The sequence below is a fragment of the Anomaloglossus baeobatrachus genome, chromosome 4 (genome assembly GCF_048569485.1).
Source record: "Anomaloglossus baeobatrachus isolate aAnoBae1 chromosome 4, aAnoBae1.hap1, whole genome shotgun sequence".
In the NCBI taxonomy this organism is placed as follows: Eukaryota; Metazoa; Chordata; class Amphibia; order Anura; family Aromobatidae; genus Anomaloglossus; species Anomaloglossus baeobatrachus.
In genome coordinates this window covers 135,128,897-135,273,075 of record NC_134356.1, presented here as the reverse complement: position 1 = coordinate 135,273,075, position 144,179 = coordinate 135,128,897, and the positions used below count along the sequence as shown (strand labels likewise).

Below are 144,179 nucleotides of genomic sequence, written 5' to 3'. Positions count from 1 at the left end.
AGAACGTCATCATCAATTGTTGTGTTTGCACTCCCCTCCCCCTCAGACCGAGCCTCTTCTTGCCCTGACCGAATATTTAAGTTGTCATCCCAATCGGGTATCTGCGTCTCATCTTCATCAGTATGTTCCTCATTGTCTATAACCACAGGTGTTACAGTTTGTGACAAAGGGTCAACATTATGCTCAGAAACTTGGTCCTCACGGCCTGAATCAGAGTCACAAAGGTTCTGGGCATCACTGCAGACCATTTCCTGTTCTGTACTCACTGTAGCTTGGGAGCAGACCTCTGATTCCCAGGCTATAGTGTGACTGAACAGCTCTGCAGACTCAGCCATCTCAGTTCCACCATACTGTGCAGGGCTGATGGAGACTTCAGAGCTGGGAGAAATCAAGTGTGATTGGGATGACAACTCAGAGGACTGGTGTTTTTTGGATGCGGTACTTGAAGTGGCTGAGAGGGCACTTGTTGGACCACTTGAGATCCATTCAAGCATTTTCCTTTTTTGCCCATCATCTACCTTTGTTCCTCTTGTTCGTGTCCGTAAAAAAGGGAGCACATCGGATTGTCCACAATAAGTAGTAGACATCTTACTTTTGCTAGTAGATGGTCTATCTGCAGCAGATGATAATGGAGCTTTGCCACCTTCCCCACTGACAAAACCTTTTTTGCCTTTTCCACCACGCCTCTTCCCCTTTCCACCAGCATCTGTCATTTTGCCACTCATGTTGATTGCGACAAGATTGTGGACTGAAAATGTGGTAGTAAAAATTGAGAGGTGGTGAAGATTGCAGTGGTGGTCTAGCTTTATTAACAGCAGAATAATAAAGAATAAATATCCCTGACAATGTAACTTAGTTATAATTAGTTGGAGTGTGCAACGCAGGCAGACGTGCTGCAAATGTCTTGGCACTAGTGGGACTAAAGCAAAGTCCAATAGCCACGTATAGGATGCCACTAGGTACACTAAGTGTTTGCTAGTATAATGGCTTAGTTATAATTAGTTGGAGTGTGCAACGCAGGCAGATGCGCTCTGCAAATGTCTTGGCACTAGTGGGACTATAGCAAAGTCCAATAGCCACGTATAGGATGCCACTAGGTACACTGAGTGTGTGCTAGTATAATGGCTTAGTTATAATTAGTTGGAGTGTGCAACGCAGGCAGATGCGCTCTGCAAATGTCTTGGCACTAGTGGGACTATAGCAAAGTCCAATAGCCACGTATAGGATGCCACTAGGTACACTGAGTGTTTGCTAGTATAATGGCTTAGTTATAATTAGTTGGAGTGTGCAACGCAGGCAGATGCGCTCTGCAAATGTCTTGGCACTAGTGGGACTATAGCAAAGTCCAATAGCCACGTATAGGATGCCACTAGGTACACTGAGTGTGTGCTAGTATAATGGCTTAGTTATAATTAGTTGGAGTGTGCAACGCAGGCAGATGCGCTCTGCAAATGTCTTGGCACTAGTGGGACTATAGCAAAGTCCAATAGCCACGTATAGGATGCCACTAGGTACACTGAGTGTTTGCTAGTATAATGGCTTAGTTATAATTAGTTGGAGTGTGCAACGCAGGCAGATGCGCTCTGCAAATGTCTTGGCACTAGTGGGACTATAGCAAAGTCCAATAGCCACGTATAGGATGCCACTAGGTACACTGAGTGTTTGCTAGTATAATGGCTTAGTTATAATTAGTTGGAGTGTGCAACGCAGGCAGATGCGCTCTGCAAATGTCTTGGCACTAGTGGGACTATAGCAAAGTCCAATAGCCACGTATAGGATGCCACTAGGTACACTGAGTGTTTGCTAGTATAATGGCTTAGTTATAATTAGTTGTAGTGTGCAATGCAGGCAGACGTGCTCTGCAAATGTCTTTGCACTAGTGGGACTATAGCAAAGTCCAATAGCCACAGATAGGATGCCACTAGGTACACTGAGTGTTTGCTAGTATAATGGCTTAGTTATGAGTTGGAGTGTGCAGAGGACAAGAGGGTACAGTGGCAGGATTGTGGTGCTCTGGGTAGAGGAATGGAAGCCTGCCTTTCTATTCCCTCCTAATGGTGAAATGCAGGGAGGAAATCCCTGACCTTGGCTGCACAGACGCTGGCGCTGTTTTCAGGACCTGTCACCTTAACTCTGACCCTGCCGGTTTGAGCCCTTAAAAGGACTGCTATAAAGTGCTCTCCCTATGCTGTCTAACGCTGTGTATGCAGCGCATACAGCTGTATCAGCGATAGGACTCAAGACGGAGCTGCGACAGTGATGTCTGACACCAAAGACGCAGAAGGCAGATAATGGCGTCCGTGAAGAAAATGTCCGGTTTTATAATGCAGGGACATGTGACATGCAGATCCTATCACACATGCCGTTGCTTCTCTGGCTCAAAGTCCACTTAGCTGTGTGTGTGTCTGTGATTGGCTGACATGCTGGCCCGCCCCACAAGACGCGCGCGCTTAGGGAAGGAAGACAAGAAAAAAAAAAAAAAAAATGGCGATCGCCATTATAGAAACAGCAGTGATCTGAAGGCGCTGCTCACGCACACTATACACTGAAATGTGATAATAGTTTGATTCACAGAGTGACTTACACTATTACAGCAGAAACCAAGCTATGATTTAGCTGTTTTTTGGCTGCTAGAACCGTTCTCGAACGTTTCTAGAACTATCGAGCTTTTGCAAAAAGCTCGAGTTCTAGTTCGATCTAGAACATGCCCCAAAATCACTCGAGCCTAGAACTGGAGAACCACGAACCACGAACCGCGCTCAACTCTACTTGCCACCCTTGGCTGGGCAGCGGGTCCAAGTTCACCTGTTGTTGCTGGACATGCAACTTCTCGGCTGGCGGCCGGTGGAACGCAGGCAACTCGATTTCTTCGAGGTCATCATCTTCCGGCCCCCCGTCCGACAGGTGGGGCATCCGGGAGAGTGCGTCTGCGTTAGCATTTTTGAGGCCGGCTCGGTACTTGATGGTGAAGTCATAGTTAGCCAACCTGGCCACCCACCGCTGCTCCAACGCACCCAGCTTAGCTGTATCCAGATGGGTTAACGGGTTGTTGTCCGTATAAGCGGTGAACTTGGCTGCCGCTAGGTAATGGCGGAATCGCTCGGTGATGGCCCACACCAGGGCTAAGAGCTCAAGCTTGAAAGAGCTGTAGTTCTCAGGATTCCTTTCTGTGGGTCAAAGTTTCCGGCTAGCATAGGCGATCACCTTCTCCCTTCCGCCTTGGACCTGGGACAACACGGCTCCCAAGCCCACATTACTGGCATCAGTGTAGAGGATGAACGGGAGGCTGTAGTCCGGGTATGCCAGGATCTGTTCCCCGGTCAGGGCCGTCTTCAACTGGCGGAAGGACTCTTCGTGTTTCTCTTCCCACACCAACGGGGACCCTGGAGCTCTGCCGCCTTTGGTCTGTCCCATGAGGAGATCTTGCATAGGGGCAGCCATCTTCGTGTACCCTTTAATAAAGCGGCGGTAGTAGCCTACCAGACCCAGGAACTGTCTCACTTCTCTCACCGTGGTTGGCTGGGGCCAGTCCTGAATGGTGGTGATCTATTCAGGATCAAGGGCGACGCCCTCCGCGCCCACCACATGTCCGAGGTACTGCACCCTGGGCTTCAATAGATGGCACTTGGAGGGCTTCAATTTCATCCCATACTTGGCAAGGGACGCAACACCTCAGCCAGGTGCTCCAGGTGGGCCTCATATGTCTGTGAGTATACCATTACATCGTCCAAGTACAGCAAGATGGTCTCAAAATTCAGATGCCCCAGACAGCATTCCATCAGCCGTTGGAAGGTTCCAGGGGCGTTGCACAGCCCGAACAGCATGCTGTTGAACTCACAGAGTCCCATGGGTGTAGCGAAGGCAGTCTTCTCACGGTCTTCGGGCGCCACGGCCACCTGCCAGTACCCACTGGTGAGGTCAAGGGTAGAGAAGTAGTTAGCGGTTCTCAGCGCGGCTAGTAAATCTTCAATATGGGGCAGAGGATAGGCATCTTTATGCGTTATCTGGTTAATCTTCCGGTAATCCACACACATTCTCATGGTGCCATCTCATGGTGCCGGATGGCACAGTTGTACTCACTCAGCCACAAATATGCACAAAGTCTCTGGTAAACCAAACGGCTGGATGGACGGGTGCCGCAGCCGGCTGTTGTGACTTCTCCCGGATGGTTGGTGATGGCTGACTTTTCCTGCACCTTTGTGTTTGTTCGGCTCCGGTGGCATCCCACCGCTAACCCGCTCCCCAGCGTATATGTGCCGGAGGAGCCCTTTTGCCCGCAGGCTCTAGCCCTTGGGATCCTAGCTTTTGGCGGTAGCTGTATTCCTTTTTTGCTGGTTGGACGGTTGCCTTCTCTCGGGTCTTGGCTGTTAGGAAACCCCCGGGGTTCTGGTCACTAACGGATTTGACCTTTTCAGCGGCTCCAAGCCTGGTCGGGGTCCGCAGGCCCTGCCTGTGTGTGCTGGCTTCACTTCGCTCCCCGGTTCGGTACCGGCGGGCCACCGCCCGACCCTGGTCCTACGGTTCCGCGTTGATTCGCCTCTCCTGCAGACGGCCACCACCGTCTGCCAACCTTGCTGTCAGTGCCTGGGCCACACACCCAGACACCAGCAGTCACTCCTCTCTCCTTCCACTCCTGAACTCATCTGACTACTGTTCCTGCCTCCAGGACTGTGAACTCCTCAGTGGGTGGGGCCAACCACCTGGCTCCACCCCACCTGGTGTGGACATTAGCCCCTGGAGGGAGGCAACAAGGGTTTTGTGTTTGGCTGGTGTGCCTATCTCGGGGTGGGGTGTGTGTGTTGCAGTACCTGTGATGACCTGGCTAGTCCAGGGCGCCACAGAAGTTTTATGGAAAGGTTCTCCCGTGCCTACCTCAACAAGTATGCTGAGTGAGTACCCCATCACAGCGGACACCGAATGCAGTGTAGAGGGCATGGACCATGTCTGTGTCATATTTTGAGCAGGGAACACAGTGATGAGCAATTATTTATTCATAAACACAGCGTAGGGCAGATATTTTATATATTATTATTATTATTTATTTATAGAGCACCATTAATTCCATGGTGCTGTACATGAGAAGGGGGGTTACATACAAAATACGTATACAAGTTACAGTAGACAGACTAGTACAGAGGGAAGAGGGCCCTACCCTTGCGGGCTTACATTCTATAGGATTATGGGGAGGAGACAATAGGTGGGGTGTAGGTCAGGCGGCGGCTCCGCACGGTAGTCGGGCGGCAGCTCCGCACGGTGGTCGGGCGGCAGCTCCGCACGGTGGTCGGGCGGCAGCTCCGCACGGTGGTCGGGCGGCAGCTCCGCACGGTGGTCGGGCGGCAGCTTCGCACGGTGGTCGGGCGGCAGCTCCGCACGGTGGTCGGGCGGCAGCTCCGCACGGTGGTCGGGCGGCAGCGAGTTCATTGTAGATTGTAGGCATTTCTGAACAGGTGCGTTTTCAGGTTCCGTTTGAAGTTTGCAAGGGTAGGGGATAGTCTGACGTGTTGAGGCAGCGAGTTCCAGGAGACTGGGGATGCTCGGGAGAAGTCTTGGAGTCGGTTGCGTGAGGAGCGAATGAGAGCGGAGGAGAGGAGGAGATCTTGGGAGGACCGGAGGTGACGTGTTGGAGTGTAGTGGGAGAGTAGTTCGGAGATGTACGGAGGGGAAAGATTATGCACAGCTTTGTAGGTCAGTGTTAGAAGTTTGAATTGGATACGGTGGAGGATTGGAAGCCAGTGGAGGGACATGCAGAGGGGAGAAGCGGGGTGGTATTGAGGAGAGAGGTGGATAAGTTGGGCAGCAGAGTTAAGGATGGACTGGAGAGGGGCGAGCGTGTTGGCAGGGAGGCCACAGAGGAGGATGTTACAGTAGTCGAGGCGGGAGATTATGAGGGCATGCACTAGCATTTTAGTAGATTGCAAATTGAGGAAAGGACGGATTCTGGAAATATTTTTGAGTTGAAGACGGCAGGAGGTGGTGAGGGATTGGATGTGTGGTATGAAGGATAAGGCAGAGTCAAAGGTCACTCCGAGGCAGCGAACTTTGGGTACTGGCGAGAGCGTGGTGTTATTTATTGTAATAGATAGATCAGGTGGAGAGTGTAGGTGAGACGGAGGAAAGATGATTAGTTCAGTTTTGGCCACATTGAGCTTTAGGAAGCGAGAGGAGAAGAAGGAGGATATAGCAGATAGACATTTCGGGATTTTGGACAGCAGAGATGTGGTATCTGGGCCAGAGAGGTAGATCTGGGTGTCGTCGGCATATAGGTGGTATTGGAAGCCATGGGACTTTATGAGTTGTCCCAGGCCAAATGTGTAGATAGAGAAAAGTAGGGGTCCTAGGACAGAGCCTTGAGGGACGCCAACAGAGAGATGGTGGGATGAAGAGGTTGTGTGGGAGTGGGAGACACTGAAAGTGCGATTTGAGAGGTATGAAGAGATCCAAGAGAGGGCAAGATCTCTGACACCAAGGGAAGAGAGGGTCTGTAATAGGAGGGAGTGGTCAACGGTATCGAAGGCTGAGGACAGGTCTAGGAGTAGGAGTATAGAGAAGTGCTTGTTCGCTTTGGCAGTAAGCAAGTCATTTGTGATTTTAGTCAGGGCAGTTTCGGTAGAGTGATGTGTATTATAATCATCCTGCTACTTTTACTGGTAAGGTGTCTGGACAAGATGAAGAAAAGAGAGAGAACTTCGATAATAGACGTCATCTATAAGGTTCCTAAATGCAAATGTTTATTTCTGATAGTGACTAGTTCCCATCAGTACTGTGGTTCCTGTATGTTGTCTTTTTGCTGCTCTTTCCTGCTCTTGCTTTTTTCCTGAGTCTCTCATTGTCTATTCCTGTGTATGTGCAGTGTGTCAGAGTTTTGGTTTTCCCTTGTCTGTCTTTATCTATGTTTCCATCTCTCCTGCCCCTTCTTTCCCTGGTGGGAGGAGGGAATCAGATCAGCTCTAGTCAGAAACTTAGCCAGGCATGGCACGCAGGCATCTCCAACATTAGGGGTAACCCTGAGGTTTGGGATACCCTGGGGAGCCCTAGCCTAAGGTACAGCTTAGAAGCTCCTGTCCCTCGTTTCCCTACAGTCACATTGTGACAGAAAAATTGACTGATACTTTTTTGCAGGTGCCTTTTTCTGACTTTTTAAGCTTGTATTAAAAGAAATTCTTTTTAATTGTAGCGTTGATATCAGGATTAGAGTTGAGCGCGGTTCGCGGTTCGAGGTTCTCCAGTTCGCGGCTCGAGTGATTTTGGGGGTGTTCTAGATAGAACTAGAACTCAAGCTTTTTGCTAAAGCTCGATAATTCTAGATATGTTCGAGAACGGTTCTAGCAGCAAAAAGCAGGGCTTTTTACAGCTACAGTGTGCAGGAGCCATCGCTGGCAGCCTGCCAGAAGCTGGTAACCAAGATAAACATCGGGTATCCAAGCAAAGCGCTTTGGTTAGTAACCCGATGTTTATCCTAGTTACGTGCAGGAAGCCCACACTTCCCCGCTCAGCTCGCTCCGCCCCCTCCTGCACGCGGCATGTACACATACACACACACACATACACACACACACACACACACACACACAGACGTCCCCAGCCATGCAGTCCACGACACTGACGTCCTCCTGGCACTCTGCACACATGGTCCTGCTCGGCTTACCTGCGGTGATGAAGTCCCGACCTCAGCGCTGTCACTGTCCTCCATGGCCGCCGCTTGTCACATCACCTTCTCTCGCTTCCGACCCGAGACTGACTAGCGGTGACGTCACAGGCCTCTCGCGATACTTGGCTGTGAAGGCGACGGTCATTGAACTCAGTGACAGGTGCTGTCAGCAGTGCAGGAGATCAGCACAGGTAATGTACCTCGCTGACAGCAGCACTTGTCATGCCCTGCAGTGACCTGGGCTGACCCATTGATGTTAGCTCAGGTCACTGCACTGCTCTCCCAGCCAATGGGGAACATCCTGCTCTTCATTGACTGGGACAGTGTGGATCGTCATGGCAACCCCTTGGATTACACCAGACCTGGATTTGTTTTTCTTTCCAATAAATTGATTAAAGAGGGAATGTATTGGGGAGTATTTTTTCAAATAAAAATGTGTTTGTCGTCTATTTTTTTTATTACTGACTGGGTTGGTGATGTTAGGTATCTGATAGACGCCTGACCTCACCAATCCCAGGGCTTGATGCCAGGTGACATTACACATCTGGTATTAACCCCATATATTACCCCGTTTGCCACTGCACCAGGGCGCGGAATGAGCTGGGGCAAAGCACCAGGATTGGCACATCTAATGGATGCGCCACTTCTGGGGCGGCTGCCGCCTGCTATTTTTAGGCTGGGGAGAGTTCAATAACCATGGACCTCCCTAGTCTGAGAATATCAGACCCCAGCTGTCTGCTTTACCTTGGCTGGTGATCCAATTTTGGGGGGACCCCTACGTGTTTTTTTTTTTAATTATTTATTTAATTTAAAATAACAGCGTGGGGTGCCCTCAGTTTTGGATTACCAGCCAAGGTAAGGTTGCCAGCTGTGGTTTGCAGGCTGCAGCCATCTGCTTTACCCTAGCTGGCTACAAAAATAGGGGGAACCCTACGTCATTTTTTTTTTTCATTTTTTTGGCTAAATACAAAGCTAAGCACCCCTTAGTGCCACATGAAAGGCACCAAAGGGTGCAAAATTACAAAATGCAGGAGAGTGAGACATTATGTGTCTTTCTGCCATTATAATGACAGAAAAGACTGATATGAAGTGCACAAGCACAAGAAAATCACCAGAGTGCTCTACGCTGTGAAAAGCAGTAGAAAATGGCACTGGAGTAAACATGTGACCGCCTCATGTAGGATGAAGCTATGGATCCTGGGTAAATTTATGCATTTACCCTCCTTCAGTTTTTTTGCAGTACCCAAAAAAAACGGAAGGCACACGGATGACAAACAGATGACATACGGACCGTCTACGGAACGGAAACGGATGCCACACGGATGCACCCGTGAAAAAAAATGGACTGTTTTTTGCAGACCGCAAAAATGGATCGGTCGTGTTAATGTAGCCTTATTCTGATCTGACGTTTATAAACAGCAGGCAGAAATAAGTGAATAACGCCCCCCAGCATCAGAAAATCTCCGGGGTTTCAGGGCTAGCTGAGACCCTGGAGATCATGATTCAGGACGGTTTTTCCGGTCCTCGCTCACGTGATCACAGGTATACACCGTACACCGATGATCACGTTACAGTAAATGACAGCGCCGGTAAAAAAATATTTATCTCCCATCTGGCATGAACAAACATGATAAATCTCCTCCCTGGTCCCCTCCGGTCCCCCGGTGTCGCCAAAGTGCCCCCCCTGATGCACTCCCAGAAATCCAAGATGGCCGCGCGCACAGCAGCGCGCCGGCCGCATTCACCCTACTCCTCTGATTTCTGTCACATGTGCCATGACACATGCGACAGAAAACTCCTTCCCAGGCCCTGCCAGGTCACCCCCTATAACCCCACCGGTGTTCCCCGGTGTCCCACGGTACCTGTGCAGCGTTGGTCCCCCCACAGCCCTCTCCTTCACAATAGACGCTGCCGCATGCACAGAGCGGCTGTCAGCTCAGCTTCCTGTGTTCAGACACAGTGAGTGGTGGTTATGCATCTGTAAGCTAAATGGGCGGCACGGTGGCTCAGTGGTTAACACTGCAGTCTTGCAGCGCGGTCCTGGGTTCAATTCTTACCAAGGACACCATCTGCAAGGAGTTTGTATGTTCTCCCCATGTTTGTGTGGGTTTCCTCCCACACTCCAAAGACATACTGCACTATAGAATTAATAACGCTATATAAATGAATAAATTATTATTATTACTTTATTGCCCTGCTCATGAGGTTAGGAACATTGATCATTAGTTGATCAGGAGAGCTATATACTACATTTCCAAATGGAGGGATTTGCTTTTATAGTTGCCCTGCTGAACGACTACCAAACATGAGAGTCCGTTATACGCCACAAGAAAACATGTGTAAATAGCGAGCTCTGTTGTTTAGTATTCATTCAGCTGGATAACTGGACTTAAACGGTATTAATAATGCTATATAAATGAATAAATTATTATTATTACTGCAATGCCCTGCTCATGATGTAAGGAACATAATTGATCAGGAGAGCTATATACTACATTTCCAAATGGAGGGATTTGCTTTTATAGTTTCCCTGCTGAACGACTACCAAACATGAGAGTCCGTTATACACCACAAGAAAACACATCTAAATAGCGAGCTCTGTTGTTAAGTATTCATTCAGCTGGATAACTGGACTTAAAGGGGTATTCCATCTCCAAGACCCTATCCACAATATATAGTAGGTGGAATAGCAATAATATCAGCAAATACCAATATTTGGAAATGTAGAATAGTTCTCCTGATTAGGCATGCCCTTACCTCATGAGCAGGGCATTGCAGCTTTGGTAGCAACCATTACGACATGGACTCTGCAGCTGTGGACCCGGGGAGAGTGAGTGCAGATTCATTGCACCCACACTCCTCACATGAAGAGTCCGCACTCCTAGAAAATGGGGGATACGTTCCCTGAGTGTCTCCCCCCCATATTCTAGACGGTCCAGAGTCGTCGTGGGACCCCTTTATTTTTTTTCTTACAATAAATTGGTGAAAGAGGAAATGTTTTGGGGACTGTTTTTTCAAATAAATCTCTTTTGTCGATTTTTTTTTTGTTAGTACTGACAGTTTATGATGTTGGGTATCTAATAGACGCCATGACATCACAAACTGCTGGGCTTGATCTCAGGTGACTTTACAGCTAGTGTCAACCCGATTTATTACCCTGTTTGCCACTGCACCAGGGCACGGGATGAGCTGGGGTGAAGCGCCAGGATTGGCGCATCTAGTGGATGCGCCACGTCTGGGGTGCCTGCGGCCTGCTATTTTTAGGCTGTGAAGGCCCAATAACTATGGACCTTCCTACCCTGAGAATACCAGACCACAGCTGTCTGCTTTACCTTGGCTGGTGATCCAATTTGGGGGGGACCCTACTTTTATTGTGTAATTATTAATATTTATTAAATAATTATAAAAAAAAGAGCCTGGGGGGACCTCCACATTGGATCCCCAACCACGGTAAAGCTGCCAGTTGTGGCTTTCAGGCTACAGCCGTCTGCTTTACCCTAGCTGGCTATCAAAAATGGGGGGACCCAACGTCATTTTTTTTAACTATTTTTTAAATAGAAAAAATTAATGGGCTTCCCTGTATTTTGATTGCCAACCAAGTTAACAGCAGGCAGATGGGGGTGGCAACCCATAGCTGTCTGCTTTATCTGCGCTGAGAATCAAAAATACCGCAGAGCGCTACGTCATTTTTTTTAAAGATTTATTTTTACAGCACTGTGATGTCCAGCAATCAAAATACAGGGAAGCCCATTTTGTTTTTAGTTATTTAAATAAATAATTAAAAAAAATATATATGGGCTCCCGCTGCATTTTTTGTATTGCTAGCTAAGGTAATCCAAGCAGCTACTGGCTGCTAACCCCCACTGCTTGGTATTACCTTCACTGGCAATGGAAAATCCAGGGAAGCATTTTTTATTTTTTTTGCCAAAAAACTACAAAAAAAGGACGTGAGCTTCGCCTTATTTTTGTATGCTAGCCAGGTATAGCAGGCAGGTGCTGGAAGAGTTGGATGCAGCACCAGAAGATGGCGCTTCTATGAAAGTTAAAAAACAAATGACGTGGGCTTCGCCCCATTTTTGTGTCCAGACGGGTACAACTAGGCAGCTGGGGATTGGAATCCGCAGCACAGGTTAGCCCGAGGTTTCTGGGCGCCTCTGCTGCGAATTGCAGTCCGCAGCCGCCCAAGAAAATGGCGCTTTCATAGAAGCGCCATCATCTGGCGCTGTATCCAACTCTTCCAACAGTCCTGAAGCCGGGTGGCTTGTTGGGTAATAATGAGTTAATACTAGCTTTGTTTTACTAGCTAGTATTAAGCCAGAGATTCTTAATGTCAGGCACGTTTGACCCGGCCATTAAGAATCTCCAATAAAGGGTTAAAAAAAAGACACCACACAGAGAAAAAATACTTTAATAGAAATAAATACACAGACACATTAGAGACTCCATCTTTATTACCCCCTGTCAGCCCTCCATGATCCATGGTCTTCTGTCTTTCTCGTTCAACAAATGCAGCTCTGCTCCATCACTGCTGCATGGGGGAAGATGCTGCTGCTCCCCGTGCAGCCTTCACGGAGTGAGTGATCAGTGCTGCTGGCTGTCAGCGGTAACAGCGGTAACGCTGACAGACGCGTTACCATAGCAACGGTGCTCCCGGAGCCGCGGTTAGCGGTGACGTCACCGCTAACTGCGTTGCTATGGCAACGGTGATCTCCGTTAATGACCGGCTGTGTCAGCCGGTCCATAACGGAACGGGGAGTCGACCGTGTGCTAGAGCATGTCGCCGGTACACGGCGATACACAAATGTGCACCGTGTACCGGAGAGATGCACTCGCAGGTCCTACATGATGCGTCATAGTCATGTGACCAGTCTGTAGCCAATGAGATAATAGCCACGTGACTGGTCACATGGCTATTTTGACGTCACGATAGGTCCTACATCACTGCTGGCAGTGCTGGTCACCGGGAGGATTCAGCGATCATCGGATGGAATAGCGGCAGGAGACAGAGTGCAGGAGGGATCGCGGGGACCGGTAAGTGTTATGGCAATGTTTATTAACTGTATGTGTACATTTATAATGTGTTTTTATGTGTTTGTGATTGCCTCCCATTATATCCTATTGGTTCGAGTTTGGTTCGTCGAACGTTCGCCGAACCGAACTCGAACGAGACCTCCGTTCGGCGAACCGAACTCGAGCCGAACCACGGCCAGTTCGCTCATCTCTAATCAGGATGCAAGGATAGCAGCTTTTAATTTATTATATACCTTACCATTTCAGTTAACGCATTAAACAGTGGGATGATCCAAACCTTGTAGTATTTGAAGGCTTGCTAAAAGCAAATCAATTTGTTTCTTGGCCTGTTTGCTTCAGAATGATATTGACAAGTGTTTAGCAATGAAGACAATCTTAAATCCATTAGTGGTTATTTTCAAAGTAAGACAAGCATGTAGTTATAATTATAACAGATCTATAGGACATAAGTATTTAATTATCAACTACAAGTCATGTTTTGACTGAAAGGTTAAAGCTGACGTTGATACATTATTCGAGTCTTCAGTTTTAATTCCTTTTTAATATTTCTGTGTCTATTATTTTCATATGTGCCCCCCTCCTCCATAGCTAGATATTAGTGTGCTTTAGTCAGCTGCTTAAATACTGCCCAGTCACAGTGTTAGGCCCCTTCACGCGTCAGTGAAAAACACGAACTTTTAACACGACAGTGAAAAACGTGTGTATTTCCCTCCGTGTGCCGTGATTTTGGCACGTGTGTTCTCCATGTGTTATCCGTGATAATACACAGAGATCAGCCACTTATTATATTCACCTGTCCACGCTCCTGCTGTCCGTGGTGCTGAACCCTCCCGGATGCTGTTTCCGAATGCTGTGTCTCTCATCGCTGCTACTACTTCCGGGTCGGCTGTGCAGTGCATAACTGCGTATATAGGAGAATAATTAGCCGGCTAAGAAGCAGAGGAAGCAGCGGCTGAAGATGGGTGAGTTTAAAAAGCTTTTTATTTTAAATGTACATGTTTTTCCGGTACGTGTTTTATGGATCACACCATAGTGGGGTCCGTGGGACATCAGTGATGCCAGAATAAAACCGACATGTCCCCGTGTAGAAATCACGGACACACGTGTATACCGCATGGAAACACGGTCAGTGAGAAATCACTGATGTGTGTGCAGACCCATTGATTTTAATGGGTCTGCATATGTCCGTGATTCTGGTGCGTATAAAAACTGTCACATACATACCAGAATCACTGACATGTGAAGGGGGCCTAAATTCCAAATCAATTGACAGCTCCTGTATACAAAAACATAGGAAACGTTGTCAATCACTTTGTGTTAATGGGGCAGAACTCACAGGTTTTTAACGCCGGAAATAATCTAAATAATATATTTTCATCAAAAAACAACAAATTTTAAATAAAGCATTAAGGAAGTTTTGTAAAGTCTGAAATATACCATAGAAGTATATTGAATAGCCATAACATTAAAACAACGCATAGATGGAATGAATAGCCTTAATTCTCTTGTCACAACAATGTTACCTTTCATGGTGTGAAATATGTAGAATCAGAGTAAAGCCACACAAAAGTGGTCATTCAGTGATTGAGAATTGCACCAAGATAGCATTCAGTGTGGTTTTCTATTTGTTGACTGGCATTATGATTTTGCAGGTCTCTTCCAGCAGTATTATGACCACATTACAACCACCTGAAAAGGGTGATTGGCAGGCTTTTGTGTATAAATCAAAATCTATCAATCAGAGAACATTGGAGGGAGAAACAGTCTCTTCATGAACATACCACACCAATAAACGGTGGCCCCGATGGCCCAAATTTAATGACTGGTGTTTTGTGTGCCAGTCTATATGTCAAGAGACCTAAATATCTTAAGTGAATTTTCAACTATTGTGTGCCACCTCCAGATATGTATGCCAGCCAAGAGTTGACAAATATTTCTGTGGTAATTTTTGTTGGGCACACTTAACAGCACCCCTTCACAACCAGGGTCATTTAGTTTTTCAAAAAGTTGACAGAGCTAAGTCAGGACTAGTTTAAAAATGCCAAAAATCATAAAAAAATGTTGCAACACTTCAAACTGTTTTTTTCCTCAGAGTGCAGCTTGAGAAATCAGCCCCCCTCTGTCCAGTGTCTTCTTCAGTGCTCCAAATATCTGTTAAGGCTACTTTACACACTGCGATATCGGTCCCGATATTGCTAGTGTGGGTACCCGCCCCCATCTGTTGCGCGACACGGGCAAATCGCTGCCCGTGCCGCACAACATCGCCCAGAGCCATCACACATACTTACCTGTCCGGCGACGTCGCTGTGACCGGTAAACCGCCATCTTTCTAAGGGGGGCGGTCCGTGCGGCGTCACAGCGACGTCACTGAAGCGTCACTGAACCGCTGCCCAATAGCAGCGGAGGGGCGGAGATGAGCGGGACGTAACATCCCGCCCACCTCCTTCCTTCTGCATAGCAGCCGGGAGGCAGGTAAGGGGAGTTTCCTCATTCCTGCGGCGTCACACGCAGCGATGTGTGCTGCCGCAGGAACGAGGAACAACTTCGTTACTGCTGCAGTAACGATTTTTACGAATGGACCCCCATGTCGCCGATTAGCGATTTTGCACGTTTTTGCAACGATGCAAAATCGCTTATCGGTGTCACACGCAACGGCATCGCTAATGCGGCCGGATGTGCGTCACAAATTCCGTGACCCCAACGACTCCGCATTAGCGATGTCGCAGAGTATAAAGCCCCCTTTAGTGTAAGGAAGTACACTAGCTGCTGTTATATTGTTATTTCTGAAAACACCAATAATGTACTGTATTTCATATAGTGTAATATGAAGTGTGTTCTGTGCCTTTTGTAACTATTGTGCAATGTCAATTGTGATGTGATATAATGTGTAATGTATAACACTTTTACATGTGGTTGCTTGACTATAGGGTAATAAGTAATTAAGTGTTGGGACTAACCCACAATGGGTGGGAGTTAGCTCATAGGGTAACAAAAGTATAGTCTGTAGGTCATCAAGGCCATATGCTGTGGTTGACTTGGAGAAAAAAGACCGAATTCAGATAGCATGATCCTGATGTGTTGACTGAGGCACAGAAAATAGACAACGCTGAGGCTAGAGACTAAACAACTGGCCCCATACAGAAAATGCCAGGAGGACAAGACTTTAGCAACAAGGCTCCAAACCTAAAAGGTAATGGGTCAAGATGGACTAGTACGTGAGCGGAGTCAACTTTCATAGGTAGAGTCTCCTCAAGTGACTAAGAGCACAAGGCTCTTCCCTGACACTACTGGTATCCCCCTACCAACCTCCTCTACAAGAAAAAGAGATGTGGATACAGAAGTGTCTGAGAGCATAAGGCTCTACTCCAGCCATAGTAAGCAAAAACCCCATACCACCTCCTCTACAAGGAGAATAGATATGGATCGGTAGGGAGGGAAACGGACTTTCAAACATTCAACTATTGTGGTGGGCTGGGTTGTGCTGGGACTCACAGGGCCAGTAAGATTAGTAACAACCTGAGAGAGCTAAACATGTGTTTGAAGTTGTGTTGTTAAACTGGAATGACCTGGAAGTTATGTGCCTGCTATCTGGTGTGTAAAGTTGTTATGGAGGAACTGTTAAGTAAAGAGTTGTTATTGAAACTGAACTGGTGGTCACCTTGAGGAGATGAATCATCAACTGGTTATTTGCCAGCCATAGCTAATGGAAACATGTGGCCTACATGGGCTTACAACTAGAGATGAGCGAACCGGCCACGGTTCGGCTCGAGTTCAGTTTGCCGAACCGAGGTCTGGTTCGAGTTCGGGTCGGCAAACCACTCAAACCCCATAGGGAACAATGGGAGGCAATCACAAACACATAAAAACACATTATAAATGTACACATACAGTTAATAACATTGCCATAACACTTACCTGTCCCCGTGATCCGTCCTGCACTCTGTCTCCTGCCGCTATTCCATCCGATGATCGCTGAATCTTCCCGGGAACCAGCACTGCCAGCAGTGATGCAGGACCTATCGTGACGTCAAAATAGCCATGTGACCAGTCACGTGTCTATTATCTCATTGGCTACAGACTGGTCATATGTCTATGACGTGTCATGCTAGGACCTGTCATTGCATCTCTCTGTTACGCTCCAGCGATCCCACCAGCAACCTGACCTGGCAGGGTTAATTTTACCCGATGTGTAGTCTGGCTATGTGTGCACGGAGCAGGGAGTCGGCACTGACAGCGTGACAGCGGCGGACGCTGGTAACGAAGGCAAACATCGGGTAACCAAGGAAAGGGCTTCTTGGTTACCCAATGTTTACCATGGTTACCAGCGTCCGCAGAAGCCGGCTCCTGACTGGTGACACAGCCAGTCAATAACGGAGATCACCGTTGCCATAGCAACGCACTTGGTAGCGGTGACGGGGACATCCCGCTACCAGCACGCAGCGGCACCGGAATCACGTGATCGGAGCACCGTTTCTATGGCAACCCTTGCCACCGCTTAGAGCCGGGAGCCTGTGGTCACTCTCACAGAGTGATTTCTGCACGGAGCACAGCGGCCTTTCTCCCATGCACTGCTGTCTGATGGAGCAGACAGAGCTGCATGTGTTGAAGGAGAAAGAAGACAGAAGACCATGGATCGTGGAGGGATGACAGGGGGTAATAAAGATGGAGTCTCTAAATGTGTCTGTGTATTTATTTCTATTAAAGTATTTTTTTTCTGTGTGGTGTTTTTTTTTAACCCTTTATTGGAGATTCTTAATGGCTGGGTCAAACGTGCCTGACATTAAGAATCTCTGGCTTAATACTAGCTAGTAAAACATAGCTAGTATTAACTCATTATTACCCAGCAAGCCACCCGGCTTCAGGGCTGCTGGAAGAGTTGGATACAGCGCCAGAAGATGGCGGTTCTATGAGAGAGCCATTTTCTGTGGCAGCTGAGGACTGCAATTCGCAGCAGAGGGGCCCAGAAACCTTGGGCTAACTTCTGCTGAGGATCCAATCCCCAGCTGCCTAGTTGTACCCGGCTGGACACAAAAATGGGGCGAAGCCCACGTCGTTTTTTTTTTTAATTATTTCATGAAATTCATGAAATAATTAAAAAAAAAGGTCTTCCCTATTTTTTTATTTAAATAACTAAAAAAAAAAGGGCTTCCCTGTATTTTGATTGCCTGACATGACCGTGCTGTAAAAATAAATCATTAAAAAAATGACATAGCACGCAATATATTTTATTCTCAGCGCAGATAAAGCAGACAGCTACGGGTTGCCACCCCCATCTGCCTGGCATCACCTTGGCTGGCAATCAAAATACAGGGAAGCCCATTAATTTTTTTTATTTAAAAAAATAGTTTAAAAAAAAATGACGTTAGGTCTCCCCATTTTTGATAGTCAGCTAGGGTAAAGCAGAAGGCTGTAAGGATGAAAACCACAGCTGGCAGCTTTACCGTGGTTGGGGATCCAATGTGGAGGTCACCCCAGGCTCTTTTTTATAATTATTTTATAAATAATAATAATTACAAAAAAAAAGTAGGGTCCCCCCAAATTGGATCACCAGCCAAGGTAAAGCGGACAGCTGTGGTCTGGTATTCTCAGGGTGGGAAGGTCTATAGTTATTGGCCCTTCACAGCCTAAAAATAGCAGGCCGCAGGCGCCCCAGAATTGGCGCATCCACTAGATGCGCCAATCCTGGCGCTTCACCCCAGCTTATCCCGTGCCCTGGTGCATTGGCAAACGGGGTAATAAATGGGGTTGATACTAGCTGTAAAGTCACCTGACATCAAGCCCAGCAGTTTGTGATGTCATGGCGTCTATCAGATACCCGACATCACAAACTGTCAGTACTAACAAAACAAATAGACGAAAAAAAATGTATTTGAAAAAACACTCCCCAAACCATTCCCTCTTTCACCAATTTATTGTAAGGAAAAAAAATAAAGGGGTCCCACGATGACTCTGGACCATCTAGAATATTGGGGAACAAGCTCAGGGAACGTATCCCCCATTTTCTAGGAGTGCAGACACTCCATGTGAGGAGTGTGGGTGCAATGAATCTGCATCCACTCTCCCCGGGTCCACAGCAGCAGAGTCCATGTCGTAACTGTTGCTACCAAAGCTGCAATGCCCTGCTCATGAGGTAAGGGCGTGCCTAATCAGGAGAACTATTCTACATTTCCAAATATTGGTATTTGCTGATATTATTGCTATTCCACCTACAATATATTAGGGATAGGATCTTGGGAGATGGAATACCGTTTAAGTCCAGTTATCCAGCTGAATGAATACTAAACAACAGAGCTCGCTATTTACACATGTTTTCTTGTGGCGTATAACGGACTCTCATGTTTGGTAGTCGTTCAGCAGGGCAACTATAAAAGCAAATCCCTCCATTTGGAAATGTAGTATATAGCTCTCCTGATCAACTAATGATCAATGTTCCTAACCTCATGAGCAGGGCAATAAAGTAATAATAATAATTTATTCATTTATATAGCGTTATTAATTCTATAGCGCAGTATGTCTTTGGAGTGTGGGAGGAAACCGGAGTACCCGGAGGAAACCCACACAAACATGGGGAGAACATACAAACTCCTTGCAGATGGTGTCCTTGGTGAGAATTGAACCCAGGACCTCAGCGCTGCAAGACTGCAGTGCTAACCACTGAGCCACCGTGCCGCCCATTTAGCTTACAGATGCATAATCACCACTCACTGTGTCTGAACACAGGAAGCTGAGCTGACAGCCGCTCTGTGTATGCGGCAGCGTCTATTGTGAAGGAGAGGGCCGTGGGGGGATCAACGCTGCACAGTTACCGTGGGACACCGGGGAACACCGGTTGGGTTATAGGGGGTGACCTGGCAGGGCCTGGGGAGGAGTTTTCTGTCGCATGTGTCATGGCACATGCGACAGAAATCAGAGGAGTAGGGTGAATGCGGCCGGCGCGCTGCTGTGCGCGCGGCCATCTTGGATTTCTGGGAGGGCATCAGGAGGGGCACTTTGGCGACACCGGGGGACCGGAGGGGACCGGGGAGGAGATTTATCATGTTTGTTCATGCCAGATGGGAGATAAATAATTTTTTACCGGCGCTGTCATTTACTGTAACGTGATCATCGGTGTACGGTGTATACCTGTGATCACGTGAGCGGGGACCGGAAAAAATGTCCTGAATCATGATCTCCAGGGTCTCAGCTAGCCCTGAAACCCCGGAGATTTTCTGATGCTGGGGTCGTTATTCACTTATTTCTGCCTGCTGTTTATAAAACGGCAGATCAGAATAAGGCTACATTAACACGACCAATCCATTTTTGCGGTCTGCAAAAAACAGTCCGTTTTTTTTCACGGGTGCATCCGTGTGGCATCCGTTTCCGTTCCGTAGACGGTCCGTATGTCATCTGCAGTAGCTTACAGATGCATGGTTACCACCACTCACTGTGTCTGAACACAGGAACTTGAGCTGACAGCCGCTCTGTGCATGCGGCAGCGTCTATTGTGACAGAGGGGGCCGCGGGGGATCAACGCTGCACAGGTACCGTGGGACACCGGGGAACACCGGTGGGGTTATAGGGGGTGACCTGGCAGGGCCTGGGGAGGAGTTCTCTGTCGCATGTGTCATGGCACATGCAACAGAAATCAGAGGAGTAGGGTGAATGCGGCCGACGCGCTGCTGTGCGCGCAGCCATCTTGGATTTTCCGGGAGGGGGTCAGGGGGGGCACTTTGGTGACACCGGGGGACCGGGGAGGAGATTTATCTCTCATCTGACATGTTTGTTCATGCCAGATGGGAGATAAATAATTTTTTACCAGTGCTGTCATTTACTGTAACGTGATCACCGGTATACGGTGTATACCAGTGATCACGTGAGCGGGGACTGGACAAACTGACCTGAATCATGATCTCCAGGGTCTCAGCTACCCCTGAAACCCCAGAGATTTTCTGACGCTGGGGGGCGCTATTCACTTATTTCTGCCTGCTATTTATAAATGGCAGATTAGAATAAGGCTACATTCACACGACCGATCCGTGTTTGCGGTTTGAAAAAAACGGTCCATTTTTTTCACGGGTGCATCCGTGTGGCATCCGTTTCGTTCCGTATTGTTAGGTCCGGGTGGTGGATCCACTGGGCCGTGCACCCCACCGGAGGCCTGGGTGCATGTTAGCCGGAGCACTAGCATGGCAGGGACTGCGTCCCACAGGGGATGGGTAGAACAGTCACTGGGGCTTCAGAGTTCCTGGAGACAGTGCAGGAATCCGGCAAAGTTGCCGGGTAGGAATGTCAGGCAATAATATGATCACAGGACACGGCACAAGGGGGACCTGAGCACCTAGCTTTCAAGACAAGGCTTGCAAGACACGTTGACCAGGCCCCGCCCACATGGCAAGGCCAGTCTTATATACCCAGCACAGCCTCATGTCATATCCTGCTGGAGCAGTGCTGGGTCCATAAGACCAGGTGAGTGGGCGTGGCCCGACACTATACAGAAGCATGAGTCAGACACATGAGACTGGGGACAGGACACAGGAGAGCACGAGCGGAAGTGGCAGCCGTGACCGGTGGACACGTGGACCAGATCAGTGGGTAAGGAGCGGTGCCGTGCAGGTGTGACCGGATCAGTGGGTAAGGAGCGGTGCCGAGGCATCGGGAGCGTGACACGTATACGGTCCGTATGTCATCTGTTTGTCATCCGTGTGCCTTCCGTTTTTTTGGCGTACTGCCAAAAAACTGAAGGAGGGAAAATACATAAATTTACCCAGGATCCATAGCTTCAACCTACATGAGGCGGTCACATGTTCAGTCCAGTGCCATTTTCTACTGCTTTTCACAGCATAGAGCGCTCTGGTGATTTTCTTTTGCTTGTACACTTCATATCAGTCTTTTCTGTCATTATATTGGCAGAAAGACACATAATGTCCCACTCTCCTGCATTTTGTAATTTTGCACCCTTTGGTGCCTTTCATGTGGCACTAAGGGGTGCTTAGCCTTGTATTTACCAAAATAAATAAATAAATTTAAAAAAAAAATGACGTGGGGTTCCCCCTATTTTTGTAGCCAGCTAGGGTAAAGCAGACGGCTGCAGCCTGCAGACCACAGCTGGCAGCTTCACCTTGGCTGGTAATTCAAAACTGAGGGCACCTCACACTGTTATTTTAAAGGAAATAAATAATTTTTAAAAAAAAAACACGTAGGGGTCCCCCCAAAATTGAACCACCAGCCAAGGTAAAGCAGACAGCTGTGGTCTGATATTCTCAGACTAGGAAGGTCCACTGTTATTGGACACTCCCCAGCCTAAAAATAGCAGGCCGCAGCCGCCCCAGAAGTGGCGCATCCATTAGATGCGACAATCCTGGTGCTTCGCCCCAGCTCATCCCGTGCCTTGGTGCGGTGGCAAATGGGGTAATATATGGGGTTAATACCAGATGTGTAATGTCACCTGGCATCAAGCCCTGGGGTTGGTGAGGTCAGGCGTTTATCAGATACCCGACATCACCAACCCAGTCAGTAATAAAAAAAAAAATAGACCACAAACACATTTTTATTTGAAAAAAACACTGCCCAACACATTCCATCTTTCACCAATTTATTATAAAGAAAAACAAATCCAGGTCTGCTGTAATCCAAGCGGTTCCCATGATGATCCATACCATAGTCACTGTCCCAGTCAATGAAGAACAGAATATTCCCCATTGGCTGGGAGAGCAATGCAGTGACCTGAGCTAACATCAGAAGGTCAGCCCAGGTCACTGCAGGGCATGACTAGTGCTGCTGTCAGGAGTGAGGTACATTACCTGCGCTGATCTCCTGCACTGCTGATACTGCACACTGACTTCAATCACCTTCACAGCCAAGTATCGCGAGCGGCCCGTGACGTCACCGCTAGTGACAGTCTCGGGCCGCAGTGACAGATGTGAAGCGGCAGCCATGGAGGACAGTGTCAGCGCTGAGGTCGGGAGGGCAGGACTTCATCACCGCAGGTAAGCCGAGCGGGGACATGTGTGCGGGTGCGAGGTGGGAGGAGCCTAGTGGGGTAATGTGTGCGGTGCGAGGTGGGCGGAGCCTAGTGGGGCTATGTGTGTGGGTGCGAGATGGGCTGAGCCTAGCGGGGTAATGTGTGCGGATGCGAGGTGGGCGGAGTCTAGCGGGGCAATGTGTGCGGTGCGAGGTGGGCGGAGCCTAGCGGGGCTATGTGTGTGGGTGCGAGGTGGGGGGAGCGTAGCGGGGTAATGTGTGCGGGTGCGAGGTGGGTGGAGCCAAGCCGGGCCATGTGTGCGGGGCAAGGTGGGCGGAGCCTAGCAAGGTAATGTGTGCGGGTGCGAGGTGGGCGGAGCCATGCGGGGTCATGTGTGCGGTGCGATGTGGGCGGAGCGTAGCGGGGTAAGGTGTGCGGGTGCGAGGTGGGCAGAGCCTAGCGGGGCTATGGGTGCGAGGTGGGCGGAGCCTAGCGGGGCTATGTGTGCGGGCGGCGGAGTGCGAAGTGGGTGGAGCCTAGCTGGGCCATGTGGCGCTGAGGACGTCAGTGCTGGGGACTGCATGGCTGGGGACAGATGAGTGTGAGTGTGTGTGTGTGTGTTTGTGTGTGTGTGTATGTACATGCTGAGTGCAGGGGGGGCAGAGCCTAGCGGGGAAATATCGGCTCCCTGCACGCATAACCAGGGTAAATATCGGGTTACTAACCAAAGCGCTTTGCTTGGATACCCAATGTTTATCTTGGTTACCAGCTTCTGGCAGGCTGCCAGCGATGGCTCCCTGCACACTGTAGCTATAAAAAGCCCTGCTTTTGCTGATAGAACCGTTCTTGAACGTAACTCGAACTGTCAAGCTTTTAGCAAAAAGCTCGAGTTCTAGTTCAATCTAGAACACCCCCCAAAATCACTCGATCTGCGAACTGGCGAACCTCGAACCGCGCTCAACTCTACTTACAACCCACCCAACACAAGTCCATACACCCAGTCAACTCCTTGCCCATGACAGCTACCCCATACCACTTTACACGTAGCATAGTCAGCAGGATCAAGCCATGCTGTTAGAAGATCCATGTGTTGCGGTAAAGGCCTACATTACTTTGAAGACAGCAACCGTTGTATGGTCCAAGATGGTACTGAGCATAAGCTCTAAGATGGCAGACGGTCGAGGAGCTCCAAAATAAAACTCTGCCTATCATGGGCATCGGAGAAGCCTCAAACCGCGCTCAACTCTACTTACAACCCACCCAACATAAGTCCATACACCCAGTCAACTCCTTGCCCATGACAGCTACCCCATACCACTTTACACGTAGCATAGTCAGCAGGATCAAGCCATGCTGTTAGACGATCCATGTGTTGCGGTAAAGGCCTACATTACTTTGAAGACAGCAACCGTTGCATGGTCAAAGATGGTACTGAGCATAGGCTCTAAGACGGCAGATGGTCGAGGAGCTCCAAAATAAAACTCTGCCTATCATGGGCATCGGAGAAGCGGAAGGGCATGAAGATTTGTCCAGCCCTCAAGAAAGTATGCCCATCAGATGGAGTAAAATGCTATGTTGACAAGTGTCTGCCTATGCCAGATGCAGTGGAAAGAGAAGGTCCATTCATTGCAGAATGACAGCAAGGAACCGGCAGAGACCTGGGAGAAATGGGATAGCCTGCCTGAAAAGACTGCACCTTGTGCAAGTCGGACCTGTGGAATTGGCCAAGGAGGGGTGAGCCGAATGGCTCCATTTTGTGGGTGGAATTAAGAGTTGAAAGACAGGGGGTATAGTGAAATGTAGCTTCATGACGAATGGTGGACAGCATTGGTATTGCATGTTGGCCAGGGGAGGAGCAGGGCAAAAAGAATGGCAATGGCTGGGGGCATCCTAGCTCTGGACCAGGCCCCAATCAGCGGACAATAAAACTTTCACACTGCTTATTTATGAACTGCTGCAATATTTATGGACACAACAGTTTGTCCTCTTGCCATACTAATAGTTCTGCTTTACATAATTTGTGTGCTCCTCAGACTATCTGGGGGCATCCTAGCTCTGGACCAGACCCCAATCAGAGGACAATAAAACTTTCACACTGCTTATCTATGAACTGCTGCAATATGTATGGCCACAACAGTTGGTCCTTTTGCCATACTGATAGTTCTGCTTCACATAACTTGTTTTATTTACTGATCCATTATGTGCCCTGTTGTGTATAAATATGTGACTGTTCAGATTTTGTATTATACTGAGCCTGATGAAGAGACCTGCGTAGTCTCGAAAGCTTGCTATTATTACCATCTTTTCAGTTAGCCATTAAAAGGTATCAACCACTGAGGACTTCTTTTAAACAATTTTTTATTTCTACTGGCTAACACGGTACAAAGAAATATTTTACCTAATTTAATGAATGATTTCCAGCCTGTTTAATGTGCAGTAACATCATAAACGCTCCTAAGAATTCTCATTCAAGATAATCATGAAGCGTAAATGGACCATTGGGTTTCCTTTACTATTAAAAATAATTGTGAATGAGCATGCTTAAGAATACTCATTTCAATTTAATCATTCAGTGTAAACAGACTGCAGATCACACAATAAACAAGCAAAATGCTAGTTGATTGAGTGAAATGATCTTTTGTGCATCGCAAAAGATCATTGTTCTCTGAAAACAGGACTAAAGGGTGCTTTACACGCTGCGACATTGCTAACGATATATCGTCGGGGTCACGTCGTTAGTGACGCACATCTGGTGCCGTTAGCGACATCGCAGCCTGTGACACCAAGGAGCGACGATCAATGATCGCTAAAATGTCAAAAATCGTTGATTGTTGGCACATCGCTCCTTTCATAATATCGTTGGTGGTGCATGCCGCTGGTTGTTCATCATTCCTGCGGCGTCACACATCGCTATGTGTGGCGCCGCAGGAACGTCGAACATCTCCTTACCTGCGTCCACCGGCAATGAGGAAGGAGGAGGTGAGCGGGATATTGCACCCGCTCATCTCCACCCCTCCGCTTCTATTGGACGGCTGCCGTATGATGTCGCTGTGACGGCGCACGAACTGCCCCTTAGAAAGGAGGCGGTTCGCCAGCCACAGCAACGTCGCAGGGAAGGTAAGTCCGTGTGACAGGTGTAAGCGATATTGTGCACCACGGGCAGCGATTTGCCCATGACGCACAACCGACGGGGGTGGGTACACTCGCTAGCGATCTCGCTAGCGATCTCGCTAGCGAGATCGCAGCGTGTAAAGTGCCCTTTAGCGTGCCCAAAACAATGGCAGTCTATGTGCACTCAGCGATATATTAAAGAGTGGTCAGTTGTTTCCTGTTCTCTGCTTGTGTGAACAGACTATTAAACACCTGCTGACCATTAAAGGTTTATCGATCAGCAGTCGTTTAGTGCCGCCGGTTAGTACAGGTAAGTGGCCCCTTACTCCCTTCATGTAACCCATTTATCAATAAGTCAGCAAGATATGGAAGAAGGAAGCTAAGTAACATATAATCTGAGGATATTACTACACACAACAGTAGTTTGTAATCGGAAACCCTTTAAAGAAAACTGCACTAACTATAAACAAAATGTAAGCTTTCATCTTCATTAAGTGAAATTTTTTATCTTTTTTGCTGCTTTATAACAATGAGTGGACCCATGGAAGTTTGGGTTTTGCAGGTTCAGCCGGACTTTAGATAAAGTCCTGTTCTGGACCCAAACTTGACCCAAACCTCATTGCAACTCACTGATTAGGGAGTTAAACTACATCCGATAATGCTGATTTTACCTCCAGTGTGAGCCATTCAAACACTGCAAGTGGCTTGCACCGGGCTGAACACAGAGACTACCTGAGCACTGCAATGCTCGCTGGAGTGGTTTGCATATGTAAAACTCAAACACTGATTTTTTTTGTAAAGTCTGTGTTTGGTATGAGCACCGAACTTTAAAGTTCGCGTCCGCTCATCTATTTTCCTTTATAATACTATATCTGGTGAGATGAATATAGAGTTACGGTGTGTGCACTCACCACATATTTGTTGCAGACTTCTCACTGAAATTATGTTTCAAAGAACAATAAAAATTAGGTTAGTATAAAAAAAAAACAAAAACATTCACAGTAGTGTACAAAATCTCCCTCCGATTCTGCACTTGAATATTTTCAATTTTGCCATATTCCCTATTTATTGTTGAAATGCCTTTGTTATTGGAATTCAATGAAATAAGTGAAATCTGCAGCCAAGTCTTATCCAAAATGGTGTGAGATATTTTACTTGTGGAATAATTATGCTGTTTGTGAACCCGACCTTATAGGTAGAATCATCAAGGGGAGATATTGCTAAGTCGTGCCCCTCAAAGTTAGTGAGGAGCTAAAAGTAGAAGCGAAGTTGGAGATTACATCACATGTAGATGATAAACTTTAAGCAATAATTAGGACATTATCATATTTTGGTTTCTTGAGATCCTTAGTAATCAATATTTGTAATATAATTTGATTAACAATCTAACATAAGATTACTGTTCTAACTTCACTTTTAATTTGGTTCTTGAAAGTTACAGAACATAAGCCTTTTTCTGCTGACCAACATTTATTCTAAATAATTTGTCTACCTTTGACTTCTTGTCCAAGGAAGGCTTAACATTTAATCACAGAATGAATACTTGAGCTTAAGTAATGTAACATGTTGAGTTAATGGAGATGAAAACTCTGCAATTAGCTGATATGATAGTTACACATACACCAGTAGATAATTATGTTCTTTGTCATACCGTGCAAAGAAATTGGAATCCAAATAAGATGAAATAATCATATTATGCTTGGAAGTTGCTGTTTAAGTCAAATATAAATTACTAAGATATTCAACAACACCCTACAATGAATAGGATTAGAGAACAGATTGCTTTTGAATTTAACTTAATCCTAAATAATCATAATTCACATCATTTTTGCAGTTAATACAAGTTTAAAAAGTTTTTAGAACTTAGTTATAAAGTATAACAATCTTTTTGAAACAGTGAACAGGGAATTAACCATAATATAGCAGTGGTTGTTACAAATTTGAATATTCATATTATATAGCCTCAGATCATTGCTTCCTCCAACAATTAGAACAGTTAAGCCTGCTATATCATTTAGATGGCTGTTGGCTAATATCGCTCGGGCAGCAGCTGCTGTAGCCTACTTTTCCATATGCAGGATCGGTTATCTAGCTGAGCACCTCTCTGTTCTCTACCAGGCATCATTGATGGTAGATTATCTCTTAGATCTGAATTAAGACATGCTGGATACTTTTGTCACCCGACATCTATCGGGAGACAGTCGGGTGGCCCACATACACTATAGACTACTGCCCAAACCGGTAAATATCTGTGGTTTAAGTTGACATTAGTCTATTGTGGATGGGAGCTCTTGAATATTTTCAATATAGTAATGATAATAGATTTTAACTCTGAGAAAGCCTAAACCTGGAGACTCACAGGCAAGTCTCAATGTACTAAAATATAGTTTGGAAATACAGTAGATGATTTATATATTATTCAGTACACTGTATGGTTTTATGTTAAAATCCAAACTTAGAGTATGTAGGCAACTAATATACAGGAATAAATATATAATAATAATGGCATACAAATGCAATGCACATAAAATAGACATTTTTAAGACTAATAGTTGAAAATTCTGAATTCACAAAACAGATATAAGTACTAAATGCTGCATATTTTGCATGCGCATATACTTAAATCACCAATTTAAAAAGTTCATAGATTAATTTTGGTTCCATATTACACACTATATAATAGAAATGCAAACATGTCTAGCACCACTTATGACCTGAAAATTAATGTATGCCTGCAGCTCACCACAGTATACTATATTATTACACTTTCACAGGAATACCATATTTGCATATTTAAATTCCTAAAGAAGCATTGTATGGCCTATGAATCTCCTTACATAAACTGACCACTCTCCACAAGAAAAAACATTCCTCCCATAAACCACATGTCCGAGGCTTTTCAGTTAACCAAGTAAGACCTTCTGTTCTGCCCTGACGAGAGGCAAAGTCCCTAAAAAAGGTGTCTGCAAATGAAGTATTTGGTCTTTTCCTTCAAGTAATTTGGGTAATCATAGGACCCGGACCGACATGACTACTTAACAGTTGCTACAATATATTTTAAAACATTTAAAACTTGAATTGCTCTTTAAACATCTGTTTTCTGCGCAATAAAACAAACCTGCAATGCCTGGATTTGTTTCAGCAGCTCAAGCTCAGATCCATATAAAACAAGTTTTATTTCTATCTATAGATCAGTTGCTTTATTTTGTATTATGTGCTAGTAGTAAATATGCCATCCAGCATAGCAGTTTAGTAACCTTGGCAAAGTGTTGAACTCTCTATATTATTGCTTGATATCCAATAAAATTGCACCAAAAACTATTTGCTGCAAAATCCTAAAAGAATAATTACAGGAAAGGGAGCATGAATAATTTCGAATATGTTACTAATGTTTGTGCTTGTAGAGATCTGGACGTACTGTAGATCTGAGTAGGAAATGTTAAACTATAACTATATTCACAATAAAAGTCACCTCCAACTATTACAGGCAATCATTTACAGTCTGAGGGTAGAACACGATCAGATCAGCTTCATTTGCTATTCCATTTTATTGGCCACAGCACTTTTAGGGTAAAAGCCGCAATGGGAGTCTTTTCTGCATGGAAGATAAATATGTGCAATTATGTTTGACAGGTAACAATTTTTCAACTCACAAATAGAGGAGGAGAAATGTGAGTCTAATTGTTAAGTTATAAAATAAGTTTGCAGATTTGCGTGAAATTGTCTGCCTGCTTTAGTATTTTGCCAATACAATGACTTTATTGCATAAATGTAAAACATTAAAATATGGTGTTCACAAAGCAGCAAATTTAAGAATTTGAGAAATACATATTTACTGACTAAATGCTATCTTATTGCTGAGTGCTGTCAAAATGTTCTCACACATAATTATATATAAAGTGTTTCTTCAGAGTGTGTTCACTTGTGCTTGCACACTTCTCCATATCCAAGAAGTATATGTACCAAGCCAGAGCGAGTATCCTTCTTACTCAGAGAGGGTCATTCTTATTAAACTATCTAAATTTGTCACCACCAAAGAATATGGCAGAACTCACCTACAGGAGTTGTCTGCTGGGGCACAGGAGAGCAGGAGGGCACTGTGACTATTCCAAGTGCGCACTTCACTATTTGGGTACTGTATGGTAAAATAACTTTAGGCCCAATGTGATGGTCTCTTAATTTATGTGTTGGCATTTCTTACACCATATCCCATGATAAGATAATTTCTATGTTTTTAACCCCTCACATTTTTCATTTTCGTTTTTTTCCTCCCCTTCTTCCAAGAACCATAACTTTTTTATTTTTCCATCAATACAGCCATATGAGGTCTTTGTTTTCTGTTGTACTTTTGAATGACTCCATTAATTCTGCCACATATTGTACTGGAAAAGAAGAAAAAAATTCCAATTCCAGAGAAATTACAAAAAAGTGCAAATTCCAGAAATTGTATTTTTGTTTTTTTTCTTTAGCATCTTCACTGTATGGTAAAACTGACCTGGCATTATGATTCCTCAGGTAAATATGAGTTTGTAAATACCAAATATGTATAGTTTTACTTTTCTCTAATGGGTAGAAAAAAATCAGAAATTCCTCAAAAAACAGAATTGCATTTTTATCGCCCTTTTCCAAGACCCGTAGCTTCTCTTTTTGGGATCTGGGACTGTGTGAGGGTTAATTTTTTTAATCCTGCACTGGAGCTTTTAATTATACCTTTTATGGATAGATGCAATGTTTTGATCGCCTCTTATTGCATTTTAATGCACTGTTATGGGACCTATATATATATATATATATATATATATATATATATATATATATATATACGGTACACATATATATGTATATATAGATATACATATATATATATATATATATATATATAATTGCCTTATTCTGTCTGTCTGTCTGTAGCGAAAATGACATCATTACAGTGACAACCGTCGCATTGGCCGCTGGGCTCGGCCTGGCCCTGCCCCCCGCATGGATTGGCCGCTCCGTTCGGCCTGGCCCCGCCCCCCGCACGGATTGGCCGCTTGGCCAGGCCCCGCCCCCTCACGCATTGGACGCTCTGCCTGGCCCCGCCCCCCGCACGCATTCCCCGAACCCACACGGAGCCCCGACTCCCAGGTGACTGCTGCACCCTCGGAAGCCCACACCGGCAAGACAAAGTGGAGAAAAGGCCGAATGTGTGAAACCACTAGCTTACCCCGGCTCCCGGCACACGTGTGCCGGAGCCGGTGTAGGCTGGTAACCATGGTACACATCGTTTAACTATAGAAACCGCTTTCCTTAGTTACCCGATGTGTAACATGGTTACTAGCTTACCTCGGCTCCTGGCACACGTCAGCACTGTCGCTTTGATTAGTTACGTTTTCTCCATTTCCTCAGATCCGGCGCGATCCTGTGCACTGTGTACAGTACAGTGGCCGCGCGACAAGCTCCGATCACGTGTTGTCATGTGACCGGAGCATGTGACCAGGAAGTTGCGGCGCGGCCACTGTACTGTACACAGTGTACGGGAGCGCGCCGGATGTGTGAAACCACTAGCTTAGGCTGGTAACCATGGTACACATCGGGTAACTATAGAAACCACTTTCCTTAATTACCCAATGTGTAACATGATTACTAGCTTACCCCAGCTCCCGGCACACGTGTGCCGGAGTCGGCGTACGCTGTTAACCAGTGTACACATCGGGTAACTATGGAAACCGCTTTGCATAGTTACCCGAGCCCCGCCCCCACACGGATTAGCCGCTTGGCCAGGCTCCACCCCCCCACATGTATTAGATGCTCGGCCTGGCCCAGACCCCCCCCCCAACGCATTAGACACTCGGCCTGCCCCCCCCGCGTGCATTCCCTGAACCCCCACAGAGCCCCGACTCCCAGGTGACTGCTCCACCCCCGGAAGCCCACGCCGGCAAGCCAGCCGAGACATACCGTTGCGTTGCTGGGATCGTGCCGGAGCAGGCGTACGCTGGTAAACATGGTACACATCGGGTAACCATGGAACCTACTTTGCTTAGTTACCCAATTGTGTACCTTGGTTACCAGAATATGTTGACTCCCTGCCCATTATGATCGTTGCTCTGTCGCTGTCAAACACGCCGATGTGTGCTACACAGCAGGAGACCAACAAACAAAAAATGAACCAGTACTGTCGCTTTGAATAGTTACCCAATGTGTACCATGGTTACTAGCTTACCCCGACTCCCTGCCCATTCAGATCGTTGGTCTCCCACTGTCAAACACGCTGATGCGTGCTGCACAGCAGGAGACCAACAAGCACAAAATTAACCAGCACTGTCGCTTTGCATAGTTACTCGATGTGTACCATAGTTACCAGCTTACCGACGTACGCTGGTAGCCATGGTATACAATCCTGTAAATATGGAAAGTGCTTTGCTTACTTACCCGAATGTGTACCATGGTTACCAGCTTACCCCTGCTCCCGGCACATGTGTAATCTACATACACATTCTAGACTACCCGATACGTTAGAATTGGGCCGCCTTCTAGTAAAACATAATTCTGCTGTTTTGTTTTTTTCTCACTATGCCTTTACAGATCAGAATATTTGATTTTATGTTTTGATAGATTGGTCATTTCTGAAAACAGCAATACCAAATACCAAATATGTGTATTTTTTTATTATTATTTTTTCATTTGGGCAAAACGAGGTTATTGGAACTTTTAGCTTTGGTTTATTTTTCATATATTTTAAAACTTTTTTTTTTACATTTTTCATGGATTTTGAAGCTTGCACTATCCGATTGCTTCTGTTGTTCAGGTTGGGGCTTCAGCAAAATGTAGATGATCTGGGAATGCCAGCGATTAGCCGGAATACACAGAAACTGCATCATAACAGCAACAGGGGTCATCAGCTCACCCCCCCAGCTGTCATGACAACCCATAGGCACCCTGTGATCGCATCATGGGGCTGCTGATGATGGCGGGGAATAGCACAATCATTGCTGGAGCACGTTTTACTTCGCCTGTTGGCCGCACATGTCAGCTGATCAGATCAGCAGACATGTGTGAGGAATAATGTGGGCTCGTTGCACAAGTCCACATTAAATGGACATACATGATCAATCATGTATAGGTACGTCCTAGGTCAGGTTAATGAGTAAATTTACACTTTTCCTTGTCATTCGTATTTTCCTTGAAAGTTGTCAAAGTTTAGAAATATTAAAACACTTCTATCCACACTTTCTAACTTTCCATAAAGAATCACAGAAATACTAATGCATCATAAGTTGTGTACTTTTTAGAGTTGAGTATATTCGAAAAAATATCATGTCGCTACATTCATGTGAAGGCATCGGCAAAGCTTTTGTTGTATTTGAATGGAATTTTTCACCAGATAGTTCCCTTTAGTTTAGCCTGTGAGTATCTGTAATATACCCATAGGGTTGCATTTCAGTGGATTCATCTCATAATCGCATCTCATATCCTAAAAATGGAACCTTTTAGCCTTTTTGGCCGAGAATCAATACTTGATCAGTTATGGTCCATACTTATTCATTTCTAGATATGCTTGGCCCCTCTCTCACCAGCGTTCACTCACGGCCTTGAACTAAACCATGATACTGATTGAAGCACAAGACTTTGTGTAGATATGTTTTATGTGAACTTGTTATGTAAATCATCTGTAGCTTTGAATTTATGCGATTTTGAAGGTTTTCTAAGCATCATTACAGTTATTGAGAAATAGAAAAATTATAATTCTCATTAACTGAGACCCAGCTTTAATACTTTTTTTAATTCCACATTTGGCTAAAAAAAGCATATAAGATATAACAAAACAATGAAATAATTTAATCAATATTATATAAAGAATTTTATATACAATATGTTGAACTAAATTTATTGCCATTCCAAGTTTTATTGCCAAGCATTTCCCATAATCATTTCATGAAGTTTGTACTTGCTAAGTCATTTCAAACATTGTTCTTTAGTGTTATGAATTAGTCATGATGTCCACTTAGGGGAAGGATAAGCTCTAAATCTTACTATAGATTACTTAGTACAATTAAAAGAAATATATATACCAGAAGCTGCTATGCAGAAGCATCAGACTAATTATTTTTGGCTTTTTTCCTCAGATAATGGACACATTGCTGCCAGTAGGTAAATCCCTATCATGGAAAGAATGCTGTTCTCCCCAGCAATTCTGATGAAAACTACAGGTGGACACGGATTATAATACTAGCATCTAATTGAAATTCATCTTACATTTTTTGCCTCAGATGGAATACATGCTGATCTAACACAAATCTACTTGAATTCATTCAAATTGATTGCACATTTCCAGGGCAAAACTTCTATTTGCAATTCAAACATATTTATTTTTTTTGTAATGGTTAAAATGTCAAACATCAAATCCAAACAGTGTTTCTTGTTGGTTCTTATAGGATATTACTGTTGGCACTAGAAAGTGAAGCAACATAAAGTCTTACACAGAAGAGTTGGTTCATATACGTCTCATTTTTCCTACCGTCCTGAATAAGGAAACGTAATTACAGCTTTCTTGTCTAATTAGTTTTTTTTATACTGTTTGTCCTAACATCACGGAATTTTATTAACTCTTTTGTATAATAAAAGCAGTCTCATGATCAACCTGTAGCTTAGATTACTGTATCTGACACCCAGGGTGAAAAGCAGGTATGACAGGAAAAAACACTGTATTATATGCCAGCCCCTTAAAAATAGCCAAATAATAGAAATGAGTGGATTGATCTGCAGAGGATGGAGCTGGAGTACAATTTCATGAAATTTGTGGTTTCAAATATGAATTTGAACTTTTGAGATTGTATTTGCGGTTCATTAAAGAAAAATAAAACTTGTTCCGCTCCATTTCCTAAACTGCTGAAGCATCAAAGAGCAGGCTAACATTATTCTGTGTTGATGCGCTGGCCTCACCAAAATACCCAGCAGCTCTGACATCTTACGGATTATCATACCATGTACAGTGGTGGTCAAGAACTGGCCCATCATATCAGCAGTCCCCAATGGAACACAGTTTATACGGCAGAGTCTTTTTCCATCTCCAGAGTCACTGTGTAAATCTCTTTCTTCTATACAGTGTAAACTCTATTTATTAACAGGGTCCTCTATTTTTTTCTTCTGTAGAGTAAAGTTACCGTCATAGAAAATAAAAGAGCGGGCAGCACTCTGCAGGTAGCTTCAGACAGCTTTATTTTTCGATGCTGATGGTACCGTTTCACACCTCTAGGGGCGCTTTTACGGGTCCATACACAAAGCGCCCCTAGAGGTGCGAAACGGTACCGTCGTCCTCGTGCTCCCCTCCCTCCACTCCCTCATGTCTGTTACACCTGTCAGCATCGAAAAATAAAGCTGTCTGAAGCTACCTGCAGAGTGCTGCCCGCTCTTTTATTTTCTATGAATTGATGGCTTCGTCTGGGCAATAGCACCACGGTTGAGACAGCAGCTTCCATCATACCAGGAATTTTTTCAGGATTGTGCCCGATGTCACAAAGCAACAACCACACTGCTTAGTGGTGAAACGGGATCATCTCACTACCTCTTGAAAGGGTAAGCAGTGCTGTGCACTTTTCCTTCTATGTTATTTCAAAGTTACCGTCATACTAAGCGATGCTCCAGCGATCCCACCAGCAACCTGACCTGGCAGGGATCGCTGGAGTGTCACTACACGGGTTGCTGGTGAACTGTCAAACAGGCAGATCTCACCAGCAACCAGTGACCAGCCCCCAGACAGCAGCGACGCGTGGAAGCGATGCTGCGCTTGGTAACTAAGGTAAGTATCGGGTAACCAACCCGATATTTACCTTGGTTACCAGCGCACACCGCTTAGCACTGGCTCCCTGCACTCCTAGCCAGTGTACACATCTGGTTAATTACCCGATGTGTACTCTAGCTACGTGTGCAGGGAGCCGGCACTGACAGCCTGAGAGCGGCGGACGCTGGTAACGAAGGTAAATATCGGGTAACCAAGGAAAGGGCTTCTTGGTTACCCGATATTTACATTGGTTACCAGCGTCCGCAGAAGCCGGCTCCCTGCTCACTGCACATTTAGTTATTGCTCTGTCGCTTTCACACACAGCGATGTGTGCTTCACAGCAGGAGAGCAACAACTAAAAAATGGTCCAGGACATTCAGCAACAACCAACGACCTCACAGCAGGGGCCAGGTTGTTGCTGGATGTCACACACAGCAACATCGCTAGCAACATCGATGTTGCGTCACAAAAGTCGTGCCTCAGCAGCGATGTTGCTAGTGATATTGCTTAGTGAGACGTGGCCTTAAATCTCTTATGGTTGACAGAGTCCTTTTTTTCTTTTTCTTGTAGAGTGTAAGCTTTTATGGTTAACAGAGTCCTTTTTTTCTTTTTCTTGTAGAGTGTAAGCTTTTATGGTTAACAGGGTCCTGTCTTTCTTTTTCTTGAAGAGTGTAACCTCTTATGGTTAATGTGATACTTTCTTTTTTTCTCTTGTATAGAGATGAGTGAACCTCTGGAGGTTTGGTTTGCCGAGCCAAATCGAACAAAGGGTACGTTCATTGAACCTATATCAATCTGAACTTTGAACCTTTATTGAACTTTTCCGAACCTTTTGACTTCAATAGGAGGCCAAACGTAAGGCAGACGAAAACACTTTTGGGGGGGGGGGGGTCAAAAAGCTTCCAAAACAGAAAAACTACATTTTAGAATGCATGTCCACTAGCTTCATTTGCTATTGACAGAAGAAATAGAGGTGGATGAGAGACTGGTGTAGGGCTAGTGCTCCCATACTCCTGCCAGTACAGACAAGACACAACTTGGACACCCATCTTGGAGTCTAGAGATATAAAAAACATTTGAGGCAAACAACAGGACAGTGGCATCAATTGCTCCCCCTTCCCCCATTTCTCCCTAGTGTCCTTGCACAGCAGGAAGGTATTGTCCATGCAACACACAGGATGTGGCCTGGCATTTCCATTTTAAAAAGTGAGCACACAGTCACTATGCCTTCTGCATCAGCGCATCCAGGCAGGAATAGTGCCCTAGAAATTTCTGTATAACCAGGTTGAGCACGTGAGCCTTGCAATGCACATGTGATGTCGCCCAAGTGTAGTATCGCCATCAAGTTTGCACTGTTATTGCACACAGCCTTCCCTGGCTCTAGGTTTAGTGGAGACAGCTATTAATCAAACTGGGCATGGAAAGTGGTCCACAACTCTGCAGCTGTGTGACTGCATTCGCCAATGCATATTAATTTAAGCACTGCCTGATAGTTTTGACTTACACACAGGATGTGGCCTGGTATTTTAATTTTAAAAATTAAGAGATGCATGAGTGCCAGGCATAGGGCTGATGGTCCCATACCCCTGGAACTATAGACAAGAGCCAACTTGGAGACCCTACTTGGAGTCTCCACATTTCCAAAGATTAAGGTCAGGTAACAGAAAAAGTGGCAAGAATTGGCACACACTACATATAGGCCAACTAAGCAACATGGCTCAAGAACAAGGCCTAAACCAGCATTTATACCATCACCAGAGAAAGCAAGATGACACACAGGCATAGGCCTCTTAGTCACAGAAGACTGATACTACCCACTTGACACAACTTGGAGACCCATCTTGGAGTCTCGACGTTTAAATACCTTTCAGGCAGTACCGTACCATCATTTGTCTCCTTCCTCATAGGGTCTTAAAGCAGCAGGGAGGTATGGTCCATGCAACACACTGGATGGGGCCTGGCATTTAGATTTTCAAAATTATGAGATACATGAGGGACAGGAGTAGGCCTCTTGCTCACAGAAGCCTGGCAGTACACCATTGCCTAGTCTGCAGAGTCTTGAACTGGGGTAGCAAAGTCACTGGACATTCACAACTTGTTCATCTTTATGAACATTAGGCGGTCTACTTCCAAGGTGTGACTGGCAAGCTCAGGTCACTCTTCCATTTTTGAAGACCAAAATGCAAAAGGGTCCAATTCCCCCTTATGGCATTGATGTTGAGCACTAGATACCTCTGCACCATCCTCTCCATTCATTTAGTATGTGTCAGTCTTCTCTGTTCTGCAATGGTGTAAAAGATATGTGCCACAAATCCCAGAAATTGGTTCTGAAACTTGAATTGCTGCAGCTGCTAATGTTTCTGCATTGACAACTCGACGTTCCTGTGGTTGGCATTGTAGACCTGCGATACATGCTGTGTGCCTCACTGCTGTCTTGTGGAAAAGTACTGTTAAGATGGTCTACAAGCTTTTATCGATACTCCAGCATCCGAGCGTCCCTTTCCAGGGGGGAAGCATCTTGCTAAATTGACTTTTGTCTAGCAGAGTGGCAACCCAGTAATCAGCACTATTTATACGCTAACGATATGGACATCATGTTGCAAATAGTGAATCAAGAAGGCGCTCATGTTTCGGGCACTTCCATACTGTCCAAGTCCATGTTGTGTTGGCGGTGGGGAAATGATCAAGTTTGCCTCCTGGTTCCCCTCCCACCAACCACAGACAAAACAGACGGGATCAATATCTTCTTCATCTCCAAAGTTTTCTGTCTTCTGTTCTATCACTTTTTCATCCTCCATTTGTTCCTCAGCTCCTGAACCTTTACTATAACTTTGTCTGTTACCATGAGCCCCCCCCCGATTGATGGACTCTACCTTCCCATGACACCCACCTGTGTGATGACTGTCCGGACCTTACAGGAAATGGTATCCCTTCCACATCCTCCTCTGCTTCCTCCTCATCCTCTGGGACCCCCACCTCCTGCCGCTGACTATTCAAAGTCTGCTCCAACATGTAGATGAGCGGAATAAATATGCTGATGATGGTGATGTCAGCGCTAGCTATCTATCTTTGTAGCCATTTCAAAACTGTGCAAGGGGGTGCAGAGGTCTTTCATCTGTGCCCACTCTGCAATCGTGATTTGCCCCACATCCATACAATATTGTCCAAGGTTATGCGTCATGGCATAGTGCACCAGGGCTTGCTGTTGCTGCCACAGTCGCTGCTACATGTGCAGAGTAGAATTCCACCATGTCAGCACATTGCATATCAATCGGTTAACTGATAGGCTGAAAGTTCTTTGTCTCATTGCAAATCAAGTAGCCGCGGAGTGCGAACGGCGGAAGTGAGCACACACCAGTCGTGCCTTCTGCAGCAGCACAATCAGCCGAGGATAGTGAGCTAGAAATTTCTGTACAACCAGGTTGAGGATATGACTCATTCAAGGCACATGTGGATGTCGCCCAGGCATAGGTCCGCTAACAGGTTTGCACCATTGTTGCATACAGCCTACCCTGGCTCCAGGTTCAGTGGAGATAACCATTGATCAAACTCCCCTGGCTATGCTTACTTGTCCAGGTGTAAGAGGTGAAATGCACCCTGGGAGATACAGAGTTTTTCAAGGAAAAGGTAATCTTGGCTGTGGCATGATGGTGTAGATCCATCACAGCTTTATTAGAAAAGTAAAGGCAATTTGCAACTTGTACTGGGGGCCTGCAATGGCTATCAGGTTTTGGAAACCTTCTGTATCCACCAGGCAGAAAAGCGTCATCTCCGTAGCCAACAGTTTCGATATGTGAAGGTCAAGCATTTCACTTTGACATGTGTTGGAGGAAATGGTCTTTTACCTGACCAAAACAGTGGGACCGAAGGCTGGTTGCTGTGTTGAGAGAGGGTGGAGTGAAGTATACACAACCGAGTGGTGGAAAGGGAGGTGGTTGTAGTGCCAGATGTAATGCTGGATTGAGAAACATGTTGTGTGCTTGGTGTCTCACATTGATCAAAAACACCAAGCATGGTCACTTTCGTAACACCTGATGGGTCTTCACTCCCCCCCACTGTAGCGGGTACGCAAGAGGATGGTCTGTGGTCGGAGACCTGTGTTACAATAGTTTTGACGGTGATGCAGGCATAGGAAGAAGCAACAGACAATATTGATTTGGCGGCCGGTGGTTGGGTTGGCCCGGTAGTCTGCATTTTACCACAGTGAAATTCCCACAGTAATGCATGTTGGTTGCGCATGTGCTGGTTCTTGCATGTAGCAGTCAATTTATTTGATTTTTTTGCCTCTACGCAGTCGTTGTTTACAACATTAGCAAATATACTCCGGCACACTGAGAGAAATATATGAGAGAAGTCCAAAATGGTGCTCAAAAATTGTATTTATTAATCTATATTCTTATAATGTCCATTGTCCAACGTTTCAACCCGAAGGTTTTCTTCAAGGACTGATTTTTTACATACAAAGAAAAGAAACAGAATATACATCGTCATACATGTGCAATATACATGAATCTTTTACAGGAAGACATACATATTATATTAGTAAGATGAAGGAAAAAAAAGGGGATGAGCTCTCCATAGGGATGTACATAGAGAGTTCCCATGGTAACAGTGATAACACTAATAGGGTTTACAAGGTATGTTATACAACGTAACAAAGAGCAGAGATGGGTGACATACCTATGTCAAATTAGAGTGAATTTTTTTTAATGAATTTTCAGAGGAGCACCCAGGCGTATCAGGCAAATACGGAAATTCTCATGTCAATATTACGCTATGAGGGTAGAAAGTACATAGTGTCAATACATGTTACTAGATTTAGTACTAGATTTAGTACAGGGGGGAAAAAAGGGAGGGGGGAAGGGGGAAGGGATAGAGGGGTATCAAGGGCATACCTGTTGCAGTGTTTACTAGGTATCAAGACATCGAGTAAGGTAATAGGATGTAGAGGGAAAAGGTCCAAGTCCGTCTGGTGAACCAAATCGAGAAATACATGAATACAAAAATGGTATAAGGTTACCGTGGTGTAAGTAACATATGTGGATCTACCTTGTGTGTAGAGGTAGGTGCACCTAAGGTCTGGAGTGTTATTTTATTCGCCAAAGAGGAGCCTCTGTGGGTCCGTATTTATGTTACTGTAGCAATAAGAATAAACAGGTTCAGATCCCACATGGGGTGGAAAGAGTATCACTACTGATATAGACACTATGAAACAAGGGTCCCAGATGAATCAAATATTATATGCAATATTGTAATTACCATAAGTATTCAAGATGAATCCACAAGGGTCATGGATTGGCTGGTAACAGAGAAAAGAAGGGGGGGGGGTTTATGAGCTCAAATCGTTATAAGAAAAGGAGGGTAGATAGGGATACGGCATACCTGAAAGGATGACATTCATATTGAAAATGTCATGGAGTGTAGGTCTGTAGCAGGCTCAGGGTAATGCATCAGGGGTCATTTTATGTGAGTATACAACCTGTTATAACTGATGAGAAGACAATATAAGGAGCATGAGGTAATAGGATCAGTGAGGTGAATAGGTAGAAACAATAACATACCTCCCTAGCAGGCTGTGCAAGGTGCACTGGTTGTGAGCTGGCCAAAGGCTCTATAGGAGGGAGAGGAGAGGGAGTTAAACATACTCTGTGTAGAAGCTAGGGGTTGTGGAAGCTGGTACATACCTTCGTGGTGAGGGAACCTCAGGTGGAGCGTCAGGTGATGCGTTTGTGCCGGTGAAAGGGCTATTTATGCTATGAAGAGGGGCGTTCACTTCCTGAGTAGAGTGGAACGCACCTGTGATCCTATTGTGAACGCCGACGCGATGACGCAATGCCCCGCACTTGCGCGGTGGAGCAGGACGCCGGCGACTCGGCGTCCCGCCCCGCGCATGCGCGGAAGGCAGAGCGCTCGCGTCAGCGCATAGTGAAGCCTGAGCGCGTGCATGTTGGGGCACACAGCCAGCACGAGCCCCACGGGGCGGGGCGCCAGTGTGACGCCGCGCCTCGTGAGCGCGTGGAGGGCAGGGGACCCTCTGCACGCGCTGCAGAATACATGAGCTAGAGCAGTGGGGGGCGTGTCACTATACAAACCTATACTGGGGTGAGCAATGTAGTGAAGGAGTGAAGGTGATGTGCTGGAGACAGGTGCGATCAGGTGACATGGGAGACCTAAGGGTGAGAAAAAGAAAGATTTAATGAATTATGACATGACATGTACGGCTAAACAGTTGTATCCTTATATATATATATCTCCCACTCTGCCGTAAGAGGTAAAAATTACATGAGCACAGTAGGAAGCAAACATGAATACAGTAAAGAAGCTAGTGGATTACGTCATATTCCCTATTTAACCCACTGGGTTCCAGGGTTCTCAAAGTATGTATCCAGAAAGCTTCACGTTGTTTTAGGGTTCAAGTCCTATTTCCACCCCTTCTTATCAGAGGTACATGTTCAATAATTTGGTATTTGAGTTGGGCCACGGTGTGTCCATGTGTCACAAAGTGATGTGGAATAGGTAATAACACCTGTTGGCAACGGATGGTCGATTTATGTTTATTGATCCGGTCTCGGATATGTTGGGTGGTCTCCCCAACATATCCGAGACCACAGGGACACTTTATGAGATATACTACGAATGAGGAGTCACATGTCAAGTAGTCACGAATGTGGAAAACTTTACCCGTATGAGGATGGGTGAACGTGTCTCCCCGAGTCAAGTTATTACATTGTAGACAATGTAGGCAGGGATAATTGCCAACCTTAGGGGTTCCTAGAAAGGTTTGACGTGATACTCTTGTGGAGGACCCAATATCGGCCCTCACTAAGTTGTCTCTTAGGTTCTTGGGTCTCTTGTAGCAGAATAAAGGAGGCTGGGAAAACTCGGACACAGTGGGATATGAGGTATGTAATAGTGGCCAATGTTTCGCAATAATGCCTTTAATCAACGGTGAAAATGGGTGGTAGGTATTAACACACGCTAGACGGGGTGTCTCGGCTCGTACTGTATTGGATCGTGACCCGCGGTTGTTGGCTATGTGGGCTGGATAGCCTCTGGACATAAATTTAGAACCCATTTCTTGGAGTCTCAACTCACGCTTGTCAGGGTCGGATACAATTCTTTCCACTCTCCCCAACATGCACGCGCTCAGGCTTCACTATGCGCTGACGCGAGCACTCTGCCTTCCGCGCATGCGCGAGGCGGGACGCCGAGTCCCCGGCGTCCTGCTCCACCGCGCATGCGCGGGGCATTGCGTCATCGCGTCGGCGTTCACAATAGGATCACAGGTGCGTTCCACTCTACTCAGGAAGTGGACGCCCCTCTTCATAGCATAAATAGCCCTTTCACCGGCACAAACGCGTCACCTGACGCTCCACCTGAGGTTCCCTCACCACGAAGGTATGTACCAGCTTCCACAACCCCTAGCTTCTACACAGAGTATGTCTAACTCCCTCTCCTCTCCCTCCTATAGAGCCTTTGGCCAGCTCACAACCAGTGCACCTTGCACAGCCTGCTAGGGAGGTATGTTATTGTTTCTACCTATTCACCTCACTGATCCTATTACCTCATGCTCCTTATATTGTCTTCTCATCAGTTATAACAGGTTGTATACTCACATAAAATGACCCCTGATGCATTACCCTGAGCCTGCTACAGACCTACAGTCCATGACATTTTCCATATGAATGTCATCCTTTGAGGTATGCCGTATCCCTATCTACCCTCCTTTTCTTATAACGATTTGAGCTCATAAACCCACCCCCCCCTTCTTTTCTCTGTTACCAGCCAATCCATGACCCTTGTGGATTCATCCTGAATACTTATGGTAATTACAATATTGCATATAATATTTGATTCATTTGGGACCCTTGTTTCATAGTGTCTATATCAGTAGTGATACTCTTTCCACCCCATGTGGGATCTAATAAACCTGTTTATTCTTATTGCTACAGTAACATAAATACGGACCCACAGAGGCTCCTCTTTGGCGAATAAAATAACACTCCAGACCTTAGGTGCACCTACCTCTACACACAAGGTAGATCCACATATGTTACTTACACCACGGTAACCTTATACCATTTTTGTATTCATGTATTTCTCGATTTGGTTCACCAGACGGACTTGGTCCTTTTCCCTCTACATCCTATTATCTTACTCGATGTCTTGATACCTAGTAAACACTGCAACAGGTATGCCCTTGATACCCCTCTATCCCTTCCCCCTTCCCTCCCCCCCTTTTTCCCCCCTGTACTAAATCTAGTACTAAATCTAGTAACATGTATTGACACTATGTACTTTCTACCCTCATAGCGTAATATTGACATGAGAATTTCCGTATTTGCCTGATACGCCTGGGTGCTCCTCTGAAAATTCATTAAAAAAAATTCACTCTAATTTGACATAGGTATGTCACCCATCTCTGCTCTTTGTTACGTTGTATAACATACCTTGTAAACCCTATTAGTGTTATCACTGTTACCATGGGAACTCTCTATGTACATCCCTATGGAGAGCTCATCCCCTTTTTTTTCCTTCATCTTACTAATGTAATATGTATGTCTTCCTTTCCTGTAAAAGATTCATGTATATTGCACATGTATGACGATGTATATTCTGTTTCTTTGTATGTAAAAAATCAGTCCTTGAAGAAAACCTTCGGGTTGAAACGTTGGACAATGGACATTATAAGAATATAGATTAATAAATACAATTTTTGAGCACCATTTTGGACTTCTCTCATATATTTCTCTCAGTGTGCCGGAGTATATTTGCTATTGTATCGATTTTTCTCCAGAGCACCTATTTATATTAGTGGTCGAGCCAGATCCTTTCTGTACAAAGTTGTTTACAACATTGGCTGATAACGGAAGTTGGGTCATCTTTTGCGGTCTCAAAAAGGTCCAGTCTAGCCAACCCTTCTTGCGACTTGCAGACCCACAACCGCTGCTGGCCATAGCCAGAGTTGTGGCTTAGGATGCAGTGCTTCTCATGGTTGCATACCTACGTGTTTGTGCGGGAATCGCCACCATAACATCCTTGCCTTCCTCCTCCTCGCCATCTGCTGAACTACTCAGCTGCCTGCCCCTGGGTTCACACCAAGTGTCATTCACAAAATGGTGCAGGTCAGGAAGAGGAGGATGGGTACATAAAGCGTGACGATAAGCAGCTCTGATCAACAGAAATTAACAAGCAATCAGACTGCTGATCCTTATAGTCCCCAAGAGGGAATGATAAAATTGTAAAAAAAAGTTAACAAAAAAGTTAAAAAATAAAATACCTAAAAGTTCAAATCACCCCCCCAATTTGCCCTATTGAAAAACAATAAAAAAATTAAAAACATACACACATTTGATATCACCGCATTCAGAAATGTCCTATTTATCAAATCAAAATTTAAATTCAACTAACCTGATCAGTAAACTGCGTAGTGGCAAATAAATTCCAAAGACCAAAATTACGTTTTTTGGGTTTTGCAAATTTTGCGCAAAATGCAATACCAGGCAATCAAAACAGCACATTATGCACAAAAATAGTACCGTTACAAACAACAGCTCGAGATGCAAAAAAGTAAGCCATCACTGAGCCCCATGTCCCAAATAATGAGAACACTATCAGTCATGAAAAATGTGCCACTTTTTTGGGACAAACTTCTTGATTTTTTTTATGCCTTAGATAAAAGTTAACCTATACATGTTTGGTATCTACAAACTCATACTAACCTGAAGCATCATATCAACACGTCAGATTTAACATATAGTGAACGCGGTGAATAAAATACCCTCAAAACAATCATTCAATCGCACTTTTTTTGCAATTTTTCTGCATTTGGAATTTTTTTTGCCATTTTCCAGTAGAGTTTATGGTAAAACTCATAGTTTCATTTAAAAGTACAATTCATCCCACAAAAAACAAGCCCTCATATGGCAATACTGATGAAAAAATTAAAAAAGTTACGGCTCTCGGAAGAAGGAGAGCGTAAACAAAAACAGAAAATCATAAAAACACTTTTTCCTACTTTCACAGTCCAATCTTATAACACTGTGAATCACTTCTTTGTTCAAAATATTCACCACAGCTCTAATTTAAATAATTAAGGGATTTACTTTACAAAATGAGGTCCCTTTTGGGGGTTTCTGCAGTTTAGGCACATCAGAGGTTTTGCAAATGTCACATGGTAAGGGCTGCCACTAGGAATTTCAGGGCGCCATACTGGCAAAAGTTCGGGGCCCCCTTGCAACTCCACCCCAGCTCCGCCTCCACCCAGCTCCGCCTCCACCCTAGCTCCGCCTCTACCCCATGAATCTTCCATAGTCCCACCGCCACTCTTGGAAAACTTCATTTCTGCACAACAGCCTCACCAATCACACATTAACCCTTCACAACACCGTATCACACGCATAGACATCAGATTTTGTTTTGGCCAAAAGATTTTTTTAAGCCTGTCACCACAACAGGGTAGACTCTTTTGGCAGGGCCCCACTTTACTCTAACTTTTTTTTTTTCTTTTTAAATCTAATTTCTTTGGTATATATCTATTTTTGGTATATCTATTTTTTTTCTTTAAGTGAATGTGTCACATACCGTTTTTAAAGTAATTGAAACCAAATTGTAATAATGCTGACTTGTGGATTTAGACCTTCAAAGGGAATCTGTCACCAGGTTTTTAACACCTAATCTGAGTGCAGCATAACATAGGGGAAGAGATCCTGATTCCAGCAATTGTCACTTATTGGGCTGCTTAGTATAGTTTTGATAACATCACTGGTTAATCAGCAGGAGATTATCATTACAGGGCTACTTGTCATGCTGCAGGTAGTCCAGCATATTCATGAGCTCTGTATAATTGCTAGATCTGCAGCAGAGAAAACATTGATTTTATCACAATGAAAGCAAACAGCCCAGTAAGTGACACAGCTGGAATCAGGGTATCTGTTTCTACTTTATGCTGCTCTCAGATGGGGGAGCAAAAACCTGCTGACAGATTCACTTTAAGGCTCTTTCAGCAGATAGATAGAATCATAAATAGATGGCTAGATAGATAGAATCATAGATAGATAGATGGATATGTGGCGCCCCTGAGGCTTCAGTCACCACAGGGTACTGCACCTCACTTAAGGTGCAGTACTCATCCTGGATCCAGAGTAGGTCGTTACCAGTTCCACAACACAAACTCATATACACAACCAGGTTGCCCTCCCCATTGGGAACCAGGCTAGGGTCGGGTCTTAAGCTAGTCACCAAACATGGGGGGCAGCCACCCACTAGTGACAGGGAACCAGGGAAGGAGCAGCCACCAGGGGGAGTTAGGAGCTTACACAACAGTTAGATTGTTCTCCAGCAGGAGAGAACAGGAGCGGGACCGGTGCGGTTCAGGTTCCAGAGCCTTAGGGTGGAACAGACTTCACGTTGTATCACCAGAATCTGCAGGGGGGATTGTATATCCCTCTGACCACCACGAGATCCCGGAGCACAGTGCCACATAGGGTCTTGAGTTGTGATTACAGCCAAGCCCCACAGCGGCCCCGCGTCACCTACACACGGGACAGGAGTTAACACTACACAAACCGGGGTCCCCAAGCAGCATCAGGCCATGGGGATCCATCTGTAAAGGCGCAAGAAGGAAGGGCCCATTGACCACCGTACCGGTTCTAACCTCCAACGGATCTGGGATCGGCTGGGGCCCATCACAGCTGGAACCACAGCAGCTGATTCAGCCTTTTGATTGCCGTCGCCCCGCGCTTCGGCGCCAACGGCCACTACTCTCCTTATCATCCTCCCCGGGGCCCCGCTCCACCTGTGGGGAGCAGAACCATTCTTGGTGCAACACCATCCGCCCCAGAGGACAGCAACAGCAGCGGCGGCTAATCCCTGGCCACATACCACAGGTGGTGTCACAAGACTATTATCCTCATCATTCCCCCAACATCATCCAAATCCCCTTTTATTGTACACCTTGGGGCCACGAAGCCGGGCAGGGCCACCTGTGACATCCCCCTGACCCAACATCACCGGCCCGGCGACGAGTAACATTTAACCCCTGCCACGGGGGTGCTACATATAGATGAGCGACGGATAGCCAGAGGGACGGATAGCCAGAGAGACGGATAGCCAGAGAGACGGATAGCCAGAGGGACGGATGGCCAGAGGGACGGATGGCTAGAGGGATAGATGCCCAGAGGGATGGATGGCCAGAGGGACGGATGGCCAGAGGGATAGATGCCCAGAGGGATGGATGGCCAGAGGGACGGATGGCCAGAGAAACGGATGGACAGAGGGACGGATGGATGGTGGGGGGATCACAGCAGGTGGGGGGATCACAGCAGGTGGGGGGTCACAGCAGGTGGGGGGTCACAGCTGGTGGGGAGTCACAGCAGGTGGGGGGGTCACAGCAGGTGGGGAGATCATAGCAGATGGAGGAAGGTGAGAGGTGGAAGAGGGGGCAGCAGATAAAGGAGGGGGCAGCAGATGAGGGAGCAGGGCAGCGGCTGAAGGGGGAGAGCGGTGGCAGATGGAGGGGATGCAGCAGATGGATTCAGTGTCGATGTATCAGGGGCAGTGACTGTTGCAGCCAGCGGATGATGGGTGGGGGGGGCCTGGGGCAATGGCGGCGGCTGAAAGGAGACACTGTCTATAAACTTACCGATCACTCCCCTCACCTTCCACAGACGCCGGAGTGAAGCTGGGGGGAGCGGTCACCGGTTCCAGATCCACAGTGATTGGAGAGATCGGTCACAAGGCCAGTCTCTCCAATCAGAGCTGGGGGCGGGTGAAAGTGAGGTCACCCAGCTCCAGCCAATGATCGGTGCTACAGCTGCACTGAACATGGCTGGATTTTAATGTTTTAACCATTTTCAATGGCTGAAACATTACAGTGGCTGTGATTGGCTGAGCGGCGTTCGTCAGCCAATCGCAGCCTCCTTAGGTCAGGGGAGGAGACACCACCCCTCCTGAGGTCAGGCAGAGGGCCCCTCCTCCCTGAAGATATTTGCAGCGATCGCAGCCACCGGGGCCACGATCTTGCCATGACATACTGGGTACATCATGGGACCTTAAGTACTAGGGAGCTATGACGTACCCAGTATGTCATAGGTCACTAAGGGGTTAACACGTTTTCAGGCTCTATGGGGCCCGCTCCCGCTTGGGGCCCCTGTGCGACTGCAGGAGCTGTTAGGGCAACTTCCCCGCCCCTGCCCATGGGGCCCGGTGAGCAGAGGAATCAAAGGGGAGGGGCCCGAGCTATCAGCGTGTCCGGGCCCCCCCTCCTGCTCACTGCGCGGCCAGCCCTGTGAAATATACTTTAAACGCCCCCTGCCCCTGGGGCCCGGTGAGCAGAGGAATGAAAGGGGAGCGGCCTGTCAGCATGTTCGGGCCCCCCTCCTGTTTGCTGCTCACCGAGCCCTGTACAGGAGTCCCAGTAGTAATCCCTTGATGGTGGCTCTGCACATGGTTCCCACTCTCAATTCCTGCAAAAGTTTCACTACAAAAGTCAAATGGTGCTCCTTGCATTCCAAGCCCTTCCTTGTGTCCAAATAATAGTATTCAAACACATATGGGGCATTACTGCATTCATGAAAATTTGCATAACAAGTTGTAAGATCTATTTTTTCCTATTAATCTTTGTGGAAAAAATAAAATTTGAGGCTAAAATTACACTTTAAAGAACATTTTTTTTTTGTTTCCACTTCTAAATCTTAAAAAATATTTGTGAAGATTCTGGGGTTTAAAACTGCTCACCACAAGCAGGTTAATTTTTTAAGGGGTTTAGTTTGAAAATGGGTCCCTTATGGGGGAGAGATCTGCTTTTTCGACACCTAAGGAGCTCAGGAAATGCAAAACGATATCCACAATCAATTAAAACCAAATTTGTAACTAAAGCAAACACGTAACATGAGGGGTCTGTTTTCTAAAATGGGATTACTTGTGGGGTGTTTCTCCTTTCCGAGCTTGCCATTTTTAATCTCACATTACATACTGCCACATTTGGAGAAAATGTGTAATGAATTTTGGCTAATTTGGTTAATTTCTTTTATTACATCAATTTGGAGCTGAATCACTATTTTAGTAAAAAAATGTAACTTTTAATTTTTTCATTCCACTTTGCTCTCTCCACTTTTTTCCACAAAACAGCTGTAGGCTTTGTCAAATTTCCTCATAGCAAATTTTGAATAATTTGAGGGGTGCAGTGTTTAAAAGGTATCACTTTGATTTTTTTTCCCAATATAGATATCCCTCAAATTCACTACCAAGTGCCATAGGCTGATAAAGAATAGGATTTGTAAATACTCTTCAAAAAATGAAATATTGCTGTTAAATTAAACTCTTGTAAGATACTAACATAATTAAAATATGTTTGAAAAATGATGGTGACATAATGTAGACATATGGGAAATATTGTTTAGTAAATTGCTTGTATAGTAGTACTTGTATAGTAGTACTATCTGGATTATGGGTATAAGCATTCAAAGTTTAAAAATTGAAACTGTTTCAAAATTTTCATAATATGTTACATTTTCATGAGAGAAAATGCAAAATACATTGACCTAAATTTACCACTAGCATAAAGTACAATATATCACGAAAAATATTTCAGAACCAAAGGTTTATGTTGAAGTACTACTATATAAAATGACAAGATGAATTTGAAAAATTGGGTTTGTTAATTAAGTCCAAAAGTGGCTCGGTCTTGAAGTTAAACAAATATTTTCACGTGAAGAAAACCTGTAAGCACTGGACATCTTTAAACTTGACACTGCCTAATTTTAATGGCGTTTTCCCATTGCTGGATTTAAGAGGTGGGTGGCCCGCGGCCCATTTTGGAGGGAAGCCCATTTTACAAGGCATTGCAATATGTAACACAAAATGAAACGAATGCAAGTTTATTTACAAAAATCATTTACCCAGAGTAATTCAGGTAAAATCATTCATTTTTTACAATCCACGCACTTTCCTTGATTTTCATCCTGCAAAATCATTAATGATGTCACTAAAGTCCAATTCACGCAGTATATCTGACTTGATGCTAATGATAGCCAAATTTACAAGTCGTTCCTGCTTGATGGATGTCGTTAATAGGTTTTCAATTAATTTGAGTCTTGAGAAAGAATGCTCACCGCTGCAGTTTATCACCATCAAAATTAGATATCCTGGAAAATGTAACACCATCCTGGAAAATGTACCCCCATCCTGGCATGTTTACCCCATTCTGGCATGTTTCCAGCAACCTGGCATGTTTCCCCCATCCTGGCATGTTTCCCCCATCCTGGCATGTTTTCCACATCGTGGCATGTTTCCTCCATCCTGGCATGTTTCCTGCATCCTGGCATGTATCCCACATCCTGCCATGTTTTCCACATTCTGCCATGTTTCCCCCATGCTGTCATGTTTCCCCATCTTTGCATGTTTCCCGCATGCTGCCATGTTTCCCCGATCCTTGCATGTTTCCTCCATCCTTGCATGTTTCCCCATCCTTGAATGTTTCCCCATCCTGCCGTTTTCCCCCATCCTGCCATGTTTTCCCCCATCCTGTCATGTTTTCCCCCATCCTGCCATGTTTTCGCCATCCATCCTTACATGTTTTCCCCCATCCTGCCATATTTTCCCCCATCCTGCCATGTTTCCCCTATCCTGCCATGTTTTCCCCCCACCTTGACACAGCCGCTGCCGCGCACAGATTAAAATAAAAAAACAAAACAAAACAAAAAAAAACCCTCACCTTCCAGCACCCACTCCACCGCTGCACGTCACTGGGTCAGGTCCTCAGTTCCCACGCTACCACTAGTCGTCATTACACGGGCGCCGCTTACTGACGCTCCCACTGTCCTCTAGATAACAGGCCTGCCGCCTAGGAGAGGTGGAGTGTCCGAATGAGGAGAAATGTCTCCTCTGCTCCAACACAACTTTGAACTGCCGGTGGGCACACTGAATGAGGCGACAGTGCACGTGCCGACAGAAAGGGCTCTGTGTGCCCAGTCTGGCATGTGTGCTATAGGTTCGCCATCACTGGCTTAGAAGCTTCTGTTGGGATTGGAGAAGGCTGCCGCATGCCATAAGCTAAGCATTAGGTACAGGTACTAAGGATGTCTGGCTAGCCAGGTCAGTGGATGCTGTCGCAGGTGCCATGACTCTGCGCCAGCCACTGAGATGTAGGACCGTAGCTAAGTCCCTACACTTTCAATAGTTTCTCTTTTGTTAAATGTTCCTTATCATTAGAAACAGTTCACAGCAAAGAGACGTGTATTTTACATGTTTTGAGATATTTATCCCTATATTGGTGGGAGGCCTCCACTTGGTGAGTGGCCCAGGGCCCAGGCCCCTCGGGCCCAACCCTAAATCCGGGCTGGGTTTTACAATATACAAAGTTAATTGTAAAGTTAATTTGAATCAATAGATCTTGGAATAATAATAAGTTAGACAATTGGATGTAATTAAAAAATGTTCCTGTGCTGAGATAATCTTATATACATGCCCCTGCTGTGTACTGTATAATGGCCGTGTCTGACCATACAGGGACATGGTCTGATCATACCACATCTCCTGGGTGGGGTGGACACAACATTGAGTATACAGATAGGACAGTATGGGATCACAGCTGATTCTTTATTTGAGCTAAAGCATTTCCCTGCCTTTTAAAAAATATATTTTACTTCACGGCAGAAAATGAGCAATATTGTGCTGTAACGTTTGTATGCTTTTATACTTCCTCCTCAGTCCAGGAGATGGGGTATGATTAAACCATATCCTTGTACGGTCAGACACGCAATTACACAGCACATAGCAGAGGCACATATATAAGATTATCTCAGCACAGCAACATTTTTTTAAATACATCCAACTGTGAATCCTATTCCAAGATGTATTATTACTTTGTTTGTGTCAAAACCCCTTTAATGTATAATGTATCTGCAGATTTAGTTGTCAGACAGAACTTTGATCAACATGTAAAACAACGTTGAGACAAGGTTCATATTATGCTGCTACAACAGGATACAACTGAATGCCCATATCTTGCATCCTATAATAATAATAATTTTTACTTCTTTAGCCCCAACAAATTTTACAGCACTTTACAATTCACATGGTATTGTACAAACAAAGTAAGAGTTTGCAGAGTAAAAATAAAAGTAAAAATAAAGTGATTGTCATGTAAGGTTCAGCCATCGGTATAATAAATAGGGTATTCCAATAATGCTACATGAACATTGTATGTATACGAGTACTGGTAAAGAGTGGTATTGAGTGCATGTGTGCCGCCCCAGCAGCAGTTGAACTGCTCGGATCCGGGGTTGCTGTGGCTCGAGGGTCTCCGGACCTGGGGGCTTGCGGCCACTTCAAATGTAAGGGGATATTTACAGGGGACGAATGTTCGTGATGCCACCTGCGAGTTGCGATAAAGGGGGAGTACCACTGCTGCGATGAGAGTACCGGAGCAGTTGGTGTGTTGCAGCCAGGTGTCAGTCCCTCTGCAGGTAGGGAAGGCCCCGGATAGTGGGGATTTGGTGAATGGGTGGCTTGGCCTTGGGAAGCAGGGTGCAGGGGTCAGATTACTCACTGCGGTAGTCATGGTGCTGGATCAGGTGGAATAAGCAGACACTCACACAGATGGTAAACCAAAGTCTCTAGGCACCGCAGTCTCTACGGGGGGAGACCGTCCAGATCCCGCTCCCACCAGTGTCACTTGATAAGTCCGGAGCCCTGCCTCTGTGCACAAATTGTTTGACAGTTGTGACCCCTTGGCTTGAAGCTTTCGGGGCCCCGCTACCTGTTTATATGGCAGCTGTGCTCTTGGTGGCTGGCACTTGAGATTTCAGTGGGTTGTATATTTTGGAGAAGCCTATCCCCCGCGTTGTGCTGATGCCTCCAATCTCTAAGCTCTTGGGGAAAGTTCATAAAGAGACTATCCTCCACAGGTTAATTTTCAGGTTGCGAGAAGCTACTCCCTGATCTAGGGTCCTGTACTCTGCCGTGCTCGGTACCGGTAAGGTGGCTGGGCTTTCTGGTGCCAACAGTCCTCCTAGACTGCATCTGTTACACTCCTGTCAAGTGTTCTAAATACCGGTCCCTGACTCCTTTGGTCCCGGATCACCATTTGCGACCCAACCTGTCGCCTCCTTGGGAGCTACAACTACCCTGCTGCTCACTCTCTGAGGGCTAACTCTCCACTAACTTCCTCCCTCCCACCAGTCTGCCTGACCCCTAGGTTGGCGGCCGTGCTCCAACTTGACCAACCCACTGGTGTGTCTGTCCAGCCCTGGTGTGAGCTGTGGTTGGGATTTGTAGTGTGGATGTCAGTGACACTGTTGATGAGAACCTGGAACCACGGGGGGTAGGCCCTGCACCCTGGAGTACAGGATGCAGTTCTCTGTAGCACCCTTATATAGTCAGGGGTGCTACATGTGGAAGAGAGAACAGTAGATCATTAGTTAGATAAGTGAAGTGAGGTGACAGGCCAGTCTAAAGGGATATGTTTTCAGGGCATGCTTGAAACTGTGGATACTGCAAATGAATCAAATTATTTGGGGTAGCTCATTCCATAAAATTGGTGCAGCACAAAAGAAGTCCTTAAGATTGGAGTGGGAGGTTTGGATTATAGAGGATGTTAGTCTTAGGTAATTAGCGGAACTGAGAGTATGGGTAGGATGGTTGAAAGAGATTATGAAGGAGATGTAGTGCGGTGCAGAACTTAGGAGAGCTTTGTGAGTAAGAGATAACTGTATATCGGATTCTGTAGCGGATGGGCAACCAGTGCAATGGTGGATCTTCTTCCTCTTCACTTGTTTTGTCTTCTTTTGTAATTAAAAGAATGACGCATGTCAAAATACTATTTTTGGACAGGAGAAGTGAATGGTAGCAGAACATAATTGATGTAATTTTTTTGTGCAGCACATAGTAAAAGGTATTCCTTTGTGTTGCAAAAATGTGATGTAAGCCTAGTCTAGTGTAACTTCAACCTCAACAGGAAATTTGTCTGACTTAGAATAGTGTAGGCACAATACCATGAATGCCTCTCTTATTACAATTGAATTTTAAAATGCAGTGATTCACTAGAAGAATCAATAAAGAGAGAAATTGAGCAATATTTACTCATTTTATTATTCCCATTAAACTTTTCTAAAAACATTTTCTTCGGCTTAGTGAGAAATAGTGCTTAAGAGCATGAGCTCCTTGAATTAGATACTGCATATACTATGTATAATGAGTTCAGTAGTTATATTATTATGATCTACTTTCTGAAACAGAAGCATCTCATTTTCTTTCTACCCAACTTTCTCTGTCTACTCCAGATACAATTAAAACCTATTTTTAAGTTGTCCTTGTTGCTTAGGTGTCCTTCACTAAACTCTGGCACATTCCTATTTTCCAAATTAGAGAAGCCAGCAAGTCTCAGTAGATTACACAATGCGATTTCTCAGGTTATGTTTACCAATCTCACACGAGATAGCCTGCAGTTTGCATTTGACTCTTCATATAAAGTACCTATTAAGAGGCGGCATTTTTATGAAAGCAATCTGCAATCTTTTATTCAATTGCTGTTTATTTGTATTTTCTTAAGCGCTCAAGAATGCCGAGAGCAGACTGCTACCTCCATTGAGGCAATTGTTAGTTTACAATAATGAAATAATGCATAGCTCTTGTGCCATTATTGCCTAGGAAATTAGGTAACTGACTTTCTAATACCCAGTGTACTGAAACTATAGCGAGCCACTTAACCCAAAGTAATGGAGTATTGACTAGATACAGTGATATGTGCAAAAGTGCTTCAGTCAGATTAAAGTTAGACAAGCTGTTTTCTGGAAAGCTCCATACTGTCATATGTCTTCATACCAAGTGCTTTATACTTCTCTGAAAACTTTTAATAAGCACATACTTAACAGAGGTTTTACTACTATAAGTGATCAATTCTACGTTAACATAAATTGTAAAATATAAATTATTAGCAGGAAACAGAATTGCAAGTAGGGGTTCTACCTTTTTGCTTTCAGTTCACATACTGGGAGCTGGGAGCTTGTGGAAGGTGAGTCGGCCAGCTACTTTCACAGGGTGCTGGTGCTGTGTGGCGGCCATTGCTGTGGTGGTTTTGTGTCATTATGGCGGTGTGGCCTGGAGCCATTGGGGCTCAGCCTTGCAGCATAGTGTGGTGAGGCACCAGGTCACCTGCCCTGCTTGTGTACAGTCGCTACGCCGGTGGTTGTCGCGCAGCGACGAACCTTTCTGGCTTAAAATAAGTTAACGACCCACTCAGGGGTTCGCCATGATGTGGCAGTGGGCTTCATACAGTCTGATCAGAATGTTAAACCAAGAACCTCATGTTCAGGTAATTTAAATGTTTGCCTAGTGGCATTAGATCAAAGTATGATTTTTTATGTGCGGTTTCATGTCTTTTTCTACAGCTATTGCATAAAATATAAACTTTTTTTGTACTATAGAGGCAGATAAGGTCAATATAATATGTATATTTATAAATTTACATGCTAATCATAAAACTTAGAGACAATTAACATGGACAAAAGAGAATTCAATATCTCTCCTCTTCACTCAACCCCCCCAACAGACCTATCCATCAAAGTTGATGGCTACTCACTCTTCTCTGTCCCGCGTGCTCGCTGGCTGAGGTTAACCCTGGACTTTGCTCTCTCCTTCAATCCATATATTCAAACTCTATACACCTCTTGCCGACTCCAACTCAAAAATATTTCCTAGTTTCACACATTCCTTAACCAAGAAGCAGCAAAAACATTAGTGCATGCTATCATTATGTGCCACCTGGACTACTACTACCCCCTGCTCTGTGGCCTCCTTTCTAATACGATCCATCCCTACAATCTATTCTAAACTATGCTGCCCAACTAATCCACGCTATTACTCAATCTCTTCTCTCTGCCAATCTCTTCACTGACTTCCCATTGCCCAATGACTCTAGTTCAAAACAATAACAATGATATTCAAAGCCATCCACAAATTGTCTCTTTCATACACCTGTAACCTAGTCTCCTGGTACTTACCTGCACATAACCTCCGATCCTCACAAGATCTCTTTCTCTTCTCCTCTCTTATCTCCTCCTCCCACAATTGCACCCAAGATTTCTCTCGTATATCCCCCATACTCTGCAACTCCCTGCCCCAACTTATCAGACTCTCACCTACCTTGGAAAGCTTCAAAAGGAACCTGAAGACCTACCTCTTCCAACAAGCACATACAGCCTGCAGTGACCCTCAGTCCACTATAGTGCCACATGACCATCTCTACCCTCACCTACTGTATCCTCACCCATCTCTTGTAGACTGTAAGCCCTCATGGGCAGGGTCCTCTCTTCTCCTGTACTTGTCAGTGCCTTGTTTTATTCATGATTATTGTACTTGTCCCTATTATGTGTACCCCTTTCTACATGTACAGCACTGTGGAATACATGGTGCTGTAGTAAAAAATCGTAATAATAATGTGCATTTAGCCCAACATTCCCATGAATTTCAGGAACCAGCAGACAACCGAGTACTGCACTGCTTCTACCAACTTCAATGATGGATCCAGGACCCATGTTCCCTAGGTATATGTGCTTGACCATCTATGATACTTTATTTTAAAAAAGTGATTCATTCAACCAAGTGGCTATACCATTGGTGCAACCTGTGCAGTTGTACAAGAGCCCAATAGGTAAGAGGGCCACTCCCACTAGAAAAAAGAACAAGCATTTTCTGCCATACTTTGAATTATCTCTCCAGGACCGGAGACAAACTCTAGCGCAGCGCCACCTATTGGAAGTAGCGATCCTAAAAGTTAAATGTGGATTTTTAACAATCTTTTACATATAACTAGGAAATATATGCCAGATCAGAATCCCGATTTGCAGACACGGTGTTTCAGGGTGCTTGCCCCTCGTCAGTGCAAAGTATGGGGTGTCTGATCTGGCTCATGAGAAGCTTTGTGGGGACCACGGGGGAACACTATTCTCCTTATGGAGACTTTGCAAGCCAGTCTGGCTGCCAGTGAAGTAAGGGGACTTATAGCTGCCACGCCCCTCTGCAAAATATTCAAATTATCTCTCCAGGACAGGAGATAAACTCTAGTGCAGCGCCACCTATTGGAAGTAGCGATCCTAAAAGTTAAATGTGGATTTTTAACAATCCTTTACATATAACTAGGATATATATGCCAGATCAGAATCCCAATTTGCAGACACGGTGTTTCGGGGTGCTTGCCCCTCGTCAGTGCAAAGTATGGGGTGTCTGATCTGGCTCATGAGAAGCTTTGTGGGGATCACGGCGGAACACTATTCTCCTTATGGAGACTTTGCAAGCCAGTCTGGCTGCCAGTGAATACTTTGGACACATAAAGTTGTGCATTATGAATGGAAATTGGAATTAAAAGGGCTTGTATACTGTTTTTTAAGAGCAACCCTCTTTTGTGTGTGTCTACTCTGTGACCAACCTACAGTCTTCAACTGATTATTGGTGCAGTTCTTAAGCTTATATGTCCAGGACAGGTGGTCAGCATAGACATTTAGGCTATGTGCGCACGCTGCGTTTTTTTGGCGCTGCATTTTTGTGCATTTTTGCAGAAAAAATGCACAAAAACGCACCTGCGGCAAAAAAACGCGGCAGAAAACGCATGCGTTTTACCGCGTTTTGGGGTGTTTTTTGCTGCGTTTTTGCTCACTGCGTTTTTATCCGTTTTTTTTATCAGTGAACAATGCCATTAAAGATTGTTAAAAAAAAAGGTCTGATGTAATTTCCTTTTTCAATATGTTCTTCATTCTCCACTAGTGTATGCAGGAGAGCAGACAGCTGCAGAACTACAAGGCTCAGCATGCTCCATCCAGGACTGTATGCTGGAGGGAGAGGCAGGGGGAGCAGAACTACAAGGCTCAGCATACTCCATCCACTAGTGTATGCAGGAGAGCAGACAGCAGCTGCATAACTACAAGGCTCAGCATGCTGCATCCAGGACTGTATGCTGGAGGGAGAGGCAGGGGGAGCAGAACTACAAGGCTTAGCATACTTCATCCAGAACTGTATGCAGGAGTTTTTTATCCCCCCCCAAAATTACATGGGCTTCACCATATTTTTGTATGCTAGCCAGGTACAGCAGGCAGGTACAGGCTGCCCCCAGCTGCCTATTTGTACCTGGCTGGGAATCAAAAATATAGGTAAGCCCTTTTTTTTTTTAATTATTTAATGAATTTCATGAATTAAAAATAAAATTACGTGGGCTTAGCCCAATTTTTGAGTCCAGCCAGATACAACTAGGCAGCTGTGGTTTGGAATCCGCAGTACAGGGTGCCCAAGCTTTCTGGGCGCCCTCGCTATGAATTGCAGTCCGCAGCCACCCTAGAAAATGGCGCTTTCATAAAAGCCCCATCTTCTGGCACTGTATCCAACTCTTCCAGCTGCCCTGATGCCAGGTGGCTCGCTGGGTAATAATGTGGTTAGGACTAGCTGTATATTATCAGCTGGCCCTAAGCCCGAAATTCATGGTATCATGCCAATATTAGACATGGCCACCATAATTTCTAGTAAAGATAAATAAAAACACAACACACAGAAAAATCTTTTTATGAGAAATAAAACACAACACAATTAGTGACTCTATCTTTATTGAACTAAAGAAACCCCCCCCCTACGCAGTAATCCTAGGTCAAGAGGCCCGCGCTGTCCAATCCAGATACAATATTATCGGATCGGTTTGCTGGAAGGCAAAGCGATCAGATGATGTGTCAGGTTCAAGGACGTAAATCCCATGACACATCAGCTGATTGTATAAAAACTACTCACTTCTGTGCAGACTCCTGTCTGATTGCTGCTGGACCTGGCGGTAATCAGTGATGCGGTCACCTGACAGAATAAGCTGATCATTTAAGCCGGCTGGGCAGTAAAAAGCCGGCCTCACCGCTGGACTTATACGATCAGCTGATGCCGTCAGGTGCCGCATCAGCTGATCACCGGCAGGTCCTGCAGCCATTGGACGTGTCCTGGTAGTCTGCAGACAGGTGAGTATGAGATTTTTTTTTACTACTGTTCACGTTTGATTTTGCAGCTGCTTCCACCTCCCGTCCGGACATGGCGCAGGACGGGAGGTGGAAGCAGTGGTGGTGGTACCGGGAGGATTCACGCTTCTATGTTTACCAACACAAGGAATCCTCTTCCTGAACACGTCACTGTACTACCCACCCCTTGCGTTTATAGCTGCGTTTTTAGTCATAGAAATGCGCTAAAACGCAGCTATATTTGCAATTTGCGTTTTTCATTAGGTTTTTGAACATCTCATTGAACTCATTGGGTGGAAAACACAGTGAAAAACGCAAAAATTATTGACATGCTGTGTTTTTGTGGGCACTACAAAAACGCAGCTAAAAAAAAAACTGTGCGCAGATAGCAAAAATGAAAACTCATAGACATTGCTGGTGAAGCAAAGTCATGCTGTTTTCTGAACAAAAACGCACCCAAAAACCACGCAAAAACGGTGCGAAAAACGCACTGTGCGCACATAGCCTTAGACTGCTCAGTACTTAAAGACATACACCATGCATCATAGCCACCAGGAATCCTAGCTTTCCCATCAAACATCCTTGGCACCCTTGGCCATGACAAAGCCTTATTGGTTGTCCTTAACCACACTATGTAGCTATCAACTGCACTGTAGTAAGATCTGCATTGTCCAGCTTGTTTCATTCATCTTGATATGTATATATGTAGATAGATATACAGTACAGACCAAACGTTTGGACACACCTTCTCATTCAAAGAGTTTTCTATATTTTCAGGACTCTGAAAATTGTAGATTCACATTGAAGGCTTCAAAACTATGAATTAAAACATGTGGAATGAAATACTTAAAAAAGTGTGAAACAACTGAAAATATGTCTTATATTCTAGGTTCTTCAAAGTAGCCACCTTTTGCTTTTATTACTACTTTGCACACTCTTGGCATTCTCTTGATGAGCTTCAAGAGGTAGTCACCGGAAATGGTTTTCCAACAGTTTTGAAGGAGTTCCCAGAGATGCTTAGCACTTGTTGGCCCTTTTGCCTTCACTCAGCTGTCCAGCTCATCCCAAACCATCTGGATTGGGTTCAGGTCTGGTGACTGTGGAGACCAGGTCATCTGGCGTAGCACCCAAACACTCTCCTTCTTAGTAAAATAGCCCTTACACAGCCTGGAGGTGTGTTTGGAGTCATTGTCCTGTTGAAAAAAAAATGATGGTCCAACTAAACGCAAACCGGATGGGATAGCATGGCGCTGCAAGATGCTGTGGTAGGCATGCTGGTTCTGTATGCCTTCCATTTTGAATAAATCCCCAACAGTGTCACCAGCAAAGCACCATCACACCTCCTCCTCCATGCTTCACGGTGGGAACCAGCCATGTAGAGTCCATCCATTCACTTTTTCTACAAAGACACGGTGGTTGGATCCAAAGATCTCAAATTTGGACTCATCAGACCAAAGCACAGATTTCCACTGGTCTAATGTCCATTCCTTGTGTTCTTTAGCCCAAACAAGTCTCTTCTGCTTGTTGCCTGTCCTTAGCAGGGGTTTCCTAGCAGCTATTTTACCATGAAGGCCTGCTGCACAAAGTCTCCTCTTAACTTTTGTTCTAGAGATGAGAAGGTGTGTCCAAACTTTTGGTCGATACTGTACATACAGTCCTGCTCATCGTTATTGGCAACCATGAAGTTTAAGTACATAATGTGAAATATCTACTGAACAAAATGACTCAAGTGAAACAGATTTTTTTTGTATAGGGCACTTGGGTTAAATAAAAAAGAGCAAATGATAAACAACAATATAAAACAATTAACAATGGGAGGGAAAAATAGAAAAACCTAAAGCTGCTGTGACACTGGTATTGGCACCCTTTACATTAAACTAGTATGGAAACACATTTTGACTCGCAGGTGAAAATTCACTAATGAGAATCACCTGTGATAAATTGTCAGTGCACATGTGACATGAATTAGCCAATGAATGATGATTTCAGTGTTTTAAAAAAAACATATGGTGGGCCTGTTCCTTTGTCACAATGGTGAAGACAAAGGAGCTGTCTGAGGACATCAAAACTGCTATTATTAGCAAACACAAGACTCCCAAAAGGTATAAGGCCATCTCCAAAGACCTTGGTATGCCAGTTTCACAAGTGTGCAATGTTATTAAGAAGTATGGCAAGCAAGGAACCATCAAGAACCTCCCTGGATGTGGGGGAAAAAGGAAAATTGACAATAAAAAAACAAGTCAAACATCCAAAGACCTGAAGGCGAACCTGGAACATTTTGCTGTCATGATTTCAACAAGACCAAGGAAGAAGCCATTGCTGAAGAAAATACAAAAAAAGAATGACAGATCTTTGCCAAATAGAACCTTGACAAACCACAATCCTTCTCGGAAAATGTTCTATGTACAATTGAAACAAAAATAGACCTTTTTGGGAATAAAAAGCAACAGTTTTTTTACAGACGGCACAATGAAGCTTACAAGGAAACAAACACCCTATGAACAGTGAAGCATGGTGAAGGATCCATAATGCTGTGGGGTTGCTTTGCTGCGTCTGGTACTGGAGGCCTTGACTATATCACACAAATCATGAAATCAGAGAATTATCCAGAGATTTTAGAGCAAAATGTTCTGCCTAGTGTAAGAAAACTTAGTTTGAGTCGAAGATCATGGGTCCTCCAGCAAGACAATGTCCGAAAGCACACATCAAAAAGCACCCAGGAATGGTTGAAAAAGAAAAAATGGACTGTTTGAAAATCATCAGCAATGAGTCCTGACCTCAATCCCAATGAAAATCTTTGAGGTGAGCTGACATCTGCCATTGGAAAAAAGAACCCTGCAAATATTCAAGATCCTGCAAAAGAAGAGCGGGATAAAATACCAGCTGAGAAGTGCAAGAAGCTTATAGATGGCTACAAGGAACATTTGGAAGCCATCATCAATGCCAAGGGGTGTGCAACCAAGTGTTAATTAGGGGTGCCTTTATTGTTGCCCATGCTGTTTTTTTCTTCTTTGAATTTGCATCATGTAAGTTGAAAAACGATGTTCTACTGTTGTATAAATTTGGACCACTAATTAAAAATTCCTGAGGATATAACTTTAGTACATTTCCATCTGTTACTAAAGATATTATAGAGTCTATGAAAAAAAGATTCAAAGGAGCATCAATTCTTCTAGGTACACTTGCACAAAGTCAAATATTTTGAAGTGATGTAGCAGGGTTTATGATTAATGAATTGGATCAAACTTTTTTTTAACGGCCTTTAAATCAATCTCAAGTCAAAGTGAATTGATAGATGAACACTGTGTAGGTGCAAGCCTGGATACAATAGCTCCACTAGGGTCTTCTCCACCATTATCTTAATAGTATCAAGCCATCAGGTTACTGGTCTTACTTTTTGCCTTGTTGCTTCCATTTTTCCTACCATGATGTCCTTCCCAGTGATTGCGCTCTTCGTATTATGTGTCCAAAGTAGGCAAGTCATAGCTTGGTGATCTTTGCTTCAAGTTACATGTCTGGCTTGATTTGTTCCAAAGTTGATTTGTTTGTTCTTTTAAAATGTGGTGTCCAAAACTAGACAAGGTATTCCAAATGAGGTTCAACAAAATAGTGGTAGAGGGGGATAATTACTTGACGTGATCTAGACTATGCTTTTCTTAATACATCCCAGACAAGTGTTTGTCTTTTTGCTGCTGCATCACACTGTTGATGTGCAGTCTGTGATCTATTAGTATACCCAAGTCTTTTCACACATTCTGCTGCTTAGTTCTATTCCTCCTATTCTGTAGATATTATTTTTGTTTTTCTTGCCCAGATGTAAAATGTTGCATTTCTCCCTATGAAATACCATTCTTTTAGTCATTGTCCAATTTTCAGCTTATCTAGATCCATCTGAATCTTCCTCTGTCTTCTCTAGTGTTTCGCTGTCTGTCCTAGATTTGAATTGTTTTTAAACTTGATTAATTTACCTACAGTCCTTTTATCTAGATCATTTATAACATTATTAAAGAACACTGAGTCCAAGACAGAGCCTTCTAGTATTCCACTTAAAACACTCTTCCAATTGGATGGTAAACCATTTAGTACCACTTTTTGAGCACAATCACTGAGCCAGTTATGAATCTACCTAACAGTAGTCTTGTTAATCCCATACTTGGTCATTTATTCAATAAGGATAGTATGTGTGGCGCCCCTGACCTGGTCAGGCACCACTGAGTACTGCACCCATGCTGGGGACAGTACAATACAGGTAATCCAGAAGGCTGACAGGGGTGTGGAACACAGGCGCATAGTGATCAGGTCTCACACATGTACCCATGAGAGGACCCCTGGGGATCCCAGGAGGGGGCAAAGCCTATACCTCCACTGGAATAGTGGCAGGGGGTTAAAAGCCTCCATCTCCTCTCAAGGGGTGTGGTGGAGAGTCTGGTTGCTAGGTGGCGTAGGCAAGAACAGGAGAGGAGGAGCAGTGAGTCAGTTAGAGCAGAACTCCAGAGGGCTCGGTGAGGAGCAGACCTGTGGGGCTGATGCTGTCTAACAGCGCCCGCGCAGTGACTACAGACGGGGGAGAACGGTCAACTAGGAGTGCTGCCTGAAAGCCAGCTTCAGCTAGAGAGTGCACGGAGTGGGAAGTAAGGAGACTTCTAGAGAGCACCAGGCCCAACCGGGCGGCAGATCCCGAAGCGAGGATAGATTCACCTTTCCCTGCTAAACCTGCCGGTGTGGGGCTCTTACAGCCCACACCACAACAACCAAAAGCCGCAGCCACGTAACCGCAAGTAGGGCCCATAGGTCACAGGAGGCAAGAGGCTGGAGTGGCCTGGCCCGGGGAACAAGCACACGGCAAAACAAGAAGGGGAGAGAGGCTTGGAGCATCTTCCCTGGGTGACCCCCATAGGGACTCAAAGTCGGGGTCACCCCAAACCACCAAGGGCTAAGGAAGGCGAGTTTGTAGTCACCCTCATACAGTCAGCCGGAAGGATACCTGGTTCCCACCTGGTTCATCCCAGCTACGCCCGGGTTACTCACCCTGCGACCTGAAGTGAGTAAAAACCCTGAAAGACACTCTGCCTGTGTGTGGTCATTCTGCGACTTGTGGTACTACAGCTTTACAAAGGGCCCTGGGGCTTGCCTCACTCTCAGGAGGCTACTACACCCGACTGCACCCACCATCAGCCCCAGGTGCCTCCTAATCTGCAGTGGCGGTCCCCTCTGACCGCAAATCTGAGAGTGGCGTCACGATCAAAACTGAAGATTCCCTACCTGTGACCAGCACCAGCTACGTGGAGTCCCTGAAGGTATGCACTGATACAGCACCGGCGGGGCTTCACATCTGGCGTCACGAACAGGATAAGGACTAGACTTGTTCAGACAGGTGACCATGTGCCTGGGCGGTCCGCTTGAAAAATTGGAAGCGCCGCCATATTGCCACCATGAAAAGCGCGCTGAAAAACAACAGCAGCCCGCGCTGGAAGAAGTTACCGCCCACGAAGAGGTGTGGCTACCCAGAGATCCCCTGCAGAGTTCTGACCTTGCCAGCTATGAGAGTGGAAGCGTCGAGAGACGGCGGGAAGGAAAGGAAGCCACAAGCCTGCTGCTGGGAGAGGAGCTGCTGAAAGAGGCAGAGCAGAAACTGGACAGCTTGTTACAGGAGGCAGCGAGGAGTCCACTGCTGGGAGACCGTGCAGAAGACGGCGCAGAAGAAATGGCGTCTGACCGCAGGAACCCAGAACCAGGCTCCGCTGCCTGGTGGTACCGAGAGCTGGCCCAGTTTTGCAACCGGCTGGAGACCCGGGTCGTGGAGCAGATTCGGGAGGAACGGATGGAACTGCAGGAGCTGACCGCGGCGGTTCGGGCCTATGAAGGGAGAGCTGCATGCCGGGTGTCAGGCGGGACGGCGACGACGCAGACCCCAGTGCTACCAACAACGGGTGAGTCGAATGATGCCCCGGCCCGCGCAAGTGCCCCGACCCCTGCTGCCACGTCCGCGGTCCCTGAAGAGGCGTCCGGTGCGGCGACGCTGAAGCAGGCCGCAGCCACGCCAGGTGCGGCCCTCCAAGCCCCAGCGGCTGCAGCGATGCCCTGCTCGGCCCACCAAGACCCAGTCCCTGCAGCGATGCCCTGCCCGGCCCGCCAGGACCAGGCCGCCGCCATCCTGGGCGCGGCCCGCCAAGCCCAGGCCGCCGCCATGCCAGGTGCGGCCCGCCAAGACCAGGCCGCCGCCATACAGGGCGCGGCCCTCCAAGACCAGGCCGCCGCCATGCCAGGCGCGGCCCGCCAAGAAAAGGCTACCTCAGCATTTACCCCGGCCTGTAAGGCCAGAGCAGACACCGCTCCCCGGTCCACAGAGGTTCCTGATAGGCAGCCCACGGTGGGTGAAGACCCTGCATATTGGCAGATGAAGGCTGACCTGGAGGCCAAATTTCCACAATGGTTGGTGAGCCAATACATACCCCCTCCGCATACCCCAAAGAGTCTCCTGCTAACTCCTGCAGCAGCTACACCAAGGAGTCCCTCACCTGGGCCGGCTGAAGAGCATCCATCCCCGGCACTGCCACAGCTGGAGTGCCAGGAAGAACTAAGGGGGAGAGGAGGCCAGGGAGCAGAAGGGTTGACTCCGACTCCAGTGCCACCAGTAGCAGATGTGTATTCAGAGCCGGAAATGCTGCCATACTCCCGCTGGGACGAGGAGGACCTGACCCCCTCTGCAGAAGAAGAGCTGCCTAAGAGCTTCACCTGGGAGCCCACAGGCATGGATCCAGCCCGCAGGACACGGCGCAGAAGAACACAGTTTGCTCCAGCACCACAGTCTCCTGAACAGAGAGCAGTCACCGCCAGAGATCTAAAGGAGAAGCGTTTGTTGAGAGAGTCCAAAGCCCAGGCTAGAGGACCCCTGTGTTATGGCGTAGTGGAAGACTTTAATCTGAAAAGCGGCTATGGATTCATTGTAGCACCAGGAATAAAAGAAGGAATATTTGTAAACCGCAGAGATGTGAACGCTCATCTGCCAAGAGGACACCCTTGCAGAAATCTAAAGATGGGAGATTCCGTTCAGTTCACCCTGCATCAAGGCGAAAGGGGATTGTACGCACTTGATGTAGCCTTACGTACCAGCAAACCCTACAGCCATCCCATGCCACAAGAAAGACAAGAAAGACAAGAAAGACAAGAAAGACAAGAAAGACAAGACAGAGATAAAGAAACAGATACAGAAAAGGAATCAGATGCAGACCAAGAAAGGAAAGACACAGAACCTATAGATGAGGCAACCACAGATGAAGACAGAGACAAAGAGCAGGAAAGTCACAGGTGCCAGTGCCCAACGTGCCCTCGCCCTAGTGAAAAAGAGGAGTAAAGTAAAGGAAAGTAAGAAGTTTTGACCAGTTAAAGTTTGACAAGTTTTGTTTGCAACGTTTAAGAAATGCGCCCACAAAAACTATTGTGAGAAATAAACTTTAAGGCTATGAACTTGCTATAGCCACAAACTCTCGCAGTGTAAATAGTTACACCAGTGGCACCACCACCAGGGCCAGCCTGTTTAGGGGCTTGGCTCGTCTGCAACCAGGGGGGCCCGTCCGTAGAAAAGGGCCTTGGCTCACCTGCGACCAGAGAGCACGCCTGTTTATGGGGCCTTGGCTCACCACCACAAAGAGGGTACCTGGTCAGCACCAACTGTGGAGGCCGCCTCTGCATCCTGCCAGAAGAGGCTGACGGCGCGGATCCACCAGGCCAGGTATACCCTGAAACCACCAGCCCATGAAAGCCGCCTCTACATCCTGCCAGAAGTGGCTGAAGTCGCGGCCAACGTGAAAGGGTTTTGGGTGGGTTAACGGACTTGTGGGTGGAGGGAGGTGATGTCTGATACCTGGTGCTTTTAAATGTTTTACATGTTTTAATGTTTTATGCATTTTAAAATGTTGTCTTGCAGCCCGAGGACGTGCTGGTGATAACTAAGGGGGAATGTGGCGCCCCTGACCTGGTCAGGCACCACTGAGTACTGCACCCATGCTGGGGACAGTACAATACAGGTAATCCAGAAGGCTGACAGGGGTGTGGAACACAGGCGCATAGTGATCAGGTCTCACACATGTACCCATGAGAGGACCCCTGGGGATCCCAGGAGGGGGCAAAGCCTATACCTCCACTGGAATAGTGGCAGGGGGTTAAAAGCCTCCATCTCCTCTCAAGGGGTGTGGTGGAGAGTCTGGTTGCTAGGTGGCGTAGGCAAGAACAGGAGAGGAGGAGCAGTGAGTCAGTTAGAGCAGAACTCCAGAGGGCTCGGTGAGGAGCAGACCTGTGGGGCTGATGCTGTCTAACAGCGCCCGCGCAGTGACTACAGACGGGGGAGAACGGTCAACTAGGAGTGCTGCCTGAAAGCCAGCTTCAGCTAGAGAGTGCACGGAGTGGGAAGTAAGGAGACTTCTAGAGAGCACCAGGCCCAACCGGGCGGCAGATCCCGAAGCGAGGATAGATTCACCTTTCCCTGCTAAACCTGCCGGTGTGGGGCTCTTACAGCCCACACCACAACAACCAAAAGCCGCAGCCACGTAACCGCAAGTAGGGCCCATAGGTCACAGGAGGCAAGAGGCTGGAGTGGCCTGGCCCGGGGAACAAGCACACGGCAAAACAAGAAGGGGAGAGAGGCTTGGAGCATCTTCCCTGGGTGACCCCCATAGGGACTCAAAGTCGGGGTCACCCCAAACCACCAAGGGCTAAGGAAGGCGAGTTTGTAGTCACCCTCATACAGTCAGCCGGAAGGATACCTGGTTCCCACCTGGTTCATCCCAGCTACGCCCGGGTTACTCACCCTGCGACCTGAAGTGAGTAAAAACCCTGAAAGACACTCTGCCTGTGTGTGGTCATTCTGCGACTTGTGGTACTACAGCTTTACAAAGGGCCCTGGGGCTTGCCTCACTCTCAGGAGGCTACTACACCCGACTGCACCCACCATCAGCCCCAGGTGCCTCCTAATCTGCAGTGGCGGTCCCCTCTGACCGCAAATCTGAGAGTGGCGTCACGATCAAAACTGAAGATTCCCTACCTGTGACCAGCACCAGCTACGTGGAGTCCCTGAAGGTATGCACTGATACAACACCTGCGGGGCTTCACATATGCGATACATTATCAAATACTTTGCTGAAGTAGAGATGCACTATACCCACCGCATTTCCCTGATCCGCCTACTCAGGGATTTCATCATAGAAGGAAATTAGATTAGTCTGACATGACATTGTTGGCTACAATCCCAGGATACAATGTTTCCTAACATTTTTTTTCTTGTAAAATGCATTTTAATTTTTTATTTTGTATGTTTTATAATCAGTCTGTAAAAGAGTAATATTACTTTGAGAACATTGTTTCCAGCAGCAACCTGGGAATCAGAGATGCATCCAGGTCAGAGGCGTATCTAGGGGTTCGGCTCAGAGGGGGCAAAACGTCTGAGTGGGCCCCTAACCAGGTACCCATATTTACAACTATGGTGTCGCAGCCTAATAGCTTGTGTAGACAACCGCATTTTTGGTCCAAGTGTGATCCAACAAAATATTGGATCGCACTCGGACCACTGTTATCCAATGAGGCAGTGCACATGTTCGATTTTGTCCTTGGACTGAGTGGTCTCAGGAAAAAATAAATAAATAAATAAATACCCTACCAACAAGTCAGATGTGGCTAGAAGTATGCTAATCGCACACTTGTGGTCACATGACAGCCCCCTCGCACCACCGGCACTGGAAACCCTGACAGCTCGCTGTGTGCATGCTATGAGGATTCACAAGTCTGCAGTCACAGGCCATTAAACAGCTGCCAATCGGCTTCATATAACCAAATGGTCGACTATCATTTAAAGGGAATCTGTCATCAGGTTTTTGCTCTCTAATTTGAGACCAGCACAACATAGGGGCAGAGATCCTGATTCCAGCAATGTCCCTTACTGACCTGCTCAGTGCAGTTTTGATAAAATTACTGATTAATCAGCAGTAGATCATCATTACAGGACTACTTGGCATGCTGCAGGTAGTCCAGCATATTCATGAGTTCTGTATAACTGCTATATCTGCAGCAGAGAAAACATTGATTTTATCAAAATGACAGCAAACAGCTCAGTAAGTGACACATTGCTGGAATCAGGGTCTCAGTCAATACATTATGCTGCTCTCAGATGGGGGAGCAAAAACCTGCTGACAGATTCCCTTTAAATGCAGCAATTGTCCAGTATAAATGTTCCCTTAAATCCAGGTACCATATTGGCGACTTCTTCTCTGATTGGCTTTGTCTCATCCCATTCTTCTTCATCTGATCCAGACGACATGATGACTTTGAATGTACACAGCATCTTTCCACAGACTTCCATTTTCTCTGGTTTTCCACAACATATCCCAACATGATGCCCTAAAAAATGATTGTCATTATTACTTCTAAATAAAAAATATCCGAATATACTGTGCACCTGACAAAATATTTCCCCCACTATACTCCCTGACCAAAAAGTGACCCCTACACTGTCCCCCTAATGATACATGGCCTCCACATTGTGCCTCTGATATATTACAACCCCTGCACCATCCTTCCACCCTGAATTATGGCCACCACACTGTCTTTCTTTATGAAAAGTTTCCAGAAAACCATCCCCCCTCATTAACCATGTCCTATACGCTGTCCATACAAAATAATGTACCTGTGATATGAACAATGGCCTCCACATTGTCCACACCTTCCATGCCCCTCACCACACTACCTCCTCTCTATACTCTGCTGTCTTTTCACACTGTACAGTCTTCACAATGTGCCCTCACATTGTCCCTCGTATACTGCTCCTCTCATACTGTGCCCTCACATTGTCCCTCGTATACTGATCCTCTCATACTGTGCCCTCACATTGTCCCTCGTATACTGCTCCTCTCACACTGTGCCCTCACATTGTCCCTCGTATACTGCTCCTCTCATACTGTGCCCTCACATTGTCCCTCGTATACTGCTCCTCTCACACTGTGCCCTCACATTGTCCCTCGTTTACTGCTCCTCTCACACTGTGCCCTCACATTGTCCCTCGTTTACTGCTCCTCTCATACTGTGCCCTCACATTGTCCCTCGTTTACTGCTCCTCTCATACTGTGCCCTCACATTGTCCCTCGTATACTGCTCCTCTCATACTGTGCCCTCACATTGTCCCTTGTATACTGCTCCTCTCATACTGTGCCCTCACATTGTCCCTCGTATACTGCTCCTCTCACACTGTGCCCTCACATTGTCCCTCGTTTACTGCTCCTCTCACACTGTGCCCTCACATTGTCCCTCGTTTACTGCTCCTCTCATAGTGTGCCCTCACATTGTCCCTCGTTTACTGCTCCTCTCATACTGTGCCCTCACACTGTCCTTACTGCCTCCTATAACGTGCTGTCACTCTGTATACTGAGTGAATGCTTCTATTCCCCCTCCCAGACTTTACAGTAAAAGTTCTTTGCATCTACAGCTCCATGGTGGAGCACTTACATTGTCTCTCATGTTTACCTCCTTTGTGGTGCTCTCTCTCACACACCCTACACCCCAAAATCCCACACAGCCTGCACCCCATATCCCACAAACCCTTCACCCCAGCCTGTAACCTCATATTCCACACACTGCATCCCCATATCCCACAGACCCTGCACTCCATATCCCTATATCTCACACAGCTTGTATCAAAACTTACACCTCTCTCAAACACCCTGAACACTCATATTCCACACACCCTGCATTCAGGGCCGGCATCAGCATCTGGCAGACGCGGGCAAATGCTGGAGCCCTGGACAGCTGGGGAGTCTACTTGCCATCTTCAGTCCTGCGGGCCCCAGGTTGAGTACCAGGGACTGCAGTGCTTGGGTTGGCAGCCGCACTATCGTGCATCCTGGATAGTGTGGTTGCCGGCCCTTTAATGCACACTGGCACACAGCATTCCCTATTGAATGCTCTGTGCACATGCTGCATTGAAGTTCATCTGTGGGCAAAGCTACCACACATTGTGCTCCAGTCCCCATATGAAGAGAAGCCGCAGCGCAGCTCCAGCCATTGTCCCTTGTCCCCCAGTACACTGAGCACAGCATATGTCCTCCCATACTGTATGCCCCCCTCCACCTGAGCTGTATGTTTCACCCCCGATCTGTATGGGGCCCCCCTCCTGAGCAGTATGTGCCCCCTCGTAGCAGTAGGTGTCCCCTCTTGAGCTGTATGGGACTGCCAGAGCCAGATGTGCTGCTACCCCGGAGTCGTATGCGCTGCCCCACAGAGCCGTATGCACTGCCACCTCAGAGCCGTATGTGCTGCCACCCCAGAGCTGTATACCACCCACCCCAGTAATGTGCATGCCCCCCAGGGTTGTATGCTACCCCAGTAACATCTATGACCCCCAGGAATATGTATGCACCTCAGTAACACTTATGCTCCCCAGTAATGTATATGCCCCCAGCCCCTCCTGTCATTTATATACTGTATCCCCCAGCCCCTCATGTGATGCATATACTGTAGCCCTAGCCCTTCCTGTGATGTATATACTGTAGCCCTAGCCCTTCCTGTGATATATATACTGTAGCCCTACCCCTTCGTGTGATGTATATACAGCAGTCTGTTTGCACTGTGCGCGGCCACATCTGTTATTGACGACCATCATGCAGTGCAACACACACATGCCCAGGAGGAGCTGGACGGAGACAAGCGGGAGTGATGAATGAGGCTGCTCCGGCTTCACAAAATTAATAATATCTGTAATGTGTCTGTGTGTGTCTGTGTGTATGACTGTGTATAGATTTATGTCTGATTATATGTATTTTTCTTAATTTCTCTTTAAATACCGTATTTTTCATTTTATAAGACGTTCCCCAAATTTGGAGTAAAAAAAATACGGGGTCCTTACCAAGGAAGGGGAGCTGGCAGATGAGCGGGGGTTACAGGAGGAAGGGGCGGTACTGGAGTATGGTGATGCTGTGAGTGGTACAGAGGTGGGCCCAGATACTCACTGCAGGCGCTGCTCTGTGCTGGACTGCTCGGCGCGGGGCTGCTCTGTTTGGCGGACGGTAAGGCATTCTGAAGATGCTGGCGGTGAGGGCTTCTTCAAATAATAGCGGCCGAAGTCCACGCGTGTGCACATGAGAGCTTGATCTGAGAGCTCCATCTGCTCACAAGCCAACTCTAGATGCCAATATTTGAAGAATCCCTCACCACCAACATCTTTAGAATGGCTGGTAGACTACCGCACGCCGCACAGAGCAGCGCCGCGCTGAACATAGTCGCACAGAGCAGAACAACCCCGCACAGAGCAGAACAACACTGCACAGGGCAGAGCCGCGCTGTAGAGCACAGCGAGTTCCACAATGCAAAGCGAGCCACACAGAGCTGAGAACCCCGCACAGGGCAGAGCTGCAGCAAGCAGAACAGCCTCGCACAGAACCGAGCTGCCACGCATAGAGCAGAGCCATGCCGCACAGAGCAGAACCGTGCCGCACAGAGAAGAGCCGTGGCGAGCAGAACAGCCTCGCATAGAGCACAACCCTCCACATAGAGCAGAGCCATGGTGCACAGAGCAGAGCCCTGCAGAGCGAGCAACATAGAGAAGAGCCGCACAATGCAGAGTGAGCCACACAGAGCAGAGCCGCGCTGCCTGATACACAGAGCAGCACACCACATAGCATTGACCCTGCCTTTTTAGACCTCTCTCCACCTCCCGATAAGCTACATTCGGATTTTAAGATGCACCCCTCATTTTCTTCCCAAATTCTTGGTAGGAAAAGTGCATCTTATAATCCAAAAAATACAGTATGTATATGTTCGTATGCCTGTATGTGTACGTATCTGTATGTGTGTGTCTACGTGAGGATGGGGCCCACTGAGACTCTTTCGTCCGGGGCCACAAAATCCTGGAGTCGGCCCTGCCTGCATCCCTAAGTGTCACACAGCATGTACCCCAACTTACCCCTCTCTCAAATACCCTGCACCCCTTCATACTATTTTGTCACAGTCTGCACCCCTCATATGCCACTCACCCTGCAATCCCTCTTACCTCATTACCGCTCACACCTCCCATCTCCTTAAGGAATCAGTATCTCCTGATGTTTGGTTTCTGACCGGAAACTGTTGCTCCTCCCACTGGGCATGACATCATCGCAGGTTCTAACAGCACCACTAGCATGTATTTTCGTCATCTGGACAAGAGTTTCTGCTCTGCCCCAGCAGCACTCAAAGGTCGTAAGCTCCTAGTGCAAATAACTGAATAGGATAACTGAAGTGAGCACTAATATATATATATATGAGTGCAAGCCAAAAATACATACTATACAAGAATAAGGCTGCACATCAAACTTAGATAATGGTATAATGCCTCAAGCATATGGAAAAATATTGGAATATACAATGAAAAATGCTACTTGCTAATTTGAACATGTGAATAATGAATTGCATACCTGCTATGAATATTAGGAAAAAGGAGATATTTAGCAATCGCATTGATCAATGTAACTGAGCCCCAAAACCTCGTCAAGGTATATCTCTATATTGGGGTCCCTAGCTCTGTGACCCTAACTGTGTGTCATCTCATTGCAATTAAAAACTGCTATGGGTGGAGAGGGGTAACTAAGGACTTTCTTATATAGGGGATGGAAAAAACATGGCCGAAAGGGGCGGAGCTGTGTTCACATTCAGAAAAAAAAACTACATATAACTGAATAGGATAACTGAAGTGAGCACTAATATATATATATATATATATGAGTGCAAGCCAAAAATACATACTATATATAAGAATAAGGCTGCACATCAAACTTAGATAATGGTATAATGCCTCAAGCATATGGAAAAATATTGGAATATACAATGAAAAATGCTACTTGCTAATTTGAACATGTGAATAATGAATTGCATACCTGCTATGAATATTAGGAAAAAGGAGATATTTAGCAATCGCATTGATCAATGTAACTGAGCCCCAAAACCTCGTCAAGGTATATCTCTATATTGGGGTCCCTAGCTCTGTGACCCTAACTGTGTGTCATCTCATTGCAATTAAAAACTGCTATGGGTGGAGAGGGGTAACTAAGGACTTTCTTATATAGGAGATGGAAAAAACATGGCCGAAAGGGGCGGAGCTGTGTTCACATTCAGAAAAAAAACTACATATAACTGAATAGGATAACTGAAGTGAGCACTAATATATATATATATATGAGTGCAAGCCAAAAATACATACTATATATAAGAATAAGGCTGCACATCAAACTTTGATAATGGTATAATGCCTCAAGCATATGGAAAAATATTGGAATATACAATGAAAAATGCTACTTGCTAATTTGAACATGTGAATAATGAATTGCATACCTGCTATGAATATTAGGAAAAAGGAGATATTTAGCAATCGCATTGATCAATGTAACTGAGCCCCAAAACCTCGTCAAGGTATATCTCTATATTGGGGTCCCTAGCTCTGTGACCCTAACTGTGTGTCATCTCATTGCAATTAAAAACTGCTATGGGTGGAGAGGGGTAACTAAGGACTTTCTTATATAGGAGATGGAAAAAACATGGCCGAAAGGGGCGGAGCTGTGTTCACATTCAGAAAAAAAACTACATATAACTGAATAGGATAACTGAAGTGAGCACTAATATATATATATATATGAGTGCAAGCCAAAAATACATACTATATATAAGAATAAGGCTGCACATCAAACTTAGATAATGGTATATGCCTCAAGCATATGGAAAAATATTGGAATATACAATGAAAAATGCTACTTGCTAATTTGAACATGTGAATAATGAATTGCATACCTGCTATGAATATTAGGAAAAAGGAGATATTTAGCAATCGCATTGATCAATGTAACTGAGCCCCAAAACCTCGTCAAGGTATATCTCTATATTGGGGTCCCTAGCTCTGTGACCCTAACTGTGTGTCATCTCATTGCAATTAAAAACTGCTCCTAGTGGGCCCCCTCTGAGCACGGGACCTGGGGCAACCGCCCCCTCTGCCCCCCCGCTAGCTACGCTACTGATCCAAGTATCTTCCTCATGCTGTTCCTGTGGCGCCCCTGACCTGGTCAGGCACCACTGAGTACTGTACCCATACTGGGGGCAGTACAATACAGGTAATCCAGAAGGCTGACCGAGGTGTGACTACACAGACGCATAGTAATCAGGTCTCACACATGTACCTTTAGGAGGACTCCTGAGAGCTTTCTGGAGGCGGCTTGGCCTCCATGTCCACTAAAGGGGTGTGGTAGAGAGCCTGGTTGCTAGGTGGCGTAGGCAGGCACAAAGGGGAAAGAGGAAGAGAAGGAGGAACAAGCAGTCTGAAGCAGAGGAGAGAGGAGTGAGCAGTCTGGTGCAGGGAGCTGAAGAGTGAGGAGTGTGGAAGTATAGCTCAGACAGGGCAGACGTGCAGAACCCACAAGTGAGCCAGTTTAGTGTGCAGCTCAGGGAGAGCAGACGTAAGGAGCAGACCCTGGAGCTGTTGAAATCTAACAGCGTCCGCGCAGTGACTACTGACGGGGGAGATCGGTCACCTACTAGTGCCGCCCGAAATCCACCCAAGGTTAAAGAGAGAGAAACGGAGTGGAGAGTAAGAGGACTGCCAGGGAGGTACCAGGCCCGAAGGGGTAACAGGTCCCAGTGCAGAGATAGATCCATCTTTCTTTTGTCAAACCTGCCTGAGGGGGCACTTCAAACCCCCAAGACAACACCACAGAGTCCGCAGCCAAGTAGCAAAGTGAGGGCCCATAGTTCACAGGAGGCAAGCAGCCAAAGTGACCTGGTCCAGGCTACAAGCAAACGGGCCAAAAAGAGGGGAGCAGCAACTTCCCTGGGTGACCCCCGTAGGGACTGCAAGTCGGGGTCATCACAAACAACAGAAGGGCTAAGGAAGGCGAGTCAGTAGCCACCCTCACAAGTCAGCCTGAAGGACACCTGGTTCCAGCTTGGTTCATCCCAGCTACGCACGGGTTACTCACCCTGCCATCAACAGTGAGTAAAACCCCTGAAAGACATTCTTCTTGTGTTTGAGTCATTCTGCGCCTTGTGGTTCCCTGGGGCTTGCCTCACTCTCGGGAGACCACTACATCTGACTGCACCCACCATCAGCCCCAGGCACCCTTTAACCTGCAGTGGCGGTCCCCACTGACCGCAAGTCCGAGAGTGGCATCACGACAATCCCATAAGAAGGTTCCCTACCTGTGACCAGACCGTTCCATCCACGTGGAGTCCCTGAAGGTAATGCACCACTCACAATGCCCCATGCATGCTGCCCCCTCCTCACAATGTCCCATGCATGCTACCCCCTCCTCACAGTGTCCCATGCATGCTGCCGCCCCTCACAGTGTCCCATGCATGCTGCCCCCTCCTCACAGTGTCCCATGCATGCTGCCCCCTCCACACAATGTCCCATGCATGCTGCCCCCTCCTCACAGTGTCCCATGCATGCTGCCCCCTCCTCACAGTGTCCCATGCAAGCTGCTCCCTCCTCACAATGTCCCATGCATGCTGCCACCTCCTCACAAAGTCCCATGCATGCTGCTCCCTCCTCACAATGTCCCATGCATGCTGCCCCCTCCTCACAATGTCCTATGCATGCTGCCCCCTCCTCACAATGTCCCATGCATGCTGCCCCCTCCTCACAATGTCCCATGCATGCTGCCCCCTACTCACAATGTCCCATGTATGCTGCCCCCTCCTCACAATGTCCCATGCATGCTGCCCCCTCCTCACAATGTCCCATGCATGCTGCCCCCTCCTCACAGTGTCCCATGCATGCTTCCCCCTCCTCACAGTGTCCCATGCATGCTGCCCCCTCCTCACAGTGTCCCATGCATGCTTCCCCCTCCTCACAGTGTCCCATGCATGCTGCCCCCTCCTCACAGTGTCCCATGCATGCTGCACCCTCCACAGTGTCCCATGCATGCTGCCCCCTCCTCACAGTGTCCCATGCATGCTGCCCCTTCCTCACAATGTCCCATGCATGCTGCCCCCTCCTCAGTGTCCCATGCATGCTGCCCCCTCCTCAGTGTCCCATGTATGCTGCCCCCTCCTCACAGTGTCCCATGCATGCTGCCTCCTCCTCACAGTGTCCCATGCATGCTGCTGTGACGCCCTGGGCAAGCCAGGGGTCACAGGTCACAACACCACCACACTCCACATCCCAGGTAGGCACATCACAGCTAAACTACAAATCCTTGTTGCCTTCCTCCAGAGGCTGATGATTCAGGGGGTGGGCCAGGCAGTTGGCTCCGCCCACCGAGGAGATCACAGTGCTGGAGGCGGGAGAAACCAGGCAGTCAGCTCAGGGAAGAGCTTGAGAGAGGAGTCTAGTCAGGGAGGAGGAAGTGGAAGGAGTGGAGGAGTAGCCCAGGCAGGGCTTGAGTAAACAACAGCTAAGTGAAAGTGAAGGAAGTAAAGTGGAAAAGGAGGAAAGCAAGAGTGGTGACAGAACAGAAGGAGTGTGCAAAGCCTGAAGAGTCCAGCTAAGTGCAGGGCAGGTCAGCAAGGTCAGCAACGGCGGTGACTGTCTGGAGGGGGACCGTTTGGAAGTTCCTGGAAGGACCCCGTAAGCTGTGTGCCCGGCGGTCTGGAGCAGTGTTCCGAAGGACAGTCAGAACCAGGGCAGGGGCCTCTCGGACCCCGGCAAGGCTAGGAGTCGCCGAAAATTGCCAAATCCGTTAGTGAAGGGGACGTAGATCCCCCAACAACCAAGTCCCGATTGAAGGCAACAGCCCAACCAGAGTAGGAGAGACACCGCCACCGCCACGGCACCAGTTTCTCAGGGCCAGCGCCTGCGGGCAAAGTGTAGGGCTCCTCCGGCCCAGATTGAAGCCGGGGAGCGGGTAACCGGAGGGAATCCACCGCTACCACAAGTCAACAAAGGTGCAAGGAAGAGGGACATCACCGTCACCTACCGGGAGTGCAGGTGCAGCCGTCCGTGGGATCGTCCTACCAGCCGTTTGGTTTACCGTAAAAACTGTGTCCACGTCTCAGGCTGAGTGAGTACCACAGTGCCGCAAGGCACAGCGCTGCCCCCGCGTCCCTGCGCCCACCAGGCCCTACACCTCCCAAACCATCACCGGGCCCCGGGATCACCAACCCCTGCCCACGGAGGGGCAACACAACACCTGGCTGCTCCGCATCACCATCCCCGGGATCCCCGTATTGAGCAGCGGTGGTGAAATCACCACAACCGTGGGTGGCGTCACGGACTATAAACAATCCCCACACCCAACAACCCCCTTTCACTCACGGGCGAGGAGTGCCGCTCGAGAAACCCCCGGGATCCGGCCTACAGCTCGACCACCACTGAGCAGCGGCCGCCGGACCCGAGCAGAAGGGGGCGAGCGTAGTGTGCTGACACCCTCCTCCCCGCCCGCGACACTGCCCCCTCCTCACAATGTCCTATGCATGCTGCCCCCTCCTCACAATGTCCTATGCATGCTGCCCCCTCCTCACAATGTCCTATGCATGCTGCCCCCTCCTCACATTGTCCCATGCATGCTGCCCCCTCCTCAGTGTCCCACGCATGCTGCCCCCTCCTCACAATGTCCCATGCATGCTGCCCCCTCCTCACAATGTCCCATGCATGCTGCCCCTCTCCATAAGCTCCTAATGCTGCCTTCCTCTTTTCCATAATGACACCTCCATGCTGCCCCATTCATCATGCTAAGACCACCACACTAACGCTTATGCTGAGACACCGCCCCCCCCCCACACACACACACACACACACACTACGCCACTCTTAATATTGACTCCCCTACATTGCTCCACTCCATACTGAGCCCACACATGCTGCCCCTTCTCCATAATGAGCTTCCAATGCTGCCCCCTCTCATTCTGAGTCCTTACACTCCCCCCCATCGATTTTGTCATTGCACTATCTCTCAACCCTTGCCCTCTGTCTCTAGCATTGGCCCCTCTCTTCCATTCCCCCAGCAGCAGCCTCTCTCCCCCGCTTCCAGCAGCAGCCTCTCCCCCAGCATCAGCCCCCCAGCCCCCCCAGCATCAGCCTCTCTCCCCCCAGCCTCCCCCAGCATCAGCCTCTCTCCCCCAGAGTCCCACAGCATCAGCCCCTCTCCCCCCAGTGTCCCACGGCATCAGCCTCTCCCCCCAGTTTCCCCCAGCATCAGCCTCTCTCCCCCCAGTGTCCCCCAGCATCAGCCTCTCTCCCCCCAGCGTCCCCCAGCATCAGCCTCTCTCCCCCCAGCCTCCCCCAGCATCAGCCTCTCTCCCCCAGCTTCCCCCAGCATCAGCCTCTCTCCCCCAGCTTCCCCCAGCATCAGCCTCTGTCCCCCAGCTTCCCCCAGCATCAGCCTCTCTCCCCCAGCTTCCCCCAGCATCAGCCTCTCTCCCCCCAGCATCAGCCTCTCTCCCCCCAGCATCAGCCTCTCTGCCCCCAGCATCAGCCTCTCTGCCCCCAGCATCAGCCTCTCTTCTCCCAGCCTCCCCCAGCATCAGCCTCTCTCCTCCCAGCTTCCCCCAGCATCAGCCCCCCCCCTCCCAGCCTCCCCCAGCATCAGTCTCCCCAGCATCAGACTCTCTCCTCCCAGCCTCCCCCAGTATCAGCTTCTCTTCCCCCAAGTCTCCCCCAGTATCAGCCTTTCTCCCCCCACCATATGCGCAGATCTCCGGTCTGCATTAGAGACACCCCCACGCTCCTTATGAATCTTCAGCTCTGCGAGCACTTACCTGCTCCAGGGCCCGCCGTCATCTTCCTGGCTCACGTGAGTATCCTCTTCTGACACCGGCTTCCATCGCGGTGTCCTCTGCGACGTCCTGCTGTGAGCTCTGCATGTGACGTTCACACAGCATTGGACGCAGCACAGAGGAAGTAGCTGATTGGCGCGCCTGTGACCCCGGATGTGCAGGCGCCGGCAGTTACGGGGTCAATCAGCTCTCTGTGCCCGGCCGCCGCAGTTTGTCTGCATTCGCGTCTTAATTGATGCGGTTACAAATAAATGGAGGTGCGCCTCTCCCCCCTACCCCCTCCGAAAATACAGCGGATTTAATATATGTGTGTGTAAAAAAAAATAATTCTTTTTTACTGCTAGAAGGTGCCGCCCCCCGCATCCTGCCGCCCCAGGCACGGGACCACGGGTGCCTAATGGTAAATACGGCCCTGAATGCACTCAACATTCATGGCCTGTATGCACGACTCCAGTGCTCAACAAAAAGCATGGTTAAACGTGTTTAAAGGTTGCTGAACAGCATTTAGAAAAGCCTGTGAAATACTGCGAGAATATAGTCGGATCAGATGAGACCAAAATGTAAGTTTTTGGATGTCATAAAGCCTGCTTTACACACTACAATGTATCTTACGATGTGTCGGCGGGGTCACGTCGTAAGTGACGCACATCCGACATTGTAAGGTACATTGCAGGGTGTGACAGCTACGTGTGATTGCGATTGAACATTTAAACGTTCATCGCACACACGTCGTTTATTCCTCATGTATTGCACGTCGGGTTGTTCATCGTACCCGGGGTAGCACACATCGCAGTGTGTGACACCCCGGGAACGATGAACAGATCTTACCTACGTCCTGCGGCTCCCAGCCGGCAATGCAGAAGGAATGAGGTGGGTGGGTTGTTTACGTCCCGCTCAGCTCCGCCCCTCCGCTTCTATTGGCCGGCTGCCGCGTGACGTCGATGTGACGCCGAACGTCCCTCCCACTCCAGGAAGTGGACGTTCGCCGCCCACATCGAGGTCGTATGGAAGGTAAGTACGTGTGACGGGGGTTAATCAATTGTGCGGCACATTCAACAAAATTGAACGTGCCGCACATACGATGGGGGCGTTGCAAATCGCATACGATTTCGTATGCGAAATTGCAACGTGTAAAGCTGGCTTTATACACATATGTCTCAAGGCTAAAGGAACTGCATATCACCTTATAAACACCATACCAATAGTGAAGTTTGGTGGTGGGAACATCATGGTGTAGAGCTCCTTTTCAGCATATGTCATTGACAAACTTCACACATTTGAAGGAAGGATGAGTAGACAAATGTATTGAAACATTCTTGATAAAAATCTGTAGCATTCTATCAGAATGATGAAGATCAAACTAGGGTGGATATTTCAGCAAGACAATGATCCCAAACACACAGCCAAGGAAATTCTCAATTGGTTTTAGAGTAAACAAAGAAAATAAAGCTACTAGAATGCCCCTGCCAATCATGCCAAAACTTAAATACCTTTAGTCAATTCTTATGTAGGGTTGGTTTTCATCCAAAAGACTGGGATCACTCACGATTTTGCCTAAGAGACCACTGCCATGAATAAAGAATGGTATCTAAACATCCTCCAAGAGCAACCCAGAAGTTGTGGTAAACTATATAGATGGATTAGGCAAGAATCTGTTGTCATCAGTCAGGATTTGACTGTGATATTCAGCATGCCACAGCAAATTGCAGTAGTCTTAAAAAATAAGGTTCAACCATGAAAACATTTAGTATGTACATATACTTTATATATTTCTAAGTAAAGTTTAAAACTGAAAATGCTTACAACATCTGACTAAAGCTTTTGAAAACACTGAAGCGGCAAACTTTGTGAAAATATATAATAATATGTTTACATATAAATATATGTATTGTGAGTAGAGATGAGCGAACCGGTCCCGGTTCGTCTCGAGGTCGGCTCGCCGAACGGAGGTCCCGTTCGAGTTCGGCTCGTCGAACGTTCGACGAACCGAACTCGAACTGCATAGGAAACAATGGCAGGCAATCACAAACACATAAAAACACCTAGAAAACACCCTCAAAGGTGTCCAAAAGGTGACAAACAACTCACAACACAACACAAACACATGGGAAAGTGACAAGGACATATACTCATGCGAAAACAAAACAGCTGGACAAGGAAAAAGAGGAGGACACACAGATATAGGCATGGCACGCCCTTCTAAAATCATGTAAAACACCGCAAGGTGACTCCAAGCGTAGTCTCCCTTTTTTTCCAAAAATTGTGCCCCACACACACCCACCCATTCAGTGGCAGCACTTGTGCCCTAGTTGTACACTTCACAGCTAGATTTGCATCAAGCACATTCAAAAATACGCCATACTTAACCGTCCCCAGGATGACTCCGGGGTAGGTAGCAAAGTCTTTGCTGAACCATGACTTGTTCATCTTGGCTCCTTTTAAAAAACACAGCAAGCAAGGGTTACTCCAAGCGGAGTCTTCTTTTTTTTCCAAAAATTGTGCCCCACACACACCCACCCATTCAGTGGCAGCACTTGTGCCCTAGTTGTACACTTCACAGCTAGATTTGCATCAAGCACATTCAAAAATACGCCATACTTAACCGTCCCCAGGATGACTCCGGGGTAGGTAGCAAAGTCTTTGCTGAACCATGACTTGTTCATCTTGGCTCCTTTTAAAAAACACAGCAAGCAAGGGTTTCTCCAAGCGGAGTCTCCCTTTTTTCCAAAAATTGGGCCCCACACACACCCACCCCTTCAGTGGCAGCAGTTGTGCCCCAGTTGTACAATTCACAGCTAGATTTGCATCAAGCACATTCAAAAATCCGCTCTTCTTAACCGTCCCCAGGATGACACCGGGGTAGGTAGCAAAGTCTTTCCTGATCCCAGCTCTGTTCATCTTGGCTTCTTTTAAAAACACAGCAAGCAAGGGTTACTCCAAGCGGAGTCTCCCTTTTTTTCCAAAAATTGTGCCCCACACACACCCACCCATTCAGTGGCAGCACTTGTGCCCTAGTTGGGCACTTCACAGCTAGATTTGCATCAAGCACATTCCAAATCCACAAGCATTTACTCTCCCCAGGATGGCACAGGGGTAGTAAATTCCTTCTGGATCCATGACTTGTTCATTTTGATGAACGTCAGTCTGTCCACATTGTCACTGGACAGACGCGTGCGCTTATCTGTCAGCACACACCCAGCAGCACTGAAGACACGTTCAGAGACAACGCTGGCAGCTGGACACGACAAAATCTCCAAAGCGTAACTGGAGAGCTCTGGCTAATTTTTCTAGATTTGAAGCCCAAAAGGAGCAAGGCTCCATTTGCAAAGTCATGGCATCGATGTTCATTTGGAGATACTCCTGTATCATCCTCTCCAGCCGTTGACTATGTGTCAGACTTGTTGTCTCTGGTGGCCTTGCAAAAGAGGGTCTAAAAAAATTATGATAAGATTCCATAAAATTGCTGTTACCAGCACCAGATACGTTCCTACTGGTACGGGTAGACTGTTGAAGATGACGAGACCGTCCCATGTTTGGCAAGTTACAACTGGGAGATTCCCTCCCTGCACCTGCACGGTTGTTTGGTGGAAAAGCCGAGCTAAGATCGAGTAACAGCTTCTGCTGATACTCCTGCATACGTGCGTCCCTTTCTATAGCTGGAATTATGTCACAAAATTTGGACTTGTACCGGGGATCTAATAGTGTGGCAATCCAGTAGTCATCATCACTTCTAATTTTGACAATACGAGAGTCATGTTGGAGGTAGTGCAACAAGAAGGCACTCATGTGTCTTGCGCAGCCATGCGGACCAAGTCCACGCTGTGTTTGTGGCATAGAGGTGATACCCGTTATTTCTTCCTCTGACATCTCCCCCCCAACCTCTTTCAACTGAAATTTGACCAAGGTCTCCCTCATCCGCTGAGTCTTCCATGTCCATGGACAGTTCGTCCTCCATTTCTTCATGTTCTCCTGCACCTTCCTCAACATTTCGCCTGCTACTATGCGCCCTTGTTGATCCCTGTCCCCCATGGTCCCATGCCTGCTGCGTTGGTGATGATGAACGTCTGGACCTTGGTGATGTTGTTGTCCCTTGCGCATATGAATCCTCCTGTAGTTCCTCCCCTTCCTGTTGTCCCACCCCCTGACTCCGAATAGTGTTTAGCGTGTGCTCCAGCATGTAAATGACTGGAATCGTCATGCTGATAATGGCATTGTCAGCGCTAAACATATTCGTCGCCATGTCGAAACTGTGCAGAAGGGTGCATAGGTCCTTGATCTGAGACCACTCCATCAGGGTGATCTGCCCCACCTGTGCATCTCGTTGGCCCAGGCTATACGTCATGATGTATTGCACCAGGGCTCTGCGGTGCTGCCACAGTCGCTGTAACATGTGGAGAGTTGAATTCCAGCGTGTCGCCACATCGCATTTCAGGCGATGAACCGGCAGGCCGAAAGACTTCTGGAGCGATGCAAGTCGCTCAGCTGCGGCGCTTGAACGGCGAAAGTGAGCAGACAGTTTTCGTGCCCTTTTCAGAAGGCCATCTAGGCCGGGATAGTGTGTTAAAAATTGCTGGACGACAAGGTTCAACACGTGAGCCATACAAGGTACGTGTGTCACCTTGCCCAGGCGAAGGGCCGCACCCAGGTTTGCAGCATTGTCGCACACGGCCTTACCAGGCTGCAGGTTGAGTGGAGACAACCATTTATTAAACTCGGACCGCAGAGCTGACCACAACTCCTCAGCTGTGTGACTCTTATTCCCAAGACATGTCAAGCTAAAGACCGCCTGATGCCGTTGCGCTCTGCTGCCAGCATAGTAATGAGGGGTGCGTGATTCCTTCTGCGCAGTGAGAACGCTGGTGGCCTGACCAGGCAGGCTTGGGGTGGAGGTGGAGGACCCAGATGAGGTGGAGGATGCAGAAGCAGTGGCGGAACTTGGACAGACAGAGGATTGACACACAAGTCGTGGGGACGGCAAGACTTGTGCAGCAGACCATTCACCATCTATCACCATAGTTACCCAGTGCCCAGTCAGCGACATGTAACGTCCCTGTCCATGCTTACTGGTCCAAGTATCGGTGGTGAAATGCACCCGTTCACACACAGAGTTTCTCAAGGAAGCGGTGATGTTGTGTGCGACATGCTGGTGTAGCGCGGGCACACCTTTCTTAGAGAAGTAGTGGCGACTAGGCATCTGGTACTGGGGCACAGCGACAGACATAAGGTCTCTAAAATCCTGTGTGTCCACTAGGCGGAAAGGCAGCATTTCGGTAGCCAAGAGCTTACAGAGGGATAGAGTCAACCTCTTAGCTTTGTCATGGGTCGCAGGAAGTGGCCTTTTATTTGACCACATCTGAGGGACAGAGATCTGGCTGCTGTGTGTAGACGGTGTTGAGTAGGGTGTCCCTGAAAAAATGCAGGTTTGTGAGGAAAGTGCAGGCGGAGACATGATGTTGCCTTCATCCAACGTTGGTGCTATCGATGTCTGAGAGAGCTGTACACACTCACTTGTTTCCCCTTCCAAACCAACTGACGACCTACCAAGCAAACTGCCTGTTGCGGTTACAGTGGTGGAAGTTGTGCGTGGAAAAACAGGTGTGACAGCTGTCCCCACAGTCCTAGAAGATGAAGAGCGCGCGGATGCACTGGAAGGGGCAGGCCGTGGATGGTTTGCTCCGCTAGGCCGCATTGCAGCACAGTGAGCTTCCCACCGGGACCTATGATATTTATTCATGTGACGATTCATGGAAGAAGTTGTCAAACTGCTGAGGTTTTGACCTCTACTAAGAGAACCATGACAAAGTTTACAGATCACATAATTTGGGTGATCTTTTTCTATGTCAAAAAAGGACCAGGCTAGGCAAGGCTTAGAGGCCATGCGACCTGTTGATCCACCCCGAATAATGCTCAGAGGCAGAGTGGTGGCTGAGGATGCAGTTGTAGACGTGCTACCAGTGCTCCGACTCTGTCCAGGAAGGCGCAAGGTAACTTCATCGTCGGTTGCATCCTCCTCCACCGCCTCTGTTGACCTCCTCGAGTGCCTGACTGGGGGTTGACAGTAGGTGGGATCTAGAACTTCATCATCAATTGTTGTGTTTTCACTCCCCTCCCCCTCAGACCGAGCCTCTTCTTGCCCTGACCGAATATTTAAGTTGTCATCCCAATCGGGTATCTGCGTCTCATCTTCATCAGTATGTTCCTCATTGTCTATAACCACAGGTGTTACAGTTTGTGACAAAGGGTCAACATTATGCTCAGAAACTTGGTCCTCACGGCCTGAATCAGAGTCACAAAGGTTCTGGGCATCACTGCAGACCATTTCCTGTTCTGTACTCACTGTAGCTTGGGAGCAGACCTCTAATTCCCAGGCTATAGTGTGACTGAACAGCTCTGCAGACTCAGCAATCTCAGTTCCACCATACTGTGCAGGGCTGATGGAGACTTCAGAGCTGGGAGAAACCAAGTTTGATTGGGATGACAACTCAGAGGACTGGTGTTTTTTGGATGCGGTACTTGAAGTGGCTGAGAGGGCACTTGTTGGACCACTTGAGATCCATTCAAGCATTTTTCTTTTTTGGCCATCATCTACCTTTGTTCCTGTTGTTCGTGTCCGTAAAAAAGGGAGCACATCGGATTGTCCACGGTAAGTGGTAGACATCTTACTTTTGCTGGTAGATGGTCTATCTTCAGCAGATGATAATGGAGCTTTGCCACCTTCCCCACGGACAAAACCTTTTTTTCCTTTTCCACCACGCCTCTTCCCCTTTCCACCAGCATCTGTCATTTTGCCACTCATGTTGATTGCGACAAGATTGTGCACTTAAAATGTGGTAGTAAAAATTGAGAGGTGGTGTAGATTGCAGCGGTGGTCTAGCTTTATTAACAGCAGAATAATAAAGAATAATTATCCCTAACAATGCAACTACGGCCCTTAAACTGGCAGCAGTGTTTGCTAGTATAATGGCTTAGTTATAATGAGTTGGAGTGTGCAATGCAGGCAGAGGTGCTGCAAATGTCTTTGCACTAGTGGGACTATAGCAAAGTCCAATAGCCACGTTTAGGATGCCACTAGGTACACTGAGTGTTTGCTAGTATAATGGATTACTTATAATGAGTTGGAGTGTGCAATGCAGGCAGAGGTGCTGCAAATGTCTTTGCACTAGTGGGACTATAGCAAAGTCCAATAGCCACGTTTAGGATGCCAATAGGTACACTGAGTGTTTGCTAGTATAATGGCTTAGTTATAATGAGTTGGAGTGTGCAATGCAGGCAGAGGTGCTGCAAATGTCTTTGCACTAGTGGGACTATAGCAAAGTCCAATAGCCACGTTTAGGATGCCACTAGGTACACTGAGTGTTTGCTAGTATAATGGCTTACTTATAATGAGTTGGAGTGTGCAATGCAGGCAGAGGTGCTGCAAATGTCGTTGCACTAGTGGGACTATAGCAAAGTCCAATAGCCACGTTTAGGATGCCACTAGGTACACTGAGTGTTTGCTAGTATAATGGCTTACTTATAATGAGTTGGAGTGTGCAATGCAGGTAGAGGTGCTGCAAATGTCTTTGCACTAGTGGGACTATAGCAAAGTCCAATAGCCACGTTTAGGATGCCACTAGGTACACTGAGTGTTTGCTAGTATAATGGCTTAGTTATAATGAGTTGGAGTGTGCAATGCAGGCAGAGGTGCTGCAAATGTCTTTGCACTAGTGGGACTATAGCAAAGTCCAATAGCCACGTTTAGGATGCCAATAGGTACACTGAGTGTTTGCTAGTATAATGGCTTAGTTATAATGAGTTGGAGTGTGCAATGCAGGCAGAGGTGCTGCAAATGTCTTTGCACTAGTGGGACTATAGCAAATTCCAATAGCCACGTTTAGGATGCCACTAGGTACACTGAGTGTTTGCTAGTATAATGGCTTACTTATAATGAGTTGGAGTGTGCAATGCAGGTAGAGGTGCTGCAAATGTCTTTGCACTAGTGGGACTATAGCAAAGTCCAATAGCCACGTTTAGGATGCCACTAGGTACACTGAGTGTTTGCTAGTATAATGGCTTAGTTATAATGAGTTGGAGTGTGCAATGCAGGCAGAGGTGCTGCAAATGTCTTTGCAGTAGTGGGACTATAGCAAAGTCCAATAGCCACGTTTAGGATGCCACTAGGTACACTGAGTGTTTGCTAGTATAATGGCTTAGTTATAATGAGTTGGAGTGTGCAATGCAGGCAGAGGTGCTGCAAATGTCTTTGCACTAGTGGGACTATAGCAAAGTCCAATAGCCACGTTTAGGATGCCACTAGGTACACTGAGTGTTTGCTAGTATAATGGCTTACTTATAATGAGTTGGAGTGTGCAATGCAGGTAGAGGTGCTGCAAATGTCTTTGCACTAGTGGGACTATAGCAAAGTCCAATAGCCACGTTTAGGATGCCACTAGGTACACTGAGTGTTTGCTAGTATAATGGCTTAGTTATAATGAGTTGGAGTGTGCAATGCAGGCAGAGGTGCTGCAAATGTCTTTGCACTAGTGGGACTATAGCAAAGTCCAATAGCCACGTTTAGGATGCCACTAGGTACACTGAGTGTTTGCTAGTATAATGGCTTAGTTATAATGAGTTGGAGTGTGCAATGCAGGCAGAGGTGCTGCAAATGTCTTTGCACTAGTGGGACTATAGCAAAGTCCAATAGCCACGTTTAGGATGCCACTAGGTACACTGAGTGTTTGCTAGTATAATGGCTTAGTTATAATGAGTTGGAGTGTGCAATGCAGGCAGAGGTGCTGCAAATGTCTTTGCACTAGTGGGACTATAGCAAAGTCCAATAGCCACGTTTAGGATGCCACTAGGTACACTGAGTGTTTGCTAGTATAATGGCTTAGTTATAATGAGTTGGAGTGTGCAATGCAGGCAGAGGTGCTGCAAATGTCTTTGCACTAGTGGGACTATAGCAAAGTCCAATAGCCACGTTTAGGATGCCACTAGGTACACTGAGTGTTTGCTAGTATAATGGCTTAGTTATAATGAGTTGGAGTGTGCAATGCAGGCAGAGGTGCTGCAAATGTCTTTGCACTAGTGGGACTATAGCAAAGTCCAATAGCCACGTTTAGGATGCCACTAGGTACACTGAGTGTTTGCTAGTATAATGGCTTACTTATAATGAGTTGGAGTGTGCAATGCAGGTAGAGGTGCTGCAAATGTCTTTGCACTAGTGGGACTATAGCAAAGTCCAATAGCCACGTTTAGGATGCCACTAGGTACACTGAGTGTTTGCTAGTATAATGGCTTAGTTATAATGAGTTGGAGTGTGCAATGCAGGCAGAGGTGCTGCAAATGTCTTTGCACTAGTGGGACTATAGCAAAGTCCAATAGCCACGTTTAGGATGCCACTAGGTACACTGAGTGTTTGCTAGTATAATGGCTTAGTTATAATGAGTTGGAGTGTGCAATGCAGGCAGAGGTGCTGCAAATGTCTTTGCACTAGTGGGACTATAGCAAAGTCCAATAGCCACATTTAGGATGCCACTAGGTACACTAAGTGTTTGCTAGTATAATGGCTTACTTATAATGAGTTGGAGTGTGCAATGCAGGTAGAGGTGCTGCAAATGTCTTTGCACTAGTGGGACTATAGCAAAGTCCAATAGCCACGTTTAGGATGCCACTAGGTACACTGAGTGTTTGCTAGTATAATGGCTTAGTTATAATGAGTTGGAGTGTGCAATGCAGGCAGAGGTGCTGCAAATGTCTTTGCACTAGTGGGACTATAGCAAAGTCCAATAGCCACGTTTAGGATGCCACTAGGTACACTGAGTGTTTGCTAGTATAATGGCTTAGTTATAATGAGTTGGAGTGTGCAATGCAGGCAGACGTGCTGCAAATGTCTTTGCACTAGTGGGACTATAGCAAAGTCCAATAGCCACGTTTAGGATGCCACTAGGTACACTGAGTGTTTGCTAGTATAATGGCTTAGTTATAATGAGTTGGAGTGTGCAATGCAGGCAGAGGTGCTGCAAATATCTTTGCACTAGTGGGACTATAGCAAATTCCAATAGCCACGTTTAGGATGCCACTAGGTACACTGAGTGTTTGCTAGTATAATGGCTTACTTATAATGAGTTGGAGTGTGCAATGCAGGTAGAGGTGCTGCAAATGTCTTTGCACTAGTGGGACTATAGCAAAGTCCAATAGCCACGTTTAGGATGCCACTAGGTACACTGAGTGTTTGCTAGTATAATGGCTTAGTTATAATGAGTTGGAGTGTGCAATGCAGGCAGAGGTGCTGCAAATGTCTTTGCACTAGTGGGACTATAGCAAAGTCCAATAGCCACGTTTAGGATGCCACTAGGTACACTGAGTGTTTGCTAGTATAATGGCTTAGTTATAATGAGTTGGAGTGTGCAATGCAGGCAGAGGTGCTGCAAATGTCTTTGCACTAGTGGGACTATAGCAAAGTCCAATAGCCACGTTTAGGATGCCACTAGGTACACTGAGTGTTTGCTAGTATAATGGCTTACTTATAATGAGTTGGAGTGTGCAATGCAGGTAGAGGTGCTGCAAATGTCTTTGCACTAGTGGGACTATAGCAAAGTCCAATAGCCACGTTTAGGATGCCACTAGGTACACTGAGTGTTTGCTAGTATAATGGCTTAGTTATAATGAGTTGGAGTGTGCAATGCAGGCAGAGGTGCTGCAAATGTCTTTGCACTAGTGGGACTATAGCAAAGTCCAATAGCCACGTTTAGGATGCCACTAGGTACACTGAGTGTTTGCTAGTATAATGGCTTAGTTATAATGAGTTGGAGTGTGCAATGCAGGCAGAGGTGCTGCAAATGTCTTTGCACTAGTGGGACTATAGCAAAGTCCAATAGCCACATTTAGGATGCCACTAGGTACACTGAGTGTTTGCTAGTATAATGGCTTACTTATAATGAGTTGGAGTGTGCAATGCAGGTAGAGGTGCTGCAAATGTCTTTGCACTAGTGGGACTATAGCAAAGTCCAATAGCCACGTTTAGGATGCCACTAGGTACACTGAGTGTTTGCTAGTATAATGGCTTAGTTATAATGAGTTGGAGTGTGCAATGCAGGCAGAGGTGCTGCAAATGTCTTTGCACTAGTGGGACTATAGCAAAGTCCAATAGCCACGTTTAGGATGCCACTAGGTACACTGAGTGTTTGCTAGTATAATGGCTTAGTTATAATGAGTTGGAGTGTGCAATGCAGGCAGAGGTGCTGCAAATGTCTTTGCACTAGTGGGACTATAGCAAAGTCCAATAGCCACGTTTAGGATGCCACTAGGTACACTGAGTGTTTGCTAGTATAATGGCTTAGTTATAATGAGTTGGAGTGTGCAATGCAGGCAGAGGTGCTGCAAATGTCTTTGCATTAGTGGGACTATAGCAAAGTCCAATAGCCACGTTTAGGATGCCACTAGGTACACTGAGTGTTTGCTAGTATAATGGCTTAGTTATAATGAGTTGGAGTGTGCAATGCAGGCAGAGGTGCTGCAAATGTCTTTGCACTAGTGGGACTATAGCAAAGTCCAATAGCCACGTTTAGGATGCCACTAGGTACACTGAGTGTTTGCTAGTATAATGGCTTAGTTATAATGAGTTGGAGTGTGCAATGCAGGTAGAGGTGCTGCAAATGTCTTTGCACTAGTGGGACTATAGCAAAGTCCAATAGCCACGTTTAGGATGCCAATAGGTACACTGAGTGTTTGCTAGTATAATGGCTTAGTTATAATGAGTTGGAGTGTGCAATGCAGGCAGAGGTGCTGCAAATGTCTTTGCACTAGTGGGACTATAGCAAATTCCAATAGCCACGTTTAGGATGCCACTAGGTACACTGAGTGTTTGCTAGTATAATGGCTTACTTATAATGAGTTGGAGTGTGCAATGCAGGTAGAGGTGCTGCAAATGTCTTTGCACTAGTGGGACTATAGCAAAGTCCAATAGCCACGTTTAGGATGCCACTAGGTACACTGAGTGTTTGCTAGTATAATGGCTTAGTTATAATGAGTTGGAGTGTGCAATGCAGGCAGAGGTGCTGCAAATGTCTTTGCACTAGTGGGACTATAGCAAAGTCCAATAGCCACGTTTAGGATGCCACTAGGTACACTGAGTGTTTGCTAGTATAATGGCTTAGTTATAATGAGTTGGAGTGTGCAATGCAGGCAGAGGTGCTGCAAATGTCTTTGCACTAGTGGGACTATAGCAAAGTCCAATAGCCACGTTTAGGATGCCACTAGGTACACTGAGTGTTTGCTAGTATAATGGCTTACTTATAATGAGTTGGAGTGTGCAATGCAGGTAGAGGTGCTGCAAATGTCTTTGCACTAGTGGGACTATAGCAAAGTCCAATAGCCACGTTTAGGATGCCACTAGGTACACTGAGTGTTTGCTAGTATAATGGCTTAGTTATAATGAGTTGGAGTGTGCAATGCAGGCAGAGGTGCTGCAAATGTCTTTGCACTAGTGGGACTATAGCAAAGTCCAATAGCCACGTTTAGGATGCCACTAGGTACACTGAGTGTTTGCTAGTATAATGGCTTAGTTATAATGAGTTGGAGTGTGCAATGCAGGCAGAGGTGCTGCAAATGTCTTTGCACTAGTGGGACTATAGCAAAGTCCAATAGCCACATTTAGGATGCCACTAGGTACACTGAGTGTTTGCTAGTATAATGGCTTACTTATAATGAGTTGGAGTGTGCAATGCAGGTAGAGGTGCTGCAAATGTCTTTGCACTAGTGGGACTATAGCAAAGTCCAATAGCCACGTTTAGGATGCCACTAGGTACACTGAGTGTTTGCTAGTATAATGGCTTAGTTATAATGAGTTGGAGTGTGCAATGCAGGCAGAGGTGCTGCAAATGTCTTTGCACTAGTGGGACTATAGCAAAGTCCAATAGCCACGTTTAGGATGCCACTAGGTACACTGAGTGTTTGCTAGTATAATGGCTTAGTTATAATGAGTTGGAGTGTGCAATGCAGGCAGAGGTGCTGCAAATGTCTTTGCACTAGTGGGACTATAGCAAAGTCCAATAGCCACGTTTAGGATGCCACTAGGTACACTGAGTGTTTGCTAGTATAATGGCTTAGTTATAATGAGTTGGAGTGTGCAATGCAGGCAGAGGTGCTGCAAATGTCTTTGCATTAGTGGGACTATAGCAAAGTCCAATAGCCACGTTTAGGATGCCACTAGGTACACTGAGTGTTTGCTAGTATAATGGCTTAGTTATAATGAGTTGGAGTGTGCAATGCAGGCAGAGGTGCTGCAAATGTCTTTGCACTAGTGGGACTATAGCAAAGTCCAATAGCCACGTTTAGGATGCCACTAGGTACACTGAGTGTTTGCTAGTATAATGGCTTAGTTATAATGAGTTGGAGTGTGCAATGCAGGTAGAGGTGCTGCAAATGTCTTTGCACTAGTGGGACTATAGCAAAGTCCAATAGCCACGTTTAGGATGCCAATAGGTACACTGAGTGTTTGCTAGTATAATGGCTTAGTTATAATGAGTTGGAGTGTGCAATGCAGGCAGAGGTGCTGCAAATGTCTTTGCACTAGTGGGACTATAGCAAATTCCAATAGCCACGTTTAGGATGCCACTAGGTACACTGAGTGTTTGCTAGTATAATGGCTTACTTATAATGAGTTGGAGTGTGCAATGCAGGTAGAGGTGCTGCAAATGTCTTTGCACTAGTGGGACTATAGCAAAGTCCAATAGCCACGTTTAGGATGCCACTAGGTACACTGAGTGTTTGCTAGTATAATGGCTTAGTTATAATGAGTTGGAGTGTGCAATGCAGGCAGAGGTGCTGCAAATGTCTTTGCACTAGTGGGACTATAGCAAAGTCCAATAGCCACGTTTAGGATGCCACTAGGTACACTGAGTGTTTGCTAGTATAATGGCTTAGTTATAATGAGTTGGAGTGTGCAATGCAGGCAGAGGTGCTGCAAATGTCTTTGCACTAGTGGGACTATAGCAAAGTCCAATAGCCACGTTTAGGATGCCACTAGGTACACTGAGTGTTTGCTAGTATAATGGCTTACTTATAATGAGTTGGAGTGTGCAATGCAGGTAGAGGTGCTGCAAATGTCTTTGCACTAGTGGGACTATAGCAAAGTCCAATAGCCACGTTTAGGATGCCACTAGGTACACTGAGTGTTTGCTAGTATAATGGCTTAGTTATAATGAGTTGGAGTGTGCAATGCAGGCAGAGGTGCTGCAAATGTCTTTGCACTAGTGGGACTATAGCAAAGTCCAATAGCCACGTTTAGGATGCCACTAGGTACACTGAGTGTTTGCTAGTATAATGGCTTAGTTATAATGAGTTGGAGTGTGCAATGCAGGCAGACGTGCTGCAAATGTCTTTGCACTAGTGGGACTATAGCAAAGTCCAATAGCCACGTTTAGGATGCCACTAGGTACACTGAGTGTTTGCTAGTATAATGGCTTAGTTATAATGAGTTGGAGTGTGCAATGCAGGCAGAGGTGCTGCAAATGTCTTTGCATTAGTGGGACTATAGCAAAGTCCAATAGCCACGTTTAGGATGCCACTAGGTACACTGAGTGTTTGCTAGTATAATGGCTTAGTTATAATGAGTTGGAGTGTGCAATGCAGGCAGAGGTGCTGCAAATGTCTTTGCACTAGTGGGACTATAGCAAAGTCCAATAGCCACGTTTAGGATGCCACTAGGTACACTGAGTGTTTGCTAGTATAATGGCTTACTTATAATGAGTTGGAGTGTGCAGAGGACAGGAGGGTACAGTGCCAGGATTGTGGGTATGGGTAGAGGAATGGAAGCCTGCCTTTCTATTCCCTCCTAATGGGGAAATGCAGCGACGAAATCCCTGACCTTTGCTACACAGACGCTGTCGCTGTTTTCAGGACCTGTCACCTTAACTCTGACCCTGCCCGTACGAGCCCTTAAAAGGACTGATGGAAAGTGCTATCCCTATGCTGTCCAGCGCTGTGTATGGAGCGCATACAGCTGTATCAGCGATAGGACTCAGGACGGAGCTGCCCAAGTGATGTCTGACACCATGGACGCAGAAGAGATAATGGCGTCCTGGAGGAAAATGTCTGGTTTTATAATGCAGGGACATGTGACATGGACATCCTATCACACATGCCGTTGCTTCTCTGGCTAAAAGTCCACTTAGCTGTGTGTGTGTCTGGGATTGGCTGACATGCTGGCCCGCCCCACAAGACGCGCGCGCTTAGGGAAGGAAGACAAGGAAAAAAAAAAAACATTATACAAACAGGAGTGATCTGAAGGCGCTGTTCACGCACACTATACACTGAAATGTCATAATAGTGTGAGTCACAGAGTGACTTACACTATTACAGCGGAAAGCCAGCTAGGAATTTGCTGTTTTTTTGCTGCTAGAACCATTCTCGAACGTTTCTAGAACTATCGAGCTTTTGCAAAAAGCTCGAGTTCTAGTTCGATCTAGAACAGGCCCCAAAATCACTCGAGCCTAGAACTGGAGAACCACGAACCATGAACCGCGCTCAACTCTAATTGTGAGGCAGTGACAGGTGTCATATATGAAGGTTGGTATGTTTCCCCCAGAATGTGCTTGGAGACTTTGTGAGACCTGCTGGAATTTGTTGTAGTCACAGTCATTGCTGTGAGTACAACAAAAAATAAAAGAGTCTAAACCAGTCCAGGTTTTGCAACAGGCTCATGTCCGGGGAAATACATTTAATCCTGAAGAGGTGTGTCTCAGTTGGGACTGTGGGAGAAGCACATGCTGTGTGAGCTGGCTGTGTGGAGCAAACACAGACCAGCACTGAGAAACCTGGACATTATAAAGCGGATTCCTAGAGCACCCAGGATTCCTAGAGCAGCGTAGGAGGCAACCAGGACATTTTATTTGGTCTGCATTTATGTGAACCGGCTGCATTCCGGCTTTCTAGGCTTGTAAAATTGTGCGGTGTGAATAAAAGACTGTTGGTGTGCACAAGAACCTGGGTCACTGCCTCACTTGACGAGCTCTAAGAAGCCGCTGCCTCACAGTATACACATGATTAAAAACCAGAAGTTTATATACACTATCTAAAAATACACATATGTATGTTTTTCTCACTATCTGATGTGAAATCATTATAAACCTTTCCCATTTTTGGTCAATTATACGAAACTGTGGATAAAAGCACAGAATAGGGTCTTACTAGACAAAATGAGTGAAAAAATAAAAGTGAATAAACTCACCTATTAGTGTTGTGCCAGTCACAACTCCTAAGTCCGCTTTAGAAATGGCAGCCGCCGCAGACCCGGATATGTAAAAATCAATGGCAGAGTAGAGAAACCAGGTGCATGCTGCGCTATTACCAGAAAATCCAGATGTTTAAATTTAAATTAATCAACATCTGGACTTTCTGGTGACAGTGCGGCATACACCCGGTTTCTCTACTCTGGCATTGATTTTAGGTCGATTAGGATTGCCAAAATTTTTTATATTTGACAAATTCTAAAACAATGAGAGAGAGAGAATGTTTTAAGGCATTTTTATTGTTTTTGCAAAGTCAAAAGTTTACATACTTTGGTATCATTGTCCTTAGACTATATGACTTGGGTCAAAAATTTTGGATCTCCTTCTACAAGCTTCTCACCTCACAATAGTTGGTAGGAATTTGGCCCATTCCTCCTGACAAAACTGGGGTAATTGAGCCATGTTTGAACGTTGCCTTGCTTGCACCTGCCTTTTCAGTATTGCCCATAAGTTTTCAATAGGATAGATTTCTGATGGCCATTCCAAAACATTGATATTTTAATGCACACCTGAAACACACCGTTTCTTTGGGCAGCACCATGGGAAACTCAAAAGAAATTCAGCCAAGATCTCTGGAAGAAAATTGTGGACTTACAAAAGTCTGGTTCATCTTTGGGTGGAAGGTGCCTCATTCATCTGTACAAAAAATTATATGCAAGTACAAACAAGATGGGAATGTCCAGCCATCATACCGCAGTTTATTTTGTTGGGAACTGGGACACAGAACCTCTTACCCTTTTATATACCGATGTCCCTGATGAGTCTGTAACAATGAAACGCGTCCGAGCAGAATTAGGGAGATTTTAAGGGTTCAACAATAAGGTTAGATGTGGTTTGCCCTTGTTAGGGTGGATGTTTTGGGGTTACAGGCTGCAATGAGTTTCCTAGGGATATATATGGTCAGTAACGCTATGGAGACTAAAGGACCCATATGAAGGAGACACTAGTTCACCACACACTCTATCTATCCAGTGAGAATGTTCCATATTTTTCACTTGACCCCAATAGTAATCATTGGCAGTACATTTAATTGTTGACCACTGTCAATAGGAATTTGATTTGAGTATATTGTGCTTTTCTATTTATTTAGTTATATATACCCATGGGACCACTGTCCACTTAGGGGTCAGAAGAAAATACACGATTTATGTTGGGGTTTTTTGTGCTTGTTTTGTTAATTTTTTTATACATTTGTGGCATCTCTGGGTAGGCCATAACTATTCCCTTATATGTGGCCAATGTCTGAACAAATTGTTTAGTAATTCTGTAACACAGAGGGGCTTTTGGTTAAATATCTACCTACTACTATAGGTTTTTAATAACTTTTTGGAATTAAAGGTTATATTTTAGCCTCTTATTTTGCTTTTTTCCCAAGTACAAACAAGATGGAAATGTCCAATCATCATACTGCTCAGTAAGGAAACAGGTTCAGTGTACAAGAGATGAACGTGCTTTGATCAGACATGTGCATATCAACCCACTAACAAAAGCAAAAGACCTTGTGAAGATGCTGGCGGAAGCTGGTAAGATTGTGTCATTATCCTCAGTGAAACGAGTACTGTATCAAAATGGGCTGAAAGGCGACTCTGCCAGGAAGAAGGAATTACTCCAAAAGAAACATAAAAGGGGGTGGCAGCATCATGTTGTGATCTTGTTTTGCTGCAGGAGGGACTGGTGCAATTACAAAATAGATGGCATCATGATGAAAGAAGATTATGTGGTAATACTGAAGCAATTTCTCAAGACGTCAGCCAGGAACTTACAGCTTTGGCTTCCAAATGGACAATGACCCATAACATACTGCCAAACTGGTTACAAAGTGGCTAAAGGATAACAAAGTCAATGTATTGAAGCAGCCATCACAAAGCCCTGATGTCAATGCTATTAAAAATTTATGGGCAAAGCTGAAAAGGCAGGTGCGAGCAAGGTGTCCTACAAACATGGCTTTGTTATACCAGGTCTGTCAGGAGGAATGGGCCCAAATTACTACTAACTATTGTAAAAAGCTTCTGGAAGGAGATCCAAAACATTTGACCTAAGTCATAAAGTTTAAAGGCAATGATACCAAATAATAATGAAATCTATATAAACTTTTTACTTTGCAGAAAGTAATAAAAATGCCTTAAAACATTTTCTCTCCCTCTTATTATTCTGGCATATGCACAGAATAATGTAAATAATTTTGGTAATCCTAATTGACCTAAAACGGGAAAGGTATCTTATGATTTTATGTCCAACTAGCTGTACTACCTGGCTTCGCCCGGGTTAATAACTGTTGTTAACAAAATAGAATGTATTAACAAAAAAATTATTCTGCACACAAAAACCACAGAACAAATAGATAGAAATGTAATTATTAAAAGGCAAAAACTAAGCTAATAGAAGCATTTCACAACATATATTTCAACACGACAGATATTCCACACAGATTTAACTAAATTGGCCAAGTAATGTGCTCCGTCTGTCTCTTTCCAGGTCTGTCTCTTTCCAGGTTTGTCTCTTTCCCCGTCTGTCTCTTTCCCTGTCTGTCTCTTTCCCCGTCTGCCTGTCTCTGTCTGTCTCTTTTTTTGTCTGTCTCTATCTCTCTGTTTCTTTCCCCATCTGTCTCTTTCTAGGTCTGTCTCTTTCTAGGTCTGTCTCTTTCCCAGATCTGTCTCTTTCCCCGTCTGTCTCCACGTCTCTTTGTCTTTCTCTTTCCCTGTCTGCCTGTCTCTGTCTGTCTCTTTCCTTGTCTGTCTCTATTTCTCTGTCTCTTTCCCTGTCTGTCTCTATCAAGGTCTGTGTCTTTCCCCATCTATCTTTGTCTATCTTTCTGGTTGTCTCCTCCTTTTCTGTCTGCCTGTCTCTGTCCCTGTCTGCATGTCTGTCTGTCTCTTTCCCCATCTGTCTCTTTCCCCATCTGTATCTTTCCAGGTCAGTCTCTTTCCAGGTCAATCTCTTTCCAGGTCAGTCTCTGTCTGTCTCTTTCACCGTTTGTCTCTGTCAGTCTCTTTCACTGTCTGTCTCGCTGTCTCTGTCTCTCTGTCTGTCTCTCTGTCTGTCTCTCTATATCCGTCTCCCCATCGACATCTTATTACCTCACATATAAGCTTCTTATACTATGATGTCTTTTGTTCCTATAGCAACCAATCACAGCTCCTACTAATAACCTGTAGTTCCAGGCTCCATTTACTTTAATGGAGCCATGTTTTTTGGAGAGTAACTGTAAAGTGCGGGTTTACATTTTCCTGTCAAAACATAGTCTACGACGTTCCCTGGGTCACATGAGGTATCTGTGCAAAATTTCGTGATTGTAAATGCGACGGTGCAGATACACTTTTCGTTTCACTTTTTCCCCATTATGTAGATAGGGGCAAAATTGATTGGTAAATTGGAACACACGGGGTTAAAATTTCGCCTCACAACATAGCCTATGACGCTCTTAGGGTCCAGACGTGTGAGTGTGCAAAATTTTGTGGCTGTAGCTGCGATGGTGCAGATGCCAATCCCGGACATACACACATACACACACACATACATACACACATTCAGCTTTATATATTAGATAGTGAGAAAAACCTGCATATGTGTTTTTTTTAGATATGTGTATGTAAATATTTGGTTTTATGGTTTCAACTGTACATTTTATATATATATATATATATATATATATATGTATATATATATATATATATATATATATATATATATATATATATATATCCACAATATAGAGATGAATAGGTCGCACTCCAAAGGTCAAAATAAAGGAAATCTGTTTATTCCACGATCACATCAAGGGTACAGGTAGTGAGGGAGGATGAGGGTGTGCCACGTCGGACGGAATAAACAGATTTCCTTTATTTTGACCTTTGGAGTGCGACCTATTCATCTCTATATTGTGGATATTATATCGTCTTCGCTTTGGGACACGCACCCAGGTCTCCACCAGCATGAAAGCACAGTTCTACTAGCCATACAGGGATCAGCAGTGCCCGGTATCCTCCACTCAGCTTTATATATATATATATATATATGCAGTGTCTTGCGAAAGTATTCGGACCCCTTTCATTTTTCAACCTTTTCCCACATTTCAGGCTTCAAGCATAAAGATAAAAAAATATTATTTTATGGTGAAGAATCAACATGTGGGACACAATTGTGAAGTTGAGCGAAATGTATTGCTTATTTTAAACTTTTACAAAAAATAATAAACTGAAAACTGGAGCGTGCAATATTATTCAGCCCCTTTAGGTTAATACTTTGTAGCGCCACCTTTTGCTGCGATTACAGCTGCAAGTCGCTTGGGGTATGTGTCTATCAGTTTTGCACATCGAGAGACTGAAATTCTTGCCCATTTTTCCTTTGCAAACAGCTCAAGCTGAGTGAGGTTGGATGGAGAGCGTTTGTGAATAGCAGTTTTCAGTTCATTCCACAGCTTCTCGATTGGATTCAGGTCTGGACTTTGACTTGGCCATTCTAACACCTGGATATGTTTGTTTGTGAACCATTCCATTGTAGATTTTGCGTTATGTTTGGGATCATTATCTTGTTGGAAGACAAATCTGCTTCCCAGTCTCAGGTCTTTTGCAGACTCTAACAGGTTTTCTTCAAGAATGGTCCTGTATTTGGCTCCATCCATCTTCCCATCAATTTTAACCATCTTCTCTGTCCCTGCTGAAGAAAAACAGGCCCCAACCATGATGCTGCCACCACCATGTTTAACAGTGGGGATGGTGTGTTCAGGGTGATGAGCTGTGTTGCTTTTACACAAAACATATCGTTTGGCATTGTGCCCAAATAGTTTAATTTTGGTTTCATCTGACCAGAGCACCTTCTTCCACATGTTTGGTGTGTCTCCGAGGTGGCTTGTGGCAAACTTTAAACAACACTTTTTATGGATATCTTTGAGAAATAGCTTTCTTCTTGTCACTCTTCCATATAGGCCAGATTTGTGCATTGTATGACTGATTGTTGTCCTATGGACAGACTCTCCCACCTCAGCTGTAGATCTCTGCAATTCATCCAGAGTGATCATGGGCCCCTTGGCTGTATCTCTGATCAGTCTTCTTGTTTGAGATTAAATTTTTGTGGGGCGGCCGGGTCTTGGTAGATTTGTAGTAGTATGATACTCCTTCCATTTCAATATGATCGCTTGCACAGTGCTCCTTGGGATGTTTAAAGTTGTGGAAATCTTTTTGTAACCAAATCCACAACAGTATAACGGACTTATGTTCCTTGGTCTTCATGATGCTCTCTGTGCTTTAAACAGAACACTGAGACTATCACAGAGCAGGTGCATTTATAGGGAGACTTGATTACACACAAGTGGCTTATATTTATTGTCATCAGTCATTTAGGACAACATTGGATCATTCAGAGACCCTCAATGAACTTCAAGAGTGAGTTCACTGCACTGAAATTAAAGGGACCGAATAATATTGCACGCCCCACTTTTCAGTTATTTATTTTTAAAAAAAGTTTAAAATAAGCAATAAATTTCCTTCATATATATATATATATATATATATATATATATATATATATATATAGAGAGAGAGAGAGTACATCACAAAAGGAAGTACAGCTTTCTTATATATGTAATTATTGTATTATATATTTTCATGGGACAACTTTGAAGATTTGACAATTTGACAAAATGTAGTCAGTGTGCAGGTTATATAAGGCTTTGGTTCCACTTGCACCTCTCTTCAAGTGGTAGAACATTGGCAGTGATATGCTAATGACCCTAGGCTCATGCCCTGCTGTGACTGTGAGCTGAGGGTCATGCAACTGTGATCCAACCTTGCAATCAGATACCAGCTGCGGAGAAGAAGAAGAGGGAAGGAGCACTTTCTCCCTCTTTGTCCTGGTCTTTCTTGCCGTATATTCGAGTGCTGTGTGATGTTTCAGATGCATTCATAGACTTATATAGGTAAATGTGCTAAATGCAGCATGCTGTGATTCTTTTCACATGCTGATATGGCATGAGAAAAAATAGCAGATGAACACTGCCTGAATTATTAACACCGGGGCGAGTGCAATCCAGTGATTTATCACATTGCACTCGTCCGTGTTAATCGCAAGTGTAACTGAGCCCTAACAGTGCAAATTTGGTGTACTATTCAAATAACTCAACACACACCCATTAATTCAAGATGGAAATAATATGGAAGTATAACAGCTCATGCTCCAGATCATTTTTTTGTTTTTCCTTAGTCTCCTGTACTCAGTACAAATAGGGTGTAGACCCCTTTTCTCTGAGCTGGGTATTTCATCCATTGCTTCCCATCGCTGTGTGTCCATTGTTGGCACCCAGTCACTCTCTGCATTTATTCAGCTTGAGATCTGTTCTGACACATAGTGAGGTTTAAATAGTAGAGAGTGTTAGGTACTGTCCCGATTTGGGTACACCTTGTCACAGTGGGAAAGCTTAATGCTTTCCTGATCAAAAATAGTGTTTACTAAGTACCCTATATTTTTTATATGCACTATTGCTTTTACTTATTGACAGCAGAGTATATGTCCATATTATTTTCAGCTTGGGTTTTATCTAATGGCCAGTAGGAACTAGGAACATGCCCTTATAATATTCATGTACAACAACTCATGGTCCGGCTCATGTTTTTTTTGTTTCACACAGGCATTAATGCGTAAACCGCTGGCAATAAATGTAAGTACCCCCATAAGTGAAAATGGCCAAATTGTGCCCAGTTAGGCTGCTTTCACACTACGTCTTTTTAACATGTGCCCTGAACGTTTTTTTAACGCAGAAACGGATCCAGTGCAAATGCGTTTTCATTTTAATGCATTTGCAATGGACTCGCGTTAACATGCGTTCACCTGCGTTTGCGTGCGTTATAGTGAGGATCCAGCGACTTGCAGTTTTTTAACATCTTTCAAAAACGCTACTTGTAGCGTTTTTGAGCTGCGTCCAACTTCTGCAAATTGCTGGTTCCTGACTAAACAGCACGCAAACGCATGTGAACGCTGGTGTGCTGATAGGCAGGATCCTGCTTGCTCTACTGAGCATGCCCAGAAGCCAGCCTCCGTGATCAGTCTATCTCTCTCCTCCCTCTGTCTCTCTCCCCCTCTCTCTCCTCCCTCTCTCTCTGTCTCTCCCCCTCCCTCTCCCCCACCTGAGAGCTGCGGACACTCGTAACCAAGGTAAATATCGGGTAACCACTTATCTTAGTTACCCGATGTTTACGTTGGTAACGTGTGCAGGGAGCCCGGCTCCTAGCAGCTGCAGACGCTTGTAACCAAAGTAAATATCGGGTATCCAAGCAAGTATACCCGATGTTTACCTTGGTTACGAGCCTCGCAGCTGTCAGATGCCGGCTCCCAGTCTGGCACGTTTAGTTCCCCTCACTCCCGATCACATGACTCCAATGCCCGCCCCTAAACATCCAGTGACAGGATCCTGCAAAATAAGACATGCGTTTGCATGCATTTTTTGCTGTAAAAGCAGGATCCGCTTTTGCAGCAAAAAAACGTTCAGGATGCATGTTAAAAAGACGTAGTGTGAAAGCAGCCTTAGCCATTTCCCTCCTCTGTATCATGCAACTTATTAGTGTTACAAGAGCTCAGGTGTGAATGGGGAGCAAGTGTGTTACATTTTGTGTTCTTGCTCACACTCTCATACTGGCCAATTGATGTTCAATATTGCAACTCCTGGAAAATAATTCTCTGAGGATGTGAAAAAAGAATTGTTGCTCTACATAAAGACGACCAAGGCTATAAGAACATTGCCAATACCTTTAAACTGAGGTGCAGGATGATGGCCAAGACTATACAGTAGTTCAACAAGACAGGTTACACTAAAAATATGCCTTACTATGGTCAACCAAAGAAGTTCAGTGCACATGCTCAACATCATATTCAGAGATTGTCTTTTCAAAATAGATGTTTGAGTGTTGCCAGTATTGCTTCAGAGGTAAAAGGGGTGGAGGGTCAGTCTGTCACTGCTTAAACCATCCTGTCACGTGTATACAGGCTCAGGATCAGTGTTCTCTATTACCACCTAAACCATGCACATTTAAACGGTGTTGTTTTCCTTTGGGCACTTTTGAGTTAATTTCTCTAGTGCTGCAGCAGATCTCTCAGCTCCCAGCAGTTGCTCATTTCTGACCTATATATATTCCTTCTGCTTCCTGGAGAGGTTGCTGAATATTCAACTCAGTTGAAGTGTGACACCCTGGACTAGCCAGGTTGTCACAGGTAGGCCCTTGCACAAACACCTCCCCCCTTAATAAGGTGACAGCAGCCAAACTACAAAACCCTTGTCACCTCCCTTCGGGTTTGATGTTCACACCAGGGGGGGCGGAGCCAGGCGGTTGGCTCCACCCACCGAGGAGTTCACAAGCCCTGAGGCGGGAAAAACAGCTAGATTAGTCTTGACTCTGAAGTTGAGTGGCGTGAAGTTCAAGGGCTGACCTGCGTCCAGGTCTGCCATAGTCTACAACAGGTGTCTGGGTTGGAGCCCAGTCACCTCTGGCAATGATTATGGGGAGATAAGGTATGCACACCAGTGACTATGTAAGGGGAATACATGAAATAGCAGAAACTGCTGTGTGAATACTGACTTGAAAAATTCAATAGCCATATGTAAGAGTGAAAATGTGAAAAATGGAATCTGCATTACTGCCATGAACATATGAATAAAGAGAAATTTAGCTACTGAATTGATCAATGCAATAGAGCCCCAACACTACGCCAAAGTATTTCTCTACGTAGTGTTGGGGCTCTATTGCATTGATCAATTCAGTAGCTAAATTTCTCTTGATTCATATGTTCATGGCAGTAATGCAGATTCCATTTTTCACATTTTCACTCTTACATATGGCTATTGAATTTTTTAAGTCAGTATTCACACAGCAGTTTCTGCTATTTCATGTATTCCCCTTACATAGTCACTGGTGTGCATACCTTATCTCCCCATAGTGATGTTTTTTTAGGTTTTTGCACCCAGTTCAGACTTAGAATGGTGTTCCAAACGTTATTCCTTATTTGTTAGTAGTTTTTCGTTTGTGAACCCTCCCCAACCACACCTATTGCCAATCCATATCATACGCATAAATAGCCTGGGTCTCAGCTTCCCATACACGGTAAGTTTTTTAACTGCATGAGAGGACACACACAAGCTAGGGACCCCAACGTAGAGAAATACTTTGGCGTAGTGTTGGGGCTCTATTGCATTGATCAATTCAGTAGCTAAATTTCTCTTGATTCATATGTTCATGGCAGTAATGCAGATTCCATTTTTCATATTTTCACTCTTACATATGGCTATTGAATTTTTCAAGTCAGTATTCACACAGCAGTTTCTGCTATTTCATGTATTCCCCTTACATAGTCACTGGTGTGCATACCTTATCTCCCCATAGTGATGTTTTTTTAGGTTTTTGCACCCAGTTCAGACTTAGAATGGTGTTCCAAACGTTATTCCTTACCTCTGGCAATGAGGCAGACAGTGGTGGCCACCTGCAGGAGCTGGGATTACAGCCGGTGAAACCGTAGGGACCGGGGACGGGCGGTGGCCCGCCGGTACCGAATCGGGGAACCGATTGGAAACCGGAGCACCAGGAGGGGTACTCAGACCCAGTACGAGGCCCAGAAACAACTGGGCTGAGTCAAATCAACTGATTGATGATTGGACTTTAGGCACTTTCCCACCTAAGAACCGACTGAAGACAACAGCCCAACCATTAGGGTAAAGCCACTGCACAGGCATAGAGACCCGACGGGCCAGTGTGGCGCCCCTGAGGCTTCCGTCGCCACAGAGACATTGCACCTCAGCCAGAGGTGTGATGTCACATTCTGGGTAAGGAAAGGAGTAAACGCCGGTTCACAGGCAAATTCACACTACACCCATTGTTAGGCATATCTTGGGACTGGGGATAGTGGCAGCTACCAAACATGCTGGGGGGCCATAAGACCAATCCCTTCTCTCATAGGGTGGGGCCTAGCAACTGGGTAGGTGGGTGGAGCCAACAGAGAGTAGAGCAGTGACAGGAAGGTCAAGTGTAGTTAGATAGTCTGAGAGAGGAGAGGAGTGAGGAGTGAAACAGAGAGAGAGAGGTTGAAACCTCAGAACAGCAAGAGAAAGTGAAGCTTCCTGGTGGAGACCCTGGGGCCCAGCTAGGCCCAGGTGACACCACAGCAGGGAACTACAGAAAGGATTCCAGGGCCACTGAAAGGCTTTCAAGCTTGTGGCCTGTTCCACTAAGTCATCGGGTGGAGGGATCAGGCTGCATACAGGGGACGGTCCCTAGAAACTGGAAAAAGAGAAGTCATTTTCCAAAAGTGAACACCGAGGCCCAGGGTGGTTGCAAGCGCCCAGGGCCACATCCCACTGTAGAACCCCTGGGAAGAGGGCAAAGTTGCATCCAGGCAAGCATTCTTGTCCAGAACCTATAGTGGAGGCCAAGACAGGTTTATCCAGAAAAGTCAAGGCTTTGAAGACAGCCGAGGGAAGAGACACAACAGAAGGATGCACCGGCTTTTACTCCCAAATCTACCCGTGATCGGCGGAGGTCCCTGACAGGGGATTCCAGCATACCAGTGGGCGACCAGTTCGCGACATCCATGAACCAGTGAGCAAAACCTTGAAACTGCACCCCCTGGTGTTGCCTCCATTATTTTGCCTGCACTGCACCATCTACAACACCACCATAAACTTTAATAAGCACCAACGGTTGCCCCGGGGTACCGCTCCACCAGTGGGGAGCGGAACCATCCCAGCTGCTAATCCATCAGCCCCGGAGGTCCCATCCAGCAGCAGCGGCTCCATAGCCGCATTCCACAGGTGGCGTCACGAATAACCTACAAACTCTATTATTGATTACCATCCCCACCACTGCCATATTAGTTGACCCCGCCAGAGTCACGGAGTCGGGCCCCGCCACCACTGACGACCCCTTGGACTAGTCCGGCCCGACACCGGGTGTCCCAAAGCCCTGGGGTGGGCGAGTCACCAGTGTCTGCGAGCAAAAAGGGCTCTCCTGGCACACACCAGGCTGGGGAGCGGACTACCGTTGTTCAGGCAAAGGAGTCACCATTTTCTACACAAGTGAGGTGCAGGAGAAAGGCGGAAACCACCAACATGAAAAGGGGAAAAGCGCAGCCGGCTGCGGGCACCGTTCACCATCTTGTTTGGTTTACCAGAGACTCCAGCGTGTTTGTAATAGTGAGTACAACAGTGCCTTCGGGCCGCGCACCGTGCCACACCGCACCGACACGCCAGTACAATCCATTCCCCCACCTCAGCACCTCCCTCAAGCCCCCGGGACCATCATCCCCCCTAGCCACGGAGGGGGTCAACACCAAGCTGCGCAACACTGTCCCCGGGAGCCTAGTCAACGGCAGCGGTGGTGTCCATCCATTCACCACAACCCGTGGGTGGCGTCACAAACTCAAATCCCCTACAAACAACCGTGGCTCCGGCCATGGACCTCCCCACCAAAGTCCCTACTTGTAGCGCCAACCCCCTTGCAGAGCGACAAGACCCCCGGGTCCATGAGGAGCTCGAGCCACCCACCGACGAGCACGGATCCGAGCGGCTCGGCAGCCGACCGAGCCCCGGGGCGGTACAGAAGCCTAGCCCAGGAGCAGAGAGGATGTCTGTTGCTATCTTGTGTGATTGCAGTAAGCCGTCACATAATATTCAGCCCTTACCTACCCAACCTTTTTCCCTTTTTTTTTGCAAGAGTCAGTATGACTCAGGCTGTTGGGTGGGCCCAACTTTCCTAGAAGATTGCAGATGTGGTGAGGGGTCTGAAATCGGAAATTGCACAGCAGCTGCAACAGGTGGTGGGTCTTTTGGTGGAGGCACAATCTCGACCTGAACCTAAGGTGGCCCTCCCTGACATGTTTCCGGGGAAGCAGGATAGATTCTAGGTATTTGAGGGAGCCTGTTGCCCATACTTTAGGTTCCATCTCCATTCTTCAGGGACTGAGAACCAGTGCGTGGGTGTCATCATTTCACTATTGTGGGGCAATCCTCAATCCTGGGCCTTCTCTCTGTCAGCCGATTTGTAGGCTATGCGGTCGGTAGATGATTTTTTCACAGCTTTAGCCCTGGTCTATGGTGAGCCTGATGGGTGGCATCTCCCTGGCAGAATCCCAACTCCGCAAGATCCAGCAGGGGGAGCATGCAATGGATTAGTACTGCTCAGAGTTCTGGCGGTGGGCCACGGACACCCTATGGAACAATCCGGCTCTCCGGAGTCAGTTCATTTAGGGCAGGGGTCGGGAACCTATGGCTCGCGAGCCAGATATGGCTTTTTTGATGGCCGTATCTGGCTCGCAGACAGGGCTCCTACCTGTCTATGGGAAGGATCAGGGCCGGCGCCAGCACAATTGAGAGCAATGATGAGAGAGTGAGCGGCGCGCTCCCTCTCTTATCATTCTCCCCGCTGTGACTGTCGGCGTTCTTCTGACAGCTCTGCAGAGGACCGCGGTGACGTCATCACTGCGCGCCTGCTGAGAGGTCAGCGAGCGACAGCAATGGACGATGCGCCGAGGAGACCGGATCAGTGGGGGAACGAGAAGTGAGCCGCCCCTCTACTGACACTGGGCTCCCCTGACTCACAGGCCCGCCACTACACAGCGGCACTAGTACACATAGGGGCCCGGCAGCCGCTCTGCGTCTATGTGTAGTGCTGCTGTGTAGTGGCCGAACTGTGAGTCAGGGGAGCCCAGTGTCAGTAGAGGGGCCCCTGACCTGGAGAGGCCACCAGCCATGTCTGAGCTGCAGGAGTGCTAGTCCTGACCTGCACAGCAGACGGAATCTCCATCCTGCAGGACCTGCGATGATGTCACGCCCATGTGACTGTGTGGGAGGAGACACAGGATGCCGGGCAGAAAGCAAGAGAACTGAATCCTGAAGGAGATTTGGACACATGACTGGTAATAAGAAAAGAGGGGACATGAGGGTGAGGGGGGCTGCAAGGTGAGGGGCATATGAGGGCTGCAGACTGTGACAGAAGCATGTGAAGGGGTGCAGAGTGTTTGAGAGGGGTAAGTTGGGGTACAGGCAGGGTGAGATATGTGAGCAGGGTGTGTGAGATATGGGGGTGTATTGTGTGTGATATGGGGGGTGCAGGCTGTATGGGAAGCAGGGTATGTGACATATGGGGGTGTAGTGTGTGAGATCTGGGGGGTGCAGGCTGTATGGGAAGCAGTGTGTGTGTGTGTGTGGGATATGGGGGGTGCAGGCCGTATGGGGAGCAGTGTGTGTGTGTGTGGGATATGGGGGGTGCAGGCCGTATGGGGAGCAGTGTGTGTGTGTGTGTGATATGGGGGGTGCAGGCTGTATGGGAAGCAGGGTGTGAGAGATATGGGGGTGTAGGCTGTATGGGAAGCTGGGTGTGTGAGATATGGGGGTGTAGTGTGTGTGATATGGGGGTGCAGGCTGTATGGGGAGCAGGGTATGCGACATATGGTGGTGTAGTGTGTGGGATATGGGGGGTGCAGGCTGTATGGGGAGCAGTGTGTGTGTGTGTGATATGGGGGGTGCAGGCTGTATGGGGAGCAGTGTGTGTGTGTGATATGGGGGGGTGCAGGCTGTATGGGAAGCAGGGTATGTGACATATGGGGGTGTAGTGTGTGAGATCTGGGGGGTGCAGGCTGTATGGGAAGCAGTGTGTGTGTGTCGGATATGGGGGTTGCAGGCTGTATGGGGAGCAGTGTGTGTGTGTGATCTGGGGGGTGCAGGCTGTATGGGAAGCAGTGTGTGTGTGTGGGATATGGGGGGTGCAGGCTGTATGGGGAGCAGTGTGTGTGTGTGATATGGGGGGTGCAGGCTGTATGGGAAGCAGGGTGTCTGGGCCACTGACAGATACAATTGCTCCAGCGGTCACTTAGTACACAAAGGAGTGTTCCTCTCTGCTGCACTAAGCCACCGCTGGACCTAAACAATAATTCGCTGTAAAATAATAAAATAGATAATTGACATAACTGACAATGCGTTGTGTGACATGTCCAATATTCCAGCTTCTTTCTTCTGCGAATGCCTCAAAGCTGGCATTCTCTCAACATCAGGTGGGAAGAATGCCAGCTTCCAGTCATGCGCAGGAAAAAGAAGAAGCCAGACTGCTGGACTGATGTCATGCATCGCAAGTTCACAATGTAAGTTATTTATTTGATTTTTTTACTGCTAATTACCATTGTTTCAGTCCAGTTGTGGCTTTATACAGCAGGGAGGAGCATTCCTTGCTGTACTAAGTGAACATTGGAGCGATTGATCTGTCAATGGCCCTTTAAACATATTGTACGGCTCTCGCGGAATTATATTTCAAAATATGTGGCGTTTACGGCTCTCTTAGCCAAAAAGGTTCCTGACCCCTGATCTAGGGGTTGTCAGCTGAGGGACTCCTTGCTACAGTACTCCCTACCCACATTGCTGGAGACCACCATGTCCCTCGCTATAACAGAGGACAGATGCCTCAGGGAGAGATCCACTGAGACCAGGGTTCCCTTAGCCATGCCGGAGGTGGAGGTGCCACAGGTTGAGGAGGATGAGCCCATGCAGGTGGAGATGCTCTCCTGTCGTGGCCAGTCAGTTTCGGTACGCTGTGGGAAAAGAACCTGTTTTCATTGTGAACATGAGGGTCATTTTATTGGCACATGCCCTGCCTGTCCTAGGCACATCTCCCCTCCAAAGGAGCCGCACTGTTTTGGTCGCTTTGAGCAGGGTGACCAGGACTTTACTGTAGCCACTGTATTTCCCTCTGTGCTGACCACACCATTTGTTGCACATAGCAGGGATACTCATACTTATCCCACAGGCTGTGCCTGAATGCTCGGTTCATGAGCTGGTTTTTCTGTGTCTTTCAGGATGCACTGCTCGAACTGTAAAACCACTCACAGTGGACCTTTTTTTGTGGAAGAGGTCCTGGAGTGGATTTCTCCGCTGGTCTTCCTTTGATCCTGTGGCTGTAACGGAGAAGCACAGAGCTATTTATTCTTCCCCTAGCCTAAACGTAAGCCTCGGTTTTCCCCCCAAACAGGTGGTGGTTCACTTTGTCCTTTTTGATGTTGTCATTGTATGGTGTTGAAAGAGCCTGAGGTCTCTCCTTAAGGGGAGGGTACTGTCACGTGTATACAGGCTCAGGAGGATCAGTGTTCTCTATTACCACCTAGACCATGCACATTTAAACAGTGTTGTTTTCCTTCGGGCACTTTTGGGTTAACTTCTTCCCTGGTGCTGCAGCAGACTACTCAGCTGCCAACAGTTGCTCATTTTCGTCCTTTATATAATCCCTTTGCTTCCTGGAGAGGTTGTTGGATATTCAACTCAGTTGGAACTTAACCCAGGAGCAGAGAGTATGTCTGTTGCAATATGCTGCTTTTCGTGTCTGTGGCTATCAGCTGTGATTGTAATTAGCCATTCCTATTACCCCTTTTTCTTGTTACTTTTACCCGTTCTGTGCAACTTTGTTTTCCCTGGTGCAGGTTTTGATGTGTGTGAGTTTTTGTTTACCCCCTGTCTGCTGTTTTGTGTTGGTGGGTTTTTATGATCCCAGTCGGTCCCTTGGGTGGTGGGGACAGTGTTATCAGGCCCAGGATTGGAGACAGGGCCACATTGGAGGCTCAACCCTGACCACCTTCAGGTCTACCGTCGGGATAAGGGACAGCACAGGGTCCCCAGTTTTAGGGTCAGTTTAGGGGTTCCTGTGCCATTCTGGTCTTCCCATCCCCATACATTGTACACTGTATCAAATTGGTCTGCATGGCTGTCATCCCAGAAGGAAGCCCCTTCTATAGATGATGCACAAGAAAGCCCGCAAACAGTGTAGACAAGCAGACTAAGGACATGGATTACTGGAACCATGTCATGTAGCTTGATTTCCCAAATGTCTACTTTCCATCAGCACAATTTTTGTAACATTATTTTTTTGTTAGGAAGTTAGAAGGGTTCAAAGTTTATCAATAATTTCTAATTTTTCCAACAAAATTTACAAAATCATTTTTTTAGTGAGCACATCACATTTGAAGTTACTTTGAGAAGTCTAAGTGACAAAAAATACCCAAAGTGATATCATTCAAAAAACGTCACACCTCAAACTGCTCAAAACGACATCCAAGAAGTTTATTAACCCTTTATATGCTTCACAGGAGTTAAAGCAATGTGGAAGGAAAAAATTAAAATGTAACTTTTTCCCACAAAAATGTTGCTTTAGCCCCAAGATTTTATAAGGGTAATAAGAGAAAATTCAACATACAACTTGTTGTGCAATTTCTCCTGAGTACACTGATACCCCAGATGTGGTGGAAATCTACTGCTTGGGCGCAAAGCAGAGCTCGAAAAGGAAGGAGCGCCATTAAACCTTTTGGATGCAAAATTAGCTGTAATCATTAGTGAACACCATGAAGCTTTTGGAGAACCCCTGATGTGCCTAAACAGTAGAACTCCCCCCACAACTGACGCAATTTTGAAAGCTAGACACCTCAAAGAATTTATCTGGATATTTAGAGAAAACCTTGAACCTCCAAGTGCTTCATAGAAGTTTGCAATGTTGAGCCATGAAAATGATAAAAATACATTTTTACCACAAATATGTTGCTCTAACCTCAAATCTTCAATTTCACAAGGGTAATAGGAAACCATGCACAGAACAATTTGTTGTACAATTTCTCTCGAGTATGCCAATACCCCACATGTGATCAAAAACTACTTTTGAGGCACAGTGTAAAGTGAAGAAAGGAAAGAGGGCCATATTTGAGTTCAGATTTTGTTTGAATGGTTTGTGGATGCCATGTCAAAGCCCCTGATGTGCCTAAACAGTAGAGCTCATCCACAAGTGACCCCATTTTAGAAACTAGAACCCACAAGAAATTTACCTAGATGTTTGGAAAGCCCCTTGTACTACCATGTGCTCTACATAATTTCAAAACGATGAGGCATGAAAATGAAAAAATACATTTTTAACCACAAAAATGCTTCTTTAACCCAAATTTTTTATTTTCATAAGGGTCACAGGAAATAATGGACCACACAATTTCTTGTGCAATTTCTCCTGAGTACAACCTATACCCCAAATGGGGTTGAAAACTACTTTTTAAGCACAGTGCAAAGTGAAGAAAGGAAGGAGTGCCATATTTTACTTTAGATTTAGTATGAATAGTTTGCAGGTGCCTTGAAACATTGGCAAAGCCCCTGAGGTGCCAGAACAGAAACAAAAAACCCACAAGTGACCCAATTTCACAAACTACACCCTTCAGTGAAGTCATCTAGAAGTGCAGTGAGCATATTGACACCACAGGTGTGTCATAAAATGTTTCACTATTGAGCGGTAAAGAAAAGTAATTTCATTTTTACTACTAAAATGTTGTTTCAACCCCAGATTTCTAGTTTCCACAAGGGGAATAGGTAAAAAAGGTCTCATAATGTGTTACACAATTTTTACTTAACATGGTGATACCTCACATGTGATTGTACAAATACTGTTTGGCTGCATCAAAAGGGTTTCGGAGAAAAGGAGCACCATTTAATTTATGGGGCACAGATTTTTCTTGAATAGTTTCTGGATTGCATTGGCAGAGCCCTTAAGAGCCAGAATAAAAGAAACTCCCTCAAGTGACCACATTTTGCAAATTACACCCCTCTGGGAATTCATCTATCGGTGTACTGACGATTTAGTCTCTAGAAAACACAGATAGTGTCAAATGCATGAATGTTGCAGAATTGAAAATTGTAAATAAGCCCTTGTTTTTGCCCATTACATTGTAGCCCCGCTCATACTTCTGGAAATCTACACCCAGCAAATTAAGCTGGCTTTCCGCACTACATTATTGCCAAACATGTGGATGCTAACTGTGGTTTAGCCATGTTGCAGGACCCAATAGGGAGGGGATATTTGATTTTGGGGAGCAGATTTTGCTGGATTTATTTTTTGAGGGGGCGGGAGCCATAGCATTTTCCAGAGCCTTTTGTGCTACCAATAAATTGGAAGCCCCCTTTATTTCCGTTAACAGATTATGGACGTGAATGAGGACTTGTGTTATTGTGAGTGGAGTTAAATGCTATTTGGTTGCAATTTGGGATACAGAACATTTTTCATCATTTCACATTTATCCTTTGCTCTATGCTCTATGTTGAGCACTTAAATCAGGGTTTCCATCTACCTTTCCAAAATACGTGATTCAGATGAAACCCCCAAAAGATCCATTCACTAATGAGGCAACAGAGTTACTCTGGACTCTTTTTGTCCTCTGTTTAGCAGTGTCCGTCTTTTCAGAGTTGAATAAAAGTGTTTATGACTGTACTTTTGTGCACGTCTGAAATGATGGACACCACTGGACCACAACCTGAACAGGAGTTTAAAGTTACTCCTTCTGACTCATTACAGTAAGTATTCAATTGGGAATTAAGATTTTTTTTAATCACCAGATATTGAAGGCTATAGTTTTTCTTATTTTCTACCTTCAGAGTCATGTTAGGACTTGTTTGGAATTTGTGGGATGAGTTGGAATTTTTATTGGTACCATTTTGGGCCACATATTCTGATTGCTTTCTATTCCGCTTTATGTGAGGCAAAATCATGAAGAAACAGTAATGCCTTTTTATCTATTTCTTTTTTTACGTCATTCACTGTTTCTGTTACGGTTGCTGCGAGCACTGGAGACTATGTCCAGATTTCTTGCTACTGCACATGTGCGAGCGCTGGAGACTAAGTCCAGATTTCTTGCTACTGCACATGTGCGAGCGCCGGAGACTAAGTCCTATCTTGGAGCCATTGCACATGTGCGGGTGACATCATCGCTGACACGAGGTCACATGTCTCTGACACCTATGCCGATTGGTCGCTGGTCATGTGCTTGTGATGCCTTGCTCGGTGATAGGCCAGCATGACGTCACTCCTGTCGTTCTGGCAGCGGATTGGCTCTGGTGTCCTCCATCTTGGATGAGGCACAGAGTCTATATAAGACCCTGACACACACCGCATGGCGCTCAGTCCTCTTGGTTCATGCATAAGAGTAGACGCTCTGTGCGCGTTCCACTAGGCATTCCTCTGTCTATGCTAGGTGAGCGCTACCGGCAGGGTAGCGTTCTTATACCTTACAGCTTCGGCTGCTGTCCGTATCCTTACCTCTTAGGGGAGCGGACATAGGCAGGTGCCTGAGGCACATGGTCTGGCTGGGCCTTGTGGTTCGACTCGTAGGTGGACGTTGCCGCTAGGGTAACGTTCCTTATACTGCGTCTGGCAGTTGTTCGTATCCTCGCACACTAGGGGAGCGAACAGAGGTAGGAGCTTTGTGCGGCTTACGCTGCTGTTCGTCTCTTTTGCACCACTAGAAGAGCGGACCTAGGCAGGTGCCATATCTAGTGGTTCGTGTCCTCGCACACTAGTGGAGCGAACGCAGGTAGGAGCTTTGTGCGGCTTACGCTGCTGTTCGTCTCTTTTGCACCACTAGAAGAGCGGACCTAGGTAGGTGCCATTTCGCACACATTGCCTTTGTCTCTGTGATTATTAACAGAGATCATTCCACACACCCTCCAAGTAAGGGAGGAATTGCTTTACTTACTTATTATATCCTTCTGTGAGTTAACAGAGGTATTGCACTCTGCCATAGTCTGCAGCAGAGTCTTTGCACGGTGGACCCTGACTGTCTGATACTCCTTTAAGTTATTATCAGACAGCCCCCCGTAACATTAGGACTGAGCCAAGGGTCTGGCAGTTATGGCAGAATATCAGCAGTTACACCGTTACATACAAGTACTTGAGTCACGGCTCAAGAGTATAGAGGATAAACCTCAGACCATGGTGACATCTGCACATGATCCTCGACTTGCTCTGCCAAACAGATATTCTGGCGATGCCAGATCATGTCGTGGTTTCATTAGTCAGTGTCAGATACACCTAGAGGTCAACTCTTCTCGCTTCTCTACGGAGAGGTCCAGAGTAGGCTTTATCATCTCCTTACTTCAGGACAAAGCCTTAGAATGGGCGACTCCCCTATGGGAGCGCTCTGATGTGGTTACTCTGAGACATCAAGACTTTCTTGATGCTCTTAAGGCGGTATTCATGGGTCCGCAGGTTACCCATGATGCGGCCCTGAGACTGTTAGATCTATCTCAGGGTTCGTTATCCACTAGTTCTTATGCCATTGCTTTTAGAACTCTGGTGGCAGAACTAGATTGGCCAGAGAAGGTGTTGATTCCTATCTTCTGGAGAGGGTTGGCAGGCTATGTCAAGGATGCTCTTGCTACTCGTGAGGTCCCTGCTTCTCTGGAGGACTTGATCACAGTAGCAACGAGGATCGATGTACGCCATAAGGAACGTAGACTCGAGGTCTCTTCCTCACGCCCTAAGCATCGGGCTATTCCAGTTGTTGAGGGTCCACTACCATCTTCCTCAGCATCTGAAACATCTCCCACTCCTATGGAGTTAGGTCATACGTCTTCCAGACTACGCAAGTCTGGTCCTCCTATATGTTACGTATGTCGTCAGGCTGGGCACTATGCCAACAAGTGTCCTAGTCGTCAGGGAAACTCCCTGGCCTAGTAACCATTAGAGGGGGGTTACTAGAGACGTCTTCTGCACCCTCTAAGTGTTGTATCCCAGGTCAGCTCTCGTTATCTGAGAATACATGGCCTATTATGGCTTTTGTGGATTCCGGAGCTGACGGGACTTTTGTGTCCTCAGGATTTGTAAAGGGACACAATATTCCCTCTATCATGTTAGAGGCGCCTATTCCTGTCCGTGTTGTTAATGGAACTATGTTGTCTGACTCCATTACATTGAGGACAGTTCCCTTGCGCCTTTCCCTGTCTCAGGGTCACATAGAGGAGATTTCTTTTCTTGTTTTGCCTGAGGGTATAGACGACGTCCTTCTGGGTCTCCCATGGCTTCGGACTCATGCTCCTCACATTGACTGGGAGTCTGACAGCATTATTAGTTGGGGTTCGAAATGTCAGTCCCGATGTCTTCCCTTACCACCTAAGGTCATTGCGGTTGCATCTACTGATCTCTCTCCCATACCTACACCCTATCTGGATTTCGCTGACGTGTTCTCCAAACAGGGTGCTGAGGTTCTTCCACCCCATAGGCCGTATGACTGTGCCATAGACCTTATCCCAGGTTCGGTTCCACCTAAAGGCAGGGTTTACCCCCTGTCGATACCTGAGTCGGAGGCCATGTCGACCTATATAAGAGAGAGTTTAGAGAAGGGGTTCATTCGTAAGTCTGTCTCTCCCGCGGGAGCTGGGTTTTTCTTTGTTCGGAAGAAAGAGGATGATTTGCGTCCCTGCATAGATTACAGGGGTCTCAACGCAATCACAATAAAGAACAAATACCCATTACCTTTAATTTCTGAGCTCTTTGACAGACTGAGAGGAGCTCAAGTTTTTACGAAGTTGGATCTGCGGGGTGCGTATAACTTGGTACGAATTCGAAAGGGTGACGAATGGAAGACCGCTTTTAACACCCGAGACAGTCACTATGAATACCTCGTCATGCCTTTTGGGTTATGTAATGCACCCGCAGTATTTCAGGACTTCGTAAACTATGTGTTCAGGGATTTACTGTTATCCTTAGTAGTGGTGTATCTGGACGACATCCTGATTTTTTCTCCTGATCTGGAGACTCATCGTCAGGATGTCGTTCGTGTCCTTTCCCGTTTAAGGGAACACTAATTGTTTGCTAAACTCGAGAAATGTGTATTTGAGCAGTCCTCATTGCCTTTTTTGGGTTACATTATCTCACAAGAGTGCCTGGCTATGGATCCTGCGAAGCTCTCTGCTGTCCTGCAATGGTCCGAACCTCATTCCTTGAAGGCGGTGCAACGCTTCTTAGGATTCATAAATTATTACAGGCAGTTCATACCCCATTTTTCTACTTTGGTGGCCCCTTTGGTGGCCTTGACTAAGAAAGGTGCTAATCCCAAAGCCTGGTCTACTGAGACATCTCAGGCTTTTGAGGCAGTAAAAAGACACTTTTCAACTGCACCCGTTCTTCAAAGACCCGATGAGAGTAAGCCCTTCCTCTTAGAGGTTGATGCCTCTTCAGTGGGTGCTGGTGCGGTCTTGTATCAAAAGAACGGTGCAGGTAGAAAAAGACCGTGTTTCTTCTTTGCGAAAACCTTTTCACCGGCAGAGAGAAACTATACCATTGGGGATAGGGAACTGGTCGCCTTGAGATTAGCCTTGGAGGAGTGGCGTCACTTGCTGGAAGGAGCGAAACATCCTTTCCAGGTCTATACAGACCATAAGAATCTGACGTACTTACAAACCGCTCAGCGTCTGAATCCTCGCCAAGCCCGCTGGTCCTTGTTTTTCTCCCGCTTTCACTTCTCCATCAACTATCTGTCTGGGAGTAAGAATAACAAGGCAGACGCCCTGTCTCGCTCTATGCTTTCTACCCAGGAAGAGATTGACGAACCTCGTCTTATCCTTTCCTCCAGGGTTTTTCATACGCTCTCCCCTGTGACGTTAGACCAAATCCCACCGGGCAAGACCTTTGTTCGGCCTGATCGACAGAATGATATACTGTCGTGGGCCCACACCTCAAAGGTGGGTGGGCATTTTGGTATTAGGCGGACACGAGAGTTACTGGAGAGGTGGTATTGGTGGCCACACTTAGCCAGCCACGTCAAGAGATATGTCGGTTCCTGCTACTCGTGTGCTCGCAACCGTCCATTACGGCAGAGACCGGCTGGGCTCTTGCATCCTTTACCAGTGCCAGATAGACCATGGGAGGTGGTAGGCATGGACTTTGTGGGTGATCTTCCATGTTCACAGGGACATAGATTTGTGTGGGTCATTGCGGACCATTTCTCCCGGATGGTTCATCTCGTACCGTTATCGAGAATCCCATCTTCCAGGGTACTAGCCAAACTATTCCTCAAGCATGTCTTTAGGCTTCACGGGATGCCAGATCGTATCATTTGTGATAGAGGCCCGCAATTTACATCCCGTTTCTGGCGAGATCTTTGTAGCCTTCTGCAAATTGAGTTGAATCTCTCTTCGGCATACCATCCGGAGACCAATGGTTTGGCTGAACGTACCAATCAATCTATGATTATATACCTTCGACACTTTGTTGCTGAGAACCACGATAACTGGTCCTCCCTCCTACCCTGGGCAGAATTTTCCCTTAACAATTCGCTGGCTGAGGCCACTGGGCAGACACCATTCGTACTCAATAATGGTCAACACCCTAGGGTACCGGTACCGTTTCCCGCTGCTGCACCTCCTCCTCTTGTGGCCGACTGGGCAACTAATGCCAGAGAGGTTTGGGATCGGACTCAAGAGTCGATCCAAGCAGCTAAGGACCGTATGAAGACGGTGTCCGATCGGTTTCGTCGCCCGGCTCCTGTCTTTTCTCCAGGGGACTTTGTGTGGCTCTCTGTAAAACACGTGAGACTTAGAGTGAGCTCTGTCAAATTTGCTCCTCGCTTCCTGGGTCCTTATGAGGTTCTTCGACAGGTAAATCCTGTAGTCTACCAATTGAAGTTACCCGTCCATCTTAGGATTCATGACAAATTCCATGTCTCACTGCTAAAGCCGGCTATTTTACCTCACGCTCGTGAAGTGCACTCTCCTGCCTCTGATTCCTCTCGCTCTAGCTATGAGGTACGAGCCATAGTTTGTTCTAAGATGGTTAGAGGGCGCAGGTTCTTCTTGATAGATTGGGAGGGTTACGGCCCGGAACATCCCTCTTATGAGCCTGAGGAGGCTGTCCATGCTCCCGACTTAGTTGCCGATTACATGCATCGCCGGGAGGGGGGCCCTTGAGGGGGAGGTACTGTTACGGTTGCTGCGAGCACTGGAGACTATGTCCAGATTTCTTGCTACTGCACATGTGCGAGCGCTGGAGACTAAGTCCAGATTTCTTGCTACTGCACATGTGCGAGCGCCGGAGACTAAGTCCTATCTTGGAGCCATTGCACATGTGCGGGTGACATCATCGCTGACACGAGGTCACATGTCTCTGACACCTTCTATGCCAATTGGTCGCTGGTCATGTGCTTGTGATGCCTTGCTCGGTGATAGGCCAGCATGACGTCACTCCTGTCGTTCTGGCAGCGGATTGGCTCTGGTGTCCTCCATCTTGGATGAGGCACAGAGTCTATATAAGACCCTGACACACACCGCATGGCGCTCAGTCCTCTTGGTTCATGCATAAGAGTAGACGCTCTGTGCGCGTTCCTCTAGGCATTCCTCTGTCTATGCTAGGTGAGCGCTACCGGCAGGGTAGCGTTCTTATACCTTACAGCTTCGGCTGCTGTCCGTATCCTTACCTCTTAGGGGAGCGGACATAGGCAGGTGCCTGAGGCACATGGTCTGGCTGGGCCTTGTGGTTCGACTCGTAGGTGGACGTTGCCGCTAGGGTAACGTTCCTTATACTGCGTCTGGCAGTTGTTCGTATCCTCGCACACTAGGGGAGCGAACAGAGGTAGGAGCTTTGTGCGGCTTACGCTGCTGTTCGTCTCTTTTGCACCACTAGAAGAGCGGACCTAGGCAGGTGCCATATCTAGTGGTTCGTGTCCTCGCACACTAGTGGAGCGAACGCAGGTAGGAGCTTTGTGCGGCTTACGCTGCTGTTCGTCTCTTTTGCACCACTAGAAGAGCGGACCTAGGTAGGTGCCATTTCGCACACATTGCCTTTGTCTCTGTGATTATTAACAGAGATCATTCCACACACCCTCCAAGTAAGGGAGGAATTGCTTTACTTAAGGCCCCGTCACACTAAGCAACATCGCTAGCAACATCGCTGCTAACAAACAACTTTTGTGACGTTGCTAGCGATGTTGCTGTGTGTGACATCCAGCAACAACCTGTCCCCTGCTGCGAGGTCGTTGGTTGTTGCTGAATGTCCTGGGCCATTTTTTAGTTGTTGCTGTCCCGCTGTGAAGCGCAGATCGCTGTGTGTGACAGCGAGACAGCAACAACTAAATGTGCAGGCAGCAGGAGCTGGCTTCTGCAGAGGCTGGTAACCAATGTAAACATCGGGTAACCAAGAAGCCCTGTCCTTGGTTACCCGATATTTACCTTTGTTACCAGCCTCCCCCACTCTCACTGTCAGTGCCGGCTCCTGCTCTGTGCACATGTAGCTGCAGGACACATCGGGTTAATTAACCCGATGTGTGCTGTAACTAGGAGAGCAAGGAGCCAGCGCTCAGTGTGCGCTGCTCCCTGCTCTGTGCACATTTAGCTGCAGCACACATCGGGTAATTAACCCCATGTGTGCTGTACTAGGAGAGCAGGGAGCCAGCGCTAAGCATTGTGCGCTGCTCCCTGCTCTGTGCACATTTAGCTGCAGCACACATCGGGTAATTAACCCCATGTGTGCTGTACTAGGAGAGCAAGGAGCCAGCGCTCAGTGTGCGCTGCTCCCTGCTCTCTGCACGTGTAGCTGCGTGAGCTGGTAACCAAGGTAAATATCGGGTTGGTTTCCCGATATTTACCTTAGTTACCAAGCGCAGCATCTTCCACGCGGCGCTGGGGGCTGGTCACTGGTTGCTGGTGAGCTCACCAGCAACTCGTGTAGCGACGCTCCAGCGATCCCTGCCAGGTCAGGTTGCTGATGGGATCGCTGGAGCGTTGCAGTGTGACATCTCACCAGCAACCTCCTAGCAACTTACCAGCGATGCCTATCGTTGTTGGGATCGCTGGTAAGTTGCTTAGTGTGACTGGACCTTTACTTATTATATCCTTCTGTGAGTTAACAGAGGTATTGCACTCTGCGATAGTCTGCAGCAGAGTCTTTGCACGGTGGACCCTGACTGTCTGATACTCCTTTAAGTTATTATCAGACAGCCCCCCGTAACAGTTTCAGACAAGTGATGTGATGACATCTTTATTCTTCAGGCCCGTACAGCAATATCACTTTACATTTTTTTTTTATGTTTTGCCGCTTTTACAACATAAAAACTATTTTAAGAAAAAAAAATGTTTTTACATTGCTTTATTCTGAGAGCTATAACTTTTTTATTTTTTATGCAGGCGCTGGACCTGAGACAACATTACACCTTGAATTTCTTTGGAACTTGACGGGCTGCTTATCCACCATCTGGACTTTCCTGGTTGTAACCTTTCAGCAATTGTTCTCTGACATCGAAGTCCAGGGAGATTAGCTACAGTGCTAATCTTAATTATAAACATCTTCATTATATTGTGCACCAATGACACAGGAACATCAAGATCTGGCGATGGACTTGTACCCTTTAGATAGTTGATATTTTTCAAGAATTTGGTTCTCAAGTCCTTAAACAGTTCTCTTCTTCTCTTTCTGTTCTCCATGCTTAGTGTGGCACACACAGACATACAATGCAAAGATTGAATCAACTTCTACCTTTTTATTTATTTTCAGGTGTGGTTTTCGTATTGCCCAGACCTGTTTCAAACTCACCTGTGGCATGTATGAGCATCACATGGAAATGTGCCAACAATTTTGTCAAAACATATTCTTCTGGTTTTTCACATATTTGTGAAATTATGTCCAATTTGTCTTCTTTTCTGTACTTGACTTGCATTTTTCCAAAGCACACAAAGTAAATAAACAGGTTGCACAACAGAACATGTGCAATTGCAATTACTATCTAATTAACGCTGCTGGTGATTAAACTAAAGTTAATAATGACAACATTCAGTAGCGCCTGCGCAGGTGGTATATTAAATTAATATGAAGTCAATAACAAAAATCTGAATAATACTAATGATACATTTTTTTCACAGTGTAAAATCGAAAACAAACTGGATTCAATAGGATGTGTGTTTTTTATTCATTCCAGCATCTAAACAAATTTCATACCGAAACATAAATTAAGTTAAAATTTCTCTTTAAACACAATGAAAATGACGAAAATGACTATACATTTAAAAGATTTTTCCTTGACTTCTACCAGGTACAATTTGAACTGACAGACGTTTACGACTTGTTACTGTAGAGAATGCAGTGTATAATTGACCATATGTGAATAAAGGATCAGGTAGGAGAACGCCAATCTTATCGAATGTTTGTCCTTGCGATTTTGTAATTGTCATGGAATAAGCTAGACGAAGTGGGAAAGAAAAAATACTGCAGTCGATGAGATTTGTGCCAAGAGTTCCTACGATCAATCGAGTACCATTGCACAGTCCTTTCTTTGGATTTAGATTGCGGAGTAGCATGACACAGCAGTCTTTCTTAGGCCATGTGCGCACGTTGCGTTTTTTTCTGCGTTTTGGCTTCGTTTACAACTGCACTGTATCATTGACAAAATGCATGTGTTGTGCTTCCCCAGCAAAGTCTATAAGAATCATGCAAAATCTGTGTGCACGATGCTTTTTGAAACGCAGCGTTTTGATTGTCAAAAATTTGACAACATTTCTGTGTTTAGAAAAGCAGCATGTCACTTATTTTGTCCGTTTTGGCAGCGTTCTACACCCATTGAAATCAGTGAGTTGTAGAAAAACGCTGCCAAAATGTTAAGCAGTGCGTTTGCACTGCATTTTTGTTGCGATCCGCATGTTTTTTTGACATAACAAAGGCAGGTCTTTCGGTCTCTCTCTCTCTCTGTCGGTCGGTCTGTCGGTCGGTGTCTCTCTCTTTATGTCACTATCTCCCTCTCTGTCCATGTCGGTCTCTCCCTCCCACCCCCTCTCTCATACTCACCGATCCACGATCACCGACGCGGCGCTGCACGGCGTTCACACTGTGGCGGCCCCCCAGCCTAACAATATCAGCCAGCAGCCGCCCGGAATTGCCGCATCCATTAGATGCGACAGTCCCGGGACTCTACCCTGCTCATCCCAAATTGCCCTGATGCGGTGGCAAATGGGGTAATAAGGAGTTAATGGCAGTAGCCCATAGCTGCCACTAAGTTCTAGGTTAATCATGGCAGGCGTCTCCCTGAGATACCTTCCATGATTAACCTGTAAGTTAAAGAAAATAAACACACACATCCAAAAAATCCTGTATTGGTAATGAAAGTCAAAAAAACACCCTCTTTCACCACTGTATTAACCCCTCAAAAACACTTCCAGGTCTGACGTAATCCACGCAAGGTCCCACGACGCTTTCAGCTCTGCTACATCGCAAGCTGACAGGAGTGGCAGTAGAACACCGCCGCTCCTGCAAGTTCCATACAACATCTGAAGTGAGTCGCGCGATCAGCTGTGCTGTCACTGAGGTTACTCGTGGCCACCGCTCTCTGGTGGAGGACTGCAGCTGTGGCTGCGAGTAACCTGAGTGAAAGCACAGCTGATCACGCGGCTCACTGAAGTCACTCAGGGGATTTGCGATTACAGGTGAGTCCTTCATGTGTGACCGCAAATCAAGCCGCGGCACACGCACAGAGCCGCGCGATCACAGTGAAGTCGGGTGAAGTTCATCCGAGTTCATTCTGATCGCGCGGCTCTGTCTCGCAGCCAGCCATGCTCCTTTTGACAGTGCGGTACCACTCGGCTCTGCTGCAAGTCCAGGGGGATTCTGCAGAGCCGAGTGGGACCGCACTGTCAAAAATGTGCGTTCTGGATGCTTTTCCCACTCTGTCTATGGCAGAGCAAGCATCCAGAACGCATCTGTCGAATGCGTCTAAGAATGCAGCTTTTTCGGCTGCGTTCTGAGACGCACATGCAGTGACTTACACGCTGCGGAATAGAACGCAATGTGCGCACATAGACAGGCTGTGTGCGCATGTTCTGTAATTTTATGAATTTATGCTGCATATTGCACTGCAACGTAAACGCATGCGTCCTACGTTCCCAGCACAATCTATGATTATTATGACATACATGATCCATCCACACGTTGCATTTGAGAGTGCAGCGATTTGCATGCTGACATTTTTATCCAAATCGCTGCACTCAAAAAAGTAACTCTGTCTATGGGAGAGGCAGCATCCAGAGCGCATGAAATCGGCATCTATTTTGCAGACACACTGCATCCATTATGCAGTGTTTCTACAGCGATTTGAAGTGCACATGCACTGCTAAAGCGCTGCAGATTTCTCAACATGGACACTACGCAACGTGCGCACATAGCCTTAAGGTTCAGCATATGAGGAGGGAGGCCCATAGGAGTTAGGGAATGTACAAATTTGATGGAGTACTGAGCTCTTTCTTCTTCTGTCTCACAGGATGAAATCTTGTCGACACTGACGTATGATTTAGTCGGACATTCAAGCATGTGCAACACATGTTCATTGACTGTCAGTGTGTCACAGTTTTTAGTGCATAGTACTGCTCTGTAAGCAAGATCAGCAGGAGTGAGAGAGTTCAGGTCATTCCCAAATATGCTAGTCACAACGTCATGAGTCAGCATATCTTTGTTCAGCTTCACAAAATCCACCGGATTGCCATCTTCAACTCCTGATCCAACAGTTAGCAGCCACTCACAAAACTCTACCTCATCAGGATTGACTCGCAGGTTCCTGATTAATTTCAGTTCCTTGAAGGATTTCCAGACTTGACCACTGAGGAAGGATTCTCCGGTCGTGATGGTTAGTATACCCAACTTAACCTAATAAATAACACACCAACTGCATGCGACTTGGTTAAACAAATTGGCCACAGCAGCCTTTATTACCTATTATTAACATTCTAACACAAGGGGGCGCCGTCCAACGGGCGACCCCAAACAAATAATAGGTAACACATAAATAATAACTGTACATGTAACCCCATGTAGGCCCGGTCCAGAAACCACTTCCTCCACCAATATCCCTGGCCGCAACACTCCGACCCAGAGATGAGGTATTAATCACCCCATGGATTAATACCCCCCAAACTTTGCAGAACCCCGTGCCTGCAATTTACCGGAACCCGGAGACACCATACCAAGACAGTGCCTCTCAGTCCAGCCACCAATCCCTTACAACCGCCTCTGGACCAGACCTACCCCCACCACAGGACAGGACACGTGACACCTTACGTGGCCTGGACCCGCCAAACACCCAAGGCTTGCTCCACCATCATGCAAACCAAAGGCCCATAGATCAGAACCAATCTCATTAAGGTGAACCCCATCACCCCTCCGAAACTGCCACTTCGGCGACTCCAGATCCGCTTGTCGCACTACAATACCGCCGTTTCTCCGCACGAAACGCGCAACCACCCTGTTCACTTGAGCCCGGGCGCGATTAAGCTTCTCAACTGACCGTGCCCCCCTCCACACCAATCTGGCCACAATATCCGACCATACCACTATCAAACCCGGATACCTGGTCCATAAACGCAATAGATCCATCTTGATGTCCCTGATCAAATCACGTGATGCCCGCGCTTCCAAGTCATTTCCCCCCCACGTGCAAAACCAACACGTTTGGAGGTCTATCCACCCTGCAATAGTATTCAAACTCCGGCACGACCCTGCTCCATTCCATGCCCCGCACACCGATTCACTTGGCCAACGCCAGCGATCTGTCCACACCCAACTGCCGACCATTCGGGCGAGCGTCGGCCCGACGGGCCTGCCCAGAACACGAAGGAGTGCCCCAGAATCCATATCAGGCAGATTCCTACAACCAAAGAAACAACTTTAATAAACAAAAAACTCCACCAACTCCAATTTGCAGCAAGGAACCCCGACAAAGCCACAACCAACAACTCTATAAAGCCCTCACTGGGACAACAACTGTGGGCGCATATAACCCCAAAAACAATAAGACTCCCACCAACCGATTCGTCTCACCATGTCATCACCCAGGCCCCAACGCGAAGCCTCCGCAGCCGCCCCGATCTTGAAGGAATGAGACCCGTAATTTCCCGGGCATTCCCCTGCACAGTGCAAACAACTCCTCAGTACGGCCACAAACTGGTAACGAGACAACCAAGTCCCATCCACGTGCCGTAACAGCGGGCCCGGAAGACCGCCCCGCAGGCCGCAAAACTTCCTCACCATCCGCACCGGGCACAACTCATCCCCTTGCACCGCGTACATCACAACCAACCTGCCTTGACCCATCTGGTCTGTTTTGGACCGCCTAAGCTGACACTCTACTCTCCGTCCCACCACTACCACATCCTCGGACATCAGACCACCCCCCCCTGAACCTGGAAGGGCTCACCAACGCCCCCAAAAAAGGCTAACACAAAAGCCGTTTCAAAAAGCACCCTCTCATAAACTATAATAATAATAATAATTTTATTCATTTATATAGCGCTATTAATTCCACAGCGCTTTACATACATTTGCAACACTGTCCCCATTGGGGCTCACAATCTAGAGTCCCTATCTGTATGTCTTTGGAGTGTGGGAGGAAACCGGAGTACCCGGAGGAAACCCACGCAGACACGGGGAGAACATACAAACTCCTTGCAGATGGTGTCCTTGGTGGGATTTGAACCCAGGACCCCAGCGCTGCAAGGCTGCAGTGCTAACCACTGAGCCACCGTGCCGCCCTAAACTAAGACACAAATTTCCCGCAAACCATCCACCAATCACCGTAACAAAACCAAAGAAATGGGCCGCCTAGTGTCCCGCTCCTTCGCCCCTTTACGAAAACCCTTCAAGGCTTGCCGCACCCGAAATCCCGCAACACGCCCCACTCACCCCTGACCTTCAACCAAAAGGCCACAGCCGCCACCCTAAGTATCATTGCTGATGCTGACTTCCCAGCCCTGAAATCCTCGCTCACCAATGCCAGTAGCGCCAACAAGTAATTTGCTCGCCCGTCACCAAACATAACTCCCAGCATCTCCTGCCACTCAACCCACACTTTAGCATAACGGCCCCAAGTCACCTCGGTCACCGAATTCCTAATTAAACCCGCAATCAATGCCTCACCAGGCTCCACAAGTCCTCTGGACACACCGCTCCGATCTCGCCCGCCCCCGGCATTAACTCCCGAAACCTGTGGAACTGAAAACGAGATAAAGCGTCCGCCACCCTGTTATCAACCCCCGCCACATGTTTTGCAACCACATGAATGTTCCACAGTAAACACTTGAGCACCAAATGCCGCAGATAAGCCACTACCGGTCCGGACTTTGCTGACAAGCTGTTTATCGCATGCACAACCGCCTGATTATCGCAGTGATAGCACACTTTACGTCCCGAAAAATTGCGACCCCCACAACTCCACCGCCACCACGATCGGAAATAACTAAAGCAAGGCCAGATTCCTTACCAGACCAACCTACCGCCATTCCTCAGGCCACCTCCCAACGCACCAATGTCCTTGAAAAAGGGCGACGAAACCCGCCGACCCGGCCGCGTCCCTGTACAGTTCCAGCGCACCATTGGGCACCACCTTCTTCAACCACAAGGCTCGGCCGTTAAAACGTTGCAAGAAAACATCCCAAACCAGAAAATCCTCCTTGATCTCCCGCGTGACCCGCACAAAGTGCGCCGGGGACCGTACGCCTGCCATAGCTGCAGCCAAACTCCTGGCGAACACCCGCCCCATTGGCATAATCCTGCATGCAAAGTTCAACTTCCCAAGCAAAGACTGCACCACCTTCAGCCGCACTTTCCGTGCTGCCAGCATTGCTGCTACCGCACACCACAAGTCCACCATCTTCCCCTCCGGCAGCCTGCATTCCATAGCCAAAGAGTCGATCTCAATCCCCAAGAACCGCATAACCGGCGCCGGCCCCTCCGTTTTATCCTGTGCCAAAGGGATCCCAAAGCTATCCGCCACTCTCTGTAAGGTGAACAACAAGCCAGCGCAAACCATGGATCCCGCCGGACCGACACAAAGAAAATCATCTAGATAGTGGATAATGGAGGACAAGCCAGACACGTCCCGCACCACCCACTCAACAAAGGGACTAAACGCCTCAAAATACAAACAAGAAATTGAACAGCCCATAGGCAAACAACGATCAACATAAACTTATCACCCCACCAGCAACCCAGAAGGTGCTGGCTCTCCGGATGCACCAGCAGCAAACGAAACGCCGATTCTACATCCACCTTTGCCATCAATGCACCGCGTCCCGCCGCCCGTACCAAGTCCAGCGCTTTGTCAAACGAGACGTAGTACACTGCCGACAATTCTGGCGCGATGCCATCATTCACTGACGACCCCCCTGGAAATGAAAGATGATGGATGAGCCGAAATTTATTCGGCTCCTTTTTTGGCACCACCCCCAACGGGGACACCACCAGATTACTGCACGGCGGGCTCTCAAATGGACCCCCCATCCTGCCCAACTCAACCTCTTTCCCCAACTTCTCACCCACAACCATAGGGTGGTCCCTTGCCGACCGTAAATTACGACAAACCGGAGGCAATGCCTCAACCGCCAACGGAATCTGAAAACCGTATAAAAACCAAACCGCAAAAGTGACGCCGCTGCCCCGTCCGGATACCTATTTAAAAATGGCGCCATCGCCCCTATTTTCACCGGCGTCCTCCCTTTTACCAAACCCGTCCCCAGCCTTGCCTTTCTCTTTTTTAAAACATTTGGAAAAAACTATGTCCCCCCCCCCGCAGCCGGAGCACTCATGCTCGAACCTGCATGCTGCACCAAATTTGCACTGGCCGTCGTTAAATTGCCAGCACTATCCCTTTTTCTGGGTACCCGAGGGCCCGGCTCCCGTTCCCCCGGTGCCGCCACGAAAGGGCTGGCTCGGGGCCGCCAATAAATGCCTCCATAAGGAAATGTCCTTATGGTCCCACCGCATGCCGGGCCGCAACGCCTTCCGCTGCCTAAACTGCTCATCATACCGCAGCCATGAGAAGCCCCCGTACGTGCGATACGCCTCCCCAATTGCATCCAGATAACCAAACAGAGCCGAGCAGTGCTCCGGCTCCTTTTCCCCTATTACACTTGCGAAAATTGCGAACGCCTGCAGCCAATTGGAAAAAGAACGAGGAATGAGCCTATAACGGCGTTTTTCTTCCTCTTCCCTTTCCTTCTTGGAGTCGCTTGGCTTCTCCCTGTCCAGATTAAATTTTTCCAGGGGTAGCAGGGAAAATATCTCCACATACTCCCCCTTCCAAATCTTGTCCCTCACCTCTTTCTTGAGATGGGCCCCTAACGGTCGCTCAAAGCACATGTAAACTTGGCCCTATCATCCAAACGCACCACCTCATCCTCCTTTTCCTTCTCCTTTTCTACCGCTGTTTTACCCGCGGGCTCCACTACTCCACCAACCGCACCCGTCCCTACCTGCGCCGCCTTGCTGCTGACCGACGCTGTGCCATCCACCGCCGACCCGTCCAGGCCGCTGCTGCCGCCGGCGCGCGCGCTAAACCCTGCAACAAACCCAGCAACTGGCTAAGCAATGCTGACCCCTCCGGCGCTGCCGTGCCCGCAGCCACCTCCCCAAAACCAGCACCCCACGCCGCAAGCAATGCCGAATCCACGGCTAGCTCACACAACCGTGGCGCAGAAATGGAAATCGGTACCACGACGTCCTCTGCCATCTGCTCATCAGATTCGTCCCCCGACCTGAGGGCTCCCTCTTCTTCCTCGCTGTAGTCGTCCTCCACCATTCCAGCTCCAGAGGACGCAGCCGATGCATCCCCTCCACCACGGCCGCCCTCCTGGGTCGCCGCGTGGGCACTGGCGGTGGGCGTCCTTCTCTTCCTATGCAGCGACAGACCGTCCTGTCCCTCGGGCCGCCGCTGACCGAATCCTCTTCCTGGAGGAGCCTCTCCCCGAGCTCAGGGGGCTCCTCACCGTCGCCTCCAGCCCTCCAGGGGCCCCAACCGTGGCATCCCGCTGGGTCCTCCCCGGGGGAGACCGCTGCTGCTGGGCGCAGTACTGATGAGCTGAGCGACCTGGCGGGAACCGCAGGGCTCCTGCCGTCCCCCCCGCTCCCCGCAGCCTCACGGGTATCCGGGTGCCACCTGCACACACCGGTCCCCCCGCTGGCTGCCTGCGCCCGGCCCCCCCGCCGCCCACGGGGGGTACTGCTGGCCTCATTCGCTGCTGGGCCCGCTCCCAGTTGGAAGCTGCCGCAGGGCCGTGTCCCACCGCAGGGTGCCCATCACCAGGAGCAGGCCCCAGGCTGGGCACGCCCCCTCTCGAAGTCTCCGATCTCCGCCGGGCCCGCCTCCGTCCAGGCCACCGCTGGCCTCAGATCGTCGCCGGGCTCGCTCCCGGCCGGGAGACGCCGCTGGGCTCCTCACTCCAGCCCGAGGCTGGCCACGGGCTGGCCACGCCCCCTTCACGGCCACCGCGGCCTCGCCGGAGATTCCTCCCTGCGGCCGGGGCAGACGCTGGAAGCAGCCGCTGACCGCCCCGCCGCGGAGGGTCCCGAGGGGGGCTCTCACTGGGCCTCCTTGCCCCCCCTGCGCCCGGGGAATACCTGATGGGGGAGGCCTGGAACGCCGCCCGCGGCCGAGGGGGGGACAAGGGGCAGGTGCCGACGGGGAAACCCAGGCAGCCCTGAAGTGGGACTGCACTGCCTGGGCCCCGTGCACCGCCATCGCTGCTCGGATCATCCTGTCCAATTCCTGGAGGTCCGCCATTCCGCTGGTCAGTTGGTCAGGTCGGAATCCTTTGCTGTCCGGAGTCACAAGGAAGGTAAGACCCCTCCCCTATAGCTTATATACTAGCCCCCTCCACACCCTACAGTGACCCTATTCCACCAATCCCCTATAAGTGCCCATAATGCCCTTTAACTCACTTTATTAACCCCTCACTCCCTCCCTTCCCTCTGGTCATGTCGCCCCTCCCCCCTATGGGGTCCATGGCTTTCTGGACTGCTCTTGACACACACCTCTACAATACTTAAGTGATTTTCGTGAAGTACAACTGTAGCTTGCTGACAAAAATCTCCTCCAATAACAATTGGGATCCCACCAAAAGGTTCATCAATGTGAAGGAGAACACGTAAGCCTCTATCAATGGCATTGAAAAGATGAACGTGAGACATTGAAATTTCATCCCATATAATAAGCTTAGTATCCCGAAGCTCTCGACAGACTGATGTTCCTTCTTTAATACTTGATACAGTTCTCTCATTAAAATGAATTGAAATTCCAAATCCGGAGTGGACTGTTTTACCGCCTGCGTAAAAAAAAAAACTTCAATACAGACATCTTAAATTTACGTTTTTCAGTATTCTGTAATCTGTAATGTAGCTGCCAAACCGGTAAGAGCAACTGTATATATTATAAGTTATAAAAAAGTCAGGATGATCTAATAACGTACAATTAGATGAATATGACTTACCCTTGATATGCATCAGGAGTAGGCGCAGGGAAAATCTTTCCATATCTTGTGGAGAGACAGAGTACATTCTTGGAAGGATCTTGTCAGCACCTCTTTTTCTTGTCTTCCAAAACTTATTTGTCCAAAACATAATGATAGGGTATTTCGCAATATAAATACTGACGTGCTGATGGATCAGTTTGGTTTAGAACGAACCATTTGGTATGTTTTGTGCCGTCACGCTGAGCTTTTTCCAGAGAACGCTGCTTCGCTCCATCCTTAGAGTAAACTGATTATAGGAAAGGTAGGTGTACTGGAAGTTTTTCTACAGCATGGGAACATGAAAACATCTCACATTTTCTCAGCCACCACATTGCTTCAGGAGATGCCAAATATGGTGTGTTGATGTAAGTCTTAATCTCGTCCCAGTGGTAGGTGCCGGTGTTGCTGGCTTCGTTCACTTGACCGATAGCTGCATCATGTCCTTTGTACACATACTTTGAAAATATATTTGACGGTCTGGATGGAAGCGTAGATTTCCACATTTATGTGTGCGTTGTATTTATGAGAGAGGTAGGCGTTGTATGGTACAACCAAGCAGCTGTCAACTTTCACATCCCTAATCTTGAGCTTAATACCATCTTTTCGACTGCAATATACTGGATAACCATCCACATTAATATTTGTTTCTTCGCTGAAGTCTTTGGAAAACCTTTTGGAGCATGTCCGAATTCCTTTTACATCTATCATATACGGTGAATTTCTATTGTGTTCTCCACAGGGCCCATGACAGCTGATGGCTCATGCAGCTGGTGACAACATCGTAAAGCTCCTTGTTAATATCCGGGTCAGGAATTTCTGAATAAACAGCATTGTCACAATCAATAGCTTCTCAAAACTTGTCTTTGTTGTCCAGAATTAAGAGCATATGGCAATGAAGAAGACCTGAAACAATAAATGGATGCATTAAATGTACATTATTAATCATTCCATTCTTAACATCACTGTTACGAACATTCAGATTAATCTATGTAATACCTCTTTTTTGAAATTCAATGATATAGATGTCTTTTCCCATCACTCCTCCTTTTTTTGCAGTCAAGTCATTTAGTAACTCTTGTAGCTTTAAAGGGAACCTGTCATCAGAAATTTAGCTTGAAACCTAAAAGTTTCCCCCTCTGCAGCTCCTGGGCTGCATTCTAGCAATGTTCCTGTTGTTTATGTGCTCCCTTTCTGACCAAAATAAAGACTTTATAAAGTGGTACCTTTTTGTATTCAAATCTTGATAATGGTACACGGGGGCGGGCTCTCTGGTGGCCGTTAGTCTGCCTCCTGTCGCTTTAGGCGGTCCCCCATCGCTCCATTCCATACTTCAGTACCACTGCGCCCGAGGTGCCACGCACGCGAGGACCGCTGGTCACCTGTGTCGCAGGAACGAGACTATGAGCGGCGCTGTGATTGCATCGCAAGTGCCCGCCCATCATCTCGTGCCCGCCCTTTCCCCTCTGCCTCCAGCATTCTGCGCAGAACGTTCCAACATTGGGTCATCTGCCCAGCGCTTGCGCATGAACGCTGGAGGCAGAGGGGAGAGTGTGGCCATGAGATGATGGGCGGGCACTTGCGATGCAATCATAGCGCCGCCCATAGTCTCGTGCCTGCGACACAGGTGACCAGCGGTCCTCGCGTGCGCGGCACCTCGGGCGCAGTGGGCGGTGTCCTGAAGTATGGAATGGAGTGATGGGGGGACGACCTAAAGCGACAGGAGGCAGACTAACGGCCACCAGAGAGCCCGCCCCCGTGTACCATTATCAAGATTTGAATACAAAAAGGTACCACTTTATAAAGTCTTTATTTTGGTCAGAAAGGGGGCACATAAACAACAGGAACATTGCTAGAATGCAGCCCAGGAGCTGCAGAGGAAGAAAGTTTTAGGTGTCAAGATAAATTTCTGATGACAGGTTCCCTTTAAGTGGAATATGGTAGATACCAAATCTGGGCAGTCTATTGCTGTTTCATGTTGTAAAAGGCAGGACTGAATTTCTTCCCACTTTGGTAACAAAATTTGGATAATCGGATTTATTTATTACGTTCACTTGCAACCCAAAGTCATCGCATCTTGGTACTTCTGTGTCATGGTGAAGTGGCCGCAGATCTGACCGCAGCTGAGTTCCCATAATCTGCGCCAACAAAATCCACACGCTCAGATTTTATGCAAGGGTACATTTCTTTACTGGTAAACATTCCAATAACACACGCAGCTGGCTTAGCAGCACACATAATCAGAGTTTGCTATACGGGTCTCTAACTTCGGACACATGGCGCAGAACACAAAAAAAACAGCAATGATAAACAAGAATTCTGTCCCTGACTTGCCCTATGGGTTATATTACCAGTCCAAAACACAAGGAGGGAGGGCTACCACGTAGCAGGCCTGGACTCCGGGTAAACGACGGCGACTCCAAGGAGCAGAGATGGGGAAATCTTCAGCCCTCTCGCCAGAGGACTAGCTTACAGTCTCTTGGAATGGAGGAAGGAGACAGTCCAGAGGTCCCTTGAGTCCAGGATCACCTCTGCAGCAGTTCTGGCAATCCCTCACATGTCAGCGATGAGGGCAGTCCGAGGCAGATCTGTTCAGGTACAGCTCCAGTAGCTCAGTGTCTTTTTTCCCGCACTTTTTTCCTGTACAACCAGTGCCTGTGGGAGGGGATCAGATTTTACAGCGTCCGCCCCTCGAGCAATTTCAGCACTTGTCCACAAGGTGGCAGAACCATCCTGTGTAATGTCAGTCTCCATGTCTTTTTCAGTCACAACACAGTGAGAGCTGTTCGCCTCGTTACATATCCCCCCACTGAAAGGTTGGCAGTCCCTGTCAACATTCACAGGTTCCAGGGCAGCGAGGACTGAGGCTGTGGCAGGGGGAGGCTGAGAAGCGGGCCATACATACTGGTCCCTATAAGACTGCCCAGGAGGAACCCCGGCAGTGGTGCGGGTAGTACGCCGCAGAGGTTGATTTCCCTCCACTCTATCACCGGTTACACTCTCTACCTCCGTCATTTCCCTAGAGGGAGGGCCTGTCTGCGCAGGCAGGTAACCAGTCCCGGAGTCAACAAGGTCACTATGCTGAGTAATGTCAATGGTGTCAGTCATGTCAGCAGTGTCGTCCTCACTGGGTACTGTGGTCAGGGAGTCAGGCTGGGATCGGCAGGGGCGCAACATATTCCGGTGCAAGGTGCGAGAGTTGCCGCTATCTTTGTCCCGGACTCTGTACACATGACCATCAGGGTAGGGGCGCTCAACTAGCCGATAGACTTCAGCTTCCCACTTAGCTCGGAGTTTTCCTTGAGGCTTCTTAATATGAACCAGGACTAGCTGTCCTACTTCTAAGGGTTCTTCCTGTACGGGGAGCCGGTCAGCATGTCTCTGGCCCCGGATTTGTTGGCCTACCAGTCGCTATACAGTTTCCATCTTCTGACGATGAGTGTGTAGCCAGGATGGATAGGTACCGCCGGTATTTTTTTCAGGACTAGTCAGGTTTAGGTCATGGACCCCTTTTCCTGGGCGGCCAAAGAGAAGGGTGTGTGGGGTAAAACCCATCACGAAGTGGACTTGATTGTTGTAGGCCTACACTAGATCCGGGAGGAATTGGGGCCATTGGTTTTTCTTGTCATCGGCTAAGGTGCGGATCAACTGGAGTAGAGTCCGGTTAAAGCGCTCACACGCACTAATCCCCTGTGGGTGGTAAAGGGTGGTTCTGGACTTCTGGATCCCATACATCCGATGCAGCTCCTCGATAATTTGACCTTCAAAACAAGCCCCCTGATCAGAGTGTAACCTCTCCGGACACCCATAGACCTGGATGAACTGTCGACAGATGGCCCGCACAGCTGACTCGGCAGTCTGATCTTTGGTAGCAACAGCAACTGCGAATTTTGTGAAATGGTCTACCATAACCAGACAGTATTGGTAGCCACCACTCGCCATCCCAATCGACAGGTAGTCCACCATCAACAGCTCAAGGGGCCGGGATGTCTCAACTGTTTGGACAGGTGCACGCTGTTCAGCGGACTTGTAAAGCTCACAGGTGCGACAGGCTTGGCAGACATCTTCAACCAGCTTGCGGAGTCCCGGACAGTAGATGGACTGTTGGACCCACCGGAAGGTCTTGTCTATTCCAAAGTGGCCGTTCCTCTTGTGTGCTTCCCCCACCATCTCACGGGCCATTTGGGCTGGCACTACAACCTGTAGGCACTCTTCCAGCATGTGGGATACGAAGATCCTCCTTCTCTCAGAATCAGATGATCCCATTGGCTGAGCAGGGTCAGGGTACTGGTGGTGCATCCAAAGTCGGTGTCATGCCGGGCAAAGGACGCCTGGTGTTCCTGTAGTAGTTTTTCCACCTGTGACACTTCCTGTTTAGAGTATTGGGATGTATCCAGCTGACACTTCTCTAGCAGGTCCTTTCCAGCTTCAGTGTCATCTGTGGTGGTGGCCATGGCAGAGACAGTCACTGTCCAGTCTCCCTCTATCGATGGGGCACACTGGAGGGAACCCCTGGGATTCACCTCTGTAGGTAGGGCGTAGACTCTGCTGAGCTGTGTCCCTGCTTCTAGGTCGACGCCTACACTAGCTGTATTGCTCAGACGGACAGGGATCCTTCCCCTCTTCACGACAGCCAGAGTGTGAGTGACTAATGGGTTCAGTTTTCCCTCCCTCAGGGTTTGCGGCTCAATCAGTACCTCCACGCCTTCAAGCGGTCTTGTGGTGCTAAGGGGTAGCGAGATAATTGTCTCCTTTTCAGCCGGTAAGGTGATCCTAGTGTGGCGAGGCACGGTGATAGTAGCTATGGGCCGTTGTTCCTCTGCCATTTGCTGTAGGCTGCAGGCCCGAACCACTCTTCGGAATGCTCGGCGGGTGGCCCAGTGTGTGGTAACTTCCTGCCAGTACTTGGGTCCCCGCTTGGTAAACAATACCAGGTCCAGGTCTTTCAGGATGTTCATACCAATAATCATGGGCGTTTCCGAACCGAAGCCTTCTTTGACCACGATTATCCCCCTCTTCCCGAGGTCCTGTCCACACATTTCGGTGCTCATCCAAGCTACTCCTGTTACTGGAATGGGTAGATTATTGGCCGCTTTGAGCTTGATGACGGTACTCGGGTCATAAGCAGCCCGTGGTTGTAGATATTTCTCGTAAAACTATTCTGAGATGGTGGACACCTGGGATCCAGTATCCATTAGTCCTTGCACGGCAACCCCCTCTAGCATTACTTTCAGTGTAGGGCTGTTTGATGCAAGCTTGCTCCTTTGTTGGCTCCTTTTCTCCGTGGTCTTCCCGGTCGAGTGAGCCTCCTCAGCCGGGGTGTCTAGTTTAAAGGTGCCCGCTGTTGAGAGGCACGGCTTGGCGGTTCTAGTGAATAGGCCTGGGGTTCCATCCGCTGTTTCGAGTGAAACTCCGCTTGCTGCGGTGTTTGAGAGTCCATTCGATGGAACGGCTGCGGGTCGGGTTGGAAGCAGTTCTGGGGGCAACGGTTTGCTCTGTGACGGGGGTCACCACATGTCCAGCACTTTCCCATAGGCCGGCTAGGTTGCCGTCTCACTTGCCTATCCGCCTGTTGGTTCAATGTGAGCTGCAGCACCTGCTTCTGTAAATCCGCCACCATCTCCTTCAGTTCCTCCGTGTCGCTATTCGGAGTATTTGTACTGTACATGGATCTGCAAGTAGCGGTATAAGTCTCTGTTCCCATAACAGGTCCCCTAGAAAGTTCTATGGCTTCTTGTTTAACCTCAGCAAACGTAAGTGCTGGATTTATCCGGAGTAAGTCCTGCAATGAGCGGTTGAGATACGGATCTCTCAGTCCTATTACGAATTGGTCCCTCAGCACCAGGTCGCGGGAGGATGTACCAGCTAGATTTTCTCCATTTTTGCAGGCTTGTTCCAGCAGTACTTGGAGGGCGTTCGCATATCGGGGAATGTCCTCCCACACGAGCTGTGTTCGCTGGAAGAACATGTAGCGCAGTGTTCCCAGGTATCTGGTAGGTGTTCTCTAGCACCTGCACCAAGTCATCTAATGTACGCTGGACCCTAACCATCTCCAGTCTGACCGTCGTCCATGCCTCCCCCTCCAGCGTCAGCATAGCCATTTCTGCTAAGGTCTTAGGATCAACATTATACATTTCCCCCACTATCCTAAGTTGTTCCGCCCATTCAGGTACAGGGTAATTCCGTCCATTAAACTTTCTCACTTGATTTACAATAGACGCCGGAGGAGCTGTCTGACTATAAGCTACCACCGGAAGGGGATTTTGCTGGTCATAGATCCTGCCGACTACGCCAGATGAAGTGGCTGCAGGTCTGACCGCGGCTGAGTTCCCATAATCTGCGCCAACAAAATCCACACGCTCAGATTTTATGCAAGGGTACATTTCTTTACTGGTAAACATTTCAATAACACACGCAGCTGGCTTAGCAGCACACATAATCAGAGTTTGCTATACGGGTCTCTAACTTCGGACACATGGCGCAGAACACAAAAAAAAAGCAATGATAAACAAGAATTCTGTCCCTGACTTGCCCTATGGGTTATATTACCAGTCCAAAACACAAGGAGGGAGGGCTACCACGTAGCAGACCTGGACTCCGGGTAAACGACGGCAACTCCAAGGAGCAGAGATGGGGAAATCTTCAGCCCTCTCGCCAGAGGACTAGCTTACAGTTTCTTGGAATGGAGGAAGGAGATTGTCCAGAGGTCCCTTGAGTCCAGGATCACCTCTGCAGCAGTTCTGGCAATCCCTCACACGTCAGCGATGAGGGCAGTCTGAGGCAGATCTGTTCAGGTACAGCTCCAGTAGCTCAGTGTCTTTTTTCCCGCACTTTTTTTCCTGTACAACCAGTGCCTGTGGGAGGGGATCAGATTTTACAGCGTCTGCCCCTCGATCAATTTCAGGACTTGTCCACAAGGTGGCAGCACCATCCTGTGTAATGTCAGTCTCCATGTCTTTTTCAGTCACAACACAGTGAGAGTTGTTCGCCTCGTTACAATGGCACGTTTTCCACCAGTAAAAGAAGAGGGAAGTATGACGATGCGACCCGGTCTCAGATCTTGTTGTTCAGCCCTACTGTTGATAAAACCAAAAGAAACTCAGAGTAGAATTATATGTCGGGCTTATGGATTATGTCTGTTCCAGTCCAGTCGCTGCGCTTCAACCTTTAGGTAGGCATCAATTATGTATTGTTGTGTCAGCTTGCCGGAATGTAACAGCGGGTTGAAGGATTGTCGATCCTGAAGGCGGTACGCACAGAATTCCCTCATCGACACATTCCTGTTTTATTTTTCTTGTTCCCCTGCATCGTGACTGATATCTTCCTGTTCTTCATCATCACCATCCTCCCTTCCTGTTCTTCATCATCACCATCCTCCATGTCATGACTTTTCCTTTTTGCAGTTCTCCCTTGCTTCCATCTTCCAGGTTGCCCGCCATGTTCACAATATGGAGAGAGGAGTGAATACACCATTGGATCACAGTTTGGGCTATTTTACACAATATTCTGTAGTCCTCGCTGCCCAATGGGATGAACGACAGTGTCTCTTTTGATCGGCAGCTCTCGATCATCGGAGACAAACACGGCTGCAACTTCATTGGCTGTCGGCAAGTTGTATCGGTGAGGGTCGTGTTGTCTATTCCTTGTTATCCACATTTCGATTTTATGCTGGTCATAGCCACGCTGATCAATCAAATCCTTCATCATCTTGAAAGCCTGAGCAAATGGGCTGATATCTCTGAGTAAACAGTCAATAGTATTCATTTTGTCCCTCTTGCATCCTTCATTTTGCTCATTATTTAATCGTTGAATGTTTGTATACTCAGGATCCAATATGTAGAGCTGTGAATATGAAGGAGTATCAGATCTAAAGAAAGTACAAATATATTTTTAATTATTAAAAAAGAGCAGGAATGAATTAAAAACATACATTGTATTTTGGTCTCTTACCTCAGCGAAGTTGATGTATGGTGGTACAATTGTCTGTGAATAACTAAAACGGGTGGGCCATGGCAAAAATTTCATTGACTGAAATCCAAAGGTTGCAAAGGTAAAAGCACTGTTGTACTTTCTGATTTTCTTTCGAAATTTGTTTGCCTCGTTCGTATCTTCAGTTAACCACGCTTGAAACTGCTGAGGATATTCATTTAATTCACATAAGTGTATGTACAACTGTATGTAAGTGTATGTATGTAAGTGTGTACCACTTCCGCAGCATGATGCAAACTTTGCAATGTGTAATTTTTCTTTCCAAAAGTGAAAACGTCTCGCTTTCCCACGTGGTATTCAATGGGTATATTCGTGGCGGTTTACGTGGACGGGCATTGTTGTTTTCAACTTCCGCAGGTGTCAAATTCATTCTTGGTTGACGCTGGGTATATGTATCAGCTTCCCTTCTTTCTGTCATTCGGTTGATATAAACCTTGTGATATCTCTCTCTGTCCTTATCAATCTGCTCAGGTGTTCGTTGTTGATAAGTAATTCTACGATTTTGTCGATATTGTTGTTGTTGAGCAGCTACTGCATCATTGTCCGGATTTTACTGCGGCCTATAAGATGGACCTATAGCAAAAAACTCCTGCACTCTTGAGCACTGAAATTGAATTTAGCTTTATTAGAAGGTAATTATCAGTAATTCAGTTTAATTCAGTTAACGTTTCGGCTGATGCCTTGTTCACGAACTGAAATTTACATACAAAGAAAAAATGGACAAAATCAGTACCTTGTACATAATTCAATAATCATCGAGACTTATATCCACATAAAATTATCAGAAAAAATAAATAAATGAATTTACATCATATGAAATAAGGTATAAGTTTAAACCCAGTTATATCATTAATAAGGGTAAAATAAAAAGGAGGCCATACCCAATATATATCTATGCACTGGAAATGCATTTAAACAATCAATTGAAACCCACACACCTGTTTATAGGTACTTGGGACAAAAAAGAATCTCCTTTAATATGAGACAAGGACTGTTCCTAAATTGTGGCATCTCAAACCTAACAAAAATAATTTATATTAACCCCTTCAGCCCCGGGGCACTTTCCGTTTTTGCGTTTTTGTTTTTTGCTCCCCTTCTTCCAAGAGCCGTAACTTTTTTATTTTTCCGTCAATCTTGCCATATGAGGGCTTGTTTTTTGCGGGACAAGTTTTACTTTTAAATGAAACCATAAGTTTTACCATATGGTGTACTGGAAAGCAGCAAAAAAATTCCAAGTGTGGAAAAATTGCAAAAAAGTGTGATGGCACAATAGTTTTTGGGATCTTTTATTAACGGTGTTCACTATATAGTAAAACTGATGTGTGGGTATGATGCCTGAGGTCAGTGCGAGTTTGTAGACACCAAACATGTATAGGTTTACTTGTATCTAAGGGGTTAAAAAAATTCATAAGCTTGTCCAATAAAAGTGGCGTACGTTTTGCGCCATTTTCCGAAACCTGTAGAGTTCTCATTTTTTGGGATCTATGGCTCAGTGATGGCTTATTTTTTGCGTCTCGAGCTGATGTTTCTAATGGTAGCATTTTTGCGCAGATGCTACGCTTTGATCGCCTGTTATTGCATTTTGCGTAAAACTTGCGGCGACCAAAAAACGTAATTTTGGCGTTTGGAATTTTTTTTCCACTACGCCGTTTACCAATCAGATTAATTGATTTTATATTTTGATAGATCGGGCATTTCTGAACGTGGTGATACCAAATATGTGTATATTTATTTTTTTTTTAACTCTTTAATTTTCAATGGGGGGAAAGGGGGGTGATTTGAACTTTTAGGTTTTTTGGGTTTTTTTTTAATTTTTTAAAACTTTTTTTTTACTTTTTTTATTTTATTTTACTAGTTCCCCTAGGGGGCTATAGCGATCAGCAATCCGATCGCTGATCGCTATCTGCTGATCACAGCTATACCGCTGTAAACAGCAGAAATAGTCACTTTCTTTTTTCCTCTGCTCCGTGCCGAGGAAAAAGGAAAGTGAAACTTCTTAGCAGCAGGCGTCATCACATGACCCTGTGCTACGATGGCAACCACCGAACGTCACGTGATCACTCACGTGACTTCCGATGGGGGCGGCGGTAAGTAGAAAACATGGCCGCGCGCATATAGATCTCGCTGCCAGACTTTGGCAGTGAGATCTAAGGGGTTAATGTTCCGGGTGGAATGCGATTCCACTCGGAACATGTAGGCACACGTCAACTGTTGAAAACAGCTGATATGTGTGCCGATCCACGCCACCTGCCCGCGGCAGGGGGCGGGGCTTACCGGGACACGATCCATGACGGAAAGATCAGTCCATGGTCGTGAAGGGGTTAATGTCCAAAGGGTAAGATATGACAAATAAATGGATCATATTATCCTGTACAGAAAAATTACTAACCTACCTCTAAATAAGGGAGAAGTAGAAGTGATATTATGTGCAATAATTCCCAATGGGGTAAGTGTCAGGGTGAACCACTATAAAGTGTTAAGTGCTGAAAGAGAGGAGAACAGGATTAAGTTTTACATAAGCAAACAAAGAATCACCTATCAAAGAGATATGTGTTAGAGACAATACCACAGTGTTACCTGCATAGCCAGAGATTAGCAGTGAAGTGTGTGAGCTTGTAATCACGCTGGGATTTAAATAGGAAAAAGGGGCGGGCATACAGTTAGGTCCAGAAATATTTGGACAGTGACACAATTTTCGCGAGTTGGGCTCTGCATGCCACCACATTGGATTTGAAATGAAACCTCTACAACAGAATTCAAGTGCAGATTGTAACATTTAATTTGAAGGTTTGAACAAAAATATCTGATAGAAATTGTAGGAATTGTACACATTTCTTTACAAACACTCCACATTTTAGGAGGTCAAAAGTAATTGGACAAATAAACCAAATCCAAACAAAATATTTTTATTTTCAATATTTTGTTGCGAATCCTTTGGAGGCAATCACTGCCTTAAGTCTGGAACTCATGGACATCACCAAACGCTGGGTTTCCTCCTTCTTAATGCTTTGCCAGGCCTTTACAGCCGCAGCCTTCAGGTCTTGCTTGTTTGTGGGTCTTTCCGTCTTAAGTCTGGATTTGAGCAAGTGAAATGCATGCTCAATTGGGTTAAGATCTGGTGATTGACTTGGCCATTGCAGAATGTTCCACTTTTTTGCATTCATGAACTCCTGGGTAGCTTTGGCTGTATGCTTGGGGTCATTGTCCATCTGTACTATGAAGCGCCGTCCGATCAACTTTGCGGCATTTGGCTGAATCTGGGCTGCATGTATATCCCGGTACACTTCAGAATTCATCCGGCTACTCTTGTCTGCTGTTATGTCATCAATAAACACAAGTGACCCAGTGCCATTGAAGGCCATGCATGCCCATGCCATCACGTTGCCTCCACCATGTTTTACAGAGGATGTGGTGTGCCTTGGATCATGTGCCGTTCCCTTTCTTCTCCAAACTTTTTTCTTCCCATCATTCTGGTACAGGTTGATCTTTGTCTCATCTGTCCATAGAATACTTTTCCAGAACCGAGCTGGCTTCATGAGGTGTTTTTCAGCAAATTTAACTCTGGCCTGTCTATTTTTGGAATTGATGAATGGTTTGCATCTAGATGTGAACCCTTTGTATTTACTTTCATGGAGTCTTCTCTTTACTGTTGACTTAGAGACAGATACACCTACTTCACTG

At 46.8% G+C, this 144,179-nt stretch overlaps 2 long non-coding RNA genes across 2 annotated transcripts; both read left to right on the top strand.

The window, feature by feature from the left end:
- The first annotated feature begins 29,242 nt into the window (after positions 1-29,242).
- On the top strand, positions 29,243-34,478 carry LOC142301308 (uncharacterized). Its single transcript, XR_012752753.1, has 3 exons — positions 29,243-29,363; positions 30,200-30,245; positions 33,836-34,478. It is a non-coding gene; the product is annotated as an uncharacterized LOC142301308 (long non-coding RNA).
- Positions 34,479-34,949: 471 nt separating this feature from the next.
- On the top strand, positions 34,950-122,935 carry LOC142301307 (uncharacterized). Its single transcript, XR_012752752.1, has 3 exons — positions 34,950-35,285; positions 36,210-36,260; positions 122,382-122,935. It is a non-coding gene; the product is annotated as an uncharacterized LOC142301307 (long non-coding RNA).
- Positions 122,936-144,179: the final 21,244 nt, after the last annotated feature.